Genomic DNA, 142,685 nt, shown 5'->3' with positions numbered 1-142,685 from the left:
CCTTAGAAAATGCCAGATCACTGAGAACCCAAGCCACACAAGCTCCTGCTGTCCTGTTGCAGCCCTTGCTCACCTGCCCTGCAATAACACAAACGGGAACACAGCTCGGAATTTGGAACCATGGGGAGGTGCCCACAGTATCACTTCTACCCTACATTAGGGAGGGAAAGAGAAGTGCCTTCCCACCAGTGCTACTCCTGTGCAGGCACATTGAGGACGTTATACCCAGAGTGTCAGAAAAATCGCAGGGTCACATGCACTTCTGACCAGGGGCCCTGACTTATTTGGATAGTTGCTGATATATCTTCATCATTGACATAAAAGTTCAAACCCAATAAGGAAAACTGAAGGGTGTGAATACAGATTCAGAAGAGGCCGTGCAGTTTTGCCTTTGCTCACCGGACACTTGTGCTTAGAACCCAGAGATGCTACGGCTTCCAGCTACCACGAGGCCACTGGGCAGCAAGGATGTTCAAGCCAGGTGGGCTCTGTTCATGGGCTCCAGTCAGCCAGGCCTACTCTGCGAGTCCTCCCAGCCACATCAGGCATGCACATGAGCAAGGCTTCAGGTGACTCCAACCGCACAGCTTTCAAGGTGCCTCAGATGTCAGGTTCCCAGCTGAGGTCTCACACACGGGCAAAAACAAGCCATACCTGCTGTGCTTTTTCCAAATACTGACCCCCTGGATCTGTAAGTAAAACAAAACGCTAATGTTTCATGCTGCTGAACTGTGGGGTGACTTATTGCACAAACAGTAGTAATCCATAAACCCCGGGACCTGGGACCTCCTGCTGCAGAAGCCAGCCCCCAGTTGAGAGTTTCCCCAACTGTCCCCTTCCCGAATGGCCATCCCTCAGGAGCCCTACTCTCAAGAGATACATCTCTTGTCAGCCAGAGGGTGGGGCTGGAGAACCATCATGTCAATGAGACTTGGGTGGGGAGCCACGTGTTTTATAAAATCAGGCTGTCATGGTTTGAGGGCGGGCTGGGCTACATTATATTTTTGTTTTTTTGTTTTTTGCTACATTATATTTTGAAGCTCAGTTTCATGGATTTGCCATGAAGTTAATGAAGCTGAAGCTCTAAGGTCCTCCTTCACTGTTTTGCAACCCTTTGAAGGCCAAGTGCTTAATTTTAGTAACTTTGAATTTTTTTCCTGAAGAGAGACTCCTCAGTTGTGTGGAGCTGAGGCTTAGTGAATCTGGCTGGAGCCCAGGTTCCACTGATGCCACTCCTGGGGCTTCTGCACAGATGTAGTGAAACAGCCCAGCATGTCCAAAGACAGCAGGTCTTCAACTCTACTGTGAGTGAAAATTAGTTGGGGGTGGAGTGGGTTAGATCTGAGACTGGTCAGTTTGAGGTGGGTTCTCCAAACGCCAGGATGTAGCAAGTGTGAATTGATCTCAAGCCTCCTGAATGGTCTCACTGCCAGAGCCCACTGTTGCCAAGAGTGGCTATGCCCCAGTAGCCTCAAGGGTGAGGGAATAGTTTGAGCCCTGACTTTGCATTGGATTCAGAAGACTGAACAGAGGACCTGCCTTTCTCCACATCAGAAACCCACCAATCCATCTTGTTATGCCAGTCGCCTGAAGAAAGTCCACAGTGTCTTCCTATAACCCTCCAGACAACTAAGTCACTGATTCATTCAAGACTCAAGGGACACACACACTTAGAATGCTCACAGGTTTTTTTTTTTTTTTTTGAGAATGCTCACAGATTTTATATATGCACCAAACACATACATACCAAAATCTTATACACAGAACAATTACTGAAACATATATAACCTACTGAGATGTTAAAAGTAATAGTTCCCATAAGATGGGACCATGGGAGATTTTTTCCCCTGTATATTTTTTAAAGTTTTCCATAATTGGAAGAATTCTTTTCAAAATGGTGAAAAGTGAATTTTATTATAAAAGCCCTATAAATAATTTTCAAGGGAATTAAAGCAGAAATAACTAACCCTAGTTCCATGACTCTAACACAACTATTTTCATGTTTACACTTTATTTGCTATTTGAGGACATCAACCATCCTTTATAGTTAGAATATCTGTGTTCTATTTCCTGAGCTACACTCAGAAATTATTCTTCCGTGTTGATGCATCTTCTTATCATCAATGCTTTGTTATTTCTATGAATGAATGGTTCTACCAAAATTTAAGTGATGGTTCCTCTATAACTGGGCACTTAACTCCATGCAAACGGTCTTTCTAGTCGCTTATGTGCATTTTACCCTTTTTTGTTTCCTCTATAATTTTAAAATCCCAGAAAGGCTTTCAGCATCTCATTGTATATAGCTTTTCTCTTGGTTTTAATTTTTTGAGAGAAATCACTACGCCTAAAACTTAAGACTCAAAATATACAAATGTCATAGTGGGGTTTTAGTGTGACTGGGCTGTTTGTTTTCCAAAGCAGTTGCACCTGTTGTTGCTGATTTGCAAAACTCTCAACCCAGATAATGATGGAAGGCCTGTATTAGTTGGCTCAGGCTTACCACAACATAATACCACTGAGTGGGTGGCTTAAACCACAGAAACTAACTTTCTCACAGTTCTGGAGTTCTTGGCTGGAAGTCCCAAGATCAAGGTGCCGTCATGGTTGGTTTCTAGTGAAACCTCGCTTCCTGGTTTATATATAGCCACCTTCTCACTGTGTCTTTGCATGGCCTTTCTTCTGTGCAAACATGATGAAAGAATAATCTCTGCTCTTCCACTTCTTATTAGGAGATCAACCCTGTTGGATCAGGGCCCCACCTTTATAACATCCCTATAAGCCCTATCTCCAAATATAGTCACATTGGGGGTTAGGGCTCAATGGATAAATTTGGAGGGGATTCAGTCTGTAACAAAGGGTATTTTAAGCATCTTCTTCCCACTGAAGGAGGGCTGGTGTTAGATAACCAACAACTTTGCAACCATCATGGCAAGAATGGAGGATAAATAGGGTGGGGTGGGGAGGTGGATTTAGGTGAGAAGCAGGATATTTGCATTACTTTAAATTGTCTCCCCACAGATTGCTTACTAGCTAAGGGGAAGAAATAACCATAAAGTGGAGATATTGGACAGCACTTTCTAGGTGAGCAAAGGAATCCTCACCAACAGTATGAACGTGGACCACAGGCACTCCCAGGTGTCTGTGAGGGGGGCCAAGGGACAGGAATCACAAGCAAGCAGGGGAGAATGTTCAAATAGGTGGGGGTGGAGGATTTTTATTATTTTTGTGCCTTTTCTGTACATTTGAAGTTATTTCTAAATACTTAAAAATATAAACAAGAAGAACACCATCTAGCTGTGCATTAAGGGAGACATCAGGTGGGAAATGGATGGATGGAGAGCCGGGTTTTTTTTTTTTTTAAGATTTTATTCATTTATGGGGATTCCTTGGTTGGCTCAGCGGTTTAGCGCCTGCCTTTGGCCCAGGGCATGATCCTGAAGTCCAGGGATCAAGTCCCACATCAGGCTCCTTGCATGGAGCCTGCTTCTCCCTCTGCCTGTGTCTCTGCCTCTGTGTGTGTGTGTGTGTGTGTGTTTCTCATGAATAAATGAATAAAATCTTGTCTTCATTTATTCATGAGAGACAGAAAGGACTCAATCCCAGGTGCCCAAGAGAGCTGGGCTTTCTTTTTTTTTAATTTATTTATGATAGTCACAGAGAGAGAGAGAAAGAGGCAGAGACACAGGCAGAGGGAGAAGCAGGCTCCATGCACCGGGAGCCCGACGTGGGATTCAATCCCGGGTCTCCAGGATCGCACCCTGGGCCAAAGGCAGGCGCTAAACCGCTGCGCCACCCAGGGATCCCAAGAGCTGGGCTTTCTGATAACAAAGGACCTACCAGTGGCCCTGAAGCTGAAAGTGGGATGCGCCTCAGACATTACCTCTTTGTGGCAAGAGAGGCAAGCTCGTGGGTTAGGCTGGGAACAAGAGTTCAGAGAGCAAATACAGGTTTTTAAAAACAGAATTACCGGGGTGCCTGGGTGGTTCAGTCACTTAAATGTCTGTCTTTGGCTTAGGTCATGATCTCTGGTCCTAGGGTTGAACCCCAGTCCAGGCTTCCTGCTCAGTAGGGGTCTGCTTCTCTCCCCCTTTCTCTCCCTCTGCCCCTCCTCACTGCTTGTTCTCTCACTCTCAAATACATTTAAAAAAATCTTTAAAAAAATTACCAAGGTAGCCCGGGTGGCTCAGTGGTTTGGCGCTGCCTTTAGCCCAGGGCCTGATCCTGGAGACCTGGGATCGAGTCCCACGTCAGGCTCTCTGCATGGAGCCTGCTTCTCCCTCTGCCTGTGTCTTTGCCCCTCTCTCTCTGCGTGTGTGTCATAAATAAATAAAATCTTTAAAAAATTTTTTTAAATTTAAAAAATTACCAGTGGTACACTTGGGTGGCTCAGCAGTTGAGCACCTGCCTTTGGCCCAGGGCGTGATCCTGGGGTTCTGGGATCAAGTCCCACATTGGGCTCCCTGCATGGAGCCTGCTTCTCTCTCTGCCTATGTCTCTGCTTCTGTCTCTGTGTCTCTCGTAAATTAATAAAATCTCTTAAAAAAGCTACCAGAGCCACACCCAACTCAGGATGGGGGTATTGAGGAGGTAGACAGTCCCAGACTCCCATATGTGACTGAGGTCATGAGATCACGTCCCTCCAAGGACACATGAGTGGAAGTGATGTGTGTCATCTCCCAGCTGAGCGAGTGTGGCTTTCCCCATTTGCTCCAGGGGTCCAGCAGAGGGCAGAGCCATAACAGGGACAGAGCCTGGATCCCCAAATCTCTACATGAAGCAGAGCTACCTCCCATCCACACACAAGCAACAGCAACAAACACAGACTGTCATGTGAATGCAAGAAATAAATCCTTTATTATGTTAAACTTCTGTGATTTGGGCATCATTGTAACAGACTGCCTGCTCAAACACCATGACAGAAAGAGGCACCAGTTTAATCTACAAGAAGCAGTTAAAAGTTTATGCTCAGGCAACAGAAACTATGCTGTAATATGAGATTAGATGCAAAAATCAAGATCACCTTGTGTAGCCCAAGGAGTAAAGTTCTGCTTGCCCAGGCAGACACATCTCATCAAACTTTACTGGTGTTTTCAGCCTGGTCTGATCATGACCCTCCAGCCTCTGAGTGAGAAATACATCTTACATTGTAACCAGGTAGATATATGGCTGAAAAGTTTCACAAAACAGTATTTGCCTTTACTACGTGATGAATTTTTACCTATTTAATTCTACTTCAGTTTTGTAATGCCGGTGGCCATCAATTTGATTTCACAATTCACTAATGGGCTGAAACACATGGTTTGAAAACACTGTTTGTTAGTAGGCTCCAAGCATTTTTGTGATCTTTGTTTAGCCACTCCACATATGTAGACACGTGCATTAACCAGGGAACAGTTTGCTATTGAGGATTCAGAAGTGAACTTGACATTGGCTGTTTATGAAAGGACCAAACAGTTTGGACAGAAGCCCTGGGGAGCTCGAACAGGAGGGAGAGAAACAAGGCTAACTTCAAGAGCTGGCAGATCACACACTTTAAGGCAACTCTACACTTTGCACAACGACAAATGTTCTGAAGTGTGGGTGGTGCTAAAATGGCTATGGAAGAAAGGGGAATCTTCTTTCACACCTGACAACTCATGGTTGCATGTGGGCATCCACAAGGGTGTGTTTATAAGGAGAGAAGGGCTTCCCGAGGGCCCTTCCTGGGTTCTAAGTGCTTTAGCCACATTAGCTCATTTAGAAAACAGACAGACTTACATCCACACAGACACTGCAAGAAGCCACACAAGGGTTTCAAAGGAGCCTGATACATCCTTGGGAATCCTGGGCAGGCAAAGTTGCCCACTAGGGACATTTAAAAGCAAAGCGGCTCATCTCTGCGCCGCAGACTGCACGGGACCATCACCTGCCACACACCCCGGGAACCCACTGAGCCTCCCACTGGCACGGGGTCCACATGCAGCAGGGGGGGGTCCCAGGGCCCTCCCCAACGCATAGATCTTCTCCTTCTCGTGGGTCTTCTGGTGCTCAGCCAGGGCTAGACTGAAGTGGAAGGTCTTCCAGCAGCCCTGGCACGCATACAGCTTCCTGCCACTGTGGCTTCTAAGATGATCAATGAAATGTGAGATCCACGCAAAGGTTTCCCCACACTCGCTACATGCGTAGGGCTTCCCTCGGGATGCCCCAGGCTCATCAGCAGCAGGGGAGCCTGCAGCAGAGATATCCTGGTCCTGCCTGGCTGGGGACCCTGCACTGCGGCCAGCTGCATTAGGCTCCTTCACGTGGTATTGCCGGTGGTTGATCACACTGGAGACACACTCAGGGCCCTGCCCACCCACATCCTTCGGGTGGGGCCTCTTCCTTCCAAGGCCTTGGTGCGAGGTGGCTGGCATTACAGGCACAGTGAGGCTCTCCCCAGCTGTGCCCCTGTCCTGGACTGGCTCTCGGATTACTGACCGCCTGTGGGCTATGGTGACAGGGCCTGGTTCCCCCTCCTGAGGATCCAGAGCCTTCTGCATCTGCTCTTCTTCCTCCGGGGCAGCACCCGTTAGGGGGCAAACAAGAATTTCCCTCGTGAGCCTCTCCATCAGCGTCTCACACATGTTCTCTCTGCCTTCCTGCCACCTCCTGCCACCTGAAACAAGGTCATAATGTGAGTAGTCCCAATTCCCAGGACTCATAAGGAACTCATAAGAAAATGTGAGCAGGAACACTAACAAAAGGCAAAGGCCAGAGACTCAGAAGGGGCAGGATGGAAAGCGGAGAAAGGGGGAAGTGGGTGAAGACACAAGGAGTGCTCTGGATGCACACCATCAGCCAATTCTCTCCACAAACCTAGGGGCAATGGATTTAAACAAGATCACTCAGAAGACTACCATGCGTCCCCCATCTGCTTTGCCTTCTTTGGCAATCCTGAACTCACAACTGCCTGCCTGAAGACAGTCATTCTAACCATGTCTTGCAGCTAAAGTGACTGAATTCTGGCCAAAGGGACGTGTGCACAAGTATTAAGGGGTGGGGAGGGGTCTCCTCCTTCCTGCAGCTGTGGATGTGAGCTGTAGTTGCCACCCTGAACCATGAGTGAGTGGACACTAGCAATGGAGCATGAGCTGGGGGAGCCTGTGTTCTCACCAGGAAGGGCCAAATAAGCCTTTGCAGAGTAAACAAATGTGTTACACTGGGGGTCCCCAATGAAGCATGCCTCCTGGGATTCAGGCCCTTGGGATTCACTGCCACATACACACACCAGCACACTGGATTGCCCACCTGTCCTTCTGTGGTCTGTGGTCTGTGGTCTGTGGGACATTAAGAATGCAGGACACAAGCCAACGCTTGCAAAGCACCTGCACAATGGCATTTACCCTCCTGGAATGCTCCCTCTATGAACCCAGATGCCATGCTGTGAAGAAGCCCAAGCTGGCTACTTGGAGAGGCAACATGGAGAGCCCAGGCTGAAGGCCTCAGCTGAGTTCCCAGTGAAAAGCCAGCACTAACGGCCACTGGTTGAGTGAGGCCACCCAGGATATTCTGGCCTAGTCAAGCCTCCAGATGACTATGGCTGTGTACATGGCCCAGCAGCCACCAAAGGGAAAACAGGTGTCTAACCAATCCCAATCAATCCACAGGATTGTAACAATCAACACTGTTGTTGTTCAAGTGACTAAGTTTTGGGCTATTATGCAACAGATCATTAAAATAGCTGGATACCTGCCTCCTGCTCTGACACCTGGGGTGGGGGTGGCAAAAAAATGGGACACAGGGTGGGAGAACAGTGAGGTCAAGGTGGAGATCTTTGCTGAGACCAATGGAGCTGTAAGGAATTTCCAATAGCCTCTAAAAGAAAGAAAGGCACACCCTCCACCCTGGCCTGACCACAGCTCTCGGATCTCACCTGAGAAGTTGCCTTCTGGGGGTTCTGTTTCAACCAACCGAAGTTCCTCTGTCTCCACTCTGCAGGTATCGTCAGGCTGGGCAAGCTGATACCCTGAGTAGGATCAAACAAAACAAAACAAAAACAAAAACTGAAAGATGTTGAAACCAGAAGGGAAAATAGCCAACAATGCAAAGTCAAATCCCACAGGCTGGCCAGGTGAGTACTGCAGCCTCCATCATCTCCTCTGCCCTGGGACACTTGCCAAAGCTGCCCTGCATGGAGCCCTGGAGAGCCAGGGGCTCCCACAACACTGGGGCAGGAGTGAAGAAGAGGGTCTCCTGAGGCAGAGCCAGAAGGGCCAACAGGGAGTGAGGGAAATTCAAGAGAGAGCAGTCAGAAAAAAACAGAAAACTGCAACCTTAATTAAGGGCTCAGAAGTCTGTGATGGCACCTGTGCCGTGGGCACAGATGTCCACACAACAGGAAAGACCCAAGAAGGCCAAAAGGCTCCATCTCTGCACCAAGAAGGATGGGAAAGTCGACACAATGGGATCAGGAGGCCTTTCCATATCCAGAAGTTTCGGGTCCCAGAGCAGGGCCTGAACTCAAAAGGCTAGGGCTCTGGCAGGACTTGAATGTGTAGATTGGGAAGGGCAGGGCCAAGGTGGGGACCTCAGCAAACTCCTTCACTGTCTAATACATATAAAACCCTATGGGGCCAAAAATAAATAAATAAATAAATAAATAAAAGGGCAGCCTGGGTGGCTCAGCTGTTTAGTGCCACCTTCGGCTCAGGGCCTGATCCTGGAGACTTGGGATTGAGTCCCATGTCAGGTTCCCTGCATGGAGCCTGCTTCTCCCTCTGCCTGTGTCTCTGCCCTTCTCTCTCTCTCTATCTCTCATGAACAAATAAATAAAATCTTAAAAAAAAAAAAAAAAACCACCCTAGGGGGCCTTAACCAAAGCCCCACATGGGAGTTGGAATCCCCTAGGCCAATGCTTTTGGAAGAGGATGGAGGGGCTGCGTGAGGCCGTGGGGACAGGTCTTACCCCACAGGAGCAATTTCCGGAAAGCCTTCAGGTTCTCCTCTGCCGGGTCCAGGTGGCCCCATTCTCCCAGGTACAGAGGCACCTCCGGGAACGTCAACTTCTGAAACAGCAGCACCACCGTGGCTGAACTTTCCCGTGCATAGAAGGGTGGGCCCTTGGTCCCACAGTCATGGTGAGCACAACGGGGGTGGCATCATCCTAGGGGTTACCACCCACCACCCTGCAGGTCCTGGACGCAGTCCCAGGTTCAGAGGGCAGAGTTTCTCAACTTCAGCGCTAAGGACTCTTTCAGCAGGGCCTGTTCCGGGCACTGGAGGATGTTTCTTGATCTCTTCAATTGAGATGTCAGCAGCACCTCCTCCCCCACAGAAGTGGCAACAAGCAAAGCTGTCCTAGACATCACCAAAATGTCCCCCAGAGGGGCAAAACCACCCTGGCTGAGAACCACTGCTGTAGAAGACCCCAAAGTCTTCTATCTCCTCTATGCCTGAACATCACACGTGCCCTAGGCCAGCACCCAGGAGACAGGGATGACCAGGACAGCCATGCTCGCTGCCCTCAGGAGAAGCAGAGGAAAGGGCACAGCTAGGCCCACAGAAGGGCAAGGGGCATGGGAGTGAGGAGGGGAGCCTGCAGGATGGGGCCAGCTGGCACAGCAGGAAGTAAGGATGCGGCTGTGGCTAGCAGCAACAGTGCACCTCGGAAGAAATGAATGGTGCACTAGTCACGGCCAGAGGGACAAGGGCCAGGGAGTTGCCACAAACTGGGTTAGTGGGTGGGGAGCTAACAGAAAAGGACCACTTGGGGCAGCCCAGGTGGCTCAGTGGTTTAGCACCACCTTCAGTCTGGGGCCTAATCCTGGAGACCTGGGATCAGGTCCTGCGTTGGGCTCCCTGCATGGAGCCTGCTTCTCCCTCTGCCTGTGTCTCTGACTCTCTTTCTCTCTGTGTCTCTCATGAATAAATAAAATCTTAAAAAATAAAAAGACCATCTGCCCAGTAGTCCCATGGGGGCATGTGGACCCCTCCCAGAGACCTCTCCTTACCTCATCCCCACCATTGGCCGGGTTCATCTCTTGGTTTCCTGGAGAGGCAGCAGCCTCAGTGTCCAGCCCTGGAATCTCAGTCCACCCCCCAAGCTCCTCCCATGCAGCTGGTGGCCTATTCATGATGGGGGCAGAAGAGAGCCTAGCAAGTTAGGGTGACAGATCCTCCTCCTTGGGAACTGGTCTATGAGCCCCTGGACAAGACAGACCTCACCCACCTTCGGTTCAACCTTTGCGGGGTTGGCCTCTTCGGTCTTCTGGTCGCCGATGCACCCCTGTTCTAGAAGCACAGGGTCTGGAGTGGGACAAGCTGGGAGAAGGGGAGACAAAGTTGAGAAGACTGCTTTTTATACAGCTGGGCAGTCCAAACCAGTGAGGGAGCCCCCACCTTGCACAAGAAAAAGAGTGAAGAGTTCTCAGACTAAGAAGGGAGGCCTGAGTGCTCATGCACAGCAGGTCCCAGGCTCAAGGGACCCCACAACTGTCCTCAACTGACAGAGCAGAACGAACCAAGAAGAAAGCAAAAAGAATCTCAAGGTCAGTAGGGGCCCCAGAAATGTGAACTAAAGCCACAAAGCAGATAACACTTTCATATCCATCAGCTTGTTGGCAATCTTAGACAGCAATGACATACAGTGCTGGTAGAGATGTGGCGAAATGGGCACCCATGTGCCCATGTGCCCGTGTTACAAAACTTCTATAAAGCCATGCAGAAATGCCCTTTGTGCAGTGATCCCGAGGAACCCATCTACACAGACAAAACCTCCCACACTAGATACAGGCCTGAGCCCATTTTACAGCACATTTACAGGAAGAGGAAGAACCTTAATGGCAGTAAATTGCAACTCCAAGACAAAGAGGGCAGATCCTGTGAAATGCTATCAAAGTAAGGACATGGCACTGGGTATCTGGCCACAGCCTGGAGGGGCCTGGGTGGAGAAGACGTTGCTCTATGCAAACAGCGTGAGCTCAGGCTCAGGCTGCAGTAGTACATCACCTGCAGGGAAACTGGCCACAAACCCTCTGAGCAGACTTGTGGGTAAGATATGTGTGCATGTAAGAGATGTACAGAAACACATGAAGGAACATAAACCTGGCTCCTTTAGTTTTAGGGGGCATGTGCAGAGGAGAGATTATTACTTTTTTCTTTGTATCTCAATGCTTTTCACTATTTATAGTAAACCCATATATGATTTGTATAATCTTTGAAAACAAATTTAATTATAAATACTCGTTACACTGACCAGAGCCTACAGAAGAAGTCAGCACAGACTCTGAGGCCTTGGTTATCTGGCCTCCCTCTGGCTCCCATGATAACCTGCATGGTGACTCCCTCCCACTCTCCACCAACCAAACCAAGGCCAATATCTGCCCAAGGGCTAACTGGTCACTCACAGGTGTCAGGAGGTGCCTGGGTCTCGTTGGGTTCCAGGTCTTCACTGGCCCTCATGGGCCCACCTGGTAATAACAGACAACAAATGCTCAGCATGCTCCTCACACTCCCCCTTGCTCAAAGCTGTAGAGAGCCCCATGGGAGACTCAACAGCATCCCTGCTTATACTCGAGGGGCGGGGAAGCCCCAAATTGAGAGATGTGCTAAGAATGACACAAAAAACCTGCAGGGGGTGGACATGGACACAAGCTTCTGACCTTGAGCCCAAGACTCCAGGCCCCCATCACCACCAGTCCCTCAGGTCCCACCCTCAGATGTGAAAGAGACTCTGCCCACCTACCCCCAGTACTCCTCTTCTTACCATACTGAAGGGGGGGCAGAAACAAATGCCCAGAACATTTACTTGGTATTTAAAGGGCTGGTTCCTCCCTGCTTCCTTATATTTGGAAGGCAGATGTAAGGGCAGGTACCCCAGAAGCCTTCCTGGCTCATGAGGCAAGTCTGGGCAGGGTGGTGGGGCTGTATCCCCTGCTGAGAAGCTACCCCCCAGCTCAGGACTGCTCACTTCTGTGCTTCTTATATAGGGAAGGACTCAACTCTCAGGTAAGCCACCAACTAGAGTTTGGGCTCTATGCTGTCAATTTTACTGCTTCCAGACTGACCACGCCCCTTCACATTTCTTCCATGGTGTATTCTCCTCTGGGGTAGTTGCCTCACCTGGCTCTTCTAGGGCCTTGGTAAGGTCCTTCACCAGGGAGGCGGCCTTCTTGCAGTTCTCAGGATGCTGAGCCACCACCCAGGGCCGTACTTTGTCAGGCAGGACACTTAGGAACTGCTCCAGGACCAGGAGCTCTAGTATCTCCTCCTTGGAATGCACCTCAGGCTGCAGCCACTGGCGGCACAGCTCATACAGCTGGGTCAGGGCCTGGTGGGGCCCAGCTGCTTCCTGGTAGATGAAGTTCCGGAAATTCAGCCGGGAGAACTCAAGGTTGGTAGGAACCTTCCCAAGGGCCGTCTTGGGCTCCTCCTGCTGGTCTCCAGCTATTGATCCTAGCATGGGCAGTTCTGGGGTAGTCAGGGAGCTCCTGGGGGTGGCAAAGGCTTTCTCCAAAGGCAACATCTTTCCAAACCTGCACTGGGAAATAGGGCTACCCAGGGACAGAGCACGTGTGATGGAGGGTGAATTCACGTAACTGCAGCTGCAAGGGAGACAGCAGGGACAGCGGGATGCTCCTGGATCTCAGCCAGAATCCAGACCTGCACAGGACAGACAAAGATGCCTACACAGTGAGAAGCCAGTCATGGGGCATCCATTCCAAAGGAGAACAAGCAGGGTCCTCTGAGCTCATCAGCCCCACCCACCAAACCCGAGTCCATGCAGAATTATTTCCAAGCCATCTGCTTGCTAAGTATCAGTAGAGTTTTATACTTTTATAGACAAAAATTAACATAAAAAGTAGGAGATGGAAACTCATTTTGTAAGACTGCTATTATCAGGTTAAAAAAAAAAAAAAAACAACTCAGGGCAGCCTGGGTGGCTCAGCTGTTTAGCACCACCTTTAGCCTAGGGTGTGGTCCTGGAGACCCAGGATCGAGTTCCATATTGGGCTCCCTGCATGGAGCCTACTTCTCCCTCTGCCTGTGTCTGTGCATCTCTCTCTCTCTCTCATGAATAAATAAATAAAATATTAAAAAGCAAACAAATTCAGTCACAGCTAAAAGGAAAGCTACAGGATGATTTCACTTTTAACAATCTTAAAACATTACTAAACTCATTCCAACAATGCATACTCGAAACATGTGATTATTATGCCAGATTTGGGTGTATCCCAGACCTCCTTTCATGTTTGGAAGGGGGCGGTATCATGATTGCTCCTCTCAAGACAACTAAAAATACAGTTGGCCCTTGAACAATACAGGTTCGAAGGGCATGGGTCCACCTACTGTCAATTTTTTTTAAATGCATACAGTATAGGGCAGCCCCGGTGGCGCAGTGGTTTAGTGCCACCTGCAGCCCCGGGTGTGATCCTGGAGACCCAGGATCGAGTCCCACATCGGGCTCCCTGCATGGAGCCTGCTTCTCCCTCTGCCTGTGTCTCTGCCTCTCTCTCTGTGTCTCATGAATAAATAAATCTTTAAAAAAAATATTTTATATATAACATGTTTTATATACTGTATTTTTACAATAAAATATTTGTAATTTTAAAGAGAATGCATTTACAGTATTATACTGTATGCATTTATTTTTTTTTAAGATTTTATTTATTTATTCATGAGAGACACAGAGAGAGAGGCAGAGACACAGGCAGAGGGAGAAGCAGGCTCCATGCAAGGAGCCCGATGTGGGACTTGATCCTGGATCCTGGGATCAGGCCCTGAGCCACCCAGGCATCCCCATACAAAATATGTTAACCAACTATTTATGTTATCAATAAGGCTTGCAGTCAACAGCACACTACTGGTAGTTAAGTGTTCGGGAAGTCAAGAGTTATACACAGATTTTGTGTACATAGTTATACTATGCCCTAACCTTCACCTTGTTCTGAGGACCAACTGTAGATCACTGGTCAACAATATCTATTTCTGGAAATGGCACAGGACTGCAGAGGTTGCCTGGCCCACCCACAGAACCAGGTGGGAGGTATACATTGGCCAGGAGTAGGGTACAATGGTGGGGGGAGAGGGGGAGACTGGTATTTAGGTCCTGGGAGTTCATTACCTGCTCGGCCCTCTCCTCACCCCCAGCTGACCCTGACAGGTAGTGGAATCATTCATGAGAAGTGAGATTTGGGATATTTAGGTGAAATTTCTTGACTGTAACTGTTGGCAAACAGTGAGCAAGCTGGAGGACAGAACCTGGCAGGCCGCTACTGGCCAGGCCTCCAGCTGTTGGCTCTGGGCTCATGATGCTTTCATTGGCTGTGAGCACACAGGTACATGAACTCCAGCTCCTCCCAGACTCTGTTGGGTCTGCACTTCTCCCTTAATAACCAGAAGAACCACAAACCCCACTGGGAGGGAGACATCCCAGGCAAGAGCTGTACCCAAACCCAGTGAGAATGCTCTCCTTGACTGAATCAAAGAAACGGTTTTCTTCCAAACACATCTGAGGAATTCGAGAAATCTGTGTGATCAAAGCTGTGGTGAGGATGTTTTCTCAGCAATCCCACTTTTACAGAGAAAACTGCAATATGGGACTGGGCATCAATGACCTCCTCCAATGAAAGTGAAGAAGTGCTCTAACATTTCACCACAGCAGGGCCCAAGGACGTTGCAGCTGGGGGGGTGTTTGATTCCAGTTATATGGAGTGTCCAGAATAGGCAAATCCACAGAGATGGGAAGTAGCTCAGTGGTTGCCAGGGACAGAGGAGGGGGTCTGGGTCAGAGGGACTGCTAATGGGCACAGCCATTTCTTTCTGGAGTGCTAAAATGTTCTAAAACAGAGTGTGGTGTTGGCTGTACAACTCTGAAAATGCGAAAAATTACTGAATTGCACTTTACACAGGCAATGGTATCTCAATAAAGCTGTTTAAAAATAGAGGGGGAAAAAAGGTTGGCAGAGGGCCAAGGGCCTACTGCTCCCCCTCTCAGAAGCTAGACAGTTGTCAGAAGACATGCCACACAGAGTTCCCGTTTCCCTCCAGGAAAAGAGAGCTATGCTGTGCCACTACCACCCCCTCACTCGCCCTCCTCCATTCCCCTCCCACACCCCTACCTCACCCCACCCTGTTCCCTACAGCACTCTTTTCCTGTCCCACACAAGTCTGGGCTCTGAAAGGGCCCCCCAAGGAGACCTTCCTTCCACCTCCACCTCACTCCCTCTTTCTTAGCTGCCTATCTGCAGCCTCCTCCTCTGGAATGTATCCCCAGGAGAGCAGAGGCAAGCCTCTGGGCAGTGCCTGGCTCAGCATTTGTTAACTGCATAAAAATTTTTTTTAATTCATTTATAAAAAAAAAAAAAAAACCTCATTTATTTTAGAGAGAGCCCAAGAGGGTGGAGGGACAGAGGAAGAGAGAATCTCAAGTAGACTCCCTATTGAGCATGAAGCCCCACACAGGGCTCTATCCCACAACCTGAGCAGAAATCGAGTCAGACACTCGACCAACTGCGCCACTGAGGCGCAAATACATAAATTATTTCTAATTGGCGCCAGTTCTCTATTAAAAGGCATACTAACTATGCTTAATTTCTGTTGCCATTATCCTCATATCCGTCTATCTGGGATCAGGTTGGAGATATATTTGGAAGGTATTTGTAGAAGTGGGATACCTGGACCACTGGACATGTGTTGTGACCCGCAGCAACTCATAGGAGGTAACCTAACCCTTGCCACCCACTATAGTAGTGGGTGCCCCCTCCTCACCTCTGCACTGGGGACCCTCAGACCATAGCAGACACTCATTGCACTCTGTGGGTCACCTGCCTGGTTTCTGATGGCATTTTTTTTACAGCTCCCTTTCTTATAGGTAAGTAAAGTGGTCTCTGTACAGCTTGGTCTTACCAGTGTCCAGCTCTGTGGCTTTTCAGTTTGTGCTGTTTTAGCTTTAAGGTTCTAATATTTATTGGCAAATTTGCTTTTCTTTTTCCCTAATTTCTATGTCCCAAAACTTGTTTATAAAAAGCTTCCTTCCCTACCTCAGGATTAGAAATGCCCTCCTGCAGTCACTCTGCTAGAGCCATGAGTGGCAAATGCAGGACAGCCACTCTAGTTATGACTAACTTCGCCATGTGATAAAAGCAGCCAAAGGACCTGTATGCCCTGGGCTGCCGTGCCCCCATGACCAAACAGGCTGCTGCTTGGCCTTCCAGACTCTACTCTTTAACCATGTTTCTGCCACTAGCTAATCAAGAGCCTCACCTAGCAAGAGAACTATTGCCAGCTCCACCCAGCTGGCACAGCCATACTTATCCCAACAGGCACAGGACACATGGAGCTCTACATGGCATACAGGCATATGTGTGGTTACGCAAGCGATTTTGGTTTTCTTAGGATGCCACAGGCATGGTCATTCTCTGCAGATATTTGTCTCCATAAAGTTACTTTCAAGTCACTAATATGTGGCTGCATAGGTCTCACCTTCCTTCATGAGAGCTTCACAACCTGGTCATGCTGCTGCAAGGATGTTCTTGCTGGGCAGAGGGACCCCCAGAACTTCCCGTCCCCAGTGTCCTTGAGTAAGGCAATTCCCCATTGCCCAAATTCCTCCTGGCTCAATCACCAGGCAGTCAGTCGGTCATTCCCTTCTAAGCCCCATCACACACACATTTTGGGGCCATCCAAGATTTGCCTCAAATGGGGATGGAAATTTCCTGGAGCTTAGGCTCCCTCCACAGACAAGTCCTGGGATACAGAGGAAGCCTTGAGGGGGCAGGGAACAGGTGGGCAGGTGAGCTGAGAGGTCCCCAAGTGCTGTGAGCCTCCTGTGCGCAAATCCCTTTCACACCAGGCTAAGGAGAGCTCAAGCTTGACTCCTAACTCCTCAGCTCTATCTCCAGGCCTGCCCTGCCCTACTTCTCCCCCTCCCCACATGCTTATCTAAGGTGACTGAGGATATAGAGGGGCTCTGGGAGTCACCCAGTAATTACATATTCATTATAAAGGGAGGAAATAGTGCCTTTAGAAGGAAAAAGCATGGACCAAGGATCGTCTTTAACTAATCTGTTGTCTTCTATGATTCCTTCCAAGACTGCAAACTCTGGATCCACTCTCGAGGACAGACCCAAATCAATAAAGGTCCTACATAACTGGCCTGGGCTTCCCAAAAGCCTCAAACAGAACTCAAAAGACAGGAACTCACATACCCAAAGAACATGCAGAGAAACAACAATTTACATGTGGCCCTGGACTAGTCCTAGACCAGAAAAGGTACAGGACGTTGTTGAGTTGGCTGGGGCAATGGGGGACCAGACCTTGGTATACAGAGGTGGACGGTGGGGCTATCCAGCTGAGCCTCCTGGGGGTCAGCGGAGACACAAGACTGTGAGAGCGGAGAGGCTGAGGAGGGAGGAGGGAAGAGGGAGGGGCAGGCTGAGGGAGAGGAGGAGGAAGCGTGGAATGAGAAGACAAGGTGACGGAATGAGAAGACACGGTGATGTACACAGAAAACAAAATACTAACAGGAGAATATGACCAAAAAGCATGCAGTTCTAAGACCTTTCCTTAGAACTCTTCTTAACTTTTTTGTTTGTTTGTTTTTTGTTTTAAATAAAAGGTCTGAACAATATCCTCAGTCGTCCCCAGTCCCCTTGCCGGCTCCTCCAGGAGCAGCATCAGGGAGTCATTCTTGCCCGTCTCTTGGGTTTCTTCGCCCACCAACGGGGTCCTAGAACAGGAACAGACATCTAATTCAAAGTGAACCCAACCCCAGGCTGCAGGGCGTTCCAAGGCCTCAGGGAGCCGGGGGCAGAGACAACCCCTCCCCCCACGCCCCACTTCGGGCGGCTCCGCACCTCCCCCTCGCTCAGCTGGACGCACAGAGGGTACCTCAGCCTCCTCCCCGCTCCCACCCCTAAAGGGCACCCTCAACCTTTAGGTCCCTTCTCGTAATCCCCTCCCTCTCCCAGGCCACAGGAGGATGCCCTCAAGCCTTCTCTATTCCCACATCCAGGGGTAGCCATGCCCCTCCACCTGTGGTCTCTCAGCTCCCCTCGCCCCTCCCTCGGGGGAATCGCACCCCCCCACCTCACTCCCACTCCAGGGGCTCCCAGTCTCCTTCCTTCCCCCGACGCTGGCCCCCACCCCAGAATCCCTCCCTCCCCTCCCCCACCCGGGGTCTCTCCCTGCCCCCACAGCAGGTCACCTCCGAACAAAGCTGCGCGGCACGCACTGGCAGGACCGCTACGATCTGCTCGGGAAAAGCACGTCGTAGCACCCTGCTGCCGCCGGCCAGACCCAACCCTTGCGTAGCGGTCTCAGGCCCGTTCCAGCCGCTAGGAGCTCGGCGCGTTGGCGTCAGATCAGACTGCGCGTGTGCACTGGGCCAGGGCCGCGGACTACGACTCTCAGAATGCAGCGGGCGGTTCCGCAGGGCGAGGGCGGGGCGAAGATCCAACAGCGACCGGATAGCCAATCAGAGGCGGAACTAGCCTCGCTCAGCACCTAGGCCTCCCGTGCGCCTGCGTCATTTTCGAGCCTTGGCAACGCAGGGAAGAATACTGCTCTGAGAACCAGAGACCAGGAGAGACAGGACGACGCGGAGACAGGGAGTGACAGAAACGCGAGACCCCAGGACCGTGCATACCCAAATATGGAGAGATAGGGATAAGGAGACCAAGAGTTCCAGAGTATCAGAGGAGGGGAAAGACACAAGGGGAGGCCGACAGAGGCACGGAGGAAGGGGAGGTCCAGAGATAGGGAGGCTCAGACATGGATAGAGACCTAGGGACAGCGACAGGGTCAGGGACATTCTGAAATGGGTAGACCCACAATTGGGAAACAAAGATAGAGGCCCAAAGACGGGAGACCTTGAGATAAGAGGACCCAGAGATGGAGATAGAGAAGATGAGCAGCAGAAACGTGGAGACAGCAGAGATGGGATTCAGAGCCTGAGATCAACAGTGGTGTCTCTGGAAATGGAGGCCCGAGACATAGACACAGAGACGCTGATTCGCTGAGAGAGAGAGAGAGAGAGAGAGAGAGAGAGAGAGAGAGAGAGAGAGACGGGGTCTGCATATCCAGGGACTGATAGAATTGTAAGACTAGCCAAGCTGGCGGCTTCAGGAGTCGCTAAAATGGAGGAAAACGTAACAGAGAAGCAACTGGGGTGACTGATGAGCTCAGAAGCCCAGAAAACATGTCACCTCTTCATTAGATGGACAAGCAGGGCAAGGGCTAGGACGCTGCTTTCCATCTAGATAACAGTTTATAAGACTCACCATTTGTGCAAACTGACTTTTGTTTAATTAGAGAGAGGTGAGAGGGGCAGACCGAGAGGGAAAGAGAATCTTTAGCAGGCTCCCTGTCCAGGATGGAGTCCTTCCCCAGTCTCCATCTCAGGATCCTGAGATTATGCATGACCTGAGCTGAAATCAAGAGTGGAAGCTTACCTCTCTGAGCCACCCAGGTTCCCCTGTGCAAACTGATTTTTTAAAACCTTTATCTGAACAGGTCATTTTATGTATTTAAACACAACACTACTCACATTTTGGGGTATTCAGTTCTATGAATTTTAACTTGTACAACCACCAACACAAAACAGAATAGATCCACTGTAGAACAAACTCCTTCCTGATACTCCTCTCTCCCACCCACAGCCCTGGCAACCACTGATGTTTTCCATGGCTATAGGTTTATACTTTCCAGAATGTCACATAAATATAATCTCAGGGTAGGCAGCCTTTTGAGATTTGCTTTTTTTTCATTGAACATAATTCCTTTGAGATCCATTCAATAAATAAAATCTTTAAAAAGATGCCCAACATTCATAGGAATTCATTCCTTTTTATTACCAAGTAGTATTCAATGGTTTTGATACACCACAGTTTGCTAAAATATTCACCCACTGAAGGACATTTTCATTGTTTCCAGTATTTTGCTATTACAAATAAAGCTGCAATGAGCATTAGTATAAATGTTTGTGTGTGAACCTTCATAAGTCTTCATGTCTCTCAGATAAGTGACCAAGAGTGCAACTGCTTAGTTATATGATAAGCAGATATTTAGTGTAGTAAGATACTATCATGCTCTCTTCCAAAGTAGTAGTAACCATTTTATATTCCCAGCAGCCATGTATCTGTGAACATGTTTCTCCATTCCTACTACCATTTGGTGTTATCGTTTTATTTTTTTAAGTAATCTCTACATCAAACATGGGGGTAGAACTTAAAACCCTAAGATCAAGAGTTGCATACTGCACCTACCAAGTCAACAAGGTGCCCCCATATTTTTTAAATTTTAGCCATTCTGGTAGATATGTAATTATATCTCATTGTGATTTTAATTTGCATTTCTCTAATGATTAATAATGTTGAACATTTCCATATTCTCCATCTATATATCCTCTGCAGTAAAACATCTGTTCAAGTCTTTTACCCATATTTTTGTTTAAAAAAAAAACTGTTGAGTTTTGAGAGATATTTATATATTCTAGATACATTCTTTGTCAGATACATGTTTTGCAAGTTTTTCTCCCAGTCAGTAGTTTGTCTTTTAATTCCTATAACAGAGCTGTTAGCAGAGCAAAGGATTTTAATTGAAATGATGTTCAGTTTGTCACTTTTTCCTTTAATGGATCTTTTTGTAACAAGTTTAAGAACATTACTTAACCACAAGGATTTCCTCTTATATTTTTTCTGAAAGTTTTTAAAAATTTTTATTTATTTGAGAGAGGGAAAATATCAGTGGGAGGACAGTGGCAGAGGGAGAGGAAGAGAGAGAAGCAGGCTCTGGGTTCAGTGGAGAGCCCAACGTGAGGCTTGATTCCAGAATGACCGGATCATGATCTATGCCAAAGGCAGACACTTAACTGACTGAGACACCCAGGCAACCCTTTTTTCTAAAAATTTTAGAGTGTTTTTACATGTAACTTAATCATCAATTTTCACTTAATTTTTGTGAAGAGGTGAAATTAATGTTGAAGTTCGTTTTTTTCCCTATGAATGTTGGGCATCTTTTTTTTTTTTTTTAAGATTTTATTTATTTATTAGATAGAAAGAGCACAAGCAGGGAGAGGACCAGAGAAAGATAGAACTAGGTTCCCTGCCAAGCAGGGAGCCCCATGTGGGGTTCGATCCCAGCACCCTGGAATCATGACCAAAGCTGAAAGCAGACATGTAACTGACTGAGCCACCCTAGCACCCCAGGCATCTTTCTTCTGACACTAACTTTAACACCAAATGTGTAGGATTCTTCCAACACCACCCAATTCTCCAACCCTCCTGGATGTCCAATAATTCAGTTCTGAGACTACCTAGAATTAGGGCAAACTCCACAGGCACACAAGACTATTCCCACTCCAGATGCCGGACATAGCCTACACACACTTCTGCTCACTGACTACAAATTTAGTGGATCCCCAGAACCTACCTCAGGCTTGAGAATTCACTAGAATAACTCACAGAACTTAAGAAAACATTTATGCTTACCAATTTAGCAATAAAGGATGTAACTTAGGAATATCCAAGAGGAAGAAATACATAGGGCAAGGTTTGGGAGGGGGATGGTTTACACAAATCTCCTTTGCATTCTCTAGGAATGCCTCCCTCTCAGCACATCAATGGGTTCACCAGTCAGGAAGCTCTCTGAATCTCCTTGTTCACGACTTCTTATAAACAAATCTTCAGCCCACCTTCCCTCTCTGAGGTCAGGGTGTGGAGCTGAAAGTTCCCACCTTCCTTCTAGTGACCATTACCCATCCTGAAGCTATCCAGGGGACCTAACCTAAATCACCTTATTAGCATAAACTCAGGTATGGTCAAAAGGGGCTCTTTATGAATAACAAGACACTCCTGGGATGCCTGAGTGGCTCAGTGGTTGGGCGTCTGCCTTTGGATCGGGGCATGATCCCTGTCCTGGGGTCAAGTCCCGCATTGGACTCCCTACAAGGAGCCTGATTTTCCCTCTGCCTGTGTCTCTGCCTCTCTCTGTGTACCTTTTATTTATAAATAAATAAAATCTTAAAAAAGAAAAAAGACACTGCTATCACTAAGGAAATTCTAGGGATTTCCTCTAGGAATGAGGACAACCAAATGTGTTTTGTTATATAATAGATACCCAACTGCTCCAACACCATTCATTAAGAAGGCTATCCTTGGGGCACCTGGGTAGCTCCATCAGTTAAGTATCTGCTTTGGCTTGGGTCATGATCCTGGGGTCCTGGGATTGGCCTGTGTCAGCCAGGGAGTCTGCTTCTCCTGCCTCTCCCTCTGCCACTCCCTTACTCGTTTTCTCTCTCAAAGAAATGAATAAAATCTTTTAAAAAATAAATAAAAAGGCTATCTTAGCTTTGCACATTTGTCAAAAATCAGTTGAGCATGTCTTTGTGGGTCTATTTCTGGGTTTCCTATTCTGTTCCATTGACCTATGTGTCAGCTAAAACCACAAACTTGGGACGCCTGGATGGCTCAGCAATTGAGTGCCTGCCTTTGGCTCAGGGCATGATCCTGGAGTCCTGGGATCAAGTCCCGCATCGGGCTCCCTGCATGGAGCCTGCTTCTCCCTCTGCCTGTGTCTCTCATTAATAAATAAATAAACTCTTTAAAAATAAATAAAATAAAACCACAAACTTTTGGTTACTGTACTTGAATAATAAGACTTAACATCAGTTATTATGCCTCTCACTTTTCTTCTTTTTCAAAAGTTATTTTTGGTACAATCTTTTTCTATTCTAAGTCTAGTGCTTTCCCATATAAATATTGGAGTAAGCTTGTCTATGTCTACAAGTTTATTGTATGACTTATTTTATTTCTCTTGTCTGTGTCTTGCTGAGAGTTTGATGAAAATTGCAGTTTGTAGGCTTTTTGTATTTTTTCTTGCCTAATTGGATTGGGTAGGACTTCCAGTATGATTCAAATAGCAGTAGCATAGAGCTGTCATCCTTATCTGTGGTTCACCATTATGATGTTGGCTATACGTTATTTACATATGCCCTTTTCAGATTAAAGAAGTTCCTCATTATTCCTAGTTTGCTATTGTTTTTTTTTTAATTTTTTATTTATTTATGATAGTCACACACACAGAGAGAGAGAGAGAGAGAGGCAGAGACACAGGCAGAGGGAGAAGCAGGCTCCATGCACCGGGAGCCCGACGTGGGATTCGATCCCGGGTCTCCAGGATCGCGCCCTGGGCCAAAGGCAGGTGCCAAACTGCTGCGCCACCCAGGGATCCCTGCCATTGTTATTAGGAAAGGATAATTAATTTTATCAAATGCTCTGTCTGCAGCTATTTGTAAGATCATGTATTTTTTGTTCTTTACTCTGTCAATATGACGGGTTACATTGACTGGTTTTCAAATATTGAAACAGCCTTGCATTTCCAGGATAAACCCCCTGGTCATGTTGCATTGTTGCTCTTATATATTACAGGATTCAATTTGCTTATATTTTATTAAGCATATTTGTATTTGCATTGACAAAGGACTATTACTCTGTAGTTCTCTTCCCATTGTCTGGTTTTAGTATCCAGGTAATGCTGACCTTATAAAATCAATCAGGAAGTGTTTCATCCTTTATTTTCTGAAAAGTGTGGAATTGGCATCATTTCTTCCTTAAGTGTTGGATAGAATTCATCAAAAATAATTATCAGGAAAAAAAATTATCAGGGCCTGGACTTTGTTTTGAAAAAAAAAAAAAAAGACTACTTCAGGGTGTTTGAGTAGCTTAGTCAGTTAAGCATCTGTATTTGGCTTGGGTCATGATCCTGGGATCCTGGGGTCCCGGGATCAAGCCCCAGGTCAGGCTCTCTGCTTAGCAGGTAGCCTACTTCTCCTTTTCTCTTTGCCCCTCCCCCTTGCTTGTGAGCTGTCTCTCATTCAAAATAAATAAATAAAATCTTTTAAGAAACACAACTACTTTGATAGATATAGGCCTATTCAGTTTGTTTGTAGAGTGAGTTTTGATAGTCTATCTTTTAAGAAATTGGGCCACTTTACCTAACTTGTTGAATTTATGAGCATAGAATTGTCCAAACAAGACTAGCTTCTTTCCCAAACTCTGTGGGATGGAGATGTACCACAATGGAAAGAACACTGGGCAACATCTTCCTTCTCATCTCAATATACGCCATTACTCTGGGGCACACATACCTAATGTTCAACCCACCAAGACCTCATCTTTTCAGTGCCTAGAGCCCTGTCTCCACTTGGGTCAGGCATTCATACACACTCCAGCTGCCATCAGCCGCATCTTAGAGAGTCTAGCCCTCTTGTCTTCTAGTGCTCTCCCAGGTAGCTAGCTTCTTCAACTCTGCCCAGTTCTGGAGGCTTTTGGCCAATCATGCACACTAGAGTTTGGGAAGCAATGCCATCTATGAGCTACTGATGATGTTGGGAAGGCTGCTGGTGTCCCTTCTCTTTCAGTCTCCTGAGTCAGAGGAGAGTAACACCAATGTCATAATCATTAAGAGCAATAACAACAAAAGCAACAATAACAAAATATCATCAACAAGAGCAGCAACAATAATAGCAACTACAAGGGTAGGAGCAAGAGGGCAGAAGCAACCAGTACACACTGAACACTTACATCCGGGGCACTCTCCACACCTCATTTCTCTTAATCCTGAGGGAAGGGTTGTCCACATTTAAATGTGAGGAAGTAAGGCACAGTGAGGTTCAATAATTCACCTAAGATTACACAGCTATTGAGGTGTAAACCCATAAGGAACCCAAGTCTGACTGAAGTAAAAAAATGCTCTCTTAACCAAGACATTAATGCTCACATACGCCTGGTCCAGTGTTTTCATGCAATTTCATAGAATTTTTCTTTAACTGGGGCTGGGTTTCTTGTACAGGGCTTCTGAGCAGCCAAGGATTTTCTACTTAAATGAATACCTATTTATTGTCAGGCATAGGGTTTTCTTTTATAAATAAAAGGCCCAAAGTGCACACATGCACACGCACAAAATAGTGCACATATTTCTTCTTTTTTTAAAGATTTTATTTATTCATGGGATGCCTGGGTGGCTCAGCGGTTGAGCGCCTGCCTTCAGCTCAGGGCGTGATCCCGAAGTCCTGGGATCGAGTTCCACATCAGGCTCCCTGCAGGGAGCCTGCTTCTCCCTCTGCTTGTGTCTCTGTGCCTCTCTCTGTGTCCTCTCATGAATAAATAAGCTTTAAAAAAAAGAAAGAAAAAAAGGCTGCTAATGAAACTATAGCATGCCATTGATTACCCTGATATTTGAGATGTCAAAATGTGAAAACATGTATGTTATTTTTAAAGATTTTATGTATTTATTTGAGAGAGAGACAGAGCATGAGCCAGGGGAGGAGCAGAGGGAGAGGGAGAAGCAGACCGCTGAGCGGGGAGACTGATGCAGGGCTCCATCCTGGGAATCCGGGAACATGACCTGACCTAAGGCAGGCACTTAACTGACTGAGCCACCCAGGCACCCCAAGAACATGTACACTAAAATAAATACAGTATACTCTTTCAGATTCTGTGTCATGAACATGAGAGACTCCTAACTCTGGGAAATGAACAAGGGGTAGTGGAAGGGGAGGTGAGTGGGAGAATGGGGTGACTGGGAGAATGGGCACTGAGGGGGGAACTTGATGGGATGAGCACTGGGTGTTATACTATATGTTGGCAAATAGAACTCCAATAAAAAAAAATATACAAAAAAAAAAAAAAAGATTCTGTGTAAGGACTAACTTCCAGGGACATGATTTTTCTACAATTCTGTTAAAAACTTGATTGTGGGGGATCCCTGGGTGGCGCAGCGGTTTGGCGCCTGCCTTTGGCCCAGGGCGCGATCCTGGAGACCTGGGATCGAATCCCACATCGGGCTCCTGGTGCATGGAGCCTGCTTCTCCCTCTGCCTGTGTCTCTGCCTCTCTCTCTCTCTCTCTCTCTCTCTCTCTGTGACTATCATAAATAAACAAAAATTTAAAAAAAATTAAAAACTTGATTGTGGATTTGTAATGGGACAAATGTACTATAAGGGTGGTTTCTCCAGAATTCATTCTCTGACCCATTAGTTGTGCTGCCCAATGAAGTAGTCACCAGATGGGCAGTTACAGAGAATCTGAAATGTAGCAATGTCATATTTAAATGATAGTATTTGGGATATAGGTGGGTAGAATAAAATGTTATTGACACTAACTTCACCTGTTCGTGTTCCTAGTCACTTTTTAGAAATGTGGCCACTAAAAAAATTGAACTTATATACGTGGCTCACATTATATTACTTCCTCCCCCCCCACACACATTATATTTCTATCAGACAGCAGGACTCTGGAAGATCAGATCAGATCTCCAACTGGAAGCTTTCCTACCGAGAGTATATGTTTGCTCTTTGTCTCAGGTATGAGTTATCATATAAAGACTAGCATTGACTTAAAGTACTTTTCAATATTTTTTTTTTAATTTTATTTATTTATGATAGTCACACACACAGAGAGAGAGGCAGAGACATAGGCAGAGGGAGAAGCAAGCTCCATGCACTGGGAGCCCGACATGGGATTCGATCCCGGGTCTCCAGGATCGCGCCCTGGGCCAAAGGCAGGCGCCAAACCGCTGCGCCACCCAGGGATCCCAGTACTTTTCAATATTATTACTCATTCAAAAACTCATTCTTTTTACTCAAGAGTTTTGGCAAGAGATCTTACCAAAACCTCAAACTCACCATATTAGCCAAATCTTCTGATACAAAGAGAGGCAAGAATTCCAATTTAAAAATAAACATAGCGGGAATCCCTGGGTGGCTCAGTGGTTTGGTGCCTGCCTTTGGCCCAGGGCGTGATCCTGGAGTCCCGAGATTGAGTCCCATGTTGGGCTCCCTGTGTGGAGCCTGCTTCTCCCTCTGCCTGTGTCTCTGCCTCTCTCTCTCTCTCTCTCTCTCTCTGTATCTTTCATGAATAAATAAAATCTTTAAAAAATATATAAATAAATAAAAATAAACATAGCAAAAGAATTATCTGAATTTCTTATATAGACACAATGTCTCGAAAGTTTGTTCCAAGGAGTTAAAGATGAACTCTATTATTTTCAAAGAACTTCTCTTCAATATGAAGTCTCTGACACTGATTAAGTAAAGAGAATCTGACAGAGCCACTGTCACATTCACTGAGTCCCCACAAGTGTCTTTCTAGTGTGCTAACTCTGGTTTCTAACAAGAGCAGAGCTATTCTGGAAAATGTCCCCATGTTTGAAACACTGGTACAGGGTCTCCTGAGAATGTATCTTCTAGTGATTGGCCAGACAGCAGCTGCTCCAGAAAGCTTTGCCACACTGACTGTTCTTCTAGGGCTTCTTACCAGTATGAGTCCTCTGGTATCAAATGAGACCAGTGATATTCCTAAAGTTTCTGACACTGGTTACAGCCATGCGGTTTCTTTCTCACTAGCAGGAATATTCTGGTACTGGATGAGGTTAAGAGCTCTCAAAGTTTTCCCATGCCTTTTACACTCACACGGTTTCTCTCCAGAATGATTTTTTCCCCAAGATTTTATTTTTAAGTAATCTCTACACCCAACATGGGGCCCAAACTTACAGCCCTGAGATCAAGAGCTGTGTGTTCTACCAACTGAGCCAGCCAGGTGCTCCAGTGATTTTTTTATTTTTTAATGCACAATGAGGTGACCATTGCAGTTGAAGGATTTTCCACATTCATACATTTATAGGATCTCTCACTGGTGAGACTTCTCGCATGTTTAATAAAGCATGAGATATTAATACAGGTCTTTCCACACTTTTGTACATACATAGAACTTCTCTCCCGTGTGAATTCTTAGATGGACAATAAAGTGGGAAACACTAGGATTTTTTCTCACTCTACATCTATATGGTTTTTCTCCAATATGAATTCTGTGATGCAAAACAAGGGAAGAGTAGTGGTTGAAAGACTTCCCACACTGGTTGCATTCACGGGGCTTCTCCTGTGTGGGTCCTCTTGTGCTTGATAAAGGCAAGAGCTGGCAATGAATGTCTTCCACAATTATAAAATTTTTCTCTGTATGGATTCTTTGATACACAGCCAGGATATAATTCTTAGAGAAGGATTTTCCACAATCATACAGGTATAAAGTCTCTCTCCAGTATGAGTCCTCTGGTGCCCAAGGAGGTGAGATTTTTGTTTGAGGGACTGTCCACATTAATTGCAGTCATAGCATTCATCTTGAGTTATTTCTCCTCTTCTCATGAGAGCATGCACCCTGATCAAATTCCTTCTCATCGTCTATCCCTTTGTATGGCTGTCTTCCTCTGAAAATTACATCCTATTCACTAAGAGGTCCAGAGTGGTTGTAAAATCATCAGTTTGGGGACATCTGGAGGACTCATCTCCTGTTAGATTTCCACCAAGGTGGCTAAGTTAACCAGCTTGGCTGATGGCTGTTCTTAGTCAGTTTCATCAAGTGTGTGACCTTCACAGCTTTTCAACAATTACATATGTAACAGGAATGCTTAACATCTGAGTCATGTTCAGAAAAGCCTTTGCTACAGGACCTTTTCCAGATGGAGCAAAGACTGAGCAGAGACTCATGCTCCATATTCACAACCTGTACCACAGCCTTTCACCTGAGCTTCATGTTCTTTTGGGTGGATGCTGTTTGCCTGAAATGCTTCTTAGGGTTTTTATTTTTTAAAAGATTTTATTTATTTATTTATTCACAACACACACACACACAGAGAGAGAGAGAGAGAGAGAGAGAGAGAGAGAGAGAGAGAAAGAAAGAGGCAGAGACACAGGCAGAGGAAGAAGCAGGCTCCATGCAGGGAGCCTGATGTGGCACTCCATTCCATGTCTCCAGGATCACAACCTGGGCTGAAGGCAGCGCTAAACCACTGAGCCTCCCAGGCTACCCTTCTTAGGGTTTTTATGAAGCATTTCTACCTGTTCCTCACATTCTCAGATTTTTCCTAATATAAACAGGTATCATCCCTCATGAATCTTCCCGTTTTCATGACATTAGAAGGTTCCACCCCAACAACATCCTGACTTGATGTTTCAATTTTGGCCTTTGTTTCCCACGCTGGAGGGGAAAAGGTAGAAAATATTTGAATCCTTAGAGGGAAAAAGAGTTAAAAGTGGTAGCACGTAAATATTAAAATTGGCCAGGCACAAGTCTACTAAAACTGACCCTCTATTCACTCTATGACACAATTTCACTCATAGGTGTATAACCAAAATAATGTGTTCATACATTCTCAGTAACATGCTTCATAACAACCCAAGACTGGACACTAACCAAATGTCTAAAAAACTGGGGACCAGATGAATAAATTGTGGCTTATTCACATCATGAAATACTAAACATCAATAAAAGTAAATAAACTACAAGTACACAAAACAATATGGGTAAATACCTCAAGCATAATGTTAAATGAAATTCAGACTCAAAGTGAAAATTTTAAGCTGTACACTTATTTTTTAAGCATGTATATTTCCATGGAAAATTTTCAAAAATCATACACACACCGTAAAATAAGCCAAGCATACAAGGACTGTGTTCAGGTACAGACCTGCAGGGTGGTGAGAGCTCATGATAAAGGATGATAAAGGATGATAAAGGATGGAGCCATTTATATAGAATAAAAGTGGCTTTACAGATTTTCGATCTTAGCAAGGATGAAGAATATCTCCCAAAGCAGCTGACTTACCAGGAGTCAAGATGGGGTGGATTCTTAAGGAAACCTCCCCTCCTCCCTCTCCCAAAGCATGAGTAAGCAGTATCCTGGCCCTCTCTATGATATGTCAAGAATTCTAAGGCCATTTATTATGATCCCACCAGTTGCTATATGCTCCCTTGCCCATTTGTTCCACCCATTGGCATGTAACAACCCCATTTATAGCTCAGTTCTCTCTCTCTCTCTCTCTCTTTTTTTTTACAGCTCAGTTCTTAATTGATTGATCATGTAGCTCCCAACCCTCTGGATCCACACACAGACCTCAGTCACTATAGGCTCCATTGAAAGTGTAAGGTATGTGACAGTACAGGTCATGATCCTAGTTAGACCCTGGATCCACCACCTTGCAACAGGACTAGAGGGAGCGCTGCAATGTACCTGCAGGTTTTCCAGGACCACAGCTGTTATAGAGCTCTCACATAGGTGAAAGGATTCACAGCTTCTGGGGAACATATCACTCTAGATAACTATTCCTTTTACCTCAACTCTCAGGATTCCAGTAGAGTTCAGACCAGTTCTACATGCAGGACAATGGAGACCTGCCTCTGCTCCAGACCCTCATGACCTCACATTCATGGCCCTTGTCAGAATCACACACTCTCCATATCTGCCCATAAACTCATGTCCTCTTTTCACATCACATCCTAGTCACACATCTATGAGCTCAAGCTTATTCTGGCCTCTGGGCTTCTTCCTTATGCAGCAGTCTTCCCCTCAGGCCAAAGATATCCAATAGTAGATTATGACATATTTCAGGCTGTGGGGAAGGACCTCCACAAGGGGGTCCTTGTGTGTGGGTTTTTTTTTTTAATTGAAATTCTTATTGAAAATGACTGTAGGGCAGCCGGGGGGGCTCAACATTTTAGCGCCACCTTCAGCCTTTAGGCAGGGAGTGATCCTGGAGACCTGGGATGGAGTGCCACATCAGGCTCCCTGCATGGAGCCTGCTTCTCCCTCTGCCTGTGTCTCTGCCTCTCTCTCTCTCCTCTCTGTGTTTCTCATGAATAAATAAATAAAAATCTTTTTTTTTTTTTAAAGAAAATGACTATAGATTCTCATGCATTTGTAAGAAAGAATAGGGAATGGTGGCTTGAACACTTTATCTAATTTCCCCCAATGGTAACATTTCTCAAAACTATAGTAAATGTCACAACTAGAAACTGACTGTCATAGGATCCACTAATCCTACTTACATTTCCCCAGTTTTAGTTGTACTCATTTGCTTCTGTATTAAGTTTTATACAATTTTATCATCGTGGTAGGTCCTGGAGCAGTTCCAACAACAAAAGTATCTTTACCACATGTTGCCCTTCCATAACCACACTCACCTTCCTCTCATGCCTGGAGTAATGCTTTTAATACCTTCTTCGTTTCCTGAGGACACTGATACCTCCCCAGTGAAAATAATTTTTAGTAAAAGGCATAATGGAAGGACAGATGTCTGAAATCTTGCGTCTCTCTGATAATTACTCATATTCCATCCAGGGTTCCTCCTGATGCTTTCAACTTTCATTCACTCTCCACATTTCTTTTTTTTTTTTTTTAACTTTTAGATTTTTATTAGTAGTTTTCTGAAGAATCAAAATAGTTAGCAAATTACTTTAGATTCATCAAGACTGTATATCCTTTGTATTTAGATCTTTAATGATGTACAACAGAATATAAAACAAACTAAAGAGACTGATTTCTATGACTAGGTGTTACTCGTGTCATCCTAGAGCAGGGGGCTGGAGGGAGAGGCCATTCTCCAAAGAGAACCGAGTGGAGTTAGTGCTGGGCTACTATACTGCAGCCTGTTTCTCCTCCACTCAGTGCGCTGGGAAGGGGCCAATGATTTCTTAAACTGATGACTGTTTCTTAGGGGGCTCTAAAATCCTGGGTAGCAGAAGACTGTGGTCCAAGCCAAGCCAAAAGAAACAGGCTGGGGCAGGGAAGCATGGTACCTGACTAGCGGAAGAGGCAAACTCAGTGCCCCACGTGGAAAGGGCATTCTTTGCACCTCAGAGACGTTGCAGAACCAGTGTTAACACTAAGAGACTTTGTTAAGAGAAGAAAAAAAACATCCTGGAAGAACCTCTCAATTGCACTCAACTTGGATTAAGAGTTCAGTCCACCAGTGCAGGGGAGGGAAGCATCTAGCCCTAAAGCAGCACTGAGTCTGGCCCTCCGACCACTTCTCCCTGCCTCCTTTTGGCAGCTGGGCCAGGTTTCAGCTAAGGACATAAAGACTCCAGAAGGACCAGGGGGGTTTCTCTGGAGGGCTGAGGTGGGAAGGACACTTCTCAAAATACAAATACGTTTAACATGGAAGAAGCCAGGGCAGTGCTAGAGGCATTCACATGCCCCGATCTTTCCTACTTTCTCCCCAGCTCAGAGACTGGCAAGCACAGTCTCCACACCTGACCTTCCACCCCCAAAAGAAAATTGGGATGTGTGCCCCCCTCTCATTCCCCACATGGGCTCTTCAGCGCCTCCTGCAGGGGTGGTTCCAGGGCAGGGCCTACGCAGAGCCTGGTCTCAGCTAGCTCCTGCCCAAGCCATAAGGTCTTTGAGAGCATTGTCCTGGTCATTGTTGTGTAGTAGCAGAACTTCCTTAATGTCTTTCAGTTCAAAGCCCATTTCCTTAAATTTGCTCATTAACTGAAGAAACTCCTTCATCTTTTCCTCTGAACACTGGTGCATTTCCAGAGCTTCTTCCACTAAAAGAGGGTCGAAGCCCTTCTCACAAAGCTGTCCATGTGCAAAGAGACAGTCGAGAATCTGCTCAATATTCTCTCCTTTCTTCTTCATGGCTCTCAGGACACACTCATATGAGTAGCCCATGTTGACCACTGTTTCCACACACTGCTGCTCACTGGGGGACAGTGCCTGTAGTTCTGAATAGGCCTGGGGACAGCTGGGAGCATTGGGCACTTGTGACACTGAGAAATTAGGAGGTGTGACCGTCGGACCTGTATTTGGAGGTGATGATTCTTCTGTGCACACAGACAAGACAGAGAGGGAAGGCATCTGGGAGATCAGATCTGAGGGATTCAGGGTTGGCACCTCTGTGCCACTTGTCCAAGTTCAAAGCTGAAAGCCCAAGAGTATGATGCCCATTGAGCTCACTGGCACTGCTTTGGGTGGAAAGCTTCAGAGAATTCTGGAAGGTGCCATTGCGGAGGCAGGATGTGCTATGGAAAGTGCTTGCCAGCTTGGCTGTCTTCTGATTGCTGTCATCAGAGTCAAGTTTGGGGAAGGACAAGGATTTGATATTGGTTACTGCAGGAACGGGGGGGAGGGACACTTTAGAAGACAGAGACATCTTTTTACAGTTGCCCAACTGTGGTAAGGTTATAAAGCCATTAGGTTTGTGAAGAGGCTTGATATCCAAGGTCGCCTGCTCCAGGGATGCCAGGACCTTCTCATCCTGTAACACAGACCTAGAGCCATCTCTGGGCAAATTATTGTCTAATAACTGAGCCATAATGGGTCCAGTGGTTCCTACCAGAATGTTTCTCAGCTCTTCCTTCTCATCAGTAGTTTTTAACTCCAGATTATCAAATGTATCTTCTTCACACTCAAAGTCAGCAGGATTGAAATCTGCCTTTGTGTGGGGTGGGCTGAAAACTTTGTGTTTCGTGGCACTGCTGCTGATCCGAGTAGGGGTGAGGATGTTGTTGTGCTGTAAGCTGGCAAGGATGGGGTTAATAGGAGGTGGCATTGTGGCTGTACTGTGAGTCTTGGAGAAGCTCATTTTGCTGTCACCCTCTGGGCCACTCTTAGAATTCACTTTAGCTTCTACTTCCTCAGCCTTGCATTCTGGGCTTCTTGGATTTTCTTAGTATCTTCAGCCCACTCAATAGCTTTCTTTTCCAAGGAGAAGTCATACTGTACTTCTCTGATCACCTGCAAACAATCAGGCAAGGAGAAGCCAATAGGTAGACCAACTTTAGCTGGTGTTTTGAATTTGTCTCCTATCTTAAATGGGACATCATCAAGGTAACTGAAAGTCCCATGAAAATCTCCACCCAACTTCTTAGAAGCCATTTAGAACCTGAACACCGCTGCTGCTGCTGTCCCAGAACCCAAAAGGTGCTGGCGCTGGATGGCTCGGTCCCCACTGAGCTCCTGATGGCCCCTAGGGAGAGCAATCGCCACCACCTCCAACTCTGCCCGCCCCAGGCCAGGCCGTCACTGTAGCCACCACCAGTGCTACAGCTGCCATGCTAAAGTCCTACCACATTTCTTTTTTATTTATTTATTTATTTTATTTTTTAAATTTTTATTTATTTATTTATTTATTTATTTATTTATTTATTTATTTATTTATTTATGATAGTCACACAGAGACAGAGAGAGAGAGAGAGGCAGAGACACAGGCAGAGGGAGAAGCAGGCTCCATGCAGGGAGCCCAACATAGGACCCGACCTCCAGACTCCAGAACCACGCCCCCGGTTGAAGGCAGACAGTCAATCGCTGAGCCACACAGGGATCCCCCACATTTCTTTTTCCTTCCTGTGTAATCAGCCCAGGACAAAGGTTCTGTACCTCATCAAATACCTCTTTATGCTTCAGATTGACTTAGTTATTCCCTTAATTATGAAAATCAAAAGGTCCTCTCTTCTGAGGGAACCAGGATTCCTACCAACTGCTGTTTTCAGCCACACTTTATTTTGTTGCCATGTTGATTCTCAGCAATAATCGTGCCTCAGATAAACTGGCTGGGATACTCCATTGGCTGGGATACTGCCACTGCGCAAAGCACTATGTTGATTCTTAAACACTAGATCATTACTTTAAGTAAGAGGCAGCCCAGTGGAGATCCCTGGGTGGCTTGGCAGTTTGGCATCTGCCTTTGGCCCAGGGCGTGATCCCGGAGTCCCGGGATCGAGTCCCACGTTGGGCATCAGGCATGGAGACTGCTTCTCCCTCTGCCTGTGTCTCTGCCTTTCTCTTTATCATGAATAAATAAATAAATAAATAAATAAATAAATAAATAAATAAATCTTAAAAAAAAAAAGAGGCAGCCCAGCTATAATAGTATAACTATCCTTGGGCAGCCATTCTTCTCCCACTAAGAGATCCATCACCTCTGATTAAGTCTTTGATTTTGCATTTCCAAGGTAATACATTAAGAGAAACAAAAATTTGAAGATGTTGGCTCCAATCTATCTAATTCTGTATTAATGAAATGTCAATATAAATATGTTTCAGAGATTGCTTACAGGAAAGATGGAAAGATTGTGGAAATTTGCCAAGGGCCTCACTGTGCAGAAGTGTCCTTTCCCTCTGGGGAGAGGGACTCCTACCTTCCCCAAACAACTCAGTACAACACCCCAACAGAGTGTTTCTTCTCCTTCAGGTTATATTGCTGGTTCCTGGAATAAACCATCAGCACTCCAATTTCTTATCACCACTCATGGTTTCAGCTTTCCTGCCTAGACACTCTGCTAAAAGCCACAGAATAGAAGCTGGGTCTTCTACAAAAGACAATCTCAAAGACTTCATGAAAATGAGTGAACCAGGGATCCCTGGGTGGCTCAGCGGTTCAGCGCCTGCCTTTGACCCAGGGCATGATCCTGGAGTCCCGGGATCGAGTCCCGCGTCCGGCTCCCGGCATGGAGCCCACTTCTCCCTCTGCCTGTGTCTCTGCCTCTCTCTCTCTATATATATATATCATGAAAAAATAAATAAAAAATCTTAAAATGAGTGACCCAGGTACTTCTAATTACAAATATTTTTGTGGATATAGCATTGTGAGCTAATAATCACTAGGTAAGTATTAGATTCAACTGAGATGAAGTCAGGATCTCCAGGGATTATTTTTAGTCCCAAAGGAAGTGAAGACTTCATCAAAATGGACTGCTGCACTAATAGACAGTGAAATAAGAATTAACTAAGGCTGAAAAAATTGGTGGAAGAATTCTTCTGGTGATTATTTGGAATATTTAGTATTATTTTTACTATTTTATATTCTGATGGTTCTGTGATCTATTTCCAATCCTTAGCACAGTAAAATATTGTTTAAATGGTTTCTCATTCTCATTGACCCCTCAGAATCCAGGATTAAACACTTTCCCCAAGCCTCTTTATTTGTAACAGCAATGTGGTTATTTGCAGAAGTTCTAAAATAGTTGTTCTTCATTTTTAATAGACAAGTTGTGCGGACAAGCACATACCTGAAGTGTCAAACTTGAGAATAAATCCTATCATACATCAATGCCATTATGTGACATGCTCACCATGAAAGACAAGGATTACACTTCCTTTGGCACCAACTACCACAAAGCTCACCAGGGAACAGCCTGGAACCCATTCCATAGCTTATAGATTTATAGAAGGAAAGGAAGGTCCCTCTTGGCAAGCTAGGAAAACTAGCATATTTGGGGTTTTCAAGGAAAGAGGATTTTTAAAAGATTTTTTTGAGAAAGTAAGAGTGTGCACAAGCAGGGGGGGAGGGACAGAGGTAGGAGACTGTGCAAGCAGGGAGTCCAATGTGGAGCTTGACCCCAGAACTCTGGGATCATGACCTGAGGTGAAGGCAGACGCTCAACTAACCGAGCCATCCAGGTGCCCCAAGGAAAGAGGAATTAACTTAAATGTCTAGGTAGTACAGATGTAGTCTGAGTTTCCTGGGTTTAGTTTTTCACGCTCCATATAAAAAAGCAAACCAGAGTGAACAGCAGAAACCCACTGGAGTTACTGAGGCTAGTGAAACATGATCCTAGATGCTTACTAAACCTGCAGACAGTTACTGAAGAGACACACCATAACCAAGGTGGTACTAATTACTATTGAAAAAGGCCAGTAAAAAAAGAAAGAAAAGAAAAGAAAAGGCCAGTAACATAATTCTAAGAAACAAGAAATTAAGGAGAACTAGCAACTGTGCAAACAGCAAAGCTGTTGGTTTCTACACATAACTATGCATCATATGTGACTCCATTTCCAGAGGCTTAATGAAAGGATCTAGACATGTATCTAAAATCTGCCCATGAAGGAGATCCTGGATCTCCAACTGTCTCCAAGATGATGCTTTGATGTCTGGTGATACCTTGCTTCTCTTTCTGTCCAAAATCTCCTTTCTTCCCTCCTCTGCACCTTGTATTCCCAAACTAGCACATTACACTAAGCTCTCATTTTTATACTGACTTTCTCTCTCCCATCCACATGACCCCTCTGAATCTGCATATTAGACAGCTGATCTCTCACTCTCTCAGAGTTCTACCAAACATCATACAATGAAGAGCCAAAAGCTGAATGCTGGAATCCTATTCTGACAGTACCCACCCACCCATGCTGCTCCCTTCCAGTAAATGGCCACTTCGTTTTCCCAGTGGAGAGCACCAGAAACCTGGGTCTTACCTCCCCTTCCCCCATTTTTTGTCTTTTCTCAAAAGTCACATCTAATCTTTCTGCTCTGACTTTCAAATTAATCCAGAATCCCACCATTTTGCATCTCCTCTACCACTGTGGTCATTAATTTAAAAGAAGAGGAAGAGGAGCGCCTGGGTGGCTCAGTGGTTGAGCGTCTGCCTTCGGCTCGGGGTGTGATCCTGGGGTCCAGGATGGAGTCCCGCATAGGGGGAGGACCCTGCTTCTGCCTCTGCCTGTGTCTGCCTCTCTCTCTGTCTCTCATGAGTAAATAAATAAAATATTTAAAAAATAAATAAATAAAATAAGATGAAGAAAAAAATATGTATATTTACGGAAAGGGAGTGGGAAGGGGAGAGGCAGAGGGAGAGGGAGAGAGAGAATCTTAAGGAGGCTCCATACCCAGCATGGAGCCCAATGTGGGGCTTGATCTCACAATGCTGGGATCATGACCAGAGCCAAAATCAAGATTCAGACACCCAATCAACTGAGCCACCTAGGTACCCCTAAAAATATTTTAAATTGAGGTATAATATAACTTAAACATAAAAAATTCAAAGTAAGCAATTCACTGGGTTTTTAGATATATCTCTACGAGTTTTCATATAGGTAGACAGTTGGGCAACCAGAGATTATGATATAAAGTATCCTTATCCCTCAGCAGGTAATCACCACTCTGACTTCCTCACACACTGTTTAGTCCTAAACACTACATCGGTGGATCAAATCATCTGCATGTTCTGGTGCTGGACTTGGTTAGCAATACCTCTCAGAGTCATCCCTATGGCTAGTGAACTGTGTTAAGCATTAAAAGAACAACATCAATGCTTCTGAAATTCTCCCCCCAAAATTGAGGGAACACTTCCTACCTCATTCTGTGGTCATGGGCACTACAAGAAAATGACAAAACAATATTCCTCATAAATACTGATGCCAACATCCTCAACAAAATACTAGCAAACTAAACTCCACAGCATATTAAAGGGATTATATACCAAAACTAAGTGTGATTTGTTGCAGGAATGCAAGGATGTTTCAACATATGAAAATCAGTCAATATAATAACCACATTAACATAATGAGGGGGGGAAAGTGCATGATCATCTAAACTGATACACGAAAAACACTGGATAAAATTTAACACCCATTATAAAAACAATCAACAAATTAGGAACAGAAGGAACTATTTCAACATAATAAAGGCCACATATGAAAAACCCATAGCTAACATCCTCTATGGTGAAAGATTGGAAGCTTTTCCTCTAAGATCACAAGACAGGCTGGCCACTTTCACCAATGACATTCAACAAAGTATTAGAAGTTCTAGCCAGAGGGCAGCCCGGTGGCTCAGCAGTTTAGCACCACCTTTGGCCCAGGGCGTGATCCTGAAGACGGGGGATCGAGTCCCGCATCGGGCTCCCAGCATGGAGCCTGCTTCTCCCTCCTCCTGTGTCTCTGCCTCTCTCTTTCTCTGTGTCTATCTTAAATAATAAATAAATAAATAAATAATTTAAAAAAAAAGAGGTATGGGTATCACCCACTTAAAAAAAAAATCTTTAAAAATATATATATTAAAAAAAAAAAAAGAAGTTCTAGCCAGAGCTATTAGGCAAGAAAGAGAAATAAAAGGCATCCAAATTGGAAAGGGAGAGGCAAAAGTATCTCTATGTGCAGATGATATGACCTTATACATTAGAAAACACTAAAGATTACACATGCACACACCATTAGAATTAATACAAATTCAGCAAAGTTGCAAAATACAAGATCAGCACACAAAAATCAGTTGCATTTCTATACACTAACAATGAATGATCTGAAAATGAAAATTTTTTCTAAGTTGCATTTAAAATACTACCAAAAAAGGGCAGCCCCGGTGGCTTAGCAGTTTGGCACTGCCTTCGGCCTGAGGTGTGATCCTGGAGACCCGGGATCAAGTCCCATGTTGGGCTCCCTGCATGAAGCCTGCTTCTCCCTCTGCCTCTCTCTCTAATAAATAAATGAAATCTTTTAAAAAATTTTAAAAAACACCACCAAAAAGACGGAAATATTTGTGAAGTACTCGCAGAGAAGGAGGATAGATTAATGGTTGCCAGAAAGTAGGGACAGAGGGTTGGGAGTAGGGTGGCTACCTAGGAGGAGTATGAGGGAGGTAGAGTCGAGTATCTTGACTATGATGGTTATACCAAGGTATGAACCCTAAAATGGTATAGAGCTCCAACACATGTGAGGATGTGTATGTAGGAGTTAACAAGCTCTGTAGATCATACCAATATCAATTTCCTGGCTTTGACACTGTTCTACAATTGTGCAAGATGTTAACAATGGGAGACGCTAGGTAAAAGGTGCACAGGACCTCCCTGTACATTTCTGTTCTTTCCTATGTAACTATAATTATTTCTTTTTTAAAAAAAAATTTATTTATTTATTCATGATAGAGAGAGAGAGAGAGAGAGAGGCAGAGACACAGGCAGAAGGAGAAGCAGGCTCCATGCTGGGAGCCTGATGTGGGACTCGATCCCAGGACTCCAGGACCACGCCCTGGGCCAAAGGCAGGCGCTGAACCGCCACCCAGGGATCCCCGGTGGATAAAAGGCATTAGGGATAACTGAGAAAGTCTGAATAGGGATAGGTTACCAAGTGATAGCAGGAAACTACTGCTCGTTTTCTTAGGTGTGACAACAGTATTAGAGTTGTGTGGAAGAATGTCCTTATTTGTAGAATATATATCCTGAAATTTTTAGGGACACTTAATTTTCAAATGCTTATATATACACACATAAAGAAATATCCATTTCTTTATGTGCACACACAAGTAAATATACATACATAAATATATATATATACTCATATACATATACAAAAAATATACACATGCAAACATGTGTACACTTATATAATACAAAAATACATATATACACCCATATTCAACACATAGAACATATAAATATGTATAAATACATATTGCACATACATATGTACATGCATAATATATATTATAAATACATAACATACATGCACATTGAGGTGGTGCAGCAAAGGAAACAGTCAACAAAACCAAAAGACAACTAACAGAATGGGAGAAGATATTTACAAATGTCTAATCAGATAAAGTGCTAGTGGGACACCTAGGTGGCTTAGTGGTTGAGCATATGCCTTTGGCTCAGGGAGTGATCCTGGTCAGGGATCAAGCACCCCCCGCCCCGCCCCTTGTATCAGGCTCCCAGCAGAGAGCCTGCTTCTCCCTCTGCCACTCTCTCTCACTCTGTCTCATAAATAAATAAACAAATAAAATCTTTAATAAAAAAAAGGGCGGGGGGACTCCTGGGTGGCTCAGCAGTTGAGGGTCTGTCTTTGGCTCAGAGCGTGATCCCAAAGTTCCAGGATTGAGTCTCACATTAGGCTCCCTACGAGATGCCTGCGTCTCCCTCTCCCTATGTCTCTGCCTTCTTTCTGTGTCTCTCATGAATAAATGAATAAAATCTTAAAAAAATATAAAGGGCTAGTATCCAAAATCTATAAAGAACTTATCAAATTCAACACCCAAAGAACAAATAATCCAATAAAGAAATGGGTAGAAGATAAGAACAGACATTTCTCCAAAGACAAACAAATGGCCAACAAGCACATGAAAAAAATGCTCCATATCATTCAGTATCAGGGAAATACAAACCAAAACCACAATGAGATACCGCCTCACACCAGTTAGAATGGCTAAAATTAACAAGTTAGGAAATGACAGATATTAGTGAGGTTGCAGAGAAAGGGGAGCCCTCTTACACTGTTGGTGGGAATGCAACCTGGTGCAGCCATTCCAGAAAACAGTTTAGAGGTTCCACAAAAAGTTGAAAATAGAGCTACTCTATGAACCAGGAATTGTACTACTAGGGATTTACCCCAAAGATACAAATGGAGTGATCTGAAGAGGCACTTGCACCCCAATGTTTATAGCAGCAATGTCCACAACAGCAAAACTATGGAAAGAGCCCAGACGTCCATCAACAGAGAATGAACACGTGGTATATGAATATTACACAGCTATCAAAAACAAATGAAATCTTGCCATTTGCAATGCATAGATGGAACTAGAGGGTATTATGCTGAGAACTATGTCAATCAAAGAAAGACAATTATTATATGATCTCAGTCATATATGGAATTTAAGAAACAATACAGAGGATTATAGGGGAAGGGAGGGAAAAATAAAACAAGATGAAATCAGAGAGGGAGACAAGCCATAAGAAACTTTTAATCACAGGAAACAAACTGAGGATTGCTGCAGGGGTGGGAGGTAGGTGAATGGGGTAATTGGGTGATGGACATTAAGGAGGGCAAGTGATTAATGAGCACTAAGTATAATAAGTGATGAATCACTGAACTCTACCACTGAAACTAATAATACACTATATGTTAATTGAATTTAAATTTTTAAAATTAATTTAAAAAGTAACCCGAGGTGCTGGGTAATCGGCATTCATTATACTCTTCTGCTAATATTTTAGAAATGTCAAAATATAAAATAGGCAGGGTAAATATTAATGCTTCCAGAGAGAGGTACTACACCAAGGATCAACATTCATTATTAGATGAGAATGAATTTATAAGTTTTCAAAAAGGTGTTCAAGACTCAGTTATAGGTATTCTAAGGGAGAGTGAGGATATACTACCTGGGAGCTATAAGAAAACCATGGAGTTAGCAACCTTGGAAAATGCTGACTTGTAAAATCCTTTCTGCACAATAAGTTTGATGGAGGAGAAAACAGGAAAGCCAGGTGTGTTGACCTGGAACAACTGGGGTTGAGGCACGGCAGAGCTGTCCAAACCCATTTCCACTAGCCAGCTCCAGAATCACCTGGCCTTACAGTTGCTCCCCAGAGCTGGCAACTGATTCAAACTGAAAACTATTTAATCTCAGGGCACCTGGGTGGCTCAGTCAGTTAAGCATCTGCCTTTGATTCAGGTCATGATCCCAGGGTCCTGGAATGGAATATGGAGTTGGGTTCCCTGCTCAGTAGGGAGTCTCCTCCCTACCACTGCAACTCTCTTTCTCACTTGCTCTCTCTCTAAAATAAAGTCTTTAAAAAAATAAAAAGAAAAGAAAACAATTTAGTCTCTTTACTCTATCATCTATATATGTTTCTGAAAAGTTGCAATAAAAGTAGGACAAATCAAATTCTATTTTATCTTTTCAGTGTAGTTGACAGTATCATTGACTATATTTCTTATATTGTGCCTTATATTCCCAGAACCTTAGAATTCTATTTTAGATTCTACAGGAAAGCATCCTACTTATATAAAATTTCATCAAATCCACTTAAATATGTTACTATTAAAAATATCATTATGGTGCTGGCTTTGGCAACATATACTAAAAATATCACTATAAAAAAGAATACAGGGGATCCCTGGGTAGCTCAGTGGTTTAGCACCTGGCTTCACACCTAGGGTGTGATCCTGAAGTCCCAGGATCAAGTCCTACATCAGGCTCCCTGCGTGGAGCCTGCTTCTCCCTCTGCCTGTGTCTCTGCCTCTCTCTCTGTGTCTCTCATGAATAAATAAATAAATAAAATCTTTTAAAAAAATAAAATCTAATACAATACATACTCATTATAGAAAACTTGGAAAACAAAGTACAAAGAAAATTAAGTCTTGGATGCCTTTACTTCCTGTTCTCTTCCTAGAGAACACTGATTTGGTGTAGTTGAAGTCAAACTGTATATACAATTTGGGACCCCTTTTTATTATTTTTCCCAGTTAATATTATATTATAGGTAGTTTCCACATCATTAACATGTCTTTATTAGCAGAAAAACTGGTGCAGCCCCCTTGAAGAACAATTTGGGGTTGAAATCAAAATTTAAAATGCGGGAACGCCTGGGTAGCTCAGTGGTTGAGCGTCTGCCTTTGGCTCAGGGCCTGATCCCAGGGTCTGAGGATCGAGTCCCATATCGGGCTCCCTCAGAGGAGCCTGCTTCTCTGCCTCTCTCTCTGTGACTCTCATGAACAAATAAAATACACACAAAAATTTTAATGCAAACCAATGTGGTGGATCAACATTAAAAATTCAAAACCAACATAAGAAGACCTTGCCCTTAGTGTTGCTTCATCAAACTTTTGCTCCAGTTACATATGCATATGGGTTAAGAATGTAAAAGTGTTTCTTACAATGCCTGGATAAAAAAGGAAGAAGAAAAGAAAGAAAGAGAAAGAAAGAAAGAAAGAAAGAAAGAAAGAAAGAAAGAAAGAAAGAAAGAAAGAAAAGAAAAGAAAAGAAAAAGAAAGAAAAGAAAGAAAAGAAAGAAAGTAAAGAAAGAAAGAAAGAAAGAAAGAAAAGAAAGAAAGAAAAGAAAGAAAGAAAGAAAAGAAAGAAGAAAAAAAGAAAGAAAGAAAGAAAGAAAGAAAGAAAACAAACCCCAGGCTGGAGAAACCCACGCTCTTTTATAAGGACACATGTCCAAAATGCCCACTAAAGCATGTTAGGAACATTGAAAACTGCAAACTTCCCAGCTGTGCATCAATGGGGGGAGGAGGGTGGCAGGGGCGGAGTGGGGCATAAATTATGGCATCTTCACAAGGTAGAATACTGCACAACAATGAAATCAGTATATGTAGAAACCAAAGACTGCTGAGAGAAGCAGACTGCAGAGGTTCACATATCAAGCATGTCAATCGCAAACACACACACACATAAACCATACCCCACATTGCTCGAGGCTATAGATATTATACAGTCGAAAGCTCTAACAACAGCCTGAAGACAAAGGTTAAGTGTTTGCTTAGATGTGTCACAATCCCCTTCTGTGATCTTAGGTCTCTGGGATAAGGGCCCTCCTGTGGTCACAAGCTCATGTTTACTGAATTCCTACTGTGTGCCAGGCCCTGTTCTGATGAATCAGCAATGGATTCATACAGATAAAGACTCCTGTCTGGTGGAGCTGGCTGTCTAGTGGGTAAGACACAAGGAACAAACTGCAGGGACCCCTGGGAGGCTCAACGGTTTAGCTTCTGCCTTTGGTTCAGGGCGTGATCCCAGGATCGCAGGATAGAGTTCCGCATCCGGCTCCCTGCAGGGAGCTTGCGTCTCTGACTTGGTGTCTCTCATGAATAAACAAATAAAATCTAAAAAAAGAAAAAAAAGAACTGCAGTCTGTCTCCATCAAACACTCACTCTGCAGCACACAGACGTGGGTCAGAATTAGCACGGATGTCCCTGACTGCCCCAACTTCTACCCACCGTTCCAAACTCAGAAACCAAGGCGACTTGGAACACATTGCTCAAGGGAGGATGCAGGACTCTGATACAAGCTCCTAACCACCTGCAACCCAGCAGCAGTTCCTCGGCCAGCAGCCCCTGTTCCAGAACCCCTGGGGATTCTGGCTGCTGCTGAGGGTAGCAGTAGGAGACTTGGAGCCTGGAAGAGACGTGCCCAGACACGCGACCTCTCTGTTCCAATGAGGGACAGACCGTGGGGAGGGCAGAGGGAAGGGAGACGGAGGAGGTGCCCTGTCAGAGAAGGAAGTCGCGAAGCGGCTGAATTCTGCAAATACCTTAGAGTTGTAGACATGGGAATTTCGGGCAGAGAAGATGTGGGGGTTGAGGGCTGCGGGCAGAAAAGGGAGTCGTCATTTACGGATTCAGGAAAGACTAGGTTTGGGGGAGACCAGAGAGGCTCAGCTGAGGGCCCCAAGGTCTGAGGGGTAGTCGCCGGATGGGGACAACTTCAGGGCATTAGCGGCCCGCGACTGGGTGCAGCGGGTGGGAGTGAAAAGTGGGAGGACAGATTCAGTGGCTGGGGGTAGGCGGGAAACATTCAAGGCACTACAAAGGCGCAGTGAGGGAAGTCGATCTTTGCAAGGGGAAGGGAGTAGGAGGACGCAAAGGGGAGAAGGCAATCCTGGGAAAAGGCCCAGGAAATGGAGAAGGCTGTGCCAGCCAAACCTTGTCGGGAGAGGAGACCGTGCGCGGGGCGCCGGGCCAGCAAGGTGAGCGAGGAGGCGCGCACCTGCGCGGCGCCAGAATGGCGGGAAGCAATTGGGGGAACCCTGCGGGAGGAGAGAGGAAGCCAGAAGGGTCCGCGCCGACAGGGCGGGAGAGGAGAACAGGTGTCCGCACCTCCCGGGGCCAGCGCCTCAGCTCCGGCCTCGCGCAGGACGCCCGCGCCCGCGCCGCCCAGCCCGGAATCGAGCTTCCACAGGTGGACCTGCGGTGAAAACCAAACCAAAAAGGAGTACTTACCGCTCTAGTGGCGTCACTTCGGGGAGTGGGTCTGTCGTACACGTGCGCCTGCGCACGCGTGTGAGCGAACCTAGTTCCCGGGCGAGATTTCACCAGCCTGGCCAGGCAGCACTGCTCGTTCAAGGCATTCGCCGGTTTCTCAACTGCATTCTTTCTTATTGAGATGCAGAGTTCTTTATATATTCTATATATCAGTACTTTGTTGCGTCTATGAGCGACAGTTACCTTCTCCCAGTCTGCTGCTTGCCTTTCCACTTGCATAATATTGCTTCCTAATGAACAACAGTCCATTTTAACGTAGCCAGGCTTATCAGTTTCCCTTGGTTTGGTTAAGAAACGTTTGCCCATGCCAGGATCACAAAGAGGTTCTGTATTTTCATCTGAACCAGGATCACAAAGATGTTCTGTATTTTCATCTGAACTCTGTCGCTTTGCTTTTCACAGTTAGAGCTACAATCCTGAGGAACTGATTTTTGTGGACAGTGGGGGTCATCAAACCACAATAAATCCACCTGTTTTGTATGATGCAAAAGTTAAGGATGGTTTTTACACTTTCGAATGTTGAAAAAAATAAGAATAGTACTCATGGCACACGAAAATTATGTGGAATTCAAATTTCAGAATCCATAAATAAAGTTGTATTGGAACACAGCCATGCCCCACTGGCTTACAGATTGTAACTGCTTTCACATTACAACAGTTCAGTACTTGTAGCAGAGACCACAGGATGTGCAAAGCCTAAAATACCTCTTATCTTACCCTTTACAGGAAAGTTTGCTGACTCCTGATATGTACTGAGATATAATCACTGGATTTTAACTATTTAAAATGTTTGCAAAACCAGAAGATACTGCTTCATACTCACCAGGATATGTATACTCCAAAAGACACAGTAATAAGTACTGGAAATGATGTGGAAAAATCAGAATACTTATAACACTGTTGGTGGGAATATAAAATGATATAACCTTTGTGAACAAGTTTGGCAATCTCTCAAAAGCTTAAACAGAGCGTTACCATGTAGCACAGCAGTTCCACTCCACAGTTATCTACTCAAGAGTGTTGAAAGCATATATCCACACAAAAACTTGTACATGAAGGATCATGGCAGCATTATTCATAATGGCCAAAAAGTAGAAGCCAACCATGTCCACTGACAAATGGATAAGCAAAAGGTTATATATTCACATGTTTTATTATTCAGCCATATAAGGAATGAAGTACTGACAAATGCTAAAACATGAACATTGACAACATAATGCTAAATGAAACCTAGCCAGACAATCACATATTGTATTATTCCATTTATATGAAACGTCCAGAGTAGCCAAATGTGTGGAGACAGTAGATTAGTGCCTGCAAGGGCTGGGAGAAGGAGGAAATGAAAAGTGACTGCTAATTGGCATTTGCTTCCTTATGAAGGGAAATGAAATGTACTGAAATTAAAGCATGGTAATGGCTGCACAACCTCATGAAAATATTAAAAACCACTGAATCACACTTTTCTTTTTTAACTTGAAAATTGTTTAACCTATTTTACCAGAAATGACCACTGATTCAGTTGAACTCCTTTGGTCACTATAAGCTTAGATGTCTACTTATGTCTTTGCTACTTTTTTTCCCGGGAACTTGGTTATACACACTTTCAACCTATTTGTCTTGGAATCTCAAATGTTGCCCTTGTTTTCTTTTTGTTTGTTTGGGGTTTGTTTAGCTTTTATTTGAAAGAAAGAGCAATCATGAGAGAGAGTACAAGCAGAGGCGAAGGGCAGAAGGAGAAGCAGACTCCCTGCTGAGCAGGGAAGCCTAATGTGGGACTTGATCCCAGGACCACCGGATCATGACCCAAGCCAAAGGCAGGGCTTAACCAACTGAGCCACTGAGGCATCCCCTCAAATGTTGCCCTCCTGAATGTGGATTTTTTATTTGGCAAAGGCTTCCTTGCACCCCACACTCAGTTCTCCAATGAAGCCATTTCCCCAACTGTGTCCCATGAAGAGATTTCACCTATGGCTTTGTTGCCCCTCCCTCATATTTGACAGGTGGAAGGAGTCTGTCTTCCCTAAATCCCGTTCTCTCTTGATCCATAACATCAAACACCCTGGCTTCCCTCCTCCCTCCTAAGCCATTTCTTTTTCACCTGGCTGACTCCTGTGTTTCCCCACGATCAACCAATTCTTTGGTCACCATTCTGAGTGTTCACCTAACATAATCAGAGGTCTATAAGGCTTTTACTTACCTCATCTTGCCTGCTCATCTCTCTTCCCTCTGATGCCCTAACCCTCCTGCATCAGTACCTAATCTTCTGTGTGAGGCAGTCTTCCCTCCCTACCACTTGGTTAACCTCTCCTAATCCTATAGCTCACATTGATATTTTCATAATTGTTTGATAAATAAATGCCCATCTTCCTATCTGGACAGCTCCATCTGGAGCTGGACACACTGTTGTATTCCCAACTGAGAATCCACCCACAGGGGATTGATGTGTCAACATCTGAGACACTCACCAAATGTTTGCTGATTTGAATGAATTGGAAGACATATTCCAAAATATTAATGATTGATCACCAAATGTATTTGGTGAATAAAGATACTTACCAGATATTTGCTGATTTGAATGAATTGGAAGACATATTCCAAGATATTGATAATGAATGCTGGTCATAGGGGAGATTCTGGATGCAACTTCTTTAATTTCCTATTTCTCTGTACATTGCAAGTATTTTTTTTTTCCACTGAGGAAGAATTACTTTAGAAATAAAAAACAAAAAAATTAAAAATTAAAAACATTTAAAAAAAGAAACAGAAAACAATAAAGATAGGCACTCAAGATATGGCTGTCCACTGTTAGTGCTGGTTCACCTCCAAATGTTCAACAAACATTTATTGGGCATTGTTGCAGTATTCGAAGGGCCAGGGATACAGCAGAATCCAAGCAAGATGTTTACAATACAGCAAGAGAGATAAACAAGTACAATGCATCATGTATCAGTCAGATGGCGGTCAATGCCTTGGAGATACATAAAGCAGGGAAAGAGGATGGGGGAGTGAGTGTGTATTGGGTAGGAGCAGTCTCTTAGAGAAGTCAGTAAAGTGCTCACTGAAAAGGTGATGTTTGAATAATGAATTGCAGGTGAGGAAGTGAGCCCAAAAGTATTGGGGGAAGATGATCCCCACAAAGGGAACACTGACTGCTGAGGCTCCGCATAACATGCCTAGCATTTGAGGACTACCAGGGAGGCCACTGAGACTGGAAGAGTGACCAAGGGGGATATCAGAGAAGGGGCCAGGGAGGTGGCAGAGACTATCAAGTAAAACATTGCCCGGCCATGAAGCACCTGGGTGCCCCAATTAGTTAAGTGTCCAAATATTGATCTCAGCTCAGGTGCCCCCCCCCCTTTTTTTAAAGATTTATTTGAGAGAGAGAGAAAGGAAAGAAAGAGAGAGGGAGGGAGAGCAGGGGGAAGAGCAGAGGGAGGACAAGCAGGCTCCATCCTGAGCTCAGAGCCTGACAGAGGGCTTGATCTCTGGATCCCGAGATCATGACCCCAGCCAAAATCTAGAGTTGGATGCCCAACTGACTGAGCCACCCAGGTGCCCCTCAGCTCAGGTCAGGTCTTGATTCTCAGGGTCATAAGTTCAAGCACCAACCTAGAGCCCACTTAAAACAACGAAAACCCCACACATTGCCAGGCCAGACATGATGAAGTAAGAAAACAGATAACTTGTATTATGGTTAAAGATACTTGCTGCCTCTCCTCAGGGAGGATTATTCATCCCTGCTTCAGTGACTTCAGGCTTGATTGTGTACTTGCTTTGACAAAGAAAGGTTAGTGGAAGTGCAGGTGCCACTTCTGAGCAGAAGCTTTCAGAGCCTCTACCTAAATCCAGCTATCCCCCTTTCCCTCTGCCATAAGGCCAGCAATGGCCCCAGGAAGAGAGAAGATGCTCCCTAGCCAAGTGAAGGTAACATGGAGTAGACCATTGGCATTATGAGCCCCAAAGATTTTTCCTGCCATTTAGTTACTGTAGAATAACTTACCTTAAGCTGACTGTTATAATAAACCATAAGTACTGCTTTTTTTTTTCTTTTAAGATTTATTTTAGGGATGCCTGGGTGGCTCAGTGGTTGGGCATCTGCTTTTAGCTAAGGGTGTGATCCTGGAATGCCTGGATTGAGTCCCATATCAGGCTCCCTGCACGGAGCCTACTTCTCCCTCTGCCTATGTCTCTGCCTCTCTCTCTTGAATAAATAAAATCTTTTTTTTTTTTAAAGATTTATTTTAGAGAGAGACAGCATGCACTTGAGGACATGGAGGGCAGAGGGAGAGAGAAACTCCAGTTGACTCCCTGCTGAGCTTGGAGCCCAACATGGGGCTCAATCCCACAACGAAAAGATCATACCCTGAGCAGAAACCTAGGGTCAGACACCAAAGAGACTGCACCATCCAGGGACCCCAGAACTGCTGCTTTAAATTTGAAATTCAGAATGACAAAAAAAAAAATTAAATAAATAAAATTGACATTTCAAGTGCTGGTAAGGATAGTCTCATCTATTACTATGGGAAAGAAAAATGGTACCACCACTTTGGAAAGGAACTTTGCAGTTTCATACAAAGCTCAACATAGATTTACCACATGACCCAGTAGTTGCATTCCTAGGTATTTACCCAAAGGAAATGAAAACCTGTCTTTAACAGGTTTAGACTGAATGTTTGTGCATTGCCCAAACTCATGTTGAACTCCTAATCTGTACTGGGCTGGTATTTAGAGGTGGGGCCTTTGGAAGGTGATTAGACCTGAGGGTACAGCCCACACGAATAGGATTATTGCCCTTATAAGAGACCCCTGAGGGGGATCCCTGGGTGGCGCAGCGGTTTGGCGCCTGCCTTTGGCCCAGGGCGCGATCCTGGAGACCCGGGATCGAATCCCACATCAGGCTCCCGGCGCATGGAGCCTGCTTCTCCCTCTGCCTGTGTCTCTGCCTCTCTCTCTTTCTCTCTGTATGACTATCATAAATAAATAAAATTAAAAAAAAAAAAAAAAAAAAAAAAAAAAAGAGACCCCTGAGAACTCTCTCACCCTTTCCACCATGTGAGGACACAGTGAGAAGATAATCAATCTGTGAACAAGGAGGTAGGCTCTCACCAGACACCAAATCTGCCAGTGCCTTGATTTTACACTTCCCAGTCTCCAGAACTGTGAGAAATAAGTTTTTTTTTTTAAGCCACTCAGTCTATTGTCGATTGTTATGGCAGCCCGAACAGACTAACATATGTACAAACAATATTGAATTTTGTTTCAGACCTGGGTTCCTAGAGAAATTCCCTCACCCCTCTGTGTTCCAAGAAATGGCTAACCATCCTATTCTCAGGTAAACAGGGCTCCGCACTTCCTCAGTTATTCCATCCTTCCTCACGTCTCCCATAAGACTCATGGATGACTCCCTTCTTATCTGACTCTATAAACTCCAGCCCCCCTTTCTTTTCTTTAGAAGTTACACATTGAATGAATACAAAGAGGGGTGTGGATTAATAGAAACTTTCTGAAGCATGGCGGCAACCACTATCAACATCCCTTGTATCCATATTGGATTAGAGAGCACATCTGGACTTCCCACACATATTTGTAGGCTATGGACTTCTTTTTAGGATGCTAAAAGGTGCCTTTCCCCTCAGCTAACCTAGGGCACAGAAGGTGTAAGTAGAAGTGAAGGGGATCTTTTCCTGAACTTTTCTTTCACTAAAGAATGTCTGTTCCTTAATAGGACTTATTTTTCCAGACTAGCTCTGACAATCAGGGCTGTGTGAATGACCAAGGGGCACCTGGCTGAGTAAGCCATACCTACTCTCAAAGTAGACAGAGACTACCAGAGGTTTTTTGTCTTTTTCTTGTTTTTGTCTTTTTAATCCTTATTTATTAACTTGCTGAAAAGAAAACACACATTGAATAATATCTCACCAAACAAGAGCAAGGAAAGTTAAAGATCTATGAGAACTAGAAAGGAGGGCAGTCTGGGTGGCTCAGTGGTTTAGTGCCGCCTTGAGCCCAGGTCCTGATCCTGGAGACCCAGGATCAAGTCCCATGTCAGGCTCCCTGCATGGAGCCTGCTTCTCCCTCTGCCTGTGTCTCTGCCTCTCTCTCTCTGTGTCTCTCATGAATAAATAAATAATATCTTAAAAAAATGTATGTCTATTAAAAAAAAAAAAAGAACTAGAGAGTATCTCAGTTTCCTACGGTTACTATAACAAGTTACCATAAGCTTTGTACCTTAAAAATACACACATTTATTCCCTTACAGTTCTGGAAACCTGAAGTCCAAAATCACTTTCACCAGGCTAACAAGGTGTCAGCAGTGCTAGGTCCTTCTGGAGGCTGTAGGGTAAGAATCAGTCTCCTTGCCTATACCAGCTTCCACATTCCTCGCCTCATGGCACCTCTCCATCTTCAAATACATCATTCTAACTTCTGGTTCCATCATCTCTTCTCTGACTGTGACCCTGTAAGGACGACTGCGATGATACTACCCCACCAGATAACCCAGGTTCATCTCCACACTTCAGGAATTGGGGACCATTATTTAGCCTCCCAAAAGGAGTTCCTGATTGTTGTGTTAATGAAGAATTTCAACTCAGCCTGTGAAGGGATGAAGGAAGTCTTGGGTCTGTACATATGGTTAAAAGTAGTTGTATTGGCCATTGTCAGGCTAGGCTTTTAAGGGGCGATGCACCAGACTCCTCACGGTCCATCAGCCTCACAATTTCAGTTGTTAGACCTACAGTAGGTGAAGCCCAGCACCCAGCAAATAAAGTTTTCCTTCTACACTGCCCCAAGAAGGTCCATTTCCTAGGGTCCTTCCCTATGGAAGTATGAATTGGCAGCAGCTCTGCTAGAGTCAAAGGAAGGAGCAAGCCAAAAGAGCACAAGAGGAGAAAAAGGGCAGGGAAAGTTTTCTATAATGCTTGTGTTAGTTTTTTACTGCTGCCATAACAAATTATCACAAACTCAGCAGCTTAAAACAACACAAATTTATTGTCTCACAGCCTTTATTCACACACTCTCAAGGGGAGCCACTCCCAGGTCTTTGAGGCTACGCCAGTCAGCTTGAGCAGCTCTCACTTGGCCAGCTCTGTATTTCCATAGGTGAGATGTTTCCAGATCATCCAAGACCTTTCTCTGTAGCTTCCTACTCCTCACTTTCTGAGGCCCATCCTCTCCTATCAATGATACCTCCAAATCCCAAAGAAGAAAATTATTCTTATGCTCTGGGCCATGGAATACTCTCAACTTGAGAAACTTCTTCCTGGATGCTCCCCGTGTGTGCTTACAGTTGCCCTATGACCCTGATCCTTCTGGTCAAAAAAACAAAAAACAAAAACAAAACAACCAGTCCAAAGAAACCCAAGGTTTGTCTCCTTCTGGCTTCCTCTTTCTATTCCTTATCAAATTACTATAGCAACAATGTATGGTTTACAACAGAGAAAAAAATCATATGCAATTGTAGGCCCCTAAGAAAACCATGTTTACTTCTCCAAGACCAATGTCCAGTCTACATCCATATGAGCACATACTTTTACATGGCTGTAATAACAGCAAATCTTCTATTTTATGCCTCTTTAATTGTTATTGTCTGCCGTATTATAAGCATTTTCAAGTGGTAATAACACTTTCATAATTATGGCTCAGCATGACTGCATAGAACAAAATAGAAGTATCCTAGATGAACAACGGGGGAGGGTGAATACAGAAACAGAGGAACTCCTTATTTTTCCCACAACTAAAGCAATGCATCACATTTCTCAACAGCAGTCCTTTCCATCTTAGTGCGAGCCTGCTTCAGTCTTAACTGGGACAATTACATCGTTCATTCACAACCGTCTTCATCCAGTTGCCCCTTTTGAAACAAGTCCTCAGCATCTGATACGATTGTAACATAGACATACATACAAACAGCAAAATCTAACTACAATTCTGTGGTTGCCATGGGATGGAGAATTGTGTGTGGTCTATCACCAGGATGTCTTCATTGATACAGAGTAGACAGTAAGAGCTGACAAAAGCTTTTCTCAATGATTACACTTGATCCTAATTAAGAGTTTGCTTATATACAAGGCAGACATTCCTTATTAAAGGATTTCACATATCAATTACTTACTAAACACATTCACAGGTTCTTTCCTGGTTAAACACTCTGATGCATCTACAAGGAAGTATCTTCTTGACATTCACAGATTTTATTCCAGTGTGTACGCTATTACATTTGGTACTGGCTGCATCATTCCTGAAGCCTACTCCACATTTATTACCATCCTGTTTTCTCCAGGAGTTCCTTAAAGTAGAGATTTAATAGTATGGCTAAGGAATGCCTTATATTCATCAATTCACTGGATAGCGTAAAGAATTCTTTTCTGCGGACAAGGAAAAGTCACCCCTGAAAGCAATCCTCCTTCACACAGCTTTTTGAGAACAAGCCAGGAGACGAATGTGGCTCACATTCATTATGTTTCCATGGATTGCTCTCCAGAGTGCGTTCTTTGATGTCGGATGAGGGACGAGCTCCTTCTGAATGTTTTTCCACACTGAGGACACTGGCTGGGACCCTCCCTGCTGTGGAGTCTCTGATGTACCGCCAGGTGAGAGTTCTGCTTGAAGGACTTTCCACATTCAGGACACTGATATGGGGTCTCCTTTGTGTGAATTCGCTGGTGCTTTGTCAGACAGGAGCTGTCCCTGAAAGCTTTGCCACACTGATTACACTCATAGGGCTTCTCACCAGTATGAGTCCTCTGGTGCCGGATGAGGCCAGCAATGTTCCTGAAAAGTTTCTGACACTGGTTACAGCCATAGGGCTTCTCACCAGTATGAATCCTCTGGTGCCGGATGAGGTAAGCACTTTCAATGAACGTTTTCCCACACTCTTTACATTCATAGGGTTTCTCCCCAGAGTGGATTTTTTGATGTACAATGAGGTGAGAGTTTCGGTTGAATGACTTTCCACACTCCACACATTCAAAGGGCTTCTCTCCAGTGTGAGTCCTCTCATGCTGGGTAAGGTATGAGCCATCCCGGAAAGCCTTTCCACATTTGCTACACTCATAGGGCTTCTCCCCAGTGTGGATTCTGAGATGCACAGTGAGATGGGAGATGTCGGTGAAAGGTTTCCCACACTCATTACATCGATATGGTTTTTCTCCTGTATGAGTTCTTTGATGCAAAATCAGAGATGAATTTCGGTTGAAGGTTTTCCCACATTCTAGACATTCATAAGGTTTCTCCCCAGTGTGAATTCTCTGGTGTTGTGTGAGAGCTGACCCATCACTGAAGGCTTTCCCACATTTATTGCATTTATAGGGCTTCTCTCCTGTATGGATTCTTTGATGCACAATTAGGTTATAGTTCTTGGAAAACGATTTTCCACATTCGTTACAGGTGTAAGGTTTCTCTCCAGTGTGAGTTCGGTGATGCAAAACAAGAGAAGAGTTCCGTTTGAAGCATTTGCCACATTCAGTGCATTTATATAGTTTCTCTCCAAGGTGATTCCTCCTGTTTTCATTAAGAGATGAACTCAAGGTAAAGATGTCCCCAAAGTCCTTACCTTCATACAGTTTCTTCCCTCTTTTCACTATTTTTTGTTCACTAAGAGTAGTAAAATGATTGAAAGATTTAACACTTTCAGGGTATTTAAAGGTTTTCTCTCTCGTTTGATCTCTTCCAAGTTGAAAAACTTCCACAGAATGGTTGAAAGCTTTTCCACATGTGTCACTGTCACTATTTCTCTTAGCTACATAATTTTTCTGACAACTGTGTAAAGCTGCATCACAATCCGAACTTTTAATATCTGAGTCACATAGATGAAAACCATTTGTAGGTATTCGCTTAGATGACAGAAGGTCTGAGCTTGCACTCAAATGTTCTCCAAGTCCAGAATATTCACAAATTGCTTCCTGAGCCCCTGGCTTCTCCTGAATTAAAGGTAATTGCCTCAAATGTCCCTCCCGGTTCTTACAGTCCCAATTTTCACCTAGAATGGATAGATGGGATCCTTCTCTCATAAATCCTTCCATGTCCACGTCACAGGATGGTTCTTCCTCAGGAATATTCTGTCATTTTCAATCTCATCTCTCAAGCTGAAAAGCAAAGAATGAAAAAGATAGACTTAAGTACATAAAGCTGTATCTCAAAGAGGAATAAAAATGATGACAGAGCAGATGTGTGGATCCACATTTTTATTTTTTTTATTTTTAAAAATTTTTTTTAATTTATTTATGATAGTCACAGAGAGAGAGAAAGAGAGAGAGGCAGAGACATAGGCAGAGGGAGAACCAGGCTCCATGCACCGGGGCCCGATGCGGGATTCGATCCCGGGTCTCCAGGATCGTGCCCTGGGCCAAAGGCAGGCACCAAACCACTGCACCACCCAGGGATCCCCACATTTTTATTTTTTAATTAATTTTCCCCAGCTTATACTTTTACTGAAGTATATTTGACACACAATGATAAATTAGTTTCAGGTGTACAACATAGAGATTTCACAAGTCTATATGTTATGCTATGCTCAGTACAAGCGTAGCCACCATCTGTCATCATGTAACACTATTACAGTATCACTGACTATATTCCCTATAATGTACCTTTAATCCTCATGACTTATTCATTCCATAGCTGGAAGCCTGTATCTCCCTCTCCCTTTCATCCATTTTGCCCATCCCCCAACCTTTCCCTTCTGGCAACCATCAGTTTGATCTCTGCATTTATGAGCTGTTTCTACTTTTTGATTGTTTATTAGTTTTTTTAGATTCCCCCATATAAGTGAAGTCATAAGGTATCTGTCTTTCTCTGCTTGACTTATTTCACTTAGCATAATACCCTCTAGATCCATCCAGGTTGTAGCAAATGGCAAAAATCTCATTCCTTTTTATGGCTCAGTAATATTCCATTGTATATACATACCACATCTTTATCCACTCATCTGTCAATGGGTGCTTGGGTTGCTTCCATATCTTGGCTATTATAAATAATGCTGCAATGAACAGGGGGATATATATCTTTTTGTATTCAGTGTTTTCTCTCCTTTTGGGGGGTAAATAGTAGTGGAATTACTAGATCATATGGTATTTTTATTTTTAATTTTTTGAGGAACTTCCATACTGTTTATCACAGTGGCTGCACCAATTTACATTTATGGGTATTTTTACTTTTCAAATTAACCTCTGTTATAAGGTGAAGATAAAGTGAGAGTCAAAGGATGGAGCCAAGAACAGGCACAAAGAGCCACATAGCATTTTCACCCTTCTAGAGAACGAGGAGGAGAAACAGTGGAGAGACAAGTATCACCAAAAGAATGAAACTGAGCTATAGGAGACCAGAGGCCAGTTATCAGTGTTCATACTGGAACACCATTTTGGCTATTGTGTGCTTGCCCCTACTATCCACTGCTGATACCAACAATCAATACACATTTTCAAAGCCCCAACTTTACTGTATGCTTATGATAGTGCAGAATGAGCAGTCTTCACCCCAGCATTGTGGTCGGTTATGTCTTTGTGGATGAGACAAAGCAAAAGCTCAATGACTCAGAAGTTCTGAAAGTCCTATATCTGTCAGTGATCACTCTACAGGGTTATTATGAAAACCAGATCATGTCTGATGCTGGCTCTGACCTGGGAAATGAACACCATTCTCTAAGTGGCTGCCACTGTCTCCACCATTATTGATCTTCCTCTAACCACCTTCCACCTCTTTGACTTCATATCAAGACAACTTGCTCCTCACTTCTTTTCTTTTTAAAGATTATTTATTTATTCATGAGTGACACACACACACAGAGGCAGAGACACAGGCAGAGGGAGAAGCAGGTTCCATGCAAGGAGCCCATTGTGGGGAACTGATCCTGGGACTCCGGGATGATGTCCTGAGCCAAAAGCAAACACTCAACCACTGAGCCACCCGGGCATCCTGCTCATTTCTTTTGAGCAAAATGAAATAAGATCCTTAACTTGGGAAGAAATCTCTTTTAAAGAACTCTAGAGGAAAAATCCCAACATTAAATCAAAGTTTAAATTATGTAGGACACCTTCATGATCAACAAAAATCATACAGATGCGGACTAACAAATTTAATACCAACATTTTAAATTTCCACACAACAGAGAAACTGTAACAGTCAAAACCTAAGTGGCAAATGAAGATTATAAAATGTAAGAGACAAAGGAATAGTGTCCACGATCTATAAAGAATTCTTACAGAATAGCACAAAAAACGGGGCATGGAGACACAAAAAGGCACTTCATAGAAAATATAAATTTCCTGAAAACATGACTATCTGCTCATTCTCACCATCATTTAGACAATCACAAACTGAAACTTTAAGACAAAACGTACACTTTTCATATGAGTGAAAATATAAAGCTTAGGCATCTCATGGGAGAAGAGTGTTGGTGGGCATGTAAAGTGGTCAGTCCACCAGCAGGGTAATATGGTAACAGCCATCAAAACGTAAAATGGACACTTCCTTCCTACTACCAAGCAATTCCACTTGTAGGCATTTCAGACTCAGAAAACATGAGTCCCAAGCATAAACAATATACCAATCTATACCTAAGGAGACAGTCTTAAAGACTAGCAGAGAGAAGACAGAACACTGGTGAAGGAGTAAAAATCACCATGACAGACCACTTGATAGCAAAAATAGAAACCAGAAAGTAATGGGAGGTAACTTTAAAAGTGCCAAGGGGGAAAAATTCTCAGATACACTATTGCTCAAGAGTAATAAGACAAAGACAGCTTTAAAAAAAACCAAAGAGTTTATCTCCAAGGACACTAGCCAAAAGAATTAGAAAAATGTGTTCTTCATGAAAAAAACACAGAAGGAATGGAAAAAAAAGGAAATGAACATGTATTAAAATCAAATTCAGCATATAAAATGATACACCATCATATAAAATGCAGCAATAACAATGACTTGGAGTTAAAAACAGGACGGACTAAAAAAATTTCTTTTCGGACTAAAATTTCAAATGGCAGTGGGTTTTTGATGGGAAAGGCATAACAAAATTAAGTGTCCTGATATCCTTCCATTGCTCATAATTCACATTAGTTCTACTCAAGTCAGAATAAAAGAATAAATATAATGTAAAACTTCCAAACCCACAGTGCAGTCGTTTTCAATCAGTGTTACCCCCAAAGGACATATGACAATGTCTGAAAATGCTTTTGGTTGTCATTAATGGGGGCAGATGCTACAGGTATTTAGGAAGTAGAAGCCAGGGATGCTACTAAACACCTTTCTTTTTTAAATTATTTATTTATTTATTTATTCATGAGAGACACAGAGACGCAGAGAGAGAATAAGGCTCTGTGCAGGGAGCCTGATGCGGGACTCCAGGATCACGCCCTGGGCCGAAGGCAGATGCCCAACCTCGGAGCCACCCAGGCATCCCCTAAACACTTAATACACAAGACAGTCTCTGAAAACACAGAATGGTCTAATCCCAAGTGTCAATAGTGCTGAGGCAGAACAACCCTGTTGTAGTAAGAGAATAATAAAGAAAAGAAAATCAGATTAATTCAGAAGGTGGTAAGGGGAAAACAGAGAAAAAAAAAAGATTAAACACAATGTACAAAACAAGATGTCATCAAAAACAATAAATGTAAATAGCATTGATGGGCCAGATAAAGATGCAGTCTCAGAGTGCACTAAGACAATGTGTATGCAACAGACACACCGAAAGCAAAAGGACATAGAAGATGAAAGCAAAAGTTTGGAACAGACAAAAGGTAGCCCAATATTTTATGGTTCTTTGCCAACAAATGATAAACTTCAAATATGGTAAGAGGGCAAAAGAACAATGGCAAAAATGTCTATATTAACAGCATGCCTCAGAACAGAACAAAGTCAACAAGGAATGTTAATCAAAACTAGCAAATTCAACTATATAAAAGTTTTAATGAACTTCTTTCAGAAATGAAAATTCAGAGAAACTTGATAGAGATAAGCAGGAGAGAATGTAATTAGCTAGCCTGTTCCAACAGTTGGATGAAGAACCATTCAACAATAATTAGAGCCAGAAAATGCTTTCTGGGTGCTGGTGGAACATTTGCTAACAGAATAAACCAGGCCAAAGAACAAGTTCAACCAAGACCAGACCATAGCCTCTTAACTAAAAATGTGGTCAAGTTAAGAACCAGTAGCAGAAAGAAAATCAAGTACCAGAAAAACATTAAGTAAAACAAACTTCTATTTATCTGGAAAACAAAACCTTCTTTTTCCCTCAGGAATTCACAGCTCAAAGAGAAATATCAATAGAAATTAGAAAACACCAAGAAGCAAACTGAACAATGGAAATGGTAGATCTTAGAACATGTGCAAATGGGGGTGAGACTAACAGTTCCTCCAAAAATGCCGGCTTTTAATGCTGGTGTTAAAAAAAGACTGAAGGTTATTGAGTTCCATTTAAGACTTAAAGGAAAAAACAAAGGAATAAATAAACAGGAAGTAGAAGGATAGTGATAATAAAGGTAATAGAAGGAATTAAAGAAACAAAATAAAGAACATCCAAGAAGAGAAAGAAAACCAAGTCTGTTATTTGAAAAGATTAATGACACTTAGGAGGGCACTTAATGGGATGAGCACTGGGTGTTATATGTTGGCAAATCGAACTTCAACTAAAAAAAAAAAAAGGAAAAGATTAATGAAATAGACATACTTTGGCCAAGAGTATCCAAAAAAGAGAAGGCACACATTAGTGATATCAGTCATGAAAGAGGGATTTAACTAAGAAACAGAAAGTTACCAAAATGGCAACATTGGATTTATCCTAAGAATGTAAGGACTGTGAAACATTAGAATGTCTACTGACTCAACTCCCTATATTTTCAGAAAGAAATAGAAAACAATCCCCTATATCCTATCTCAGTAAAGTAAGAAAGTTAATTTGAGGAAATCTCATCCAGACTCATCAAAATGCTCTCAGATTCAGGTAGTAGACCCCTTTAACTCTATCAATAAATTCAAAAAGGAAAGCTCCAACTCTTGATGAACATTCTTAACAATCAGGGACGTAAGGAATCAAGGTAAACATCATACCCAATGCAAAAACATCATATTTGTTCACTTTGAAGCCAAGACCAACATCCCAGAAGCCTGCTACACCACAGCATTCAACAGTGATGTGGAGTCGGGCTAGTTGGTCTGGAGGACCAGGTCCCAAGATATCCTGAATGTTATGAGTTAGTTCCTCACCTACAGAAAAGGCCTCCTGAGGCTGCCCTGCTACCACACTGCATGTTTCCCGTACTGGGCCTTTGGAGTACACTGGGGCCTGGATGGCCTGTGGTTATACTGTGAACATCAGAGATAGAGAGCACCTTCCTTTAGGTCTGTAGGGGAAGGATGTATGTGTGAACTTAAAAGAAATGAGTCAGGGATCCCTGGGTGGCACAGCGGTTTGGCGCCTGCCTTTGGCCCAGGGCGCAATCCTGGAGACCCGGGATCGAATCCCACGTCGGGCTCCTGGTGCATGGAGCCTGCTGCTTCTCCCTCTGCCGTGTCTCTGCCTCTCTCTCTCTCTCTCTGTGACTATCATAAATAAATAAAAAAATTTAAAAAAAAAGAAAGGAGTCAGACATATATATATACACATATATATACACACATACACATATATACGTATATATGTGTATATAGGTATACATACATGAGAGACACAGAGAGACAGGCAGGCACATACGTGTGTGTGTGTGTGTATATAATACCACTTGGGGAAATTTTTTAGGCACAGAAATATTCTGGAAGTAATGCCCCAACAAGACACTTACCAAAGCTGTGATCATGACTGTCTCGGGGATATGGAGAATGGGCCTTGAGGAGTAAAGGGAATATCTAGTCAATTTATAATAGACATTTTCTTTATTGCAATAAGAGACACCACTAAGAAAGTGAAATGACAACCCACCAATGGGAGAAAATATTTACAAAGCATACATCTAATAAAGAACTTATATGTAGAAGATATAAAAAAACTCTTACAACTCAATTAACAAAACAAACCAAATTTTATTTTATTTTTTTTTTAATTTTTTTTATTTTCATTTATTTATGATAGTCACACACACACACACACACACAGAGAGAGAGAGAGAGAGAGGCAGAGACATAGGCAGAGGGAGAAGCAGCAGGCTCCATGCACCGGGAGCCCAACGTGGGATTCAATCCTGGATCTCCAGGATTGCGCCCTGGGCCAAAGGCAGGCGCCAAACTGCTGCGCCACCCAGGGATCCCCAAACCAAATTTTAAAAACAGGCAACGGATGTGAGGAGACATTTATCCACAGAAAAGATACAGATGGACAAAAAGCACATGAAAAGATACTCAACTTCACTGTCATTAGGGAAATGCTAATCAAAACCATAGTGAGATACCACTTCATACCCAGGAGTGTGGCCACATTAAAAAAAAAAAAAAGACAATAATGGGGCGTCTGGCTGGCTCAGTCAGTTGAGCAAGTGACTCTTGGTTTCAGCTCAGGTCATGATCTCAGGGTCATGGGATCAAGCCCCTCATCTGGCTCCACATGGATCTGCTTAGGATTCTCTCCCTTTCCAGTTCCTTCCTCTTCTCTCCAACCCCTTTCTCTAAAATAAGTAATTAAAAAGTAATTTTTTAAAAAAGATTTTATTTATTCATGAGAGACGAGAGAGAGAGGCCAGAGACACAGGTAGAGGGAGAAGCAGGCTCCATGCAGGGAGCCCGATGTGGGACTCGATATCCCGGGACTCCAAGATCATGCCCTGGGCCAAAGGCAGGTGCTCAACCGCTGAGCCACTCAGGGATCCCTTAAAAAGTAATTTTAAAAAGTTAAACATAGGGACACCTGGTAGCTTAGGGGTCTCTCATGAATAAATAAAATAAAATAAAAATTCAAAAAGTTAAGCATAGAGTTACATGACCCAGCAACTCTATTCCTAGATATCTATTCAAGAAAAATGCAAACATAAGTCCACACATAAACTTGTATTTGAATTACAAGTTCACAGTAGCACTATTCATGACAAACAAAAAGTGGAAATTCAGATAAATGTCCTTCAACTGAGGAACAGCTAAACAAACAAAATGCAGAAATCCACACAATGAGATATTCTTCAGCCACAAAAAGGAATGAATCACTAATACATCCTACAACAACATAGATGAACCTTAAAAACATTGTGCTCAGTTGAAGAACTCTCACCCAAAAGACTACGTATTATATGATCTCACTTATATGAAATGTCCAGAACTGGCAATTCCATACAGACAGAAATTAGCGGTTGCCAGCAACTGGGAAAAAAGATGGAATGATTACTAATGGGTATGGGGTTTCTTGTTGGCCTAATGAAAACATTTTGGAATTACACAGTAATGATGGTTACACAGCTTTGTAAATATACTAAAAACCACTTTGTTGTTTTTTTTTAATTTTTTTTTAAATTTATTTATGATAGTCACACACACAGAGAGAGAGAGAGGCAGAGACACAGGCAGAGGGAGAAGCAGGCTCCATGCACCAGGAGCCCGACGTGGGACTCGATCCCAGGCCTCCAGGATCGCGCCCTGGGCCAAAGGCAGGCGCCAAACCGCTGCGCCACCCAGGGATCCCCTAAAAACCACTTTGAATGAATCGTATGGTATTATGAGTTATACCTCAATAAACCTATAATAAGTAAATTTACACCTTCAAGAATGATGCCAGTGATGCTAAGCATAGATGTGTCCCCTAGAAGGGGACAAGTCTCTTCCAGCCTGAACCAGAGCTCTTGACCTTGGTAGTACTTCCTCAGAGCATGTGGAAATCTGTGGAGGTGTTAGGTTGTCACAAAGATGCAGGCAGCGGAGAATGCTGGCATCTGATGGGCCTGTGCTGGGGATATAAATTTGCTTCCATGCTCAGGACCACCACATGATGCTTGACCACCCCATGGACCAAAGTCCCTGCATCATACTACTTGGGGTATCTCAGAACAGAGTAATACTTTATGTGTTACAAGACATTAAGGAAAAGGTGCCTTCATTTAGAAGAAAGCTAAAAAGAGGGATGCCTGGGTGGCTCAGAGGTTGAGCATCTGCCTTCGGCGCAGGGTGTGATCCCAGGATCCATGATCAAGTCCCACATTGGGCTCCCTGAAAGGAGACTGCTTCTCCCTCTGCCTATGTCTCTGCCTCTCTCTCTCTCTTTCTGTGTCTCTCATGAATAAATAAATAAATCTTAAAAAAGAGAGAAAGGGAGAGAAAGCTAAAAAGAAATCAGGATACTGCCCTGGATTTATGGATTCATTCCCTATTTTGCATCTCCTTCACAAAAACTGGTCATTCCAACTATATCTTCAGTCAATGAGTGCCTGAGGGCCATAGTGAGACTTTGGAGGAAATAATATTAGGGAATTTAACAAAGGTATCACATTGAATTTTATTAATTAAGGTTGTTTTAAAAACATCTCAGATTATGGCAGCCCCGGTGGCTCAGTGGTTTAGTGCTGCCTCTGCCTTTGGCCCAGGGTGTGATCCTGGAGACCTGGGATCAAGTCCCACCCACGTTGGGCTCCCTGCATGGAGCCTGCTTCTCCCTCTGTCTGTGTCTCTGCCTCTCTCTCTCTCTCTCTGTCTCTCGTGAATAAATAAATAAAATCTTAAAAAAAAAAAAAAAAAACTCAGATTGCAGCACTTGCTGGCTCAGTCAGAAAAGCATATGACTCTTGCTTGATTTTGGGTTTGTGACTTTAAGCCCCACACTGGGTGTAGAGATTACTTAAGTATATATGTAAATATGTATTTAAATAAATACATACATAAAACTTAAAAATAATACATACATAAATAAAACTTAAAAAAACAAACACAAGGGGCACTTGGTCGGCTCACTTAGTTAAGTGTCTGCCTTTGGCTTGGGTCATGATCTTGGAGTTCTTAGATGGAGTCCCAGGACTGAGCCCTGCATCAGGCTCCCTGCTCAGCAGGAAGTCTGCTTCTCCCTCTGCCCCTCACCATGCTCATGCTCTCTCAAATACATAAATAAAACCTTTAAAAAAATAAATAAGTAAAATAAAATATCTCAGATTATTTCCGTCCTTCTTACTTATGTACTACCGCTTTTAGAAGTACAATACAAAATTTATGCTGTAAAAAATTCACCTTGATGCCATTCACATATTTTGGGGGTTCCCTATTTCTCCCCCACTATTCTTCTGATCCTGTCCTCAGATGTTCACCATACTACTTGTCTGAAGCCCCAGTATTACCAATTTTCCCCAGTCTGTCCTTCTCTTCCCTATGGCCATCTAAGAAGGTGGTCTCCAAGGCTATTTTTACATGTTACCCCAGCATGGGCTGAGATGTCAGATCTGAAGAACTGTTTTCTGTAATAAATTGCCCTGATGTTGTTCCAGGTCATACCACAAGGGGTGACTGATCCTTTCCCTATGACTATGTCCCAGCTCATCTAAACAGCCTGGGTTGCCTTACTGCATAAGTACTTAAAACCTGCTTCCACCAAAATACTTTCTCTCCTTTCTACTTAATACACCTGGTCTGTGTCCACTTCCCCAGCACTCATTGTTCCAAAAGCATCCACCCATACCTCACCTCATTCAGTTTCACTGAAGACAGTAACTTCTTACTATCCTATAATTCAAACCATCAGCACTGGACTGCTTCCTATATCTTCTAAGGCATTGTACCCAAGCATTTAAATCCAGAAATAAATACTTTTATTGATTCTTTATATGCACATAAGACTTTAGTACTTTAAAATTACATGGATATATAACATTATCTTAAAATTCCTTTAATAGCTACTCCAGGATGGCAAAAGACACACTGCAAAAAGTGAGCATTACACAAAAATTAACTCAAAATAGATCACAGGCCTAAATATGAAAGCTGAAATCATAAAATTCTTTTTTTTTATATATATAGATTTTATTTATTTATTCATGAGAGACAGAGAGAGAGGCAGAGACATAGGCAGAGTAAGAAGCAGGCTCCATGCAGGGAGCCCAATGTGGGACTCAATCCCGGAACTCTAGGATCACACCCTGAGGCAAAGGCAAACGCTAAACCGCTGAGCCACCCGGCATCTCTGAAATCATAAAATTCTTTTTTTTTTCTTTTTTTTTATTTTTATATTTTTTATTTATTTTATTTTTTTTTATGATAGTCACAGAGAGAGAGAGAGAGGCAGAGACACAGGCAGAGGGAGAAGCAGGCTCCATGCACCGGGAGCCCGATGTGGGATTCGATCCCGGGTCTCCAGGATCGCGCCCTGGGCCAAAGGCAGGCGCCAAACCGCTGCGCCACCCAGGGATCCCTGAAATCATAAAATTCTTAAAAGAAAAACAAGTACAGATTTTCACAAATGGGTACAACACAAAAGTACAAGTGACCAAAAAAAAGTAGATAAAATTGACTAATCAAAATTAAAACATTTGTGCTTCAAAGAATTTCAATAGGAAAGTGAAAAAGGAAAAAACAATAACTCAACCCTCAGAGAGGCTCCTGGCTGGCTCAGTTGGAAAAGCATGCAACTCATTTTTTTTTTAATTTTATTTATTATTTATGATAGGCACACAGTGAGAGAGAGAGAGGCAGAGACACAGGCAGAGGGAGAAGCAGGCTCCATGCACCGGGAGCCCGACGTAGGATTCGATCCCGGGTCTCCAGGATCGCGCCCCGGGCCAAAGGCAGGCGCCAAACCGTTGCGCCACCCAGGGATCCCAAGCATGCAACTCTTAATCTCAGGATCAGGAGTTCAAGCCCCATGTGGGGTGTAGACATTATTTAAATAAGTAAAACTTTTAAAAAACTCCACAGTGGGATGCCTGGGCGGCTCAGAGATTGAGCGTCTGCCTTTGGCTCAGGTCATGATCTCGGGATGGAGTCCCACATCGGGTTCCCTGTGGGGAGCCTGCTTCTCCCTCTACCTGTGTCTCTGCCTCTGTGTGTCTTTCATGAATAAATGAATCTTTAAAAAAATAAAAATTAGGGCAGCCCTGGTGGCACAGCGGTTTGGCGCCGCCTGCAGCCTGGGGTGTGATCCTGGAGACCTAGGATCGAGTCCCGCATCGGGCTCCCTGCATGAAGCCTGCTTCTCTTCCTCTGCCTGTGTCTCTACCTCTCTCTCTGTGTCTATGAATAAATAAATAAAATCTTTAAAAAGATAATACAATTAAATAAATAAATAAATAAATAAATAAGGAAAACTCCACAGAATAGGATCAAATACTTGCAAATCATATATCTGATTAAGGCACAAGTACCAAGAATAAATAAATCAACTCAATAATTAAAAAAGATAGGGGATCCCTGGGTGGCTTAGGGGTTTGGCGCCTGCCTTTGGCCCAGGGCGTGGTCCTGGGGTCGAGTCCCGCATCGGGTTCCCAGCATGGAGCCTGCTTCTCCCTCCTCCTGTGTCTCTGCCTCTCTCTATATATATATGTCTCTCATGAATAAATAAGTTTAAAAAAAAAATAATTTAAAAAGATCAAGGGGTGCCTGAGTGGTTCAGTCGTTTGAATGCCTGCATTTAGCTCAGGTCCTGATTCCAGGTCCCTGGGATAGAGCCCCATTGGGCTTCCTGCTCAGTGGAGAACCTGCTTCTCTTCTTCCTCTGCCTCTCCCCTCTGCTCCTGCTCTTTCTTCAAATAAATAAAACCCTTAAAAAATACTTAAAAGATCAGTAACTCACTTAATAAAGGGGCAAAGGATCTGAATTGATAGTTCTCCAAAAAAAGATATACAAATGGACAAAAATAAGCACAATGAAAAGATGCACAACACCATTAATTACTAGGGAAATGCCTATCAATACCGCATTGAGATACCACTTCATGGGACGCCAGGCTGGCTCAGCGGTTAAGCATCTGCCTTCGGCTCAGGGCATGATCCTGGAGTCCTGGGATTGAGTCCCACATTGGGCTCCCTGCATGGAGCCTGGTTCTCCCTCTGTCTATGACTCTGCCTCTCTGCCTGCCCCTCTCTCTCTCTCTCTCTCTCTCTCTCTCTGTCTGTCTCTTATGAATAAATAAATACAATCTTAAAAAAAAAAAAAAAAAGAAAGAGATACCACTTCACATCCAGAAGGATGGCTATAGTCGGTTCTACTCCTAGGGAGTTATTTATCCAAGAGAAATGAAAACATAGGTCCATCAAAAAAAAAAAAAACAAAAAAGAAAAAACACCCCACACATGAGTGTCTACAGAAGCATTATTCATAATATACAAAAAGTGGAAGCAACTCAAATGTCCATCTACTGATGAACTGATAAACAAAATGAGGTATATCCTTACAATGAAACATTTTTCATCCATAAAAATGAGCTAGATACTGATAGATGCTACTCTACTATACAACAAACCTTGAAAACATTATGCTAAGTCAAAGACAATCCCCCAAAAAGGATTGTATATGCCATTTATATGAAATATCTAGAAGGCAAATGCGTAGAGACAAAAAGTAGACTAATGATTGCCTAAGGCTTGGAGGGATAAAAGACATAAGGAGTGACTGCTAATGCGTATAGATTTTGTTTTGGGGGATGATGAAAACATTTTTAAATTGATAGCAGTGATAGATACACAACCTAGGGAGTATACTAAAAAAACACTGAATTGTATATCTTAAAGGATAAATTGTATACTATATGAATTGTATCTCAAAAAAGCTGTTTTAAAAACAAAAGTAAGGAGGTGAGGCACCTGTGTGTCACAGCGGGTTAATTATCTGATTCTTAGTTTCAACTCAGGTCATGACCTCAGGGTCATGAGACCAGCCCTACTTGGGGCTCCGAGCTCAATGCATGGAGTTTGCTTGAGATTCTCTTTCCCTTTGCCCCTCCTGCTCATGCTCTCTCTAAAATGAATAAACAAATCTTAAAAAAAAAAAAAAAAAGTGTTGAGTCGGCTGGGATCAGAACCACTAGTTTAGACACCACCTAGAATGTTTCTGATACCTTAAAAATTCACAAAAGAAGTTAACAGTTTTATAGGGATGTGCCAAACTTATATAGAATTCTATTCCCAGGCACTGACCTCTGAAGGGCTTTATCGCCAGTTTGGACCACCTGGCAGAGGGCTCACTTGAGCTGGATGCCTGGATGTTTGACATCAGTGGCACCAGACCTCAGTTGTCCAACCCCATCCACATGGTTCCTGCCATCTCTATGGACCACCTATGATAACGTTTACTTGTTTAAGTGATGCATTCTTTAACAAAAATAGTTTCCCAACTTTAGCTCTGTCCTAATAAAGTCACCCACCTGACTACCAATGTGATAAAGTGTGACTCCATTTGGATGAATGACTGCTACTAGTTTTCAAGCCTCCCCCTTCTCCTACTGCTCCACATGTAGGCAAGCTAACTAGAAAGCCTGGGTGCTTTCTTCTGGCTATGAGCAGGACCCTGAAATCATGACCTGACCCAAATCAAGAATTGGTGGCTTAAATGGACTGAGCCACCCAGACACCCCCCCCCCAACTTTTTTTTTTATTGGCAAAGGATAACAAACTTTTCTGGGGTGATGGTAATTTTGATAAAGAATTGGGTTGTACCTGTAAAAACTCTCCCAGTGGTACAGTGAAGATCTATGCATTTCCCCATTTCACTGTGTCAATTTTGCCTCAAAAATTTCAAAAAGCAGGACGCCTGGGATGGAGTACCGCATCAGGCTCCATGCGCAGCCCTGCTTTTCCCTCTGCCTAGGTCTCTGCCTCTGTCTCTCATGAATAAATAAAATCTTTAAAAAAATTTTTTCAAAGGGCAATAATGAGATGTTTGAGGGGGGAGCTTCGTAATACCTGGAACTTCCTTAAATGTTCCCCCCAAAAGATTAACGTATGGTTGAAAGGATGAAGGAAAATATATGAGGCAGCATGTATAGCAAATGTTAGCGGGCAGACTTAAGGTCGCAGAAGTATTGCCTCCCCTAGATGTACGAAAACTTTTTCCATAAACTATTAGCAGGAGAGGAATTGAAAAAAAAAGAACCACTATACCAGAAAAATGAAACGGCCACTAAAAAAACAGGTGGGAAAATAGTTGATTTTACAGCTAGCAGGTGGAGGGAAGAACGAGGGATCTGCCACCTGCGGGGTCTTACCACCTGTGGGAAATGGCAGTTTCCCGGCGCCACGCGGCCACTCTAGTCTGAGACCCACCGACAGCGGTCCATTACTATTCGGCAGAATAGCTGTGGACCCGGAATTCACCCCAGCGGCAGGGCCGGGGACCTAGAAGACCGGAGCAAAATAGTCCCAGTGGAACGACCAGCCGGACACGAGCGCGGAACCCCCAAGCGGCGCGAAGGACGGAGCTGAGGCTTCCTCACTCGCGGGGAGCGTCTATGTCCAAGGGGGGTGCTACGTCCTGGGTCGCTAAGGCAGCTGTGCCCCGGGCCGACCGGCGCCCCTGAGAGCCGGACGCGCCCACTCCTCTCATGAAATCCGCCCGCGGACGCACCGTCCACGCCGCACCATCATCCGGCTGACCCCTTCCGCGCTCCACATACCCATCTACACACACACATCACCGTCCTGAGGGAAACTGAGGCTCCAGGGTCCGTAGGACACGGCGGCACTCACCTCTCGCGGGCAGGCGATTAGACTAGAGGCGGCGGCCATTTGCAGCGGGTGCGCGTGCGCGCGCGCCGGGCCCCGGATGTGTGCGTCCCTGTGGGCTCCGCCCCGCCGCGGACCGTGCAGGCAGGTCCGACGTTCCCCGACTTTTGGGGCTGAGCGGCGGTGTAGCCCCTCTGTCTGGGCGGGGGTTGGAGCGGGTTCCAGCCTCAGACGTCCACGTCCTGCGTCCACATCTCACTTTGCCTTGACGTCACCTGCGCGGGTCGACGGAGGACGTTGCCCGGAAGAGCTGTCTCTATTCCCCCTTTATCCACCCAATTATTTATTGATATCAATACGGACTCACGAGGAATTTTTCTCCTTTGGTTTTAATCCGACGCCATCATTGTACAGCCTCATTTTTATTTATATCATATTGAATTATTTTAAATAGCTTTAGAATTATTTTAAATATGGTATTATGGTATAAATGTATTTATGGTATAAATAAATATGGTATTATTCTATACCATAATTTATTATTTCTGTGAAAAATACGTAAAATTTAAGATATTTACACCTCGTTATTCGTTGACAATATAATAACTTAGTTGAAACAAGGTACACAATTTTGAATTAATAGGACAGCTAGGGGATCCCTAGGTGGCTCAGCGGCGGAGCGCCTGACTTGGGCCAGGGACGTGATATTGGAGTCCCAGGATCGAGTCCCGCATAGGGCTCCCTGCGTGGAGCCTCTCTCTCTCTCTCTCTCTCTCTCTCTTAATCTTAAAAAAAAAAAAAAAAAAAAAAAAAAAAGGACAGCTAAGTAAGGATTTTAGATAGATTATTAGTAAAAATCAGTGAATCCATTATGGAAAACGTAAAAATCAGTAATAAGCAGTTAGGAAACACGCTCTGAAAAGAAATACTTGTCAATTTTATGTATGTATGTGTATAAAATGATTCCAATAACAATAATACTCATACGTCCATCATCCATCATTAACTTTGGGGAAGATGATGTGACCCCCAAAGTAGACCAGGCAGCGTTTAAGGCCCAGGTTACTAGGTTGGGATCCTCCAGCAGAGCCTGGGAAGGGATGATGAGATGATTCTCAAAGAATGTCTCAAATATGTTTTTTAATTATAAAGGGGAAAACAGTAGCTTGATAGTGGAGAAACCTAGCAGGCACCATCCTCACCATCACTTTTCTGGAATTCTTGTCAAAAATGCACCATCTCAATCTAATCATGGGAAACAGACAAACATTATAGAAAATAACTGACCAGTATCCTGCTAAAGTGTCAAAGTCATGAAAGACAAGGAAAGACGAAGGAATTGTCACACATTAGAGAAGACTGAGACACCACAAATAAATGCAATGTGGGATCTTGGAACAAAACTGGACATTTGGAAACAATAATTCAAGTAAAGTCTGTACTTCAGTCGTTAACAGTGAACCAATGGTAGTTTCCTAGTTTTTTTTTTTTTTTTTTAAGTAATCTCTACACCCAACTTGGGGCTAGAACTCAAAACCCCAAGATCAAGAGTTGCATGATTTTCTGACTAAAGCCATCCAAGCACCCTGGTAATTTCCTTGTTTTGCTAACTATATCATGGTTACCTAAAATGGTAACATTAGTGGAAACTGGTGAAAGGTCTACAGAAGTCTATTATTTTTCCAGCTTTTCTATGTTAAGAAAACCATAGGGGTGCCAGGCTGGCTCAGTGGATGGAGGATGTAACTCTTGATCTCGAGTTTGTGAGTTTGAGCCCCGCTGTGTATAGAGACTACTTAACAATAAAACCTTTTTAAAAAAGAAAAAGAAAACCACAGGCCAAAAATTGTATTACTCAGGCCACATCACCAAACCGGGACTTAATACCTAAATTAACTGCACTCTCTGTCTCCCTCAGACATGTAGTCCTAACCTGTTGTTAGGAATTTTCTGGTCAGTACCAAAAAGGTAATCTGTCACTTGGGCCCTCTTCATCCCTCAGAGGAAGGGGAATCCACCTAGTAAGATATAGTAAGACCCTTTTGATCCCAAATGAAGGTGACCTCACTTGCAATAATCCTTTTTTCTGGAGCTCCTCTCTACTTATTAGATGGGATGCTGCCCATTTTATGGATCCTTTAATAAAGTTAATCAGAGTTCAAATCTACTTGGTTGAATTTTGTTTATTAACATTTGTAAGATTAAAATTACTTCTAAAATAAAAATTTAGAAAAAAAAAAAAAACTCTAGTCCTGATGAGGGATGGAAGCAGAAAAATGTTCACCTTTAGACCAAAACTCTAGTCCTGATGAGGGATGGAAGCAGAAAAATGTTGACCTATAGCCTGCATAGTTCCAATAAGGATCAAATAAGTGATGGTTGCTACATTCCTAAATAGTCTCGTGACTGCCTGTACATCACACCAATAGTTAATACTGAACTGATTGATAAGCATTGAGAAACCTTGCAAAAGTAGTTTATGAGCAGAAATTAAAAGAAGACATTTATGATCTAATATTGAATGCACATCCCCTCCCTCTTGATCACTATGCATATAACCAAGCTTCACACAGCAAAAGTACAGATCTTCCCATAAATCCTGTCCCTGTGCTACTTAAACAAACTTACTAAGTTGCACCAGAAAACATCTTAATAATTCTTTCTTGGGATATCTGGGTGGCTCAGAGGTTAAGCATCTACCTTTAGCCCAGGGCATGATCCTGGAGTCCCAGCATTGAGTCCTACATCGGGCTTGCTTCTCCCTCTGTCTATGTCTCTGCCTCTCTCTCTCTCTCTCTCTCTCTCTCTCTCTCTCTCATATGAATAAATAAATATAATATTTTAAAAAATAATAATAAATCTTTCTTGACTATATTGTGTTTTTTAAAGATTTATTTATTCATGAGAGACACAGAGAGAAAGGTGAAGTTTGTGGGCAGTGTTGTTTGAGTCCTCTATACCCTTATCAATCTCCAACTACTTATTCTATTAACTACAGAGAAAAGAGTATTTTTTTTTAATTATTTTATTTGTTTATTCATAGAGACACGCAGAGAGAGGCACAGGCACAGGCAGAGGGAGAAGCAGGATCCACGCAGGGAGCCCAACGTGGGACTTGATCCAGGGTCCCCAGGATCAAACCCTGGGCTGCAGGCAGCACTAAACCGCTGTGCCACCGGGGCTGCCAGAGAAGAGAGTATTAAAGTCTCCAACTATAATTATGGATCTAGTTTTCTTTAAATTCTACTAGTTTTTGCTTCATTTATTTTGGAGTTCTATTGTCAGGTGCATACATATTTAGGATAGTTATATCTTCTTCATAAATTTCATATCTTTATGTAATGTCTGATTAAGTTTTGGAATATCGGTGAGGTCTAGAGCGGATGACCAAGAAAGAATTCTTGAGACGTCTTTGGTGCAAAACGGTGGCTGTATTAAAGCCCGGGAACAGGACCCATGGGCAGGAAGAGCCGCTGCCCTGGACCTGTGAGGGGTGGCTGATTATACACCTGGGAGTTAGGAGGGGTTTGAGGATAGTGTACTTTCTAAGGAATTTTGGAAGCAAGGTTTTCAGGACCTTGAGGGGGCTGGCTATTGTTGGGAAAAGGTCACTTATTACCATCTAATAAAACCTGAGTCATGAGACCCTTCAGATGTATATCAGTGGGCCATTGTGCTTGGAGGATGACTGCCAACACGTATCTTGGAGGTTTAGAGATAAAGGAAATTTCTAAAGGAATTTTTATAAGTTAAAGTAGACTGACAGGATCCTGGGGGTTGTGCTAAGATTGCCTTCTGCCCTCAGCAAAGTATGAACTTTGAGGTAGTTGAGTCTGTAGAGGAATGTCACTCTCCCTGTTTCAAGGACTTGTCAATGTGCTTTGTCCCTCAGCGAGTCCTCTGTTCCCTCATCACTGAGATCAAGAGTCACATGCTCTATAGACAGCCAGCCAGGCACCCCTACATCATTCACTTTTAATGTAATTATTGATAAGGTTGAATTTAAGGCCTACAATATTACTATTTGTTTTCTGTTGGTCTCTTCCATGATTTGTTTTTTTTTTTTTTTTTTTTCTCTTCCATGATTTGTTCCTTTGTTTCCCCTTTCCTGCCTTCTCTGGATTATTTGAATATTCTGTAGCATTGCATCTTATTTATCTATTGGCATTTTAGCTATACATCTTTGCGTTTTTTTAGTGGTTCTAATGGGGTGCAGAAGGCTAGCTAGGACAAAACACAAACTGACATTCTGCACCCTCCTTCCCCAACCCTCTATTATGGGGTTTGTGTGATGTTCCTCCAGAAAACTTCCAACTATTCTCAAACCCCTCCCAACTCCCAGGTATATAATCAGCCACCCCTTACAGGCCTGGGGCAGCAGCTCTTCCTGCCCACGGGTCCTGTCCCCATGTTTTAATAAAACCACCATTTTGCACCAAAGACACCTCAAGAATTCTTTCTTGGTCATTGATTCCGGACCTCACCCCACCAAACCTCACCTATATTCCAAAACTTCATCACTTGAACTTTCTAATTTTGCAAATATGTGCCTTTTACCAAATTTGGGGAGTTTGCAGCCATTATTTCTTCAAGTATTTTTTTCTTAGCCAATCTTTCTCCTGATGCTTTAATGACACAACTTTAGACATTTTGATATTGTCTTATAGGTCACTGAGGCTGTTTTCATTATTTTTGACCGTTTCATTCTGCCTATTCTTCAACCTGATCTTCAATGTTACTAATTATTTTCTCTTATTTTATTCTGCTCCTGAGCTCATCCATCTGGTGAATTCTTTATTTTAGGTATTTTTCAGTTCCAAAATTTGCATATGGTCTAATTTCAACTTCCAGTTTTAATTCCCTGCTGAGGGATCCCTGGGTGGCGCAGCGGTTTGGCGCCTGCCTTTGGCCCAGGGTGCGATCCTGGAGACCTGGGATCGAATCCCACGTCGGGCTCCCGGTGCATGGAGCCTGCTTCTCCCTCTGCCTGTGTCTCTGCCTCTCTCTCTCTCTCTGTGACTATCATAAATAAATTAAAAAAAAAAATTCCCTACTGAGAAGTCTATCTTTCCATTTCATTTGTTTACCTCTACCTCATGGAGCAGAGTTAGAGTAGCTGCTTTAAAGTCTTTGGTAGGGACACCTGGGTGGCTCAGCAGTTTGTTGCCTGCCTTCATGCCTAGGTCGTGTTCCTGGAGTCCTGGAATTGAGTCCCACATTGGGCTCCCTGCATGGAGCCTGCTTCTCCCCCTGCCTATGTCTCTGTCGCTCTCTCTCTCTGTGTCTCTCATGAATAAATAAGTAAAATCTTAAAAAAATAAAAATAAAGTCTTTGGTAATTGCTATATCCAGGTCCTTTCCTTTAAGTGTTGATCATTGTTCATATTTGCCTGGTTCTCTTTATAGCAAATAATTTGGATTGTGCCCTGGGAATTTTGAATATTACATTATGGGACTCTGGGATTTCTTAAAATCAGTTGGAAAATGTTGCATTTTTGTTTTATCAGTGATAAACCCAGATAGGCTTTTTTTTTATTTTTTAAAGATTTTATTCATTCATGAGAGACACACACACAGAGAGGCAGAGACACAGGCAGAGGGAGAAGCAGGCCCCATGCAGGGAGCCCGAGGCAGGACCAGGACCGATCCCGTGTTCCCAGGATCACGTCATGGGCCGAAGGCAGGCGCTAAACCGCTGAGCCACCCGGGCTGCCCTCCAGCTAGGTTTATTTTTTATTTTATTTTATTTTAAAAAAAATTTTTTTAATTTAATTATGATAGTCACAGAGAGAGAGAGGCAGAGACATAGGCAGAAGGAGAAGCAGGCTCCATGCACCGGGAGCCTGATGTGGGATTCGATCCTGGGTCTCCAGGATTGCGCGCTGGGCCAAAGGCAGGCGCCAAACCGCTGCGCCACCCAGGGATCCCCCTCCAGTTAGGTTTAGACTGTAAGTTCTGCCTCACTTTTTGTGGATGTGGTTCCAATGTCAGTTCAGGGTGGGTTGTTGTTGTTGTTTTGAGAGAGAGAGAAAGAGAGAGACAGGGAGAGCAGGAGTGGAGTGGTGGTGACAGAGGGAGCAGGAAGGCCACCCTGGGACTCTTAGCCCAGGACTCTGAGATCATGACCTGAGCCAAAATTGGGAGGCTTAACCAACTGAGCTACCCAGTCACCCCTGCCAGTGTCAGCTCAGTTTTAAACTCTGCTATGGTGTTTGAGTCTACCTGATATGCAACCAAAGCTACATACCAGAATGTCCATATCACTAATATTCATGAAAGTCCTAAAACATCATCAACCAAAATAATCTACCAACAGTAAAATGAACAGAATTTGGCATTTTCATACAGTGTAATACTGGACCAAACAAACCACTACTTACATACAAAAAAAGGATAAATTTTATAAATAGTATTGAGCAAAAGGCAAAAAAGAATACATACTTCAGAACTCCATTTATGCAAAGTTCAAAAACTGGCCAAAGGAATCCACCGCAACAGAAATCAGGATAGTGTTTGTGAACCTTCGGAGGAGAGCTAATATTGACTTGGAATGAATCAGAAAGGGAGCATCTGGGAGCGCTGTTAATATTTTATTTTTTATTTTTTTAAAGATTTTATTTATTCATGAGAGACGGGGGGGGGGGGGGGGGGGGGGGGGTAGGAGGGGCGGGGGGCCGAGACACAGGCAGAGGGAGAAGCAGGCTCCATACAGAGAGGCAGACATGGGACTTGATCCTGGGTCTCCAGGATCAGGCCCTGGGCGGAAGGCGGCGCTAAACCGCTGAGCCACCCGGGCTGCACAATATTTTATTTTTTGATTTTATATTTGTGATGCCCTCTTCCAGAATGGAGAAAAGGCCTCCCAGAAGCCAGGCCAGGGACCCCAGAGGACATAGGTTTTCTTCCAGAGAGAAGAATCAGAGTCTGAAAAAACCGTAATCACTTCCTAATCACTAAACTCTACCTGAAGAAAGAAATAATACACTGACACTAATAATACACCATATGTTAATTGGTTTTAAATTTTTAAAAAAGGGGGAAAAAAGCCTCCTTTGTGGTTAGGGCAGGATTTCATAGGTGCGGTGCACTGGAATCTGCCTTTTCCTTTGCGAATCCAGTCCCTCCCTGCTCACCACAGTACTTTGGGAGTGGGGCGGGGCTCAGAACTTGTCCTTTAGCGTCAAGGTCAATGGATCCCCGGGACTCTCGGGACCTGAGCTATCTGAGTTATCCCTTTGGGAGGGTAGTGCAGTATGTGTAGGAAGAAAGATGGACAGATATCCAGGGACCAGAGGGTGTCTGCCACCAGTGGGTCTCCTCCTCCAGAGGATGGAGGTCTTGCTGGGAGATGGGGTTGGACGAGGAGAAAGGCCCCTGCCCGTACAGTGGATCTGGGGGACCATCCCCAGTGATGGCCAGCAGCAGATACCTGCCCCCACTGGAGCCGCCTGCGACCCCGCTCCGGGTCCTCCCGGCTGCCCCGCCGCCGACTCTGCCCGACTGCTAATCACGCTGCCTCACCAGCAGCAGCAATGTTAACGCTGGGTTCTCCGTCACCCCCACTCGAAAGGCAACCGCCCACCCTTCCCGAGCCAGCGTACCCGCTTCCGGGTCTCCAGCACGCATGCGTGTTCTCCCAGCGGCCTACAACTCCCAGAAAGTCGCGCGAGGCGGCGCACCACCTTCTTCTACAAGTCGCGTTAGCTGTGGCGGCGGCGCCCTCTCCTGGCGAGAAAGGGAGACGACAGCAGATCCTGGATGTCAAGGATTCAGATCGCAGGGCTCTGAAGTGACCCCACAGGTGAAAAGAAAAATCACCTGCGGAATTCAGCCTCAAGCACCGAGCCCCGCAGTTCCTACTGGATTCATCCTCAACGGCTATACGCGGAGCTCTGAGCCAGCCTGTAGGGGCAGTAGGGACCTTTATCTGGTGACTGAAGTTTACTTTTGGCCACCCTAGGTGTTCTTACCAGAATATTTTCTTTAATACAAGGAAAAGTCAATGGCTTAGACAATTTGTCTAGAAACGAATGAGGGGTAACTCCCTCAGCCAAAGATATGTGAACCTTAGAAAATACTGCATTTATTGGATTTACTTTTCCTCAACATCCTATTTAGAACATTTTCAATTATTTAGAAAACTTAGCAAGATTGTGGGAACACACACCTAACCCTGCCCCTAAATTAGACAATAAACGTTTAACAACAGGTATTTTATCACTATACACATATACACCATTGGGTTTATTTTGAAAATAATCGAATGGGATTAAGAATGGTTTCAAAAAGGCACGGCCTGTGCCTCAGGTTAACACATATGCTTTCTAGCTTCATAAGTGATGTAAAAAGACCTCAACTCTCTAAATTCTCCAAAACTTACCTTTAGGGACACCTGGGTGGCTCAGCGGTTGAGCATTGACCTTCGGATCAGGGCGTGATCCCGGGATCCAGAATCGAGTCCCACATCGGGCTCCCTGCGAGGAGCCTGCTTCTCCCTCTGCCTATGTCTCTGCCTCTCTCTCTGTGTGTCTCTCATGAATAAATAAGTCTTTAAAAAAAATAAAACTCACCTTCCTCATTTGAAAATCGGAGTAATTAGAGAGATCTGTGAGGACTGTATTGCTAGTACCTGTGTGTTCTAAACACACTAAACCCTCAATGCAGATTCACTATTGTTTAATTACTAAGGCCTTTTTAAGAAGAATTTCTAGAAACGGAATTCCTAGATGCCAGAATGATATGAACATTTTAAGTAATTTTATATTATTATGAAATCTCCCTTCATACTTCTCCCACGTACACTCACCACCAGATGTTTCCAGAGTCAGATTCTTGGGACCAACAATAGAATGAGGCAGGACCACAAATCAAATGTAAAGGCAAAGCTATATTGGGGGTGACAGCTCAAGCTGAGGAAAGACAGTACTAACACGCAAGAATTAAACTCACTCCTCGGGCAGCCTGTGTGGCTCGGTGGTTTTACGTGCCGCCTTTGGCCCAGGGCATGACCCTGGAGACCCGGGACCGAGTCCCATGTCGGGATCCCTGCATGGAGCCTGCTTCTCCCCCTGCCTATGTCTCTGCCTCTCTCTCTCATGAATAAATTAATAAAACCTTAAAAAGAATAAACTCACGCCTCCTAACCATGGAGAGGCCCTGCTTATATAGAGAAAGTTCCACCCGCTAAGGTTCCCACTCAGGTCCAATATGCTAAGGACAGAAAGGGGTAAAAAAAATACCTCATCCTGATTGATCAATATTGGTAGTTAACACGGGCAACTCATTGGTGCTTTTGGGAGCCAGGGTCTTCTGTTTTTGTTTTTTTGTTTTTTTTTAAGATCTTATTTATTTATTCATGAGATACACAGAGAGAGAGGCAGAGACACAGACAGAGGGAGAAGCAGGCTTCTCACAGGGAGCCCGATGTGGGACTCGACCCCAGGACTGGATTCACACCCTGAGCCAAAGGGAGACACTCAACCGCTGATCCATCCAGGCATCCCCAGGGTCTTATATTTTAAGTCTGGCTTGTATATGGGGTGGGCCATATCCTGGTTCTGCTCTGTAGGAGAAAAACCATGTAACAACAAAGTGCTCCAGATACACAATGTTTTTTACCTGTAACTTGTTCCCATAGTCCCTTTCATGCCTCTATTGTTTCTCTTGCTATGTAATAATCTACCATAAATTTAACACCGTAAAACAACATGCATTTATTATCTCGTAGTTCCTATGAGTTCAGGAGTCTGGCATGGCTAAACTGGGTCCTCTGTCTTCAGTGCGTTGCATTCTCATCCACAAATGGGGTAAGAGTATACTTCCAAGCTTATTCATTTGTTTAAGATTTTATTTATTTATTCATGAGAGATACAGATAGAGGCAGAGACATAGGCAGAGGGAGGAGAAGCACGTTCCATGCAGGAGCCTGATGCAGGACTTGATCCCAGAACTCCAGGATCATGTCCTGAGTCAAAGGAAGGACGCTCAACAGCTGAGCCGCCCGGGCGTCCCCCAAGCTCATTCAGATTGTGACTGAATACATTTCCTTGTAGCTGTAGAGCTCAGAGCAGCTTGCCTCTTCCAAGCTAGCAACAGAGTCTTATTCAAGACTTCAGACTGGGGCGCATGGGTGGCTCAGTTGGTTAAGCATCGGCCCTTTTTTGTTTTAATAAAGATTTTATTTATTTATTCATGAGAGACACAGAGAGAGAGAGACAGAGACACAGGCAGAGGGAGAAGCAGGCTCCATACAGGGAACCTGACGTAGGACTCGATCTTGGGCCTCCAGGATCATGCCCTGGGCCGAAGGCAGCGCTAAACCGCTGAGCCACCGGGCTGCCCAAACATTTGTCTTAGGCTGAGGTCAGATCCCATGACCCTAGGATTTCTCCCTGGTTAGCAGGTAGCCTGCTTCTCCCTATGCTTGCTGCTTCCCCTGTTTGTGCTCTTTCTCTGTCAAATAAACAAAAACCTTAAAAAAAAATCAGACTGACCAAGTCCAGCTGATTCAAATTAACCTCCCTTTTGATTAGCTTAAATCAACAAATTTGTAACTTTAATTACATCTTCAAAATCCCATCCTTTGCCATACAAACTAAACTAATCATGGTATAAAGTTCTAAGAATTCTGTGCACCACAATATCCAATCTAGAAATTGCAGCGCATCATTGATTTAACTTGCATGTCCTTAATAATGCACATTTCTTGCATGTCGATTCATTAATACCCAGTTTTGGGGGGGGGACTAGTCACTTAATATTGTTTATTCATTTTTATGCTGGAGTCCATTGATCTCACAGATGTGTCTGAACTTTAACGTGGAAGCTCCTCTGCCTCCTTTAACACTTTTTTGTTTTGCTTTTCAAGGTGGTGCAGTTCAGGATCATACACTGAGACAGAGATAAAAGTGCAAAAATGATACCAGAGACTAGGGGAGTTGCAACGCCTCAGACTTTAACCACCAGCCAGTGGCAGGTTCTTTTGTTGTTGTTGTTTTTTGTTAAGACTTTATTTATTTATTCATGAGAGACACACAGAGAGAAGGAAACAGAGACACAGGCAGAGAGAGAAGCAAGCTCCAGGCAGGGAGCCCGATGTGGGACTCAATCCCGGGACTCCATGATCACGCCCTGGGCCGAAGGCAGGCGCTAAACCGCTGAGCCATCTAGGGATCCCCGCAGGTTCTTGATTTTAGCATAGAACAAATTCAAGGATGAGTCTGCTGAAGTAGAGAAGTGCTTTATTGCAAAGCAAAATTACACACCTGAAGGGGCGGGAGGAGTGCAGTCACAGATACAGGATCTGAGTCACTAGGTACATGTGGGGATCTGATCTTTATAAGCAGTTTTATTAAGGGGGTGGAAAATTCATGTAGAGTTCTGGGAATAAGCGGGACCTCTAAAAAGTCTGTATGGCTGGCTATACACGCTCCATGCTAGACTATGCACAGGCGCAGTCTGATTTTTCTCTTGGGACTCGCCATAGATATTCAAGATCTACTAGGAGTCCTCAAGCGCCCCCAGTGGAGGGGTCATTCTCGGTCATTTGCAATTTTTTTTTAAATTTTTTAAATTTATGATAGTCACACACACAGAGAGAGAGAGAGAAAGAGGCAAAGACATAGGCAGAGGGAGAAGCAGGCTCCATGCACCAGGAGCCCGACGTGGGATTCGATCCTGGGTCTCCAGGATCTGGCCCTGGGCCAAAGGCAGGCGCCAAATCGCTGCACCACCCAGGGATCCCTCATTTGCAAATTAAATGGGTCTTGGTGTGTATGCATGTTGTGAGCTTGTGCAGCAACAGGATTCTTGTGGCCCTGAGAAACCACAGGGGTATCAAGAGGTTGCTTAATCACCAAAAACTCTGTGAGTTATCAAACTCAGTTTCCCCATTTTTGTTCCTCCTGCCATTTCCCAACACTTCCTTATTCTACCTGCCTCCAATGGTTTATTGTGGAATAACACTGGTAAAAGAGAAAAAGGATAAAAGAGGGAGGAAGCAGGACAGGGCAGAAGGTACTGTCAGATCATAGAGCTGCCAACAATAAGCTCCAGGGCAGAGACTGCTGATTAAAGGAGTGTCATGTTAAGTGCAAACATTCAGGCCTTTGGACCATGGCCTTACTTGCTCCTGAAGGAGCTCACGGCTAACAGCAGACCCCTCCTTGTGGGGGAATTTGGGCAGCAACTAACCAAGTCTCTATCCTTGGCACCTTTTCCGCTGTTGGTTCTTTTTTTTTTTTTAACGATTTTATTTATTTATTTATTCATGAGAGACACAGAAAGAGAGGCAGAGACACAGACAGAGGGGAGGAAGCAGGCTATATGCAAGGAGCTCAATGTGGGACTTGATACTGGGAATCGAGATCACGCCTCAAGCCAAAGGCAGATGCTCAACCGTTGAGCCACCCAGGCATCCCTGTTGGTTTAAGAATAAAATCCTTCACTCAGTTTACAAGTCCATACCTGATCTGAGCCCTGCCCCTCAGCTTCGTCAGGTTCTAGCTCATTGGTGTGTGTGGCCTCTGATCTTCTTTCAATTCCTGATTTCTCTATCAGGCACAGAAAGCACAGTATCCAGGGCCCAAGATAACTTTAAGGGTCCACAAAAATGGTAGAAGTGAAAAATGAATATAATACCATCTGGATTATATTAATATTTGTACCAATGCAGCCATACAATATAATTTTCTATTTTTGATGAAAGAAGAAGCCCATGATAGCCAAAGGGAAAGAGTTGGGAAAGGAAGTCACAATCTGTCCCTACTGTGTTGCTCTTCACACTAGGTTCTTGCTAATAGCACTCTCCTCTCTACTCCTCCTTCTATTCAGCACCTCATTTCTTCAGATTTACTATTGCTTTCTATGACCCCTAAGTGTATAATTTCAGCTCAGACTCTTCCCTGAACTCCAGACTAAAACAGTGGCTTACTTCCTTGACACTCCACTTGAAAGTCTGATGAACATCTTATAGGCCCCAAACCAAACACTGGTGCTTCCCCCATTCCCAGCCCCTCTCACAGCTTGGCCTGTGCTGGTCACCAGCATTTCTGTTCTTCCCCTGGTATAGGCTGAAACCTTATTGGTATCCACACTCTCCTAATTAATATCCTACATGTGATTGGGGAGCAGGTCCTGACAGCATCATGCTCAAATCTATCCTGCTTTCACTTCTTGTCACAGCAGAATGCAGCCTGCTTTCACTTCCTGTCTGGCTGCCAGCATCTATCACAGTGATGTCACCAACCTCTCTGCTTCTATCCTTATCCCCAAGTCTATTTCCCTACAGCAGCTGGAAAGTTCTATGGCACCTCCCTCCTTTGCTTAAAAGTTTCACAGGTTTATTTTTTCTTTCTTTTCTTTTTTTTAAGATTTTATGTATTTATTCATGAGACGCAGAGAGAGAGAGAGAGAGAGAGAGAGAGACAGAGACAGAGACAGAGACATAGGCAGAGAGAGAAGCAGGCTCCATTCAGGGAGCCCAATGTGGGACTCCATCCTGGGTCTCCAGGATCACGCCCTGGGCTGAAGGCAGATGCTCAACTGCTGAGCCACCCAGGTGTCCCTCTTTCACAGGTTTCTAACTCCTTCAGGGCAAAAGTCCATACCACAGCCTGAAAGGTCTGACCAGGTCAGCCTCTGTTGCCCTGTTGCCCTGCTCATTGTCCATTCCATTCCCTCTTCCTCAATCAGTTCCAGCCACATGGGCTCTCTCCTTGGTGGTCTCACATGCACAATATGCTCCTACCTCAGGGGCTTTGCACATGTACGCCTTGCCTGGAACACCTTTCTACCAAATATCTACCCAGGAAGGAAGGAATCTCGTTCCTTCACCTCTTTAGGTCTTTACCAATACCTGGAACATACTAGATGCTTAATGAATTTATTGACTGAAAAACAATCAATTGAACTGTTGGTCCCCATTTTTTCCTGCCTTTGCTAAAGGAGAATTACATGTTCCCATATTTCGCTAGTGACTTGCAAGGCTTCCTTGTGGGATTAGAAAGGACGCATATATAGGGGTGATATACATGTATGTCTATGTTTGTATATATATTATATATTTATTCATAAATAGACATATAAATAACAATGGAAGAATAAACCAAATACTAATGAAAAATGATTTATCTACAGGTAGTAAAGCAACCAGGGTGGAAAGGATGGGGATAAGAGGTAGACTTCTCTGAGTATACATTGTTCTTCATTTTTAACTTCAGGATCATGTAATTAGCTTACAGGATTTAAAATTTTAAAAACCTATCAATTAGAAATAGTTTAATCTTCGGGAGTGCCTGGGTGACTCAGTTGGTTAGGCGTCTGCTTTTGGCTCAGGTCATGATCCCAGCATCCTGGGATCAAGCCCGTGTGGGCTCCCTGCTCAGCAGGGCGCCTGCCTCTCCCTTTCCTGCTCCCCTTGCTTGTGTTCACTCTCTCTCTGTCAAACAAATAAATACAATCTTTAAAAAGATAGTTTAGGGGGGCACCTGGGTGGCTTAGCAGTTGAGCATCTGCCTTTGGCGCAGGGCATGATCCCGGGGTCCTGGGATTGAGTCCCACATTGGGCTTCCTGCGTGGAGCTTGCTTCTCCCTCTGTCTGTGTCTCTGCCTCTCTCTCTTTTTCTCTGTGTGTCTCTCATAAATAAATAAATAAAATCTTAAAAAAAAAATAGTTTAGGGATGCCTGGGTGGCTCAGTGGTTAAGCGTCTGCCTTTGGCTCAGATCATGATCCAAGGGTCCTGGGATCAAGTCCCAGATCAGGCTCTCTACAAGGAGCCTGCTTCTCCCTCTGCCTATGTCTCTGCCTCTCTCTGTGTGTCTCTCAGGGATGAATAAATAAAATCTTTAAAAAAATAGTTTAATCTTCTTAATATTCTTCATTAAAGTTCATTTTCAAATGTTTAGTAGAAAGAGTGAAATAGGACAGTCGGAGCGAGCCGCCGAGGCACCGCCCGCGCCCGCCGCCGTCTGGGCGTCTCCGCGCCGCCGGGGAGCGAGCTCCGAGGTCTGCGCCGCGGCCACTGCTCGGGGCCGCAGCGGGGAAGCCGAGCGGGATCGCCGAGCGCAGCCCCTGCCCGCCGCGCGCCGCCATGACCCACTTCAACAAGGGCCCTTCCTACGGGCTCTCGGCCGAAGTCAAGAACAAGATTGCTTCCAAGTATGATCATCAAGCAGAAGAAGATCTTCGAAACTGGATAGAAGAAGTGACAGGCATGAGCATTGGCACCAACTTTCAGCTGGGCTTAAAAGATGGCATCATCCTCTGCGAGCTCATAAACAAGCTACAGCCGGGCTCAGTGAAGAAGGTTAATGAGTCCTCGTTAAACTGGCCTCAGCTGGAGAATATTGGCAACTTTATTAAAGCTATTCAGGCTTATGGCATGAAGCCACATGACATATTTGAAGCCAATGATCTTTTTGAGAATGGAAACATGACCCAGGTTCAGACTACACTGGTGGCTCTGGCAGGCCTGGCTAAAACAAAAGGATTCCACACAACCATTGACATTGGAGTTAAGTATGCTGAAAAACAAACAAGACGTTTTGATGAAGGAAAATTAAAAGCTGGCCAAAGTGTAATTGGTTTGCAGATGGGAACCAACAAATGTGCCAGCCAGGCGGGTATGACAGCCTATGGGACCAGGAGGCATCTTTATGATCCCAAAATGCAAACTGACAAGCCTTTTGACCAGACCACAATTAGTCTGCAGATGGGCACCAACAAAGGAGCCAGCCAGGCGGGGATGTTAGCACCAGGTACCAGAAGAGACATCTACGATCAGAAGCTCACACTGCAGCCAGTGGACAACTCGACAATTTCTCTACAGATGGGAACCAACAAAGTGGCCTCCCAGAAAGGAATGAGCGTGTACGGGCTGGGGCGGCAAGTATACGACCCCAAGTACTGCGCCGCTCCCACAGAACCCGTCATTCACAACGGAAGCCAAGGAACAGGAACGAACGGGTCTGAGATCAGTGATAGCGATTATCAGGCGGAGTACCCAGAGGAGTACCCCGGCGAGTACCCAGACGACTACCCCCGGGATTACCAATACGGCGACCAAGGCATCGATTACTAGGTCCCACCAGGAGCTCAGTATTTAGCCTGTTGTTTTTATTCAGTGAGAACCAAGCTAGCCTTGAGTGATTTTTATCTTGTCTTCCTAAAACACTATTATGCTTATTGTACCTGAAGGAAATACTGCCTTACATACATTCCCTCTTCCTTTCCCTGCCTCTTCCCCCAATAGCTGCCTTTAGTGCCGTAACAGTCCAGTCCCACAGCAGAAGCAATAACTCTCATATGAAGTTAAAAGGAACACTGTGAAAGGGGAGTACCTTCGTGCAGCCAGTTCTCTCATCCAAGACCTATGCATTTTTACGATCTACTTAATAAACTGGGATTTTCAGACAATAGGAAGCTTGTTCTTTTTTTCTTTTTCTTTCTTTCTTTCTTTTCTTTTCTTTTTTTTTTTTTTTTTTTTTTTGCAGTCCCGTATCTGGTTTCTACGTGGAGGACTAAACTCATGCTTTTAGCTAAATGTGGTCTTTGCCGACTAAATTTAAGACGCAGCGTTTTAAGAGATTTACATACCGATGTCTCCACAGTATTGTTTGCTAATCTTTAAATAAAGTCCTGATCCGTGTGCATTTGTGATTATATGTGTACTCATTCTCTTACCTGAACTGACCAGAGCTTTCCCGAGTGGGGTTTCTAAAGGAGCGTGTACAAAGTCGGCCTGCAGACAGTCGGGTCTGGGTGGTGCGTTTGCTTCCTGTTTGTGCCAATGTATCAATGTAGAGTTGCTCTGTTCTCTTCAACTGTATTTATTGCTGCGTTTCTCAGCATAAACTTATCCCATTGTATTTTTTATAAATAAATATTTTTTTTTGAACGTTAAAAAAAAAAAAAAAAAAAAAAAAAGAAAGAGTGAAATAGGAAGGAAATTGCCCAACGGCCTCCCTGAGGATGGCCTGAAGGGACTAATTGTCTGTCTCAGGGATCCCTGGGTGGCTCGGGAGTTTTGCGTCTGCCTTCAGCCCAGGGCATGATCCTGGAGTCCTGGGATCGAGTCCCGCATCAGGCTCCCTGCATGGAGCCTGCTTCTCTGCCTCTCTCTTTCCTTGTGTTTCTCATGAATAAATAAATAAAATGTTAAAAAAAATAATAATTGTCTGTCTCACATTTACTTTTTCAGGCAATGCCCCCCATTCACAATCTTTTAAAAAAATGACTATTTCTGTTTTTTTTCTTTTTTTAAGATTTTATTTATTCATTCATGAGAGAGGCAGAGACACAGGCAAAAGGAGAAGCAGGTTCCATGCAGGGACCCCAATGCAGGACTCCAGCCTAGGACCCCAGAATCATGACCAAAGGCAGATGTTCATCCACTGAGCCACCCAGGCACCCGACTATTTGTTTTGACCAAAACCCATCGGTAACTGGAAATATGTATTCGTCAGTTATTATCATAAGACAATTGTGCAACAAACTGCCCTTAAAATGCAGTGGCTTAAAATAGTCATTTGTTCTGGCACATACCCCTACAGGTCAATGTGGCGTTTGCTGACCTAGGCAGGGTTTAGCTGAGCTGGCCTTCAGGCTTCATGAGGAGCAGATCTGCTCCCTTTGTCTCCCATCCTCCTTAGACAAGTGTGTTAGCCAAGTCTTGTTCTTGTTATTGCAATGCAGAAGCATAAGAGGGCAAGTCCAGACACATTAGCACATTCTACACCTTTACTCACATCATAGCTGCTAACCCATTTTTTGCCAGAACAAGTCTCATGCCTTAGTCCAAAGTCAGGGACAATGAGACATAGTGTACATTAATTATCCACTGCCATACAAAAATTATCCCAAAATACAGTGGCTTAAAACAAGAGTAGCAAGCCTTTTCTATAAAGAGCCAGAGGGTAAAAAAAAAAAAAAAAAAAAAGAGCCAGAGGGTAAATATTTTAGATTTGGTGGGCCACATGGTCTCTGTTGCAACTACTCAATGCTGTTTTTGTTATAGGAAATAAGTAATGAATGGACATGGCTGTATTCCCATAAAACTCTATGGATAGCAAAATTCTAATTTAATATAATTTTAACATGTCATACAATATAATTCTTCTTTTGATTTTTTAACCATTTAAAAGTATGAAAATTATTCTGTTTGTGAGTCATCCAAAACCAAACCAAACCAAACCAAAAAAAGATAGCCAACTAGATTAGTCCTGGAGGCTGTAGTTTGCTGACTCCTAGCTTAAAACAACAAATATTTGATACCCTCACAGTTTCTGTGGGTCAAGAATTTAGGATCAGCTTAACTGGATGGTTCTTCCTTAGGGTCTCTCATGAGTCTGTAATCAAGATATTGTCTGGGACTGTGGTCATATAAAGTTTAACCGTAATAGAAGATATATTTACAAGTTTGTTTTTGTTGTTGTTGGCAAGAAGCCTCAGATCCTTGTACCTTAAGCCTTTCTACATGGCTAGTTGAGTTTCCTTATAACATGGCATCTGGCTTCCTCCAGAATGAGAAGAGGGAGAAACAATCAAGACTAAAGCCACAGTGTCTCTTATAATCTACTCTTGGAAGGGATATACCATCACTTCTGCCACATTCTATGAGTCATACAGACCAATCCTGGCACAGCATGGGACAAGGGAACTACAGGACAGTGTGAGTTCCAGGAGTGGGGAATCACTAGAGGCCATCTTGGAAGCTGCCTACAACACAGCATCTGTTTATTTTCCTTCTACTTGATCTGTTGTGAAACATGGTCTGTCAGACTGTAAGGTTTCCATGGTCAGGATTTTCCTGATCACACCCTCATGGTGTCATCTGTGTTCCCTGAAGTTTTCAGGCCAGGCTTCTTTCTTGCCCAAAGTCATTCCTGCCTTGGCATTTTTGGCTACATTTTACCCCTGACCTGACATCTCCATGCTGTACCTCCTCCACACAAGATTCCTCGAGGGCTGCATGCTGCAAGTGTCATTGGATGAATCTTCCTTAAGGACTATAGGCTATATGCAACTCTTATGTCTCTCAGTTGGACACCCAAGTAATTCAGTAAGGAGAAAAGTGGAAGCCCCACGACTGCCAATGAACTCAGGTTACCATGCTGGAGGGATTAGAGTTCAGGACCACTGGGACCATACAGCATCCTGAAGATGATGTTACTGGGGCATAGGACGATTACTCTGGTATCAAGGTGAGTCATAGAGCAATGACTAAAGAGAGAAGATTAAGAATGCTTTAGTTATCCAAGTATGAAGTACTAGGGTCCAGACTCTTCCCTCATGGTTCCTTTTAACTCCATCGCCTCTGTTCATTTGCCAACACTATTCATTTCCTACTGAATGTCAGGCAGCTGTTGTGCTAGGGGCTGCATTTTCTTTGGAAAATCTTCATGTATACAAGTCATTACCACACATCATGATAAGCATGGCACGTGAAAAGAACAAGAAAATATGAGGGAACAAAAGAGAAGGTACTCTAGATCATATGGACTGTATTACTATTTTTAAATATTTTATTTATTTATTTATTCATGAGAGATAGAGAGGCAGAGACATAGGCAGAGGGAGAAGCAGGCTCCATGCAGGGAGCCTGATGTGGGACTCCATCCTGGGACTCCAGGATGACGCCCTGAGCTGAAGGCAGACGCTTAACTGCTGAGCCACCCAGGCATCCCCATATGGACTGTATTAGTTTCCTATTGCTTCCATAACAGATTACCACTAACCTAGTGGTTTAAAATAATACAAATTTATTATCTTATAGTCCTAGAGGTCAGGGGACTAAAATGAGTTAGTATTCCTCCTACAGACTCTGGGGGGAAATCTATTTTCTTGCCTTGTCCAGCTTCTAGAAACCACTCACATTGTGTACTTCATGACCCTAACTCACTCCAACCTCTGATTCTATCACCAAAACTCCTCTGATTCTGATTCTCCTGCATGCTTCTTACACTTTTGAGGACCCTTGTGATTACACTGGGCCCACCCACATGATCCAAGATAAACTCTTCATCTCAAGATCCTTGACTTAATCACAACTGCAAAATCCCTTAGGCCATGTGAGGTAACATGTTCTCAGGTTCTGGAGATTAGTACATAGACATCTTTGGGGATGATTATTGAGCTCACTACACAGCTCAAGAAGGCCTATTTGAACAGGTCAACTTTAATCTGACCTCTTAGGTATGAAAAGCAGCCAGTATATAACGAGCTGGGGAAGAGCATTTTGGCAAGAGAAGTACTAGTGAAGGTGGAAAGGTGGGAGATGGGAAGAATTTGGTGCAATCAAGAAACTGATGGCAGGCAGTGAGGACAGAATGGATAGGTGAGGGGGTGAGAGCAGAAGGACGAGGGTCAGATGCAATGAGGCTCAGATGTGCCAGCCTTGTGAACACTAATTAGGAATTTGAGCTTCCTTCTGAATGCAATGGGAAGCCACTTGGGGTGGGGTTACCATGGAGAGTGACATGATCTGATTTACATCATTAGAAATTCATGGCATGCTGTGTAGGAAAGATCTTCAGCAAACATATATGGTCACAAAATTTGGAAATTTATAAGTTGGGGGTTAATGATCTCAACTTGGAAGTCATCCAGGGATCCCTGGGTGGCGCAGCGGTTTGGCGCCTGCCTTTGGCCCAGGGCGCGATCCTGGAGACCCGGGATCGAATCCCACGTCGGGCTCCCGGTGCATGGAGCCTGCTTCTCCCTCTGCCTGTGTCTCTGCCTCTCTTTCTCTCTGTATGACTATCATAAAAAAAAAACAAAAAAAAACAAACAAAAAAAAACTTGGAAGTCATCCACATACCAGTCAAAAGTGAAATGGTGAGGGGTACAAGTGACCTCAGACAGTTGGTCAACAAATAGTCTTTGTTTTTTAAACATTTTATTTATTGGGATCCCTGGGTGGTGCAGCGGTTTAGCACCTGTCTTTGGCCCAGGGCGCGATCCTGGAGACCTGGGATCGAATCCCACATCGGGCTCCCGGTGCATGGAGCCTGCTTCTCCCTCTGCCTGTGTCTCTGCCTCTCTCTCTCTCTCTCTCTCTCTGTGACTATCATAAAAAAAAAAAGTAAAACATTTTATTTATTTATTCATGAGAGACACAGAGAGGGAGAGGCAGAGACACAGGCAGAGGGAGAAGCAGGCTCCATGCAGGAAGCCCAACGTGGACTCGATCCCAGCACTCCAGGATCACGCCCTGAGCTGAAGGCAGGCACTTAACTGCTGAGCCACCCAGGCATCCCAAGTCCCTCTTCCATGCCAGATGTGGTATTACCTGTATGCATCTATCATCATAGTGGAAGGAGATATTCTAGAAAAAATTATAAATATTTTAAAAAATATTTTGTTTGAGAGAGAGAATTGGAGAGTACAGGCAGGGAAGGGACAGAGGGAGAGGGAGAAGCAGACTTCCCACTGAACAGAGAGCCCAATCATGAGCTGAAGACAGACACCCAACTGACTGAGTGACCCAGGTGCCCCCAAATTATAAATATTTAGGAGTAACCATTGGTTAAGTTTAAGTAGGAAAATGACACTATCTGGTTTACATTTTTTGGGTTTTTTTTTTTTGGTTTTTAAAAATATTTTATTTATTTGTTTAACAGATTGAGAGCACAAGCAAGGGGAGTGGCAGAGGGAGAGGGAGAAGCAGGCTCCCCACTGAGCAGGGAACCTGACGCTGGGCTAGATCCCACTACCCTGGGAACATGACCTGAGAGGAAGGCAGATGCCTAACTGATAGACTACCCAGGTGCCTCTGGTTTATATTTTTGATTTTTAAAAATTTTTTATTTATTTATGATAGTCACAGAGAGAGAGAGAGAGAGAGAGAGAGAGAGAGAGAGAGAGAGAGGCAGAGACATAGGCAGAGGGAGAAGCAGGCTCCATGCACCGGGAGCCTGATGTGGGATTCGATCCCGGGTCTCCAGGATCGCGCCCTGGGCCAAAGGCAGGCACCAAACTGCTGCGCCACCCAGGGATCCCTATATTTTTGAAAGATTGTGCCAGATGAGCATCAGGACAGAGCTAAGAACAGAAGGAGGAATGATAGTTAAAGCACTACTACAGTATTTACTCTGACAAGTTCAGTGACTCAGAGTCAGGGCAATGGAAATGAAAATGAGACCAACTTAATGTATACTCAAGGTAGCCACAAAATTTGGTGATTGATTCAAAATGAAAGTGGAGGGTCTGTGAACAACTGGGTTAATGGTGATGCTGTCCACTGTTAGAGAAAACCAGGATAAGAGCAGGTGGGGATGTGGGATTAGTATTCCATTTTGGCAGGCTGTGGTTGTAGAATAGAGATGCCTAGCAGACAGATGAATGTGTCCAGTGCTCTGAAAAGAATCTGGAATTAAGCTACAGAAATATGATTTATCAACATTAAAAATGGTGTTTGAATCCAGAAGAATGAAAGAGATAACTGGCAGGAGATGTTAAAAAGTCCTCAGGACACCTGGTTGACCATCTGCCTTCGGCTCAGAGTGTGATACCAGGGTGCCAGGATGAGTGCCACATCAGGCTCCCTGCAGGAAGCCTGCTTCTCCCTCTGCCTATGTCTCTGCCTCTCTCTGTGTGTCTCTCATGAATAAATAAATGATATCTTTAAAAAATAAAAATTTAAAAAGTCCTCAAGGAATTGGGGTCTAGAGCACTTATGTGGTTCATTCAGTTGGGTATCAGTCTTCAGCTCAGGGCATGATCTCTGGGTCCTGAGATCCAGCCCTGCATTGGGCTTCCTGCTCAGCAGGGGGTCTGCTTCTCTCTTTCTCTCCCCCTCTCTCCATCCCCACTGCTCATTCTCTCTCTCTGTCTCATATAAATAAATAAATAATCCTAAAAAAGAAAAAAAGAATTGGGATCCAAAAGAGCACCTAGAAAAGATGGGGGAAGAGTGATCAATAGCTTAGACTGATTTATCTTCCCATAAGCTACCTTAAGGGGCCGCGTTCACTCTCTATGCTCACAGCTCAATCACTTCTTGCAAGACATTTTAAAACAAATCCAAAAAAAAAAAAAAAAAACAAATCCACATGCTTCCAATGTGCTTCTTCACTTAATACCACTATTTTCTCTCCAGGAGTTTTTCTCTAAGCACTTAAAATCATGTTTTGGTTTTTTTTTCCAGATTGGGAAACTAGAGTCAAAAGTAAATAGCCAGAAATCAGGGCATTTCTCTTAGAAGCACATGCTGTCCTGAAAACAGATTCACAGGGATGAACTCTATCCCCCCATATTTGTCAGAGACCAAGAATGTGAAGCCTACTTAAAGAGACAAGAGAACCAAGAAAGATGGATAGAACATATCATGAAACACTGATTCAGGACAAAGGCTGAAATAATAATGAACTTGGGGAAAAAGTTGATTAGAACTCGATCCTTCTTCCACTAGGCAATGACATCAGAGAAGTCATACTTAAAAGAAATCATATAAATGTGATGAATGTAGAGAAGTTCAAACAGAGCTCAACTCTTTTAACTGAGCAAGTTCACTCAGGAGATAAACTTAACAAATGTATTGAGTGTGGCAGAGTCGTCACTGAAAAATATTGCCTTTCATAGGTTTCAGAACTCATACAGGATAAAAACCATATAAACACAAATTATTCCTTACTCAGTATGAGAGAATTTATACTTAAGAGAAACTTTATATTTGCAGTGAATTCAGGAAATCATTTGCAAGGACGGAATGTTTTACTCTATATCTAAGAATTTATAAAGAAGGAAAACACTACAATATAATCATTCAGGAAAAGTTTCGTGCTTTTCTCCTTCCTTTCTCAACACCACAGAATGAACGCTAAAGAGAAACCCATGGATATATTCATTGGGGGAAAGGCTTTAAATATAGCTCAGCACTTATGTTGCTATATCAGAGAACTCATACTGGGAAAAACTCTCTATATATAATCAATGTGGAATAGCCTTCAGGAGGTGTTCTCACTTTTTCAACACATGAGGACTCATACTAGAGAACACTGTAAATAGAGTTAATGTTGGCACTCTTCCAACTATGGCTATCACCTTATTTGACACTTGGAAATTCATATAGATTTGAGAAGCTTTTGATTGTAATCAATATGGAAAAGCTGTTAGTTGGAATTCCATTTTATTTGACATCAAAAATAAACCAAAAGAGGCAGAGTCCACAAGGTATTTTTGACCCATAAACAGGTATATGCATGTAATAAAATTTTGCACTTGAGGTTCCCTGCAGTTGAGGATAAGCAGTTATGTTCTACATATGCCCTTGATTTACCATTGAAACACCATTTAATGGGACTCATAGTCTAGGCATGATGGACAATGTATCATAGAAATGATTGCCATAGGTGATAAAATGTAAAGGTTATAACAATACCATATCTAACTTTTTATATCATATATGATTTAGAGAACTACCACGTTTGAAGTGTTATACAGAGATTATCTTTTAGTATCATAGGGATCAATATATGCATAATTATATAGTATTCATAGAAGAGGACTGAAGAATACGCCATTCACTTTTTCCCTCCATAATCTAAATGCCATCACTTCACACAAATCAGGGAGGTCTATACTAACTCAGCAATATTTCACACACAGCATTCTACTATTAACTTTAAGAAAGGTATCATAAAGAGTTGTATGCATTTTCACACTTCCATGAGCATAGCCAAGATCCAGGCAGGATTAAAAAGACATACCACATACTACAGCCGGGTGACATGTCCATTCTCTAAGGATAATGCAAACCTCATAAACTTCAACTAAATTCTCTTAAAAAGATGGATCCTGAGGCAGCCTCACCCATAGCTGCCTAAAAAAATATCTGGTGTGTTCTGGGGGAAGATATGAGGAAGAATGTCCTATACATGAATGCTGAAGACCTTCCTCTCCATCCCCCTTTATGAAAATCCTTTGAAACACTGGCTTTCCTCCGAGACCCAAGGGAGAGTCCTGCTCCTCTCATACTCTGTGGAATACCACTTTTCCTCTCCAACACAACCATCAAATTCTTTCCTTGCTGTCCCTTTGATCTTGAGACTTCATTCAGTTCCAGACTTCTGCTGGTAGCAAGCCCAGAAACTTCCAGCACCATCTGCTCTCAGATTTAGCATGTAACCTTTAAACTCAACTGGAGGAGAGGCCTCTGGGGCAGATGCATTTCACCTAAGAAGATTTTTGTGCCTGTGGCTATGCCATCCTCCTCATTGTGGAGAGCCCATCTCCCTCTATAGATCTCAAAATGTCAGCCACTCTCTTTATCAGCTTTTCTTACAGGCAGGACATAGACACAAGTGTCAATCCTGGCCAATGGGGTGTGAGGAAGTCCATGAGAAAAAGGGTTTCTGGAAATATTTTATCCCTTCTCTGTGCTAAGTAAAGTAATGGCTCCCAAAGATGCTTGTATCCTAATGCTGGGAACCTGTAAATGTGTTATTTTACAGGGCAAAAGGGACTTCATGAATGTAATTACATTAAGGATCTTGAGATGGGGAGATCATCCTGGATTACATGTGCTGGCCTAATGTCAACACAATTGTCCTTGTTTAAGAGAAGCAGGAGAAGTAGAGTCCGAGAAAGTCCCTCAGAATCAGAGGGAGACTTGAACATGGCACACTGCTGGCTTTGGTAATGAAGGAAAAGATCACAGGCCAAGGAATGCAGTCTCTAAAAGCTGGAAACGGGAAGGAAACAGATTCTCCCCTAGAGCCTCTAAAAGGAATGCAGCTCTTCCAACATCTTTATTTTAGCCCATTAAGACCCATTTTGGACTTCTGACTTCCAGAGCTGTGAGATGATAAATTTGTGTTGTCTTAAGCCTCAAAGCTTATGGTAATTTGTTAAAGTAGCACAGGAAACAAATACGCTCCCTAATGCCAGTATCTTCAGCCAAATGTTGCATGGCTCCATGCAGTGCTTGGAACTGTGATAACCACTTTGAGACCATGGGGACACAAGCCTCAGGAATAATCAAGGCAGTACACTAAGGAGGGTTGAGATAAAAGATGGACAGTGCCTGGCAAAGGGTAGTGGTCAAGCCCAGGAACTATTCCTGGAAGCCCCTTGCCTCTGGATTTCATGCAGTGTCAGCTAATGAATGGTGCCATATTTTGTTACTTGGAGGGAAAAAAAACCCTACAAATTTCTTACACTATCACCCTTTCTTGCTCCCAACCAGCTTCTGCTTTCAAGTGTCTTCCTAGTTATGCTGAGCCATGATTTAGGTAGGACCCCAGGATAACCAAGTTCTGCAGGCTCAGATTGACCATTGCTCACCTGATTTAGAGCCAATCCTTGGGAGATGAACACTCCACAAAGAGCAGAGATCCACTGAAATCAGCAGGAAGAGCCAAATCACCTCAACTACAATCTCTGAGGCATAACCAAGGGACTCCAGAGAAGGCGCAAAGACATTTCAGAGGTCCAAAGGTAAGAGGTGAAAACACAGAGTGGGAGCAAGAAGAGATGGTGGCTTCATCAAATTACATATGCAGACACGGGTACAGTCTCTCCCTCATATTCCTCTTCATAGTAGGTGACATAAGAGTGCTTGAAACAAACCACACACTTCTAAAAAAAAAAAAAAGTGCCAACTCACTGAACCACAAAGTGAATTTCCCACCACCATCATATAAAATGTTCTGTGATTTTTTTTAATTTTTATTTATTTATGATAGTCACAGAGAGAGAGAGAGAGAGAGAGAGAGAGGCAGAAACATAGGCAGAGGGAGAAGCAGGCTCCATGCACCGGGAGCCCGATGTGGGATTCGATCCTGGGTCTCCAGGATCGCGCCCTGGGCCAAAGGCAGGCGCCAAACCGCTGCGCCACCCAGGGATCCCAAAATGTTCTGTGATTATAACTGCATGCTATGGTTGGCTTTGAAGTCTAAATTTATTGGCAAAAAAACAAGGAACATTTTTGAAGTAGTAGTTTCTGGGATCATTTCCCTTTAAGATGAGTTTGAATCCATCTTGTGTGTGGGTGTGTGGGGGGGTGTTAAGATTTTATTTATTTATTTATTATTTATTTATTTATTAAGATTTTAGTTATTTGTTCATGAGAGATACACAGAGAGAGAGAGAGAGGCAGAGACATGGGTAGAGAGAGAAGCAGGCTCCATTCAGGGAGCCAGATGTGTGGGACTTGATCCCGGGACTCCAGGACCATGTCCTGGGCTGTAGACAGGCACCAAACCGCTGAGTCATCCAGGGATCCTCTGTCTGTCTGTCTATCTATCTATCTATCTATCTATCTATCTATCTATCTATCTATCAGAGACACAGAGCTAGAGCCAGAGACATGGGCAGAGGGAGAAGCAGAATCCCTGCAGGGAGCCTGATGCAAGACTCCATCCCAGGACCCCAGGATAATGACCTGAGCCAAAGGCAGACGCTCAACCACTGAACCACCCAGGCGTCCTTGTGTGTGTGTGTGTGTGTGTGTGTGTGTGTTTAATTTAAATTCAATTTGCCTGGGCAGCCACGGAGGCCTGGCGGTTTAGGGCCGCCTTCAGCCCAGGACGTGATCCTGGGGTCCCGGCATCCAGTCCCACGTCAGGCTCCCTGCATGGAGCCTGCTTCTCCCTCTGCCCTGTGTCTCTGCCTCTCTCTCTCTCAATCTCTCTCTCTCCCTGTGTGTCTCTAATATAAATAACATCTATAAAAAATAAAATAAAATAAAATAAATAAAATAAATAAAATAAAATAAAATAAATAAAATAAAATAAAATAAAATAAATTCAATTTGCCTGGGAATCCCTGGGTGGCTCAGCGGCTTAGCGCCTGCCTTGGACATAATCCTGGAGTCCCAGGATCCAGTCCCACGTCAGGCTCCCTGCATGGAGCCTGCTTCTCCTTCTGCCTCTGTCTCTGTCTCTCTGTGTGTCTTTCATGAATAAATAAATAAAATCTTTTAAAAAATTTCAATTTGCCAACATAGAACACTCACTACTCAATCCATCAAGTGCCCTCCTTAGTGCCCATCACCCAGTTACCTCATCCCTTCACCCACTTCCCCGTGTGTTTGTGTGTGTGCTTTATTTATTTATTTTTTTAAAATTTTATTTATTTATTCATAGACACAGAGAGAAAGAGAGAGGCAGAGACACAGGCAGAGGGAGAAGCAGGCTCCATGCAGGGAGCCTGATGTGGGACTTGATCCCGGGTCTCCAGGATCACACCCCAGGCTGCAGATGGCGCCAAACCGCTGCGCCACCAGGGCTGCCCTGTGTGTGTGCTTTAAAAAGTTATTTATTTATTTATTTATTTATTTATTTATTTATTTATTTATTTATGAGAGGATAGGTGAAGAGGGGCAGAGGGAAAGTGAGATTCTTAAGCAGACTTCACTCTGGGCATGGACCCTGACTCCAGGCTCGATGCCAGGCTTGATCCCATGACTCTGAGATCATGACCTGAACAGAAATCAAGAGTTGGACGCTTAAGTGACTGCACCATCCATGCACCACAATCTTAATTGTTCTTGTGAAAAACTAGTCAGTTCTTCCCCCTCATACTTTGGGGAAGAAGGAAATACAGAGTAAAGTCCAAGGCCCAGGATCCCAAAGCATCCTGCTATAATCCATTTCCTCATTTGGGGATTTACATCTCCCATTTGGGATTTACATCATTTGGGATTTACAGTGATCATTTGGGATTTACAACTGGACTTCCCATTCTGGAACATGATAATCATTTTTACATTAGTATATGTAAACTTACTTCTAATTCTTTCCAGAAACTTATCTTTATATAGGTCCCCTGCATTTCCCAACAAATTAATCCCAGACATTTGACTATATAGAGTATACTTTTTTTTTATTTTTTTTTATTTTTTTTAATGATAGTCACAGAGAGAGAGAGAGGCAGAGACACAGGCGGAGGAAGAAGCAGGCTCCATGCACCGGGAGCCTGATGTGGGATTCGATCCCGGGTCTCCAGGATCGCGCCCTGGGCCAAAGGCAGGCGCCAAACCGCTGCGCCACCCAGGGATCCCCTACTTTTTTTTTTAAAAGATTTTATTCATAATTCATGAGACAGAGAGAGGCAGAGACACAGGCAGAAGGAGAAGCAGGCTCACCGCATGGAGACCAATGTGGGACTTTATCCCAGAATGCCAGGAACATGCCCTGAGCTGAAGGCAGACACTCAACCACTGAGCCACCCACGTGTCCCCTCTATGGAGTATATTAAGAGAGGAAAAGTACAAATTAAATTTTACATTGAATGAAAAATTACTATTGCTAATCCAGCCATTTTTACATGATCCACAATGCCTTTTATGCAATTCTAAATTCCCAAGCCTTTCCTAATCAAGTGTCTTCCTCCATTATGTATCTGCCAGATTTACCAGAACTCACCAGGCTATTCACATTGTCTTTCTCCAATTTAGCATTACTCTTCATGTATTTTGCTATCAATACACATGTAAGTGGCTAGATGTTGCCCCAGACCTGCTCAGGATGTTACATATTGTGTGGTATATGCGTCTAACACAGTGGATTCCAAAATAATTTTGGCTGTTAAGGTTTTTTTCTTTTTTAAGATTTTATTTATTTATTCATGAGAGACACAGGGAGAGAGAGAAGCAGGCTCCGAGCAGGAAGCCCAATGTGGGGCACGATCCCAAGATTTCAGGATCACGCCCTGAGCCAAAGGCAGACACCCAACCGCTGAGCCACCCAGGCATCCCATGGCCCTTAAGGTTTTGAATGAGGGATTGGGGCTCTGTATGCAAACAGGATGCATAACATTTTTGATATTTTACACCCATAATAGTTAGTAATTGTTCAGAAATACTTTAACATAGTCAAATTACAGTAAATTAATTAGTTTAATTTGCTCAATGAGAAAAATAACAATTTGTTGCTTAAAAGTGGCTTTCATGAATAAATCTTCAATAATATACATACTGAAAATCACCTTTGAACCAAAATCATGTTTTTATCCCATACCATGTAAACAGAATAAATAACTGAAAGAACTTCCAAGGGGGCTTGCTCCCCTAAGTTGTTAAAATCCTCCATCAAACTTGATGGTGAACCACTGCAAGCTTCCCCAGTTACATCCAAAACAAAGCAATAATAATATGACAAATTAATGTGGCTCTGTTGCACTACCTAGGGCTATGTAATATCAATTTTTTAAAGTCAAGATACGGAAAAGTAAGAAGTGAAAGTACTTATGGAATGGGGGTAGTGTTTTATCTACACAATTTTTATAGCTATGAAAAATTCAAGGAAATACTGTTAGAATGAAAGACATCGGCATGGTCTCTTAGTAAATACGAATCAAAATCAAGCCTGTCTAATTAAAACAAATAAGATGAACAATGTGCAGCCTGCAGGTGGATGCTCTCCACAGTGACCATAAAGATTAACAACTCCTGGAACAAGTTTGGCAGGCAGTGTGCAAGATGACCCAAAGGGAGGAATAGAGCTGCTAAAACCTGCTAGGAGGGCAGGTTGAATGAATAAATAAAATATTTAAAAAATAAATAAATAAATAAATAAATAAAACCTGCTAGGAAACCCCAAGAGGAGAGTACAGCAGGTCCTGGGCCTAAGAATGTTAGGGAAGCTCCAAGAACATTGGAGCCTGGGCCCTGAGGAAGACAAGACCACAGTAGGCCCTGGGACCTGAGGAAGACGAGAGAACACCAGATACTGGACTCTGAGGAAGATAAGAGACTTAGTCCTCGCTCCTAAGAAAGAAGAGAACACAATGGGCAGAAATAAGCACACACCAGATCCTGGCCAGCGACAGACTTCTTTCATTTCCTAGACACCAGCCCCTTGGTTCACACTGGGTAGAGGATCCTACCCATTCCACTACTCCTCCCTGACAGAGTCTTTGCTTACCGGAACTTGAGTCAGGTTCCCCAAACCCGCTTCCTAACAGGGCCCATCCATGAACTTTCTCCTAGAATCCAGGTTTTGTTGTTGTTGTTGTTTGTTTTTTAAGATTTTATTTATTCATGAGAGACACACGGAGAGAGGCAGAGGGAGAAATAGGCTCCATGCAGGAAGCCTGACATGGGACTTGATCCTGGATCTCCAGTATCATGCCCTAGGCTGAAGGAGGCGCTAAACCGCTGAGCCACAGGGCTGCCCCTAGAATCCAGTTTTAGCAAGAATCCTGTCAGTTTAACAAGACTATGCCACCTTGAAATCTGATAAAAATTCTCATCCCCACTGTTGTCCTCAGGTGTTATCTGACCACCCTGGCCTGCCTTCAGCAAAAATCTTATTAGGTTGGTTCAGCGAGAAGCCCCCAGACTATGTAATTTTCTAGCAACCAACACCCTCCCACACACACTCCAACTTGCTTCTTAGCTATAAATTCCCACTTGATCTTGTATTTAGAACTGAGCTCAGGTCTACACTGGAGCGTCTCTACCTGCAGCAACATTTTTGGGAGTAAAATCTATTTCCACTGTTTAACTTCTTTGTAGCTCTGGTTTTGACAGTCCACGCCCCACCCTCCTGCTTATGATGACGTTTTGGAATATAAGTGAGGTTTGGTGGGGTGAGGTCTGGGGCTGACGACCAAGAACGATTTAAGACGTCTTTGGTACAAAATGGTGGTTTTATTAAAGCATGGGCAGGAATTGCTGCTGGCCTGGGGCCTGTGAAGAGTGGCTGATTAAATACCTGGAGTTGGGAGGGGTTTGGGGATAGCCTCATCTCTAAGGAATTTTGGAAGCAAGGTTTCCAGGACCTTGAGGGGGTTTAGCTATTGTTGGGAAAAGGTCATTTATTACCAGCTAATAAAACTTTCAAATGTTTATCGGTGGGCTGTGTGCTTGGAGGATGACTGCCAACACGTATTTTGGGGGTTTAGAGATAAAGGAAATTTCTGAATGAGTTTTTATACGTTAAAGTAGACTTACAGAATCCTGGGGTTCAGGCTAAGATTGCCTTCTGCCCTTAGTAAAGTACAAATATCCAGGCAGTTGAGTCCCTATAGGAATGTTTCTCTGCTTGTTTCAAGGACTTGTCAATTATGCCGGCGGGGGCTTGTCCTTTGTCAGCTAGTCTAGGGCACAATTAACCCTGCTTTTCTTCCCACAGCTTGAGTGAACACCTAGGCCTGGGCCCTCTCCACTTCTGCCCTCCCCAGACACGGAATCCCGCCGTCTTCACGTTCCCAGCAGGCCTCACCCCCAATCCTCTCAAAACCCAGGGCTGATCTTAGACCCGCCTCGGGTACACTTCCTGCCCTCCCCAACCCCGCCCCCTCCGTTCTGACAGATCCACATTCAGCACCGCCCCCACTCTCTTCCGTCCATCCTCTCACTGCCTCTTCCCGGAACTTCAGTGGACTTTAGCTCCGCCCCCACACTACCCTCCCGTCCCTCCTCCCCCAGCTTGGCGGGACGTTAGCTCCGCCCCCTAGACGCTTCCTGCCCGCCTTGTTCCCGCCCTTCCTTCCTCCACATTGGGTAGGAGTAGCAGTTAGCCCCAGCCTTCTACGCTTCCGGGCCCTGTCCGCTCTTCCTCCTCTGCGCTGGGACATAGTAAACCTTCTCGCCAACACCCCACCCAGCTGTAATCAACTTCCGGCCTACCCCCTTCTGCGCTCCTTCCCTACCCAACTTCCGGTTCGTCCCACGAATGGTCGCCCTCGTGGCGGTGCACGACTCGGTCCTGGCCTGCGCCACTGACTGGAAAAGTGTTGATACACCGCGACGTACTGTATCCGACTCGAGCCCTTCCCCAACCCAGCTGGACCACCGAAGGTCGCCAGCTAAGGCCCTCTTCTGGGCGGCCCGGTCTTCGCGGGCCATCCGAGATGGCCCTCCAAGATGGCCGCCGCCAGGGAGAGGCCGAGCGGGCATGCCGTAGGGGTGGCTGGGAGTTGTAGTCCGGGCCGACGCGCTGACGCATTTCGCCGCGGGCCGACGGTCGCCATTGTGCGCCGCGCGCTGGGTGAGTGTGGCGCGAAATCTGCTCCCGTCGGGGGCTGTGCGGATCCATCGCGGAGGCACTCTTCGGGGTGTGCAGCCCCAGTCTCCTCTCGGCCTAGCTCAGCAGCCGGAGGCCGGTCTTGCCTGCCGTCTTCCCGCCGCGGGGCCGGAAGGGGCGGTGTGGTCGGGGACTCGGGGCCCACAGGGAAAACAACTCCCTCCGGGCGTGGGGCTTAAATCGGGCTTACCTGCAGCGGGCGTGTGCGGACTGGGCAGGAAAGTAACTCCCTCCGGGTGAGAAAGCTGTGAGGACGGCCTTCTCTCCAGTAGGGGGAAACCTGCCCTCCAGGTGTCGGGGAGGAGGTGGAGACGAACCTTTCAGTGCGTTTTTCTAGGTTGGGGGTGGACTTGTCAGTTCACTTTGGTAGGGTCGCTGCTGGATAAAGGAGGGGGTTGGGTTGCCCCTCTGCGTAGCCCTCACACTCCTCCTGCCTCCCAAATTCAACCTTCTCAGGACTGCCTCCTCCCACGAGATACGTCGAGAAGGAGGTATGGCCTCCGGGCTTCCGACAGCCTGGTTCCGTGTGAGTAGAGGCTTGAGTTTCTGAATCTACCCCTGGATTTGGGGGTGGGGGTGGCCGGATGATAGTGAGATGTCACCTTCCCTCGAGATCTCGAGATGCCTTCAGGCCCCCGAGCATTTTGGGGAGGATTGAGAGACTGGCTGGGAACGAGAGACCCTGCTGGACAGATGAACCTCAGGTTGCTTAGCTTTCCAAAGGAATGGTTAGAATACAGGTCAGGTTCTGGGGGATTCTGATTTATCCTTTATATAGAGGATAGGCATTGATAGGTTTAATCAGGGAGTAGGCTCATATTTAGATTTCAGTAGCTACTTTGGCGTCAAAGCTAAAGGGGAAGTGAGCTCAGTCATTAAGATAAAACAGGAGGATGGGTCCTTGACATGTGAAGGAAGTAGAGGCAGACAGGCAGTGGGGTGGGGGCTGAACGGTTGAGTGTGATGATTCAGCTTACAGGGAATTCTCTAGGAGGTATAACCACTGATACCAGTATTGGAATCCCCAAGTTAATAAACGGAGAGGTCTTCAGAGAAGGAAGAGCCCTGTCTGGCCTCATGTGTTGTCCTCCTTGCTGTGACCTGAACAGGGTCAGGCTTGGGTTTGCTCAGTTTCAGACAAACGCAGGAACACGTGAGACACCTGGAATGCTCGGGTCATCTTGTAGACTGTGCCTTCATGTGCTGGGTCAGCCTTACCCCTCCTGTCAGTGTAGGTGACGACAGACCATGGCTGAACAGAAACCTGTGGGTTTTAGGAACCAGTGACCTTTGAAGATGTGATCCTGGGTTTTACTTCAGAGGAATGGGGACTACTGGACCTCCAACAGAAGTCCCTGTACAGGGAGGTGATGCTGGAAAACTACAGGAACCTGGTCTCAGTGGGTAAGGATGGCCTCCATGTCAATAAAGATCTGCGCTTTGCAGCACGAATGTGGTGCCTCTGAAGTGTGTGTGTCTGCTTGGGCTCAGATTGCAGGGATGAGAGTGAAATTGTAAAGGCCCCAGAGCTTGAGGGAAAAGGCTTTAATTTGTACCTGGAGGGAAAGGTAACTTTATGTGACTTCTGAAGCAACCTAGCCCCCCCCCCCCCCGCCCCCCAGTCCTTGAATGCTATGGAGGTAGGTCTGTCAGGGATGTTTTCACACAGTAGTGGATGCTCATTTATGTAACAAGAATTCCATAGTATGTGGGGTCAGTGTCCCAAGAATTCAGGAGTATCACTGAAGACTGATCCTTTCCATTTCTTTGTGATTAGTATGAACTTTTCCACTCTTAGGTTAGTGGCTGCATGGCTGTGGCACCCAGCATCATGTTTGTATTCAAGGCAGAAAGAAGGGAGGGGGCAGCTTTGGCTAGTTCTCTTTTCACACCTACCATATTTAGCAAGAAAGAAAAGTCCCTAAGGTCCCCAGCTGACATATTTTTCTTTGTACCTTGTTGGCCAGAACTGGATCCCGTTGCTGGCCAGCCACTTTTAGTGGCAGGGGAGTCTGGGGATGCAAATAGTTGATAAAGGGAATGGATTGGGTTATCATCACTGACATAGACCAGAAGTCATGCCCTTGCAGGGAATAATTCAGGGACAGCATGTGCCACAGCAGGAACACGTTTTCTCTGGAACACAGACCCCCCCAAGCCCTGTCTCTTTTCCCTTGGGCAGAACATCAGCTTTCCAAGCCAGATGTGGTATCTCAGTTAGAGGAGGAGGAAGCGCTCTGGTCCGTGGAGAGAGGAATTCCTCAAGACACTTTTTCAGGTGAGAACCAGGCCCACAGGAGTCCTGGCAGGGATGGGCTGTTTAAGATAGGGACTGGTGTCTTAGAAGAAAAGATGGGACAGGGGAAAACCCCAGATGGGGTGTAGCTGCAGACATGCTGAAACTGTTTTCCTCTGGTCTGAGTCAGGGGTACCTCTTGGTTGAATATGAATTTGTTGCAGCTGGCAGGTTGGCTGTAGGGGCTCCATCTGTTCTACTGCACTTATTTCATGTAATCACCAGTATCTGGCTTGGTATGTCTGTCCAGACTTTATAGATATTTATATGTATGTATATGAATATGTTTATGACTTGGGGGTGTTACACTCAATACAAATAGGCCTGTTTCATTCATTCTAATAGATACTGTGTAATTCACATTTGATCTTTCCTCTTGATGGTTGTTCAAGTTGTTGAAGAAAACTTTGTTGCATTTTTTTTTTTTTGCACATTCCATTTGGGTTTTTGTAGGTAGAATTTCTTGAACTAGAACTTCAGAATCAACCAAGATAGAATCTAAAAATATGGTAGCAACAGATTGCTTTCTAGAATCCTTTAAAATATATGTAGGTGCTCAATTACTTGAGAGCTCCTTTTCCGCTTCATTGCCAGCAATTTTTAACGATCTTTTTAAGATTTGCGGATCTGATAGTATGTTCAGTGTAGTTCACGTTTTCTTCATGAAGTTACATATATTTTTATGTTACGTTTATATTTTTTCTTGTATGAGTTCATATATTTTCCTTTTTTTTTTTTCTGTTGGTTTTTGTCTTTTTGGGTGGGGTATTTTGCTGAGAACTCTGCATTCATTATGAGTATTGATAATGTCTCAGACCAACAGTTACCATCTGCCTTTAAATTTAGTCTCCATAAGGAAGTTTTATGATTCAGGTATTTTTCCCTAACAAAATTTTTTATTCCTATTCATATCATAGTGGCAGATTTTATACTTTCTTGTATTCCTGTATTTTTTTGTTTAATTGCTGCACTTATCTGGAGTTTGTGTATATGGCATGGAGCATAAATTCTTTCAGCACATTTTCTGATTAGATTCTTCCGCTTATCATAGACTAAATTCCCACAGTCCTCATTGGATGCAGGGCTCCATCTTGGTCCCTTCTGCTTCATTGATCTCAGTCTGAGTAAACACCATATTGCTGTACGTATGGTAGTTTTATAACAAACCTGGATAAATGGGAGTTCCTCTCATTATTTAAAAAAAATTTCTTAGCTGTTCTCAACCACCTGGTTTGCCAGATGAACACTTAGCATCAGCTTGTCAGGGGTTCATTGAGAAAATCCTGTTATAATGATTGGATTTAGAATTCCTTGATGCAGAATTGGTTCGTCTAGTTTAACAAGTCTGCAAAGAAATCTGCTCACTTCACTGTGCCTCACTCAGGCCTTTTGAGTGTTGTTGGGCTTTCACTGTGGTTGCAGTTAATCTTCTCAGGTTAATCTTTGCAATCTCACATAGTTGGTCCAGATGAGACTGTCAGGTTGCTAAATTCTCTTAAAGTTGTCTTATTAGGTTCTCATTAATTTTCTTAGTGCAGCCATTTTACCAGCAAGTATAAAGGAGGAGGCAGCTGTATTATTATTATTATTATTATTATTATTATTATTTTACTTCTTTTGCTCAATTACATAATGACATCACATCTGGTACTTTGAAAACACTGAAACAGAGTGTGAAGAGTGAATGCCTGACTTAAATAGTAAAGTTTCTTGGCTTTGCCGAGCATGATCCTGGACTCTTCTTTGATTCAAATAAGTTTTATTTGGGTAAATAAATAGTCCTCTAGCTCTTTTGATAAATGAAGAATCAGTAATAGCCCTAGGTTTCCCTCATTATCTTCCCAAGGTGATCCTCACAATTATCTCCTTCAAACAGTTAACACAGTGACTTAATAAATGTAGAAGTGCCCTTGTTGTAACATGCTGCTGGCATCCACTGATACATCAGTATTCATAAATTAGGTTGGGGAGGTGAGTGGATTTTTTATTTATTTTTATCAACTTTTATATCAGGTATTCTGAGTTTGTAAGGAAAACTTTGGATACTCTTTCTTCCCTTTGTTCTTTGTGTTCTAATGCAAGTGACTTTGGAACTACCTGCTTTGGCAGTATGCAAGAAATCTGCACCTGGTCCCCCATCTTTGATGATGATTTTCTGCTTGCCACAACATAGACTGGCATTTATGTGACTCTCTGCCCCACTTTTCTAGACTCAGTTTGATGGCTCAGCATTAGTGTTTTTTTCTTTTCCGTATTCAGATTCATTTCTTTCATTCCCTACGTTGAAAACCTTTCCAACCATTAGCACAGGTCACTAAACTGTACCTCACTGGGAAGGTCCCCAGCAACACAAGCACTTTGTATCCACCCACTGTGGTATCTTCCCTGGTGTTTCCCCTTGATCCAGCCTCCCAAAGTCCTTTGCTGTGTGGTGGTGGCTCTGGTTGTGGCAGGTCTGTGTCTCACCCTACCTGGAGCTCAAGTCCCAAGTTCCTGTGTTGGCAGACCCTCCAGTCTATTGATGATCTAGTAGTTCCCTGACCCTAACTGCCATGTGGGATTTTGGGCACCTGTGATTCTGCACATCTTAGGAGAACTGGCTTATTAACAGGTGACAGGAGATTCTGAGGTGATGTCCCAGAGCAAGAGACCATGTGCAGGGAGGCTTATCAGGATACTTTATTACCTATGCCTGAGGTAATAGGTGCTGGACTCTCCTCTGTCACAGAGTCCTTTTTTATAGGTTTTCCCTCCACTGCCTCCCCTTACACCTCACAAATACTTGTGGAAGTCCTCTTGTGTCCCCTGTAGTACATTAGGCACTTTGATAATAAACCAAAGACCTAACATAATCTCTGCCTCTGTGGACCTTGTAGCCTAATAAATTATGGCTTCTACAAACAAGTTCCCCAGATATCTGTAAACAGATAAATAGTGGTAAGCACTAGACGAAAAAGGACATGATGTAAAGTGGGAGGTAGTGGGGAATTACTCTAGAGGAGCTGGTTGGGGGGCACTGCAGGGGTGAAATTTTAAGCCAATTCCCAAAGAAAAAGATTCTACAGACATGTAAGAGTGGTAGTAAAGAGAGCTTCCAAGTACAGAGACAACATCTAGCATGACCATGAACATGGAACAGCTTGGCACATTCAGGAATCCATCCCTGAATGGGCTGGGAGGAGGTGATTGAGGTATACTGACATGTAGGCTAGGTTTGGCAGTACACATATGGCCTCCACTTTGAGGAGAGTTTTGATTTTTATCAGGCAGGTCTGTGATGTGGCGTTTCAAGTACAGTTCAGGTGCTTTTGAGCCATATTGGGGCACAGATGGAAGCAGGCTTGGAGCTGTGGTAGGTAGCATCTAGGGAGGAGGTGATGACACCTGGCCTGAGTAGCAGAGGGCTTGGGGAGAAACTGGCATGGGCTTATCCCAATTTATAGGTGGATTCATTGGGGCCAGGTGAGTAATGGGAAGAAAGTGACCAAGAATCCTTCACAGGTAAAGGCTTCAGGGATTTCCTAGGACTATTCTTTATAATGTATGTGTTTACCACATAAGTTCTTTTTGTATCAACATCTAGTTTAAAAAGAGAAGAATAAAGGAGAAAAATTACTACTCCTGAGTTTTTGGCTTTAGTCAGTGACATGAGGAAATCTGGTAAAGGCATAAACTTTTGAAGGGTAGAAATGGAGGTTTTGTTTGGTTTTACTCAGTTGAAGTAATTTTTAGAATTACGTGAATAGTACAAAGAACTCCCTTATAGCTTTCACCTAGATTCAATAGTCTGTCGTACTGTCCCATGTCTTGACTGGTTCTGTTAATGAATTGTGAATGAGAAGGAACTTAGAGATGTTTAAGTAGAGGTTTGTGAAGCCAGTGGAATGCATGTCTCTGGACTCCAAAAGGAGGTCCCAGTGGGGCATAGAAACTTGGGAATGATAAGTGTTTGGAATGGCATGCTTTATTACTATTAGATTAGACCATCATCTCCAGCAGTGGTCTTTTTGTCATCACTGGTGTAGTGGTGCCTCTCCCCAATGCAAGGGACTGGGTTTAAGTGGAAAGTTGTCTTTCTGAGGCAACTCGTTTTGTATGGCTGGCTCTTGAGCTCCCTCGGACAGCAAAAATGCAGCACAGATATTGGCTGCCATTGAAGGTATACTGAGTAATAAGCACATAAGACATGGCCATCTTTAAGGTGGCACTGGCTTGGGAAAACAGATACTTGATGGCATTTAAATCTTTAGCTGTAACTCTGTCCTTTCAAGAAAGTTCTGCCATATATGTGGTTTGGGTGGAAAACTTGACATAAGCTAAATTTAATCCATAGGAAAGCAATGGAGTAAAGTCACTATATTGAAAGTCATGAATATAGGAAAGCCTGCAGGATATTTAATTCTTGACTTGTCAAGGAAGACACAGGAGAGATGAGCCCTACAAATATGAATGTGGCAACACTCAACTTAGTGTGAGCTTTAGCAGAGAAAACCTCTATAAGGAGATTGTTTGGGGGAGGAAGACAAGGAAATCCTTTTCTAGATTTCACCCTTTGTGTAGCCTGAGAGGACTCACATAGGCTACAAAGCAAACATGTAGTAGGTGTAGGAAATCAGTTGTTTTATACAAAGGGTAATTCATTCAAGAACAAGACTCCATAAATGTGTTCAGTGTGAGGAAGCCTACTGTCAGTTCAACCTTTAACTAAGGGTAGGCTCACATGGGAGATAAACATGCAAAGACCATAAATGGAGAAAGTTCTCATGACTTTTTTTGACCTGAGAACTCAAACAGGGAAGAATATCATCATAGTGGGAAAGGCTTCTGGCCTGATTCACTCTGGCTTGTAAAAGCTCATACTGGACACACACAGAAAACTCCTAAAACCAGTTGTATTAAATGTGGGAAAGTTGCATGCATAGCTCTCTTACTCAGCACCACAACAGTCATACTGGAAAGCACCTGAGAATGTCATCAGTGTTAGGCTTCAGGAGGCATAGAACCTGCTGGCAAGAAGCCCTTCAGTAGGAGTCCTCATTGTACTCAGGATCAGAGGACTCATATGAAAGCACTCCCTCAATGTATTCTGTGCAGGCAAATCAGCCTTAGTTGTCACCTTGCGTGACAGAACAACAAGCCAAAAATCAAACTAGAGAGAACCACACTGAAGAGTGAAAATGCAATGTCTCATCCTATTTTTATACCAGATAATCATACAGAAGGTAAACTCTGAATAAAACTGGTGACATAAGTATACAAGTATAGTAAAAGAGGTCTTGTTTTTTCCAACTTGTTCTGTTATCTGACCTGAACACCTAGAACAAATATTAAACAACATGAGAACAGTCTTTATTTCAGTGTCCCATATAGGTTCCCATTGCTAAGACAATGACTCAATATCTAGCTCAGGAAACTTGGGTGAATAAATGTCTGAAGCAACTAAAAAACAAGAAGACCTCTTCAAAGAGGAGACTTTGAAGACAAGATCAGGCTTTGAGGTGAGAGGGTGGGAAAAGGACGATAAGGGGGAAATCTTGAGATACATAATGCAATTAAGAACTCTTAAACGTTCACATCCTAGGGAGTGGGCCAAAAGTTTAGAATCATGAGTGATTATCAAAACATTTGACAGGAATCTAGCCTAGCAGGATGTGGCCACATACCATGCAACCTTTATTGAAGAATACATTCTCTGTCACCTTCCACATATTTACTCTTTTGGACCCATGTAATCTTGATTCTTTTATCTGGAAACCACTTTGCTTGGTGTCTAGATGTAATCCCCAGGGTAATTTCAAGGCCTGAAGATGCTTTTTAATTGAATAAGGAAAATAGGCGCAATTTGGCTGATTTGGTAGGAGGAGCAGTAACTCTTGATCTTGGGGTCTTGAGTTCAAGCCCCATGTTGGGTGTAGAGATTGTTTAAATAAAAACTTAAAAAAAAAAAAAAGGAAAACAAGTATTTGATTCCAAAAGTTCTACGGAAAAAAGGGAAGATAAATACAGCTCAAATAAAAGAACCAGAAATGGAGAAGAAAGAAACCCAAGAGCTAATGTTCCAGAAGGAGAAAATACAAAGTCAACTTTGATTAAATAGAGGAAAAATAAAAGGCAAGTTAAAAAACTACACAGGGAAACAGCAGTCACACATTCAGCAATACATGTAGTTTTCATTATAGTACTTTGTACAGTAATGAGCCGGCTGTATGTACTGATATGGAAGTCTCCACGATATGCATATTTATTAAATACATTGTTTAAGATGTATGAAGATATGCAAATGCACATAATATCAATGCCTTTTTTTTTTTAATATGACAAACACAAATGTGTGTGTCAGTTATCACTGAATGTAGAAGCTTACAGGCTGAGATGGCCTCCTGAGAAAGAAACTGGATGGAAGAGTAATTTTCCATTTTTAGAAGTATTGCCCATAACCATGCTGATAAAATGGAAACTGCTATCTCCTGTTGTGTTACCAGTTCGTGACACAATACAGATGCCTCAGTAATTACTTGTTGAGTTTAGGAATGAACAAACGATAAAATGGAAAGATTTTTGGAAAAGTTATGGTTGTCAAAATTGGTCACAGGAAAAGTACTAAAATTAACCCTTTTAAAAATAAAGTGGCCAGCTGCCTATTACTGACCTGGGCAGTGAATATTTTCCAACTTCTTGTTAAAAGACAATTTCTGTGGTACATGAGCAGTTCAGTGACAAAACACAGGCTGGAATGCTGACAAATTCTGCAAAGTATACATAGCATTACTAAAGTGCAAAATGAGAAAAACATTAAAAAGGAAATATTTGTAGCTTATTATATATCAACACTTTAAAACTTCTCTGAAATAGTTTTTAAGAGTTCATCAGTATGACAAATTACAAAATAATATGGAGACTAATAGCTTTGGCTTATACCAGGAATAACGAATTTAACACAGAAAAGATTGTTAATAGGTTCTTGAAATGGGATCTAAGAATAATTTAAGAAATGATTGTTAAGAAATAAATTGTTAAGGAGTTTCTATTTGAAAAAATTCTAAGTGGGATGTAGAGTAAATAGAAGCAATTCCCCGCTTTTTTATCGTTAGTTTCAGAGGTAGAGTGTTATGACTTCTTTTTTGAGGGCTTATAAAGGCTAGAAGTGTATAAAGTCCCTTTAAGTCCTGCTATCATTCTAGCCAGCAGCCTCTAGAGAAATGTTGATATAGCCATTCTACCAGTGGAAGCAGAAATGCAAGTCTCGGACCTGGCTGGTCTAGGAGTACAAACTGGGAGTCCTCTTACTGGTGGCCTGCACTCCCAGCTACTGCTCAAGCTCTCCAGGGGAAGAAGGGAACTTTGTAGCAATAGCAATCCTCCCGCACAATTAAAATGATAGGGAGATTTCCTAATTTGACAGAAATAGGGGAAAATCCAGACTGACAGCTAAAACTCAAGTCACTCTGAAGCTGTGTTGTCAACAAATACTGCTTGAGAGCCTGCCAAAGTGCCACATACTGTTACAGGGATGGGTCACAGTGTTGGAAAGGATATAGTCAGGCCCCTGTCTCATTGGGCCTACATTGTTCCAGAGCAGCCACTAGCATGTGGCTGACTACATTTAAACGGACTAAAATGAACTTAACTAGTTCAGTTCCTTAGTTGAATTGGCCATCTTTCGGATGATCATTGGTCTCCGCAGCTAAAGGCTACTATGTTGGACATTGTAGATCTAGAACATTTCCGTAAATGAGCATTCCATTGGCCAGTGCTATAGAGAAGGTAGAGAGTGATAATAAAGCAAATACTTTGAAGTGGCAGTCAGTGACCTGAAGAAAAAAGTGAAACAATGGAATATGCTAGAGGGGAGTGACAAGGGTGGGCAGTACTAGTTTAGAACTGGGCAGGAAGAAAAAAAAAAAAAACTGGGCAGGAAGGCAGTTCTGAGGAGGTGATAAACTTCGGTTCAAGAGCTGGATGGTGAAGGGATACCAGGTAAAGATGTTAGGAAAGACTACCAGGCAGGGGTGTGGCCAGCGTAAATACCTATAGACAAGGCACACTGGCACATTTAAGGAAAAGTAAGATAGCAGCTGTGAGAAGCACCCTTTGGTATAAAGGATATAAAGAGTTTGGACCCCAGCTACTCTGTTCCCCATTGTGGCCTGGGCAGGGCTTCTAGGCTCTCAGCATGGATTTCCTTTGTGCGAAGGATGGACGCTACTGCTTAGTGGGACTGTGGTGTGTAAAGCCCAGGTCTTGGGGGGCCTTCAGGTAACTCTTGTTGCTCAGAGACTTTAATGTAAAGATGATCAACACCTTTGGCAGATCCTCCTTTGGGCCTGGCTTTAGGAATTCAAATGCAAAAGACCCAGTTGACATCCTCAGCAGGTCAGTGGGGTAAACAAACTAAACAAACTTAGAAGGTGATGCTATAGGGTGCCCAGCTGAGCTGAAGAGTGATGGGAAGAAGAGGAGAAAGGTTGAAGAGCTGAGGGCATTCTGGACCAGGAGAAAGAGGAACAGGGGAGTGTACACAGGGATAGGGGGAGCTGAGATAAGTATTCTTCCTGGCTTTGGCCCCCAACAAGATCATGAAAGGTCACTGTTAATTAGTCACTGTTGAATTTATGGACTGACAGCCCTAGTATACCTGGCTAGTTATGGAATTCTGAGCACTGAGAGATGGCTTATCCTGGAAGGGATGCAGCAGAGACATGAGAGGAACTGTAAGAGGAGGAAGAAAACAGCAGCTCCCATCAGCCTTTCTTTCTTACATACTATATCTAATCAGAGGAAACTAAGGTCCAGAGGATTAAGCCCCTAGTCCAAAGGCTTGGTGAATTTGTTTAACAACCCACTGAATAGATAGTTGTCAAGTGAGGGGACTAAACTGATCAAATCCCCACCCTAGATCATTCAGTTGGTGGATTGAAAACCAGTACTTAGGGATGCCTGAGTGGCTCAGCGGTTGAGCATCTGCCTTCAGCTCAGGATGTGATCCTGGAAACCCCGGATCCAGTACCACATTGGGCTTCCAGCATGGAGCCTGCTTCTCCCTCTGCCTATGTCTCTGCCTCTCTCTCTCTCTGTGGGTCTCTCATGAATAAATAAATAAATCTTAAAAAAAGAAAAGAAAAGAAAATCAGTACTTAGAGCTGCAGTTGATAGAGACCATTTTGTGTAGCTCCACACAGATGAGTGGATCAGTCAGTCCCAGCTACGCTCCAGTGAGCTGAAGATCAATTCTGACTCTGCCAGCTGGAAAACTTGCTTTCACTTTCTTTGTGAAGTGGGGTGACTACTTCCAGTAGGAAAGAATGCTTTAGAGGGCTTGGGGGATGGTCCAAAGGATGAAAGATTTAGAAGTCAACACTGCCTAGAATGACACTTACCCACTGGCTTCCAGGCTTGTGGCTCATCTCATTTTTTGCATAGTACCCAGTAGGTGCTTTATAATAACCCTGCAGAATGTGTTGTCCTGAAGGGCTGCTACAGGAGGGAGAACCAGGCTGCAGATCCACTGAGCGCGCTCAGCACCACAAGGATCAGCAGGGTTCCCAACATCCAAACCTATAGAGGCTTTAAAACTTAAGATGGTAAGAGTTAACATTTTTGAATGAGCATTCAGTTCAAGATTTTGAGAAATTTCCCTGGTGCCCTCAAGGATAAGAGGAAGAACAAAATACCTGATCAGGATTAAAGGAGAAATAATGGGATGGATTAGAATAAAAAGAACCTACAGTTAATTTTCTTAAGAGATAAAGTACTAAGTAATCCCTGTGATTAACAAGGAGTAAAAAACAAGTTTTAGAAATTAGCTGGAAAGCATTGTGGAGAATGATACATTTTTTACGTGTCATGCATTATTGCTCAAAATGGTGCCTGTGGCCCAGCAAGGAGCCGCTAGGGAGCGCTAACTACCCCCCAGCATCCCAATATCCCACATCGGGCACTTTTCGAGGTCCAAGGGAATCTGGGAAATTGCCATCTCTGGCTTCCTGAGTTACTCTCACGGAAATTTCGAGCTCTGAGAACTCCAATAAAAAAGGAATACGTACTTTGCTTTCAAATCAAGAATTTGGAGGTAAATGAACCCCCAGAAGTCCTAAGGAACAGGAAGGGAATTACATGCTAACGACAACAGCAGATATAAACGAGTTGGGAAGGGCAAGCCCCCAAATGAAATTAATACGAAAGTTTAGGGGAAAAGGTCGGCAATGGGAGATCAACGCTGTAAATTTTATCAAAGAAGTAAGTCACTTTAAACCTAGGAAAAGGGGATCCCTGGGTGGCGCAGCGGTTTGGCGCCTGCCTTTGGCCCAGGGCGCGATCCTGGAGACCCGGGATCGAATCCCACATCGGGCTCCCGGTGCATGGAGCCTGCTTCTCCCTCTGCCTGTGTCTCTGCCTCTTTCTCTCTCTGTGACTATCATAAATAAATAAAAATTTAAACCTAGGAAAAGGGACGCCTGGGTGGCTCAGCGGTTGAGCGTCTGCCTTTGACACGGCCGGTTCTGAAATCCCGGGATCAAGTCCCACATCGGGCTTTCCTGCTCGGAGCCTGCTTCACCCTCTGCCTCCCATGAATAAATAAAATCTTAAAAAAAAAAAACAAAAAAACAAAAAAAAAACGCTAGGAAAGGAATACAAGATGAAAAGCGCAGCCCCGGGCGTGTTTGGCAACCCCGAGCGCCCAGGGCCCGTCCGGGGCGGCGGGCGGCCCCACCCAGCGCGGCCGACTCCTGACCCCGAGCTGACTCACTTCTCGGATAGCGCGCTAGCGACTTACAGCCCCAGTGAGGTCGGTGAAACCGGTAAACCGAGGAAACCACCGACGAGCCAAGGTTTGTAGTCAGGAAGTTTGGAGGGGGAGGGGGGAAACCCCACGGGAACAAAGGAAGGATTGCAAATCGGAGGCACGAAGATTGTTTAGGAATCGGGTGAATCGCTGCCTCAGGGGGAAGCGGCCGCGCTTTCCCCCGCCCCGCGCTCGCCCAAAGAGAAAAAACTTGCAGATCCGCAAGGTGGGTGTAGAAGTTCCAGCTGCGTCCGCGCCGCCCCAGGGCGCGTCCGCCGTCGCGGGGAATCAGGGGATAGGGAACGAGAGCGGAAGAGGCCAGAGCCCAGGGTTCAGCAGTTAGCCAAGAGGCCCGCCATCCGGGAAGGGCTCGGGCAGGCTGCGGGCCGGACCCACAGCCCCAACATGGCGGCCCCGGAAATCTGCGGCGCGGAGGCTCCTGGGAGTTGTAGTGTGACGGTGCCCGGCGCGTGACGCACTTCTTGACCCGGACGGAAGTTGCGGCCTGCGCTTTTCCGGGCTAGGGGATCGGGGCGTGGCTGTGGGGGCTTGGGCGGTGTCGCCCCATTTTCCCAGCGTGGGGGGATGGGGACTAGGGTTCGCTGCAGTTTCCCGAACGCGAGCGGAAGCGTGTGCTTGTGGCTGCGGCCTCCGCCGGAGCAGCCTCCCCGGCATTGCCGCGTTCTGGGGGCGGAGCCGCTGAGCACCGCTTCAAAAGGCGCGCGGCAGCCGATTTGAGTCCGAGGAAGGAAAACATTGGCGCGATGCACGCAGGCCGCCGATGCTCTTCGTGTCTTTCCGAGTTGGTTTTGTTTGTTTTTATATAACACAGCTGCAGTGACTCCACACCGGTAATTTTTCGCCTCGCTTTTTTTCCTTCACGTGACGGAAGCTCTTCTCTGTTGTAACAGCCACACTAAAAGCAGTGCTCTTAATGCTTACCTGTGAATCTTGCACGATTTTCTTGAGCCATGTTTTAACACTCCCTGCTTTACAGTTTTGCTCCATCCTAGACTACTGCTCAGCAGATGTGGGTCGTGGAAAAAAGACCACACGAAGGAGAACAGGCAGGGGCTGTCGTGGGAGCCCACTGGAGCGAGGGAGATGGGGAGTCGGAGGAGGGCCTCCCTGGAGGTTATTGACTTGCAGGGGTAAAAAAGACAAACAGGTCCTGGGTTTGTTGCCACAGAGGTTTCAGGGTCGGAGTTCTACTGTCCACGTGGTCTGCTTTGTCTCCAAGTAGTCATTCCCTTGGTGTTTGTACATCTGTGTTCCTCTTCAAAAAGCTCCCTGACCACGAGTAGATGAATCTGGTGAGAGTATTCTGGGCATTCCCCTGGGCAGTCGTTGCTAAGGCTTTGAGTCCATGCGGTAAATTCCGTTCTAGGTAGACTTGTGCTAATCATGTGTATTCAAAACAGCCAGGGTACAAGGGCACCTTTGCTCTTGACATCAATTCTGCCATTTCTGTTTTATAAAGCAACGCAAATCAAATTGGAAGTGAACCATTATGACCTGTGGTTTACAGTTTTCCTCTTTGCTTTTTTAAAGCTTTTAACTCATTTAGTCAATTAGCATTTCTTCTTGGAGTTGTAGAGAACTTTCTTGTTTCCTATTGGTTTGTGTCCCCTCCTTGGCATTTCTGGGCCATGCTAGAATTGTGTTAAGCAGTTGCTCTTGTAAACCCTGTGCCAAGACACAGAGCCCCTGACTTCCCCAGTCATTGTTTTGGCTCCCATGAAGGCAGGATCAGGTTCTATTCCCTGTGCATGGCTGTAGACCTATACAGCCTCAGAGGTCTCTACTTAATCCTCCTTGTTTCTCATATTTCTTTTCACCTTAAAATGAAATATAATTTACATTCTATAAAGTTGACTTTTTGAGAGTGTACAGTTCATTGGTTTTTATTATACTATAAAGTTGACTTTTTGAGAGTGTACAGTTCATTGGTTTTTATTATATTTACAGTGTTATGTAGCTATCACTACAATCTAATTTCAGAACATTGTCATCACTCTCTTAAAAAAAAAAAAACACTGAACAACACTCCCCAATTACCTCAATTCCCTATCTCCTCAAAACCACTACTCTGTCTCTATGTTGGTCTGTTTTGGACATTTCATGTAATGAAATCATACTATAGGTAGCCTTTGGTGTTTGGCTTCTTGCACTCAGCATAACGTTGACAAGATTTATCTATACTGTAGCCTGTGTCAGTACTTCATTTCCTTTTTACTGCCAAATAATACTCCATAGTGTGGGTAGACCATATTTTCTTTATCTACCCTTCATTTGATGGACAGTTGAGTTGTTTCCCTTTTTGGCTGTTAGGAATAATGCTGCTATGAACATTCCTGTACAAGTTTTTGTGTTGACATTTATTTTTATTTCTCTTGGGTGTATGCCTAGAAGATTTCCTGGGTTGTAATGTAAGTCTATGTTTAATTTTTTGAGGAGCTGCCAGACTGTTTTGCAAAATGGTGTAGCGTTCTATATTCCCACAAACAGCAGTCTTTCCACATCATCACCAGCAGTTATGTATCTTTGATAATAGCCATCCTAGTGAATATGAAGTAATATATCAGTGTTTGTGATTTACACTTCCCCAGTGGCGAATAATGTTGATCATCTTTATATGCTTGTTGGCATGTGTCTGGCTGTGCTGTTGACTTACAGAGTATCCTGCAACCCAGTTGGACCCTCATTTGGATCCTCTTCCTGCTGGTAATCCCCTGATGAAGATCGAAGTCGTTGAAGTCCTCACACTGAACCAAGAGGTAGCCCGTCCCCGAAATGCCCAGATACGGGCCCTCTATGCTGAAGATGAGGGCCTGAGCCTAGATGTGCCTGGGGAGCTCACTCAGCAGCTAGGCAAGCATCCAGGTGACCCTGAGGCTGCACGCCAGAGGTTCCGGGGCTTTTCCTTCGAGGAAGTGGCAGGGCCCAGAGAGGCCCTAGCCCGGCTGCGGGAGCTGTGCCGCCAGTGGTTGCAGCCAGAGGCGCACTCCAAGGAGCAGATGCTGGAGCTCCTGGTGCTAGAGCAGTTCCTAGGCGCACTGCCCAGGAAGCTCCGGATGTGGGTGGAGTCGCAGCACCCAGTGGACTGCCAAGAGGCAGTGGCCCTGGTGGAGGATGTAACCTGGATATCTGAGGAGGAAGGTAAGTGCAATGGAAGGGTGGAGAGAGGCAGTTCTGTGGGGGCAGCTCGGAGGATGAGGGAGCTCAGTTCAGAAAGACCACAGGCTTCCTGGGAGCAGTTGGAGAAGGGTCACGCTCTTTCCATGTAGGCCAGAGTCTGCCTCCTGAACATGATCTTGAGTCAGTGCTTTAGATGCTTCCTTGCTGAAGTACCTAGTGCCTCTAAGTCAAGGGATCTGATCCAAGAGTGGTGTTATCCCTGGACCTATCTATGGAAATGGAAAGTCTCAGACCCCTCTTCACAGCTACTGAAACCTTTGGGTCGGACCTAGGACTACATTCTAACCAGCCCTCCCCAAGCTCCTGATAAAAGCTTACAGTTAAATTCTTTGTTTTCATCCCTTTCAGAACCCTGCTGCACTACAAGCTAATCAAAAGTGTGATTTTAGTCACTTAAGCATATTGCCAGAATGCATTGGTTTTTTTAAGATACTAGTTTTTAGGTAGTTTCTACACCACCCGCACATGAGTTTCAGACTTTTCAACCTCAGGATAAAGAGTCACATGCTCTACCAACTAAACCAGCCAGGTGCCCTTGCCAGAGTGCCTTCCAATGTTGTGCAGTTGGTGGGGGTTGTAGATAAAGTGGTGACCAAAAAGGACTCAGGCTCATGAGCTCAACAAGACTTAGGTCCAACAGGAAGGATAGCAATTTGATGAACAGATATGCCTGTGACAATAGTGGGGATGAGAAGAACTCAAAGGTGCTGGCGGGGCTCCTGGAGGTAAGTTGCTGTAGCTAACATCTGGTGTGGAGTTAACTTAGAAGTGGACAGGAAAGGGGCATGTAAGTGGCTTGATTTCTGATCAGGTCATGAGATCCAGCTGCATGGCAGGCTTCCTGCTTAGCAGGGAATCTGCTTCTCTCTCTCCATCATCCTCTATCCTCCTCTCCGCCCCCACAGTGTGTGTGTGTGCACATGTGCGTTCTCTCTCTCTCTCTCTCTCAAATAAGTAAATCTTTAAAAAAAGAAAGAGAAGTGGGCAGGAAGGATGTGCCAAGCAGAGGACTATCACCTATGAAGGCCCAAAGTGGGAGCAATAACAGTATACTCCAAAATTGGAAACAAATTGGGTAAATCTGTAGTACAAGGGAGCAGGGGCAGGGCTGATGGGACCTTTGAAAGGATTTTCATGTCGTAAAGCAATGAGAAGTATAAAGCAGTGGGAACCAATCCATGAGCTCTCCCTAGAGACATATGGCTTGGTCTGATTGAGCTCTAAAGATGCACCAGGTTGCAGCTTGCTCTGGATGGTGAACAGTGAACAAGCTCAAAATGAGAAGCAGATTGGCCACCTAGAGCTGTTACTATGTCCTCCAAGAGGTGTAGTGGCTAGGGCAGGAGTGGCAGTGGTGGGGAGCTGAGATGGGAGCAAATATGTAGGGTGCATTTGGAGGTGAGATTGCATGAAACTTGATTTCTGTCGGGCTGAGTTTCATGGAGCACGGACACTGCTGTCTTGCTTACCTGAATATGTAATCTCACACAGTCAAAGTGACTGTAGATGCAGTTAATTAAATCGAGAATTTTGAGGTGGGGAGATTATCCTGCATTATTTGGGTGGGCCCAGTGTAATCACAAGGGTACCTATAAAAAGTCAGGCATGAAATTTAGGTGACCCCCAAAGCGGGAGTGACATGAAAAAGGGCCACGAGTCATTCTAGGTGGCCTCTAGAAACTGGGAAAGGTAAGGAATATATTTTTCCCTAGAACCTCCAAAAGGAGGGTAGCCCTCCCAACACCTTGATTTTATTAGCCCAGTGAGGCTGGTGTCAAGATTTCTTATTTCCATAATCATAAGAAAGCTAATTTGCATTATTTTTAGTCACTGTTGTGGCAATTTGTTAAGGCAGCAATAGGAAACTGATAGAGATGCCAAGGGGACAGTCTTGGAGCTCATAAGACAAAAGCCAGTTTGTCTTCTATTTCACGTCTTGGGGGTGAATGAAATCAATATCACAGAGGATGGTGGAAAGAGGCCTTCCAGAGAACTCTAAGAATCCTGCATTTGTGATCAGCAAGTTAGTTGGGACTCTTAGTTGTGAATGCCAGGGGAGAATTTACTGAAAAAGGCCCAGGGCAGTCTATTAACTTCAGGCATGACTGGACCCAGGACTCCTGTAGTGTCCTCAGGACTCATCCTCTCTATGATATTTCTGCTGGCCTCTGTTAGCTTTACTCACTAAGGCAAGCTGTCTTCATGTGGGGCCTCACTGCGCAGAATTTCTCTTTCCTAAATGTTCCAACAAAAGCCTCTTTGGCTCTGATTGTCTAGCAGTGGGCCCCGTCTTCATCCATGATCCAATCATTATGGCCGGGAGGAAGGGGCAGCCTGGCGGGTTAGCGTGGGTCACATCATGTGTTCCTCTTGAGAGTGAGGGTGGAGTCATTATAGAAGCCCATGGACCAGCTGGGGACAGATGAAGAGAGTCAGACATGAAGGAGCTGTGGTTGAAAGGGGCCTTAAGATCAGGCAGAGGTGTTTTCTAAGATGGAGGAGACTTGATAAAACAATTGTCAAGATAGGTGTGTTACAAGAATAGATCTGGTCCTGGGGGTCAGAGGATGTCCTATGGAAAAAATGAGAAAGAGGAAGAGGGTAGAGTACTCAGAAGCCAGAAATGGGGTCTTTGCTTCTTCTTCTTTTTTTTTTTTTCTATTTAAAAAAAAAAATTGGGGGTGGAGGGGGTTCTTTGCTTCTGAGGTGAGGTGTGAAGCCAGCTGCTAAGGTGAATGGGGAGATGAGGCAGCTGCTTCAGGGGAGGGACTGAGTCCAGAACAGTCCTTGGAGGAGGAGAGAGTGAGATCAGGGGCTCAGCAGTGGGGACATCAGTGCTCTATATCACATTGGGTGATGCATCCTGAGCTATCCAGGTGTGGGGATTTGGGCATGGGCTGTGAAGAGGAGCCAGAATGGGGATCTGAGCTGGTAGGGGAAAACGCTAGAGCACAGATGCCCTCACAGTAGCACCACACCTAGCTGATCCCCTGTGCTGATGTCTCTTCCCAGCATCACCCTCCCAGGGTCCCACCAGCTCTCTCCAGACCACATCTCCTCAGGAAGAGAAGGAAGAGAACATGACCACCTGGCCAGTGAAGGCACTGCCTGAGGTGAGTGGGGAGTGCTACCATTTCCTTCTCTGGTCATAGTATCCCCTGTGAGGTGACAACCCTTCTCCCCAACCGCCACCCCCACCCCGGGCTGGCAGCCCGCCACAGGCCAGGCCTTTCAGAGTTTCTGAGCAGGAAGGCCTTGCTATCACCATGGGGACCAAGGAAGGGCACAGCAATAGGAAATCCAGAAACTTGAAGGCAGAAGGGAGAGGCCAAGTGTTTATGGGTGTTTGGGACCACGTCTGGATCTGGGTGAGAACAAGACAGCCCTCGTCCTTCAGAAATGCATATTTAGGTGTTTATAACAGAAACAATGTCTGGGATTTGCCTCAAAATATCTCAGATCCAGGGCATAGATGAAACAGCACTGTCCCTGCCTTATCAACTATTGAGGCTCAGAGAATGTGATTGAGTGATGGTATGTGTGGCATTGTTCCCAACTCTCTGCTGTAAGTGGCTCCTAACTGGCTTAAGCATAAGGTGAACTTATTGGCTCTCACATGAGTGGTCTGGGATAGGCTTCAGGCAAGGCTGTATTCAGGGGCTTCCAGGAGATAAGAGAGAGGAATGCTCTGGTCCTGGTCTAGTGTCTCTGCTTTCTCCCATTCCTTCTCAAGCAGGCTCTGCCCCTCCTAGATCCAGGCAGAGTGCCATGGGGAGGCCTCTTCCTCCTAGAGTTCTGGCCAGCTCCCCAGAAAAGACTGATCCTGGTGCAGCCTTTGGCTACCTCACCCCCAGACAGCCCCAGTCCACAAAGGCAGGAGCTAGTTCCACCACATGTAGAGGCACTATTACCAGAAGAAGGGGGTGTGCCTAGTGGTGGGGCTTGTCTGAAGGGCAGTCTTCTATGGGAAGTTGCAGGGAAAGGGTAAACTGCAGATAGGGTTAGGTAGAGTGGGGGCAGTTTGCTTATGGCATTTGTAGCTCTTAGTGAAGCAAGGACTCTGCCTCCAACCTGGGCCCCAGACTTTGATTTTGTGAGAAGGTACCCATTGGGCATCTCATGGCCCAAGTCATGGTTCTAAGCAAACCCCAGAGCAGGGGTATCGTCAGCACAGCAGTTGCGAGACCCTGGTAGTCCTCCTTCTGTCCCTGTCATTGACCCTTCTGCTGAGCAGACACAGAATGTGGCATTGCAGGAACCAGTGACCTTCCTGGATGTAGCTGTGGACTTCAGCAAGGAAGAATGGGGGCTACTGGACCCCATGCAGAGAACTGAGTACCATGACGTGATGCTGGAAACCTTTGGACACCTGGTCTCCGTGGGTAAGTGCCCATGTTGACCACTCCACCCTTCTGGGGCTGGGAGCACCAGAGGCCCTGAGTTGGGGCTTGTGCCTTTTCTGGGCCCAGTGTGAGAACTAGGCATGCCCTCAAGAATTCCTTGCACCATCCATGCCTTCAGTTGGCCCTGTGGAGCTGGAGGGGTGGGCATTGTGTGGATAGCAGCAGCCTCAGGTCCAGCGAAGGACTGACTTGGTGCCCACCTTGAAGGCATAAGAGGAGTTGGAGAGCCCGGACAGTGCTCCCAGTTCTAGCCCCATACCCAGTGTTCCTCTCTTTGCTGCTTCACTGGTTTTTGCTGTTCCCCCAGGTTGTACGACTGTATTGGGGGGGGGCAGCTTTTGAGTACTTGATTATGTCATATTATCAGCCCTTTTAGCACTTTCTACAGTATCTGGATCTTTTGGGTTCTTTCAGGGTGGGAGACTACACTGGAAAGTAAAGAGTTAACTCCAAAGTCTGACGTTCCTGAGAAGGAACCAGCCCATGACCTGAAATTGGAAGAATTCTCAAGGGATGACACCAGGTCCCCTACCTCAAGAGATGTCTCACAGGGTGAGGCCCCGGAAGTCTTGGACACAGCACAGAGGCAGGTGGGGCCAACTCAGGAAGAAACCCTCCCTCAGAAAAGTCGCCAATCCCAGGCAAACACTGGCCTTGTCACAAGCCATATTTCACTCCAGAAAACTCTCCCTAGAAAACACTTGCGCAAGCGTGGCTCACGGGTTAAGAAGGTGACACGTGGTCCATGTGTAAAAATTCATCAGAAGGGCCACAAAGGAGAAAAAGCCAGGGAAAATACTAGTTGTGGGAGAGCCTTCAGCCGGAGCACTCAGCAGATTACATTCACAAGAATCCACAAAGGGAGCCAAGTTTGCCGATGCAGTGAGTGTGGCAAAACTTTCCGGAACCCAAGATACTTCTCTGTACATAAAAAAATTCACACAGGAGAGAAGCCTTACGTGTGTCAGGACTGTGGGAAAGCATTTGTTCAGAGCTCCTCCCTCACACAGCATCAGAGAGTTCACACTGGAGAGAGACCATTTGAGTGTCATGAGTGCGGGCGGACCTTCAATGACCGCTCGGCCATCTCCCAGCACCTGCGGACTCACACTGGAGCCAAGCCCTACCAGTGTCAGGACTGCGGGAAAGCCTTCCGCCAGAGCTCCCATCTTATTAGGCACCAGAGAACGCACACTGGGGAGCGCCCCTACATGTGCAACAAATGTGGAAAGGCCTTCACACAGAGCTCCCACCTCATTGGGCATCAGAAGACACACGGTGGGGTGAAATACAAGAAGAAACAACCTACCTCAAAGCCCTCCAGCTGAGTCGGTTGAAGAACATTGCCTTTTCAGCCTTCTCCTGCAAACTGCAAAGTAACCTGAATGGGCCTGGTTGGCATTCAGAACTGAATGTGAAAAGCAGCATTGAGTGATGATGTTCTGAAGACCAAAGGACAACCAGGGATAACACCCTGCACATGAGGAAATAAAACTGCTGGAGGGTTGTTGCTAATGAACATAGGTTGGAAAAATATTTAATTTTTCACTCACTTGATTTGCTGTTATAATTTGTTTGCTCATTTGGTCATTAAAAATGATACTAGTGAAACCTGAAAAATGCTTTTAATATAAATTTAAAAAGCCAGGTACCAAAAAGTCTGTGCACTGATATATTTGTGGTAAAGTATTTATGCATATGGTCAAGGACTAAAAAAGAACAAGGATAAATAAACTATATTTCTGTGATAGAATCTGTGTGTTTTTCCCACCTATTTAATACCTTTTCATTAATAATTTGATATTCAAAGTAAGCAGCATTAAGACAAAATGGAGATTGTCAGCTCAGATCTAGTTGACTCTGTTAAAGGCTGCAGTCCTTCTAGTCCAAGATTCCAAATGAGTTAGGGTGAGTGTGTCATTCTCATCCTTAGAACATCATCAACATGTGGGGAATGTTAGGTTCAGGGAATGGGAATCTCAAGCAACCATTGGAGGTCTAGAGGGAAGTGTGGGAACTTCCCAGGAATGTTCATTTGATTCATTTCTACTTTTTCTACAGGACTCCTTCAATGGAAGGAACTACCCTGGCTGGATGCTCATCACCAAGTTAAGCAGCAGGAGACTGGGAGTGTTAGCACATGTGTCTGATGCCCATATTTCACATTTTACATGAAAGGACAGATTAAAATCCTTCTCCAGGTCATATAGTCTATAACTTGCAACCCATCCCATCCCTTGCTCTACAACTCCACCTCTGTTTTCTTGAGTTGTGCATAATATTTCAAAACATGTTCTAAAATTCTGGGTCAGATATTGAACTTAGGCACATCACATATTGGTTGAGTGCTGCTGGGCATGCCTCTTAAGAGTCCTTGGGTTCATGCTGACAAGGGTGAGGCACAGTCATGGCTTCTGGAGTGAGTATGTCTTGTTCCTTTCTCGACAGGAGTGAATAGCCTCTGGAGACCGACAAGGGGAGCCAGGAGGACATGTGCCTAGAGAATGGTGATGGCACACCAACTGTCCTGTTCTTCATGCATTAGGCACAGGGCTCATCGCTGCTATATCACATTTAAACTTCTTCACATGTTAGCTTCTTTGAGAGAGTTAACATCTAGGGGCTTAAAAGAACTTGCCAGGGCCTGCTGCCTTCCCACTACACAGTTAGAGATCTTTCCAGGACAGACAGAGCAGTTTTCAGTGGAGAACATCAGCAGTTCCTTTTCCAAGTCCTGATGATGTAGGGATGTTTGTTTACCTTGGGAGTGACCTCACCATGATGCCCAGTGCCCACTGGTGAAAGTCATAGCCATGCCCTCAAATGAGGTCAATTTATCCTGAAATGACATACACTGATGTATTGCCAGAAGATGGTCACTGAAAGAGGTGAGCAGTACTGCTTTCACATCTGTGGTTGTTTCAAATACAGAAATTCTTTACCATTCCTCCATTCCTATAATCTGGTTGGGCTTCTGACTGTTTCCATCCGTAGGGTGGGCAGAAGTTATGCTGTGTGTCTTCCATGAGATTAGGTCATAAAGGATGCTGGGGTTTTCTGTTCCCTCAGTGAAATGAGAAGTGGTGTCAGCTGAAACAGTGACAAGGCTACACAGTGTTCTGTGGTGAATGAGGAGAAGGAATATCATCCCTTCAGAGGGGGTGAATGGATGAGAGTAGGCTTGCCTAGCCGCTTATCCAGGGCCCCTGAGGTTTGGAGTCACTTAGTGAAAGTGGCCAAATTTGAAACCCAGTTGACTGCTTTAGAAGGTCAGAGAAATTCATCTCTGAAGTGAATGGAAGAGCTCTTACTTTCTTTAAAGTTGGATGTAATGTTGCAGAATTTGAATATATGAAACTGATGATTTCCCATCTTTTCCCACTCACGCATGATAATATCAGCAGCACCCACCATTACCCTCACAAGTTTGCCATCAGGGCTCAAAGTGTCTGAATCTCCTGGGGGACCATGGGAGGCAGGGTAATGGCTCCACAGATGTCCATGCTAGTGCCCAGAACCTCTGAAAATTGTGTTTCACATGGCCAGAGGGACTTTGCAGATGTGATTATGCTAGGATTTTGAAACCGGGAGATCATCCTGGATTATCCTCATGGGCCCAGTGTCATCGCAAGAGTCACCATAAAAGGGAGAAAAGGGCAGCCTGGGTGGCTCAGTCATTTAGTGCTTCCTTCAGCCCAGGACCTGATCCTGGAGACCCAGGATCGAGTCCCATGTTGGGCTCCCCGCATGGGGCCTTCTCCCTCTGCCTGTGTCTCTGCCTCTCTCTCTCTCTCTCTCTCTCTCTCTCTCTCTCTCTCTCTCTCTCTCTCTCTCTCTCTCTTCTCTCTCTCTCTCTCTCTCTCACACATAAATAAATAAATAAATGAATAAATAAACATAATGGAGAAATAAGACAAGAGGGTCCAAGTAAGAGAGGAAAATACGATGACAAAAGCAGGGATTGGAGTGATGCAGGGCTATAAGCCAAGGGATGTGAGTAGTTTCTAGAGGCTGGAAAAGGCAAGGAAACTGACTCATTCCCTAGAGCCTTCAGAATAAACAGTCCTGGAGACACCTCGATTTCAACCCAGTGATACTTCTGACCTCTAGGATGGTAAAATAACGTATCTGTGTTGTTCAAGCCACTAAATTTGTGGTAATTTATTTCTGCAGTGCTAGCAAACTAAAGCAGGAGGTATATGTGATTTGCAAATTTCTACCAAAAGGTGCTGATCTGTGCCCTAAAGGGTGGTATACCTCAACGGGAAGCACTGGATCTGTGGGAGGGAATGGGGGCAGGCACTGTGCCTAGGATTGGCAACCTGAAGGGAACTAGTGGTTTAGTTCTAGTGGGATGACACTCCGTTCTCACTGAAATGTGGAGATTGGTTAGGTAGGAAAACTCACCACAATATGGGTTAGTAGGATGCTCAGACTTTTGTGAGCTTGGGACAAGGACTGTTGTCTGCTAGAAAGGGGTGCAAATGTAACATCTGGGTAGAGGCAGCTGCACTTGTGGAAATGGATGAGGTATAATTATGAATCATCTGAAAGCTGGAGAAAATGGTCCAGTTCACAAGCTGATACCTGGCTTTCTACTTCCTCAGACCCTCAGATCACAGAACATAGAGACAACCACCCTTATACTCTTGAAATCTGGCATTTAATAACAGCCAACGATGTGGACAACCATCAGAGCCCTTCCTTGGTTTCAGTATCTTCTTAGCACCCACAATAACCTTGCCAATTCGTCAGTATTCTTCCTCAATTGTGGGTGAACAGGAGGAAACTCAGTAAGTTGTCCAAAGGGACAGAAGTGGAAGTGGCAGAGCTGGGAAGTCTACATGCTTTTGGTCACTTGTTCAACAAGCAGTCCTTGAATGCCTGGAGAAAACAATCCAAAGACACAGAATTATCCACCTACCCCCAGGGTCTTCAGTTCTACTTAGAAGAATATGGAAGGTCATAAAAGATAAACACTAAAATGCAAAGGATTAAAGTAATTCTTCTGGGCTGTATGTAGGGTCAGACTGAAATAGGGCTTTGGCAGTGAGAGTGGAGGTTATTTCAGAATAGAGAATGAGCTAATGGATAAACAAGTACTTGGGATCTGCATCCACCAAGGTATATGGTTCTCATTCTTTTCCAAGAACCTTGTTCACAATCGGCACCACTTCCAACATCACCCATGATATTTGGGTATGTCAGGATCTACGAGAATGTCAAGTTTGAAACAATCCTTCAAGCGACATAAAAAATATGGGGAGGAAAAAAAAATATGGGGAGGGGTGTTTATGTCTGGAATTAGAATCATGGGACTTAGGAGGAAAAAGAGCAAGGGAACAGGGTCCAGAGATGGAAGAAAAGGGGATTTAGGAAAGGGGCATGAGAGGAGGTACACTCAGAAGTTTCATGAAAGGTTTGTGAGCCATTTAAAAGAGTTACCATGATCTCTTCTCTGCCTAAATGTTATTGTGTCAGGATGTGACCCTGGATTTGTAGCAGTCACCATGAGAACACAATGAGGCTTAATGAGAAGTGCTGCCAAAACAAGAAAGGAAAGTGGAAGGAACCTGGACCTATAATGCCTCTATAAGCCCAAAAGCCCCCTACCTCAGCACTTGCTGGTATGTGAGCTGATATTTTCTACTTTTAAAAGACGATTTACCTTGCACACTGTATCCACCGGCTAGTACCCCACTGCTTGTTTTTCTGTTCCCAATTCTTTCAGGTGCTGATTTTCCCACACCTCTCAGTCACTGGGGTGAATGTGGATTGGCAGAAGGTACTCGGGAATTCCACTTTCTTTACCAGAGATTGCTATAGATGTGGGCATGTGACCTAATCCTAGGCAAGATTACTATTCTTGATGGTTGTCCCTGTGAAGACAACTGCTACAGTCATCTCATCGGCCCGTGGAGGGTGGCATAACAGGAAAATGGCAAGTGTCTATATCTGCAGTGTCTTTGCCATCCACTGACCCAATCTTGCTATCATCTTTGTTCTGGTATACGCAACAAGTTTCTTATTGTTAAGGCCAGTTGGCTGGGCCATTCTGTTACTTGCATGTAGTTAAAACACCCAGCTATTGAAGAGGAAGCAAAAACATTCTAATGTATTAATCTTTCCTCACAGTAGGAGTAGACATGGAGAATCAGTGGGTTGAATATAATTCACGTCCTCTATAATATCTAATATTCATGAAGTAACATGTTATGTGTAAGGGGTGTCAGAGCGGGAAATCACAACCAGTGAAATGGAAAAGTAGAGTAAGACTTCTAAAATAGCAAAAAGAGGGATCCCTGGGTGGCGCAGCGGTTTGGCGCCTGCCTTTGGCCCAGGGCGCGATCCTGGAGACCCGGGATCGAATCCCACATCGGGCTTCCGGTGCATGGAGCCTGCTTCTCCCTCTGCCTATGTCTCTGCCTCTCTCTCTCTCTCTGTGTGTGTGACTATCATAAATAAAGAAAAATTTTTTTAAAAAAAGAAAGGGTTTAAAAAAAAATAAAATAGCAAAAAGAGGAAAAAATAGAATGTATGAGTAAAAATTAAGGTAAAAAAAGAAGAAAGAAAGAAAGAAAGAAAGAAAGAAAGAAAGAAAGAAGAAAGAAAGAAAAGAAAAGAAGAAAAGAAAAAAAGAAAAGAAAAGAAAGAAAAGAAAGAAAAGAAAAGAAAAGAAAAGAAAAGAAAAGAAAAGAAAAGAAAAGAAAAGAAAAGAAAAGAAAAAAGAAAAGAAAAGAAAGAATATAATAGGGAAGCCTGGGTGGCTCAGCGGTTGAGCACCTACCTTTGGTCCAGGATGTGATCCTGGAGTCCCAAGATCGAGTCCCACATTGGGATCCCTGAGAAGAGTCTGCTTCTCCTTCTGCCCGTGTCTCTGCCTCTCTCTCTCTGTGTGTCTCTCATGAATAAATAAATAAATGATCCTAAAAAAATAGCCATAGAACTGTAAGAATGGTATCAATTATATAGGGTGGCACTAAATGTAAATGGCAAATTTCTTTATTAAAAATAAGAATGGAGGGCAGCCCTGGTGGTGCAGCAGTTTGGCGCCGCCTGCAGCCTGGAGTGTGATCCTGGAGACCTGGGATCGAGTCCCGCGTCGGGCTCCCTACGTGGAGCCTGCTTCTCCCTCTCCCTCTGCCTGTGTCTCTGCCCCTCTCTCTGTGTCTATGAATAAATAAATAAAATCTTTAAAAAAAAGAAATGTTTAAAAATAAATAAATAAAAATAAGGATGGGAGGAGGGGCAAGATGGCGGAAGAGTAGAGGTCCTCAACTAACCTGGCCCCACAAACTTACATAGATAACTTTCAAAATATCCTGAACGCCTATGAATTCGACCTGAGATTTAAAGAGAAAGTAGCTGGAATGGTACAGAGAGAAAATTTTTCTAACCTTTCTAACAAGGTGGAAGATGAACAAATGAAAAAATAAAGTGGAGGAGGGGAACTGCAACTAGCCAGGCTAAAGTGGAACACCGAGAGCCTCCAGGGCATGAAAGCCCAGCCCTGGAGAAGTGGGAAATTTAATGGGACACCTGGGTAGCTCATCTGTTGAGCATCTACCTTTGGCTCAGCGTGTGATCTTGGAGTCCCAGAATCGAGTCCCACATTGGGCTCCTTGCAGGGAGCCTGCTTCTCCCTCTGCCTGTGTCTCTGCCTTTCTCTCTGTGTCTCTCATGAGTAAATAAATATTTTTTTAAAAAATCTGGTGGCTCTGGAAAAAAGTGTAAAGGACTCTAAGGCTTCGTTACTGCAAAATTGAGATCTAATCAGGTCAAAATTAAAAATAGATTAAATGAGATGCAATGCAAACTGAATGTTTTAACGGCCAGGGTTAATGAGGTGGAAGAGAGTGAGTGACATAGAAGACAATTTAATGGTAAGAAAGGAAGCTGAGGAAAAAAGAGAAAAACAAGAGCCTACAAGAAAAGGCTTAGGGAAATAAATGATAGCTTGTAAAGGAAGAATATACATCTAATTGGGATTCCAGAATAGGCTGAGAGACAGAGAGAGAGGACCACAAAGTATATTTGAACAATTCATAGCTGAGAACTTCCCAAATCTGGGGAAGGAAACAGGCATTGAGATCCAAGAGATAGAGAGGACCCACCCAAAAATCAATAAAAAACCATTCGACACCTCTACATTTAATAATGAAACTTGCAAATTTCAAAAATAAAGAGAAAATTCTTAAAGCAGAGAGAAACAAGAGATTCTTAACTTATATAGGGAGAAATATCAGATTAACAGCAAACCTCTCCATAGAGACTTGGCAGGCCAGAAAGGGCTAGCATGATATATACAGGGTACAAAATGAGAAGAACATGCACCAGAGAATACTTTATCCAGCAAGGCTGTCATTCAGAATAGAAGGAGAGATAAAGATCTCCCAAAATAGGCAGAAACTGAAGGAATATGTGACCACCAAACCAGTTCTGCAAGAAATATTAAGGGGGACCCTGTAAAAGTAAGAGGGAACCCAAAGAAACAGTACACAAAAACAGGGACTAAGTAGGTAATACAATGACACCAAATTCATATCTTTCAATAGTTACTCTGAATGTGAATGGGCTAAATGATCCCATCAAAAGATGCAGGGTATTGGACTGGTTAAAAGAGCAAGACTCATCTATATGCTGTCTACAAGAGACGCATTTTATTTTTTTTTATTTTTTTTAATTTTTCTTTATTTATGATAGTCACACAGAGAGAGAGGGAGAGAGGCAGAGACACAGGCAGAGGGAGAAGCAGGCTCCATGCACCGGGAGCCTGATGTGGGATTCAATCCCGGGTCTCCAGGATCGTGCCCTGGGCCAAAGGCAGGCGCCAAACCGCTGCGCCACCCAGGGATCCCAAGAGACGCATTTTAGACCTAAGGACACCTCCAGCCTGAAAATGAAGGGGTGGAGGACCATTTACCATTCAAATGTTCCTCAAAGAAAGCTGGGGTAGCAATCCTAATATCAGATGAATTAAAGTTTATACCAAAGACTGTAGTAAGAGATGAAGAGGGGCACTATATCATACTTAAAGGTTCTATCCAACAAGATTTTTTTTCTTTCTTTCAATATTTTATTTATTTATTCATGAGAGATACAGAGAGAGAGAGAGAGGCAGAGACACAGAGGAAGAAGCAGGCTCCATGCAGGGTGTCTGATGTGGGACTCGATCCTGGGTCCCCAGGATCACGCCCTGGGCGGAAGCCAGGCGCTAAACGCTGAGCCACACAGACATCCCCCAACAAGAAGATCTAACAATCATGGATATTTATGCCCCTAATGTGGGAGTTACCAACTATATCAATCAATTAATAACCAAAGTAATGAGATTCTTAGATAATAATACACTAATAGTAGGAGACTTCAACATGGCACTTTCAGCAAATGACAGATTTTCTAAGCAGAACATCGCCAAAGAAACAAGGGCCTTAAATGATGTACCAAATGGATTTCACAGATATATACAGAACTTTCCATCTGAATGCAACTGAATACAAATTCTTCTCAAGCGCACATGGAATTTTCTCCAGAATAGACCACATATTGGGTCACAAATCAGGTCTCCACTGATAACGAAAGATTGGGATTGTTCCCTGAATATTTTCAGACCACAATGCTTTGAAACTAGAACTCAATCACAAGAAGAAATGTGAAAGAAACTCAAACACATGGAGGTTAAAGAGCAACCTACAAAAAGATTAACTGGTCAATCAGGAAATTAGAGGAGAATTAAAAAGATTCATGGCAACTAATGAAAATGAAGATAGAACCACTCAAAATCTTTGGGATACAGCAAATGCGGTTCTAAGAGGGAAATACATCGCAATACAAGCCTCTCTCAAAAAATTGAAAAAAAAAATCAAATATGCAAGCTAACCTCACACCTAAAGGAATTGGAGAAAGAACAGCAAGTAAAGCCTACACCAAGCAGAAGAAGAGAAATAATAAAGATTTGAGCAGAACTCAATGAAATAGAGACCAGAAGAACTGTAGAACAGATCAACAAAACCAGGAGTTAGTTCTTTGAAAGCATTAATAAAATAGATAAACCCCTAGCCAGCCTTATTAAAAAGAAAAAGACTCAAATTAATAAAATGACAAATGAAAGAGGAGAGATCACAGCCAATGCCAAGGAAATAAAAATGATTTAAAAAATGTATTATGAGCAGCTATATGCCAACAAATTAGGCAATCTAGAAGAAATGGATGCATTTCTGGAAAACCACAAATTACCAAAACTGGAACAGGAATAAATAGGAAACCTGAACAGCCCAATAACCAGTGAGGAAATTGAAGCAGTCATCAAACACCTCCCAAGACACAAAAGTACAGGGGCCAGATGGCTTCCCAGGGGAATTCTATCCAATGTTTAAGGAAGATGCCATACCTATTCTACTAAAGCAGTTTTGAAAGATAGGGAGGGAATACTTCCAAATTCGTTTTCTGAGGCTAACATTACCTTGGTACCAAAACCAGACAAAGACTCCACCAAAAAGGAGAATTATAGACCAATATCCCTGATGAACATGGATGCAAAAATTCTCACCAAGATACTAGCCAATAGTATCCAACAGTACCTGAAGAGGGTTATTCACCATGACCAAGTGGGATTTTTCCTGGGATGCAGGGTTGGTTCAACACTCATAAAACAATCAATGTGATAGATCACATCAACAAGAGAAAAAACAAGAATGATATTATCCTCTTAATAGATGTACAGAAAACATTTGATGAAATACAGTAACCATTCCTGATTAAAACTCTTCAAAGTGTAGAGGTAGAGGGAACATTCTTCAATATCTTAAAAGCCATTTATGAAAAGCCCACAGTGAATATCATTCTCAATGGGAAAAAACTGAGAGCCTTTCCCCTAAGATCAGGAACATGACAAGAACGTTCACTCTCACCACTGTTATTCAACATAGTACTAGAAGTCCTAGCCTCAGCAATCAGACAACAAAAAGAAATAAAAGGCATTCAAATTAACAAAGAAGACGTCAAACTCACCTTCTTGACAGATGACATGATACTATATATAGAAAACCCAAAGACTCCACCCCAAGACTGCTAGAACTCATACAGCAATTCAGCAATGTGGCAGGATACAAAATCAATGCACCGAAACCAGTTGGTTTTCTTTTTTTTTTAAATTTTACTTATTTATTCATGAGAGACACAGAAAGAGAGAGAGAGAGGCAGAGACACAGGCAGAGGGAGAAGCAGGCTCCATGCAGGGAGACCAATGCGGGACTCGATCCTGGGTCTCCAGGATCAGGCCCTGGGCTGAAGGCAGCACTAAACCAGTGAGCCACCAGGGATGCCCACCAGTTGGATTTCTATACACTAACAATGAGACAGAAGAATGAGAAATTAAAGAATCAATCCTATTCACAATTGCACCCAAAAGCATAAGATACATAGGAATAAACCTAACCAAAGAAGTAAAGGATCTATACCAGAAAAAACTACAGAACACTTCTGAAAGAAACCGTGTAAGACACAAAGAGATGAAAAATACTCCATACTCATGGATTGGAAGAATTAATATTGTGAAAATGGATATGCTACCCAGGGCAATTTACATGTTCAATCACTCCCTATCAAAATACCATGGACTTTCTTCAGAGAGTTGGAACAAACAATCTTAAGATTTATATGTAGTCAGAAAAGACCCCAACAAGCTAGAGAAATATTGAAAAAGAAAACCAATGCCTGGGACATCACAAGGCTGGATTTCAAGCTGTATTACAAAGCTGTGATCATCAAGACAGTATGGTACTTGCACAAAAACAGACTCATAGATCAATGGAACAGAATAGAGAACCTAGAAATGGGCACTCAGCTCTGTTGTCAACTAGTATTTGACAAAGCAGGAAAGATTATCCCCTGGAAAAAGGACAGTCATTTCAATTAATGGTGTTGGGAAAATTGGACAGACACGTGCAGAAGAATGAAACCTGACCATTCTCTAACCCCATACACAAAGATAAACTCAAAATGATTGAAAGATCTAAATGTAAAACAAAAGTCAAAATCCTAGAGGAGAACACAGGCAACACCCTTTTTGAACTTGGCCACAGTAACTTCTTGCATGGTACATCTATGAAGGTAAGGGAAACAAAAGCAAAAATGGACTATTGGGATTTAATCAAGATAAAAAGCTTCTGCACAGCAAAAGAAACAGCCAACAAAACTAAAGGACAACCTACAGAATGGGAGAAGATACTTGCAAATTACATATCAGATAAAGGGCTAGTAACCAAGATCTATAAAGAACTTATTAAACTCAACACCCAAGAAACGAACAATCCAATCATGAAATGGGCAGAAGACATGAACAGAAATTTCACCAAAGAAGACGTATACATGGCCAACAAGCAAAGGGAAAATACTCTGCATCGCTTGCCATCAGGGAAATACAAATCAAAACCACAGTGAGATACCACCTCACACCAATGAGAATGGTGAAAGTTAACAAGACAGGAAACAACAAATGTTGGCGAGGATGCGGAGAATGGGGGACCCTCTTGCACTGTTGATGGGAATGCAAACTGGTATAGCTACTCTGGAAAACAGTGGGGAGGTTCCTCAAGAAGTTAAAAATAGAGCTACCCTACCACCAGGAATTGCACTACTGGGTATCTACCCCAAAGATACAGACATAGTGAAATGCCAGGACACCTGCACCTCAATGTTCATAGCAGAGATGTCCACAATAGCCAAACTGTGGAAGGAGCCATGATGCCCTTAGGCATATGATGAATGGATAAAGATGTGGTCTATAATATATATAATGGAATATTACTCAACCATCAGAAAGGAGGAATACCCACCATTTGCTTCAATGTGTATGGAACTGAAGGGTATTATGCTGAGTGAAATAAGTCAATCGGAGAAGGACATCATCATATGGTTTCATTCATACGTGGTTAAGAAATAGTAAAAGGTATTATAAGAGAAAGGAGGGGAGCTGAGTGGGAAAAATTAGAGAGGAAGTAAAACCATGAGAGACTTATAACTCTAGGAAACAAAGGATTGTTGAAGGGGAGGTGGGAAGGGAGTTGGGGTAGCTGGGTGACGGGAATTGAGGAGGGCACTTGATAGGATGAGCACTGGGTGTTATACTATATGTTGGCAAATCTAACTTAAATAAAAACAAATAGGGGACACCTGGGTGGCTCACCAGTTGGGTGCCTGCCTTCAGCTCAGGCCATAATCCCAGGATCCTTGATCGAGTCCTGCATCAGGCTCCATGCGAGAAGTCGCTTCTCCCTCTGCCTGTGTCTCTGCCTCTCTCTCTCAGTCTGTGTCTTATGTATAAATAAATAAATACTAAAAACAAATAAAAAAATAAAAAGCAGGATTCCTACCACCACCACCAAAAAAATAGTGCCTGTTACAGTAGGTGAAAAAAAAGTTCAGTCGCACCATTCTAATTTGAGATGCTGTAAACCAAAAGTCTAAAGAATGACTGGAGATAAAGTTCCCCATAAAGTAGTACCTGCAAAAGCAAACAAAATGAAGCATGTGTCAATATTAATATCAACCACAGTGGGAATAAAAGTTAGAGGGTTGAACAGGACAAAGCCATTTGGTGTGAACAAGGTTTTGTAAAAGAAGAAATAACAGTTTAAAACCTATATGCAACTAAAAAATGGCACTTAAATAAAGCAAAGATCAATTTGAGATACAAGGAAACCTTGATTAGAGTAGAGAATAGAAAAAGCAATTGTGGAGAAGGAATTTAATATGCTGTCTTTGGAATGAGACATATCTAGTACATGAAGTAAATATAATGAAAATGTAATAATAAAATTAATAAGTTAAATTCCATATATATATAGAATATAGAATATATAGATATATATATATAGGATTTTTGTACCTTATGGTTTGGTTTCAAGAATATATGTGTGCTTAATCACAAAAAATTAGCAAATATTAAAGTATGAATTTTTACAGGTGACATTATATGATCATAAGTTAATAGAAGTATAAGTAAATAATAAAAAGATTATTTTAAAGATCCTTATTTCTGAGACACTTGGGTGGCTCAGCAGTTTGGCGATTGCCTTCAGCCCAAGGCATGATCCTTGAGACCTGGGATCATGTCCCACACATCTGGCTCCCTGAATGGAGCCTGCTTCTTTCTCTGCCTATATCTCTGCCTCTGTGTGTCTCTCATGAATAAATAAGTAAAATCTTTTAAAAAAATCTTAATTTCCTGTGCGTTAATATATAACTTCCAAATTAATCCTTGAACCAAAGAGAACATAAAATCAGATTATTAACTCCATAAAAAAGGAGAACACAGGATGCTTGGGTGGCTCAATCAATTTGGACATCTGACTCTTGATTTCAGCTCAGGTCATGATCTCGGGGTCATGGGTCTGTGTCCCACAACAGGCTCCACACTCAGCAGGGAGTATGCTTGAGATTCTCTTTCTCTGCTTCCCTCCCTGGCATTCACACATGTATATGTGTTCTCTCTCAAATAAATAAATAAATTTTTTAAATTGAAAAATAATAAAATTAAAGAGACAACACGTCAAAATAAACGGTGCACCACTAAACTGTAAAATGAAATATTATGGCCTTAATTGTATTATTAAGGCAGAATTCTAAAAAATAAAGGAATATTTTGCTTTAAGTAATTGGAAAAACAATAAAAAAAAATAAAATAGAAATTTATTCAAGTTAATTGAGATTAAAGCCAAAGTTAATGAAATGGAGAGCAAAGGGAAAGGAGAGAAAAGGTTAATAGATAAATCCCTCACAAGCCTGATTGGGAGAACAGAAGTATTATAAATGAGAAGAAAACCACAGGTACAGAAAAGATGAAAGGAATTATAAAAACTTACATAGAACTATATGGAAATTTTCCTAATATAAATAACAGGAAGCCTGGGTGGTTCAGCAGTTTAGTGCCTGCCTTTGGCCCAGGGTGTGATCCTGGAGTCCTGGGATTGAGTTCTGCGTCAGGCTCCTGGCATGGAGACTGCTTCTCCCTCTGCCTGCGTCTCTGCCTCTCTCACTGTGTCTCTCGTGAATAAATAAATAAAATCTTTAAAAGATAAGTAGCAAAGATGCATAACTATCCTATATAATACTTATTAAAATAAATAAGTAAATAAACAAACAAATAAACAAATAACAGTGACCTAAGTAGCAGCAGAAAACTCAAATAGAATAATTACTACAGGGGATCTCTGGGTGGCGCAGCGGTTTGGCGCCTGCCTTTGGCCCAGGGCGCGATCCTGGAGACCCGGGATCCAGTCCCACATCGGGCTCCCGGTGCATGGAGCCTGCTTCTCCCTCTGCCTGTGTCTCTGCCTCTCTCTCTCTCTCTCTCTCTGTGACTATCATAAATAAAAATTAAAAAAATAAAAAAAAAGAATAATTACTACAGAAGTGACATGGACACAAAGGCCAGGAGACTTTATAGCTGACTTTAAATCTAACATTAAGGAATAAATTACTCCAAATTGTTAAACATTTCCACATCAAAATACAATGGACAGCTTCACAAAATATTAAATGAAGATAACATAATACATTGGATAAAGATGATATAAAAAAGAAATTCACTCCCAGCCTCATCTATGAATATAAACACTATTACTGATTTATTATTTATTATTACGATTGAATGCAGGAATGCTTCAATTTCAGAAAATGTATTAATAATGTTTATTCAAGTCTAAAGAACTCATCCCCCCAAAAAAACTATGAATATAATCAACATGGGATGCCTTTCAGCTGCTTTCCTCACCTGTTATACATTCTATAATTCTTGGAGAAGAGACTCCATGAATGTCATGAATGTGAGAGAACTTTTGGTAGGACATCTCAACTAATTAGGCATCAGAAAACTCACATTGAAAAAAAAAAAAGAAAAGAAAACTCACATTGAGGAGAAACTATTCTGTTGTAATCCTTAAGTCGTAGCTTTCATTTTAATATTTATCAAAGAAAGCATAATAGAGGGGAATTCTATGAGTGTAACAATATAAGAAAGATTTCTTTCAGAGCTCTGGTTTTATTTCACATCAGAGAATTCACATTGAAGAGAAGCCTTATGAATGTAATCAGTGTGGGATATACTACAGTCAGAGTTCTCGTTTTGTTACTCATCAGAGAATTCATACTAGAGAGAAACTGCATGAGTATCCTCAGCTAGAGGTCTTTACTTATTAGGCATAGAGAACTCACACTAAAGAGCAACCTCACGAGTGTCACAGGTGTGGAAAATCTTTCAACAATTCTCACCTCATTGAACATAAAAGAACTCATATTGGAGAGAATCCCTATAAATGTAATCAATGTGCCCAGCTATAGTTTTACCCTATCCTAAAGGGCCAAGGAGTGGCTGGACAGGGTGGGATAAATCTAGTGTTGTAACACTGGAGCAAAGTTTAAAAGTAGCAATCTGATGTTATACTGATTTTTTTGTTGTTGTTGTTGAATACAGTTGCCATTATCTTCATTACTTTATCCACTTGAGACAGGGCCATGGTCTAAGACTAATGTTCCATTGTCCTTCCATCTCAAGTCTTTCTGAGTAGAAAGAGTACGGAAGAAAGCCCAAGTTATTCTTGGGGAGGAGGAGGTCAGGCCCTAAGAGAACACATCTAACTCTAGAGGGAAAATGATGATGTAATCAAGTCCAAGCTTGTTCCACTCTCAGTGGAACAGGCCAATAAGTGGAGAGGCAAGGTGTTAGGGTAAGGAAAGCAACTTTATTCAGGAATTCAGCAGACTGAGAAGATGACAGACTCTTGTCCTAAAGACAACAGTGTGGGAAATACTACAGTCAGAGTTCATACTTAGTAATACATCTTAACTCAGCATGAAATTTGAGCCCAGGCGCTTGGGAAGTCCCTAACAGATCAGGTTTGGCCACTTAGTGCTGACAAAATCCAAAGGTAGACAGACAAGTGGTGGTGAAACAGGAAGGAATTTTTTTCAGTGAGGCCAACACCAGGAAGATAGTGGCCTAATGTCTCAAAGACTATCTACAAAGTGCTGAAATTACTTCCATGTTTACAAGGAATGGAAAATGTAGGGCAAAGGTGGGTGGGGACATGAAGGTGAGCACTGAGGGTCAAATCAATCACTATCTTGGAGTCAATCACAGATGGAGTCTTGCTGGCTCAGGGAAGTCCTTATTGTTTGAGGGGGTAGTTTTGATTCCCTTCTGGGGATGCTTTGCCCTCAGGTTCTTCTACTTGAGCCAAGAGACAAATTGGAAAGAAGAACCCAACTAGAAAGTTTGAGGTCAAAATGGAGGCAACCAAGGTCATCTTTAATTTTAATGTTAGGAGGAGGGGGAATTGGGAGGAGTTGGAGTCAAGAGGTCAAGTTTCCAGATGGCAAGGCCCCAAGGAAGGTCAAGAAACTGTCTCCAACTAGACCCCAAGATCCGACATTTACTGCTCACCTGCTTATATGCACCAACCTTTGTCCCACATTTTACCTTAAGCTCTTCTTTCCAGCTTTTCTCTTAATTCAGGCAAAAAAACCCAAGGGATATAGCATCCCATGATGAAAACCAAAACCACTGCCCAACCAATTAACAAACTTCTCTAAAAAATAGTCTCTCAATTTGACAGGAAGAGGAGGAGGAGGAGCAGCAGCAGCCCTGGAGCCCACCTGTTGTCCTGCATCCTCCGCAGGCTGGCTCCTGGCACATAGGCTCAGGCTCTGGGGCTCTTGGGGATTGGAGTTAGGGACACTTCCATGGGACTGAAGCCTGAGTGGCAGTGGCATTGATGAGCAGTCCCAGGGGGCCCAATGACATGCAACACAGACAACAGCCCAGCCGTCTTCACTGCCCGATGGCCCTGCCTGAGGATATACATAGCCATGACCAGACATTTCCTTGCAACTCAATCAAATTTCTTAAAGAACAAAAAAATGTACATTTTTTCCTTTTATTAAACAGGTGTGCTCTTTAAAAAAATAAAAGAAAGAAAATCTGAGATAATCTCTCCATCTCAAGATCTTGAATTGATGGGATCCCTGGGTGGCGCAGCGGTTTGGCGCCTGCCTTTGGCCCAGGGCGTGATCCTGGAGACCCGGGATCGAATCCCACATCGGGCTCCTGGTGCATGGAGCCTGCTTCTCCCTCTGCCTGTGTCTCTGCCTCTCTTTCCCTCTCTCTGTGTGACTATCATAAATAAATAAAAAAATTAAAAAAATAAAAATAAAAAAAAGATCTTGAATTGAATCACATTTCCAGAGTTGTTTTTGCCTGCAAGGTAACATACTTACAAGGTCTAGGGACTAGCACATGGACATCTTTTGGGGGCAATTAGTCAACCACAGACATGGTCAAAAGATTTGCAAAACTCTAATCAGTGGGCAAAGGGAGAGGTCAGCTGAGACAGGTATCCTGTGCCTGTGCAGAAGAGGAAATGGTGGAGGACCCCTGGGTGGCTCAGCAGTTGGTCATCTGCCTTTGGCTCAGGGCATGATCCTGGGGTCCCTGCATGGAGCCTGCTTCTCCCTCTGCGTATCTCTCTCTCTCTGTGTGTCTCTCATGAATAAATTTTAAAAAGTCTTTAAAAAAAAAAAAGAAGAAGAAGAAGAAGAGGAAAAGGTGGTGTGGACACAGGTTTAGTGGCATTCTGGTAGGCGACAGCCTTTTGTGTGGATTCTCCTTCTGGTGAGTAAAAGGTGAGTGTCATCAGAGTTTGCTGTTGTTTCTGTACTAAGTGGCTTCTGAGTTTTACATTTCATTCAGGAAGAGAAGATGGTGAAAACAAAAAGGGCTGGGGGAGCCAGATTTTCTGCAGCTCTGCTAATCTGTGAGATTGGCCCAGAGCTGAAGAGTCCTAGTGACCCTGTGACACAGCCTTACCATCAAGTTCCTGTCTCCTTGTAAGAGCAGTTTCTCAATCTTTGAGGCACTATTGACTTTGGAAGCCGAGTCATCCTCTGGTAGGGGAAATGCTTGGTACTGCCTTTCACTTTTGCCTACCCTCCACACTCACCCTCTGCAAGTTGTGACAGCCACACATCTTCAGACATTGCCAGATGTCCCTTGAGGGCAGACCTGCCCCCAGTTGAGAACCACTGCTCTATAGAAAGGGCTAACTTTCTTTCACTTCCTGGAGATGTGTTTCTCTTTGTGGCCTTGTCCTTTAGTTGAGCCTGATGCTCACATTGTAGGAGTGTCTCCCAAGTAAACAGAGACATTTTATCAGGATATTCCCA

The 142,685-nt window shown here is 43.9% G+C and overlaps 5 protein-coding genes across 9 annotated transcripts; 2 read left to right on the top strand and 3 right to left on the bottom strand.

The window, feature by feature from the left end:
* Window positions 1-4,831: 4,831 nt before the first annotated feature.
* On the bottom strand, window positions 4,832-18,365 carry ZSCAN18 (zinc finger and SCAN domain containing 18). 4 transcript variants are annotated; one of them, XM_041743024.1, is made up of 8 exons: window positions 18,164-18,365; window positions 17,482-17,686; window positions 12,079-12,618; window positions 11,364-11,426; window positions 10,187-10,278; window positions 8,924-9,023; window positions 7,892-7,984; window positions 4,832-6,634 (listed from the first exon to the last, which is right to left on the bottom strand). In XM_041743024.1, the coding sequence occupies exons 3-8, from the start codon at window positions 12,479-12,481 to the stop codon at window positions 5,871-5,873; spliced, it is 1,515 nt and encodes a 504-aa protein (XP_041598958.1). In that variant the 5' UTR covers window positions 12,482-12,618; window positions 17,482-17,686; window positions 18,164-18,365; the 3' UTR covers window positions 4,832-5,870. The 4 variants fall into 4 exon arrangements, with proteins under 4 accessions (XP_041598958.1, XP_041598959.1, XP_041598960.1 ...); XM_041743025.1 differs by having other exon boundaries at window positions 17,518-17,686; XM_041743026.1 differs by having other exon boundaries at window positions 17,541-17,686.
* A 12,340-nt stretch (window positions 18,366-30,705) lies between these two features.
* LOC121484173 (ubiquitin-associated protein 1-like) lies at window positions 30,706-33,856 on the bottom strand. Its single transcript, XM_041743027.1, is given in 3 exon segments — window positions 30,706-32,699; window positions 32,701-33,446; window positions 33,449-33,856. Coding segments are annotated over 3 exon segments (1,509 nt in total). The 5' UTR covers window positions 33,672-33,856; the 3' UTR covers window positions 30,706-32,159.
* An 18,388-nt stretch (window positions 33,857-52,244) lies between these two features.
* Window positions 52,245-102,530, bottom strand: ZNF329 (zinc finger protein 329). Its single transcript, XM_041743021.1, is given in 4 exon segments — window positions 52,245-53,911; window positions 53,913-55,358; window positions 69,838-70,088; window positions 102,411-102,530. Coding segments are annotated over 2 exon segments (1,638 nt in total). The 5' UTR covers window positions 55,296-55,358; window positions 69,838-70,088; window positions 102,411-102,530; the 3' UTR covers window positions 52,245-53,656.
* LOC121484182 (calponin-3) lies at window positions 84,741-86,230 on the top strand. The gene has a single exon (XM_041743039.1). The coding sequence runs from the start codon at window positions 84,904-84,906 to the stop codon at window positions 85,891-85,893; it is 990 nt and encodes a 329-aa protein (XP_041598973.1). The 5' UTR covers window positions 84,741-84,903; the 3' UTR covers window positions 85,894-86,230.
* A 153-nt stretch (window positions 102,531-102,683) lies between the features above and the next one.
* ZNF274 (zinc finger protein 274) lies at window positions 102,684-125,659 on the top strand. Of its 2 annotated transcripts, XR_005985953.1 has the most exons (9): window positions 102,684-102,748; window positions 103,241-103,310; window positions 104,062-104,188; window positions 104,967-105,062; window positions 118,540-119,022; window positions 122,074-122,174; window positions 123,317-123,443; window positions 123,879-124,988; window positions 125,526-125,659. XR_005985953.1 is itself a non-coding variant. In XM_041742997.1 (8 exons), the coding sequence occupies exons 2-8, from the start codon at window positions 103,278-103,280 to the stop codon at window positions 124,790-124,792; spliced, it is 1,881 nt and encodes a 626-aa protein (XP_041598931.1). In that variant the 5' UTR covers window positions 102,684-102,748; window positions 103,241-103,277; the 3' UTR covers window positions 124,793-125,214. The 2 variants fall into 2 exon arrangements, 1 of the variants encoding a protein (XP_041598931.1); XM_041742997.1 differs by lacking the exon at window positions 125,526-125,659 and having other exon boundaries at window positions 123,879-125,214.
* Window positions 125,660-142,685: the final 17,026 nt, after the last annotated feature.

Source organism: Vulpes lagopus, chromosome 2, assembly GCF_018345385.1.
Source record: "Vulpes lagopus strain Blue_001 chromosome 2, ASM1834538v1, whole genome shotgun sequence".
NCBI classification, from domain to species: Eukaryota; Metazoa; Chordata; class Mammalia; order Carnivora; family Canidae; genus Vulpes; species Vulpes lagopus.
Note: the sequence above shows the minus strand (reverse complement) of the source record. Positions and strands in the feature narration are given on the sequence as shown.

Coding starts and splice junctions, on each gene's coding strand:
- ZSCAN18 (XM_041743024.1), bottom strand. CDS start 12,481: ATGTTGCCTTTGGAGAAAGCCTTTGCCACCCCCAGGAGCTCCCTGACT. Junction 9,024..10,186: donor CCGCAAAGGTTGAACCGAAG/GTGGGTGAGGTC, acceptor CTGCTGTTTCAG/AAGTTGACGTTCCCGGAGGT. Junction 6,635..7,891: donor CCCAGAAGGCAACTTCTCAG/GTGAGATCCGAG, acceptor ACCTTGTTTCAG/GTGGCAGGAGGTGGCAGGAA.
- LOC121484182 (XM_041743039.1), top strand. CDS start 84,904: ATGACCCACTTCAACAAGGGCCCTTCCTACGGGCTCTCGGCCGAAGTC.
- ZNF274 (XM_041742997.1), top strand. CDS start 103,278: ATGGCCTCCGGGCTTCCGACAGCCTGGTTCCGT. Junction 103,311..104,061: donor TTCCGACAGCCTGGTTCCGT/GTGAGTAGAGGC, acceptor TGTGGGTTTTAG/GAACCAGTGACCTTTGAAGA. Junction 122,175..123,316: donor CAGTGAAGGCACTGCCTGAG/GTGAGTGGGGAG, acceptor GTGGCATTGCAG/GAACCAGTGACCTTCCTGGA.